Source organism: Centroberyx affinis, unplaced genomic scaffold, assembly GCF_046629955.1.
Source record: "Centroberyx affinis isolate AG114_WGS23_722 - 3 ecotype Tasmania unplaced genomic scaffold, CSIRO-AGI_Caff_v1 ptg000102l_1, whole genome shotgun sequence".
NCBI lineage: Eukaryota > Metazoa > Chordata > Actinopteri > Beryciformes > Berycidae > Centroberyx > Centroberyx affinis.
The window spans coordinates 439,315-546,080 of NW_027278804.1; the positions used below are offsets into that span (position 1 = coordinate 439,315).

The 106,766-nt window shown below is 43.1% G+C and overlaps 2 protein-coding genes across 2 annotated transcripts; both read left to right on the forward strand.

Annotated features, from left to right (window-relative positions):
• Positions 1-2,944: 2,944 nt before the first annotated feature.
• LOC139647778 (double-strand-break repair protein rad21 homolog A-like) lies at positions 2,945-14,086 on the forward strand. Its single transcript, XM_071523758.1, has 14 exons — positions 2,945-3,065; positions 5,527-5,716; positions 6,362-6,491; positions 6,691-6,790; positions 7,137-7,243; positions 7,630-7,824; positions 8,601-8,726; positions 9,050-9,175; positions 9,575-9,798; positions 10,349-10,502; positions 11,365-11,510; positions 12,138-12,320; positions 12,662-12,745; positions 13,087-14,086. The coding sequence occupies exons 2-14, from the start codon at positions 5,573-5,575 to the stop codon at positions 13,276-13,278; spliced, it is 1,911 nt and encodes a 636-aa protein (XP_071379859.1). The 5' UTR covers positions 2,945-3,065; positions 5,527-5,572; the 3' UTR covers positions 13,279-14,086.
• An 871-nt stretch (positions 14,087-14,957) lies between these two features.
• Positions 14,958-71,325, forward strand: LOC139647903 (eukaryotic translation initiation factor 3 subunit H). The gene is made up of 8 exons (XM_071523913.1): positions 14,958-15,107; positions 21,802-21,958; positions 49,412-49,579; positions 54,925-55,024; positions 58,930-59,079; positions 66,688-66,808; positions 70,275-70,407; positions 71,044-71,325. Exons 1-8 carry the CDS (start codon positions 15,006-15,008, stop codon positions 71,139-71,141), a joined length of 1,029 nt encoding a protein of 342 aa, XP_071380014.1. The 5' UTR covers positions 14,958-15,005; the 3' UTR covers positions 71,142-71,325.
• The last annotated feature ends 35,441 nt before the right edge of the window (positions 71,326-106,766 follow it).

The following is a 106,766-nucleotide window of genomic DNA, read 5'->3' on the forward strand; positions in this document are numbered from 1 at the left end:
CAACCCGCTTTCAGGCTTCTCACACTTGGCCTGTCAGGTTTGTGCACGGCGCCTGCTGCGGGGAGAGGCAAAGTAAATAATACCTTTAGCTTCCTCCTTGTGCGTGTCAAGCCTATCCTATGCCAAGTAACTGCTGTGTTTACATAAATCTGTGTCAGGGTGATCGGTTTAGACACGCTGCATAAATAACAGCATCCATCCGGGATGATCCCATGGTGGCCGAGAGCTGCCAACTCAGCTGGAGCAGTACAGCTACTGTAGAGACTGGCCCCCCCACCCCACCTCATCCCACCCCATCCCACCCCTTCCCCTCCTTCCAAACTGGGCAACATACTGGGCAACACTCAGAAACACAAGAAACAAGATGGTTTGTGGCTGGGAACTTTTCTTTCCATAACTCAAGAACTACATGGAAGAAACTTCATCCTTACATCACAGGTTCCCCCTATAGAGATATAGATCATCTGATTCGATTTTGGAGCACCTTGCTGCATAAATTAGCATGTTAATGAGGAAAAACTGATTTTCTTGAAGCTACTATAACTCCTTAATACTTTAACATGCGGTGCTCATATGAAGACAAGTATGTTGACGCAGAAATATTCGCTAATTAATGCATTAATTAGCTTTAATGAATGTTTAATATATCATGGTGATTATAGCAGTGTTGGTATAATCACCAAAAATTTCCAACTAGTCATGGATGTTCATTGAATGTGATTTAAAATGATTTGATGAATCAATTTCCAAACCATGTTGACAATTTCTATACATATATATAAAAAAATCCATCACTGAGTGGACCAGAGGAGGAAAGCGTCTCTTCATGATCCCACCTACTCAGTGAGTGTGAAGTATAAAAGTCACAGTGACTCTCATAGAGTTTGCAGACTGTGCCGTCAGTGACAGTGTTACTGAGTTTTTACACAGCAGCTCCAGGAAAGAAGCTATTTCACAGGAGAGGTGAAGAGGCTCCCCATGGCGACATAATTGAATACATTAAGATTAGATTACGGCGATATTAGCCAGACACATTTCATTTCACAGGATTAAAGGAAGCTAATTCATCTTCATTCACTATTTGCATAGATAAAAATGTATAGCTAGTATAAGTCTCACATCTCTTCTGTGTGTGTGTGTGCATATGCCTAAAGCACATTTTAGTAAACCCTAAACACTACAGATGATTTATTTCACCCATCTGTTAAACAAAAGTAAAGCTCTAATTTAACACTTAGAGAGGATCAGATGCTTTGTCTTTGTGACTCAAAATTGTACATCAACAGAACAGCCCATCTAAAGCCAAACCCATGCAGGTAAACATCGTAACATTCTGTATTCTCTGAGGCCGTCTAGTTCCATCTATCACATGATAGCAGCAGACAGTGATCAGCAATCTGGATCAAATTATCTTTTTAACAGATGGGAGTCTGAAACTGTGTCACCATCCAAACAGGGCCATGCAGCATTGTGTTAAAATGTGTCACCCAACTCCATGTGTGCTGCAGAAGGCAAAAGATATCTTTCGAAAGAGGGTTCGGTTTAATTAAACCCATAATTCATAGAGGCAACAAGTTGGAAATATTCATCTAAGGCCACATTAAAAGCCCTTTTAATTCATTATTGTCTCTCTTATGTCTGTTAGCTTTCAATAGTAGAGCCATCCCACTGTGCTCTCATTCAGTAATTTGGCCTAGATCAATAACTGACTAATCTCACAGTAAGCCTTGTGGTGTGTGACATCATCACTGAAAACAAGAAACATACTAACTTCATGTTTAGTGCCCTGCTATATTTAATGTGTGAATATTAGCTCAGTTGTCCTCCAGTCATCCCCATACAGTGAAACGGGGGCCTGCTGCTGATAAATCATAAACATGCTTGACTGGCTGCAGTTCCACTGCAACAGATGCTGCAGTCTGCGAGACAAATCCAGTTTACTGCATACCAATTTGCAATTTGATTCCAGATGATTCAATCTCTGTCCAGCATGTTTCTCCTCATCTCTGTTTCTAATTTACTGCTGGGAGGTTGGTTTTGTAGTCATGGTGCATACAAGTCCAGCTTCCTGCACATTGCCCTCCTTTTCAGAATAGTGTTGTTTATGGATCTAATTTGTTCAGTAGACTGTGGTAGTGTCAGTGTGTTTTGTTAATATGTAAATATGTTAAGTAACCTATGCAGTTTTTCCTCTTAGCTGTCTTTAAAGTTACCCTGATTGATTGATTGATTGCTTTAGGCTATTTTGTTGATGATGTCACAAAGTATAAACAGGCCTAGATTGTAACTGGTGTTATGTGGCCTCTGTTGCTTTCAAAAGATTAAGGCCCAGATGGGACAGTTTCAGCAGAGTAGGCAGACAAATTTAAATTTACACATGCACATATGCCATTTGGTGGACGTTTTTATCCACAGTGCTTTATAATACCATGAGTGCATACATTTATTTTATTTTTTTTACATGGGCAGCCCCAGTGGGAACTGAACCCTTAACCAGTGTTACCACTACTTCTACTCCTTTAGTTTTATATGGCCCAGTTGTATATTTGCTCAGTGTTTTGGAAAAATAATTATACACTAATTCTGTTTCCTCCTCCACAGGCCCTGTTTATGACTTCATTTCTCATGTATTATTATTATTATCCAATTTCCCCACGGGTATCATTCAAGTTTCATCTTATTATCATTATTTGTGTTGTAATTTAGGGCTATTATTACTATTTGTATTATTACTTTCTTCATCCAGAGGTTCCCTGAGCACGCATTCTCTCCTTCAGCAAAGCTGAAAAATCACGTCGCACAACTTACATAATGATATTTATTGATTTATTAGTCAGGAACTGGGCCACATTGCCCCCTATCGCCACTCCATACTCACAGCAGGCTTCCAGACTCCTCCTCCGCCATTTTTGACTGTAAACATCCTGCTGATTTTAAAAGGACACCACTGAGCGGGAGGAAGGCAGCTGGCGCCATCTTGGCTGTTTTAATGAGTACAACAGGGGAGAATTCGCTGGGAGAAATCACATAATCATTGATATTTCACTGTAACGGGGGTACTATCGGTAAGTTAATTTGCAGCGAAATTATTTGCTCGTTATTATGTAGTTTTTGTTAGACTAAATAAGCGTGCATGTGGGTCGTTTATTAATCGCGGCCTTCAAAGTGCTAGAAGCCGTTAGCCATTAGCTAACGATACAGTAGTGCTGGTGGGGGGAAAAAAGTATGAACAGGTTGTCACGGGCGCCTTGTTCCTGGCTGTTTTGTTGTAGTATTTTTTTGCACTGCCCGGTGGTATTTTTGCTCAGTGTTTTGGAAAAGTCACAACCTTAGTTCAAGTAATACGTTCTTCAAATTCCTCCTTCACACGCACTGTTTATTATTTCATCTCTCATTTTGTAGCTGGCAGTTGGTTCATCCCATCTGATGGCGCCGACTATTTGCTGGGTTTGACCCGCTCCGTGGCGCTTTTGAACTTACTACATTGTAATAAAAACAAATACAGCCGCGCATGTTTTTGCAGTTTTGTATACAACTTTATAATTTATACGGGGCATTAAAGAAGGGCACCGACAACGCGTGTTAGTTAGGTAGACATAGCAACATGCAGATTTCCAATGTTTTCCTTCCTGGCTGGGAAATAGGCGGAACTTGAATGAAGACTGTGCTTGTTTTGATAACATCTAATTTCACTGGCGTCGTGTCCTGCTTAATGTGCTTCAGGGAGCAATAAAAAAAGTTTATTAAACTAAGCATAATAACGGATATAAAGGAAGTGCTCAGTAGGTCAGAGTTTGGATAGTAAAGACCAAAGCCACTGAGATAACATCATGAATCCCTTCCTTTCACAGAGAACTGACCCTCAAGTCTGCCAGATTATTGGAAACCAGTAATCTAAACCAGTGATTCTCAACCCTTTTCATATCAAGGACCCCTAATTTGGTCCACATTAGAGCCACAGACCCCCATTTGATGAGATTTTGTCTCTTGCACCCAAATCTGAGAATATTTTTTATTGTTAGATATGATTTTGTCCAGAATTCCATGACTATCTGCATTGTAGGTAGAGAGATGACAGTGAAACTATGATCAAAACAGTCATTCCCCTACATTCTCTAATTGTGTTCACTTCTTGTAAATGAAGTAATGGTGAAGTTTAACAATTCATCAATTTGCTTGGGACCCCTCGGAACCCCCTCAAGGACCCCTGGTGGTCCCCGGACCCCACGTTGAGAACCACTGATCTAAACTGTCAGAAAAGCCTGAAACAAGTGAAGTTATGATCAAATATAAAGCAAAATATCAAATATGAAGCAAACCGACAAGGGATCAATAATATAGTCCATTTCTTGCTGCTGCTGTTGCTTATATAGGCCTAGATAAAACTTTGTAATCATCATCACTATTCAGTGTAGGCTATAGTCTGAAAATGTATATTAGGCTATATCATATATGTGGCTAGTGCTGTCTTACCTTTTGAGCCTGCTTTCTCAGTTAAGAATCCTCACAATTTTTGACCACTACTATAGTAGTGGTAAAAAATTGTGAGGTTTCCAGAAAGCCTGACTTAAAGGAGTGGTTCACCCAAAAATGAACATTTTGTCATTATCTACTCGCCCTCATGTCAGTTGAAACATTGGTGAAATTTGTATGTCTACATAACACACAGTGAGTTAGCCATATTAGTCTGTTCCAAAACATCTGAAGTGGCTGGGAACTGGTTCTTTACAGTTTCAAAAAGGGCAAAAGTGACCATAAAATTACTCATAACAGCTTGAGCAGCATAAGTGTCCTGAAGCCAAACAAATAAATACTAAGCCCAAAAGCCCTGTATTTAGTGCAAATTTTCAGTAAAACCGTGTTTTTCAAGTGTTTGAAAGTGTTCGTAGCAGGAGTAGGATATTCAGTAAATATTGGCAAATACTGATATAACATATAACATGTCTCAAATTTTAATTATCTAGGAACTGTAGTCTTCATATGGCCACTGAGTGTCTCAACTACATGACAAGTTGCAGCCTAATAATTCACCAAACCATTGACATTTCAATTTTACCCTCTTCTGTTGCCCAATATCTTCTACTGATAAAGTGCTCTATTCTACTGTATATCAAGTGCTCTGTTCTACTGTGTAGCCTATCTGCTGAACATTGCTGAAGTCAGCTGCGAACCTTGTTTCTCCAGAACAATGGCTTTATTTCCCTCTTTGATGACCATGCATTTATATAATTGGCTTTGAATGGCTGTTGTGAGCCCTTGGGTAGTATAAAATTTTCTGATCACATAAAGTAAAGTGCTAGGTGAAACTTGCCCAAATAAGTTATTTAAGTTACTTATGAAGTGTTCACACAATGGAAGGAATCTAACTACCCCTCAATTTAGGAAAAATCTTTCTTTTGCCATCACCAGTGTGTGCCAAGGGGATACTGCTGTGCTGCCAATGTTTATCTTGTACTTGTTTCTTATTGTCCTGACCTCACAAAGTGGATTTCCATGTGCATGGACCTAATAAATTATATCTTACAGGTAAACTTCCCCCAGTGTGAGTGTGTGAAACAGAGGAACCGGGGCAATGTTCTACGCCCACTTTGTCCTGAGCAAACGTGGGCCGCTGGCCAAGATCTGGCTGGCGGCCCACTGGGACAAGAAGCTGACCAAGGCCCATGTGTTTGAATGCAACCTCGAGAGCAGTGTGGAGAGCATCATCTCACCCAAGGTAATGACACAAAGTGCAGTGTGGTGGTCTTAGTGCAGGCTGGGGAATATGCTGTGTGTTCACAACATTGTGAGTTTGAGTCTTGCTCATAGCCTGTGTTGTTGCATGCCTCTGTCCCACCTTTATTGTAACCTCTTAATATTTTAAACTAGGAATGTGTTTTTAAAATAACTTTTATTAATGAAGAAAACTGGAATGATTAACAGAAACAAATTAGAGATGAGAGTTGATGCTTTCAGCTGTTGCTGATATATGCTGTGTTCTTTTGTACTTCCACCCAACATTTTAAAGTTGTTTGATAAACTAGTTTATTTTCTTCACCATGTCTTCGCTCTGTCCAATTTAAAATTGTGGTGCATGGTCCCCTATAGGCTGACTAGATTAGCTGTATTGCCTTCAGCAGGAAAGAGTTTGCATATCAACACGGATGAACCAGAGGAGAAAAATATAATTAAAAATACCTTTGGTCCCTAATTGCTTCCAAAATTACGTTCCCTCATTGCCATAAAATGTTAGTGTGGTCTGGCAAAGTATCATAATTTGGTCTTGTGTGTTATTATAATTAACTTGTTACCTGTAAACATGAAGTTTAGTACATGACCATAACTGTTCCGTTTTTTTTTTTTGTGCTGCCCCCTCCCTCAGGTGAAGATGGCATTGCGGACATCAGGCCACCTGCTGCTGGGAGTGGTGAGAATCTACCACAGGAAGGCCAAGTACCTGCTTGCTGACTGTAATGAGGCGTTCATCAAGATCAAAATGGCTTTCAGGCCAGGTAAAGAGAAGTTGCTTCACTAATAAACATACAGAGAATAAACATGCCGAGAGTCTGAACCACTGCAGCCAACTCTCGACAGTTTTCTGAACTCCTGAGCCTAGTTCCATGATACTACTTGGTATGGGTATCCTTAATGAGGCGTAGTATCATGGAATAAAATTGTTTTTTCATGATAGTACTACTTGTGTGTTTTCAGGTGTGGTGGATCTGCCTGAGGAGAACAGAGAGGCAGCTTACAACGCCATCACCCTACCTGAGGAGTTCCATGACTTCGACCAGCCACTCCCTGATCTGGAGTACGTTAACAAGATTTACTGTTCTCATCAGTATTTATTTATTTATGGTATTGAACATTGAACATCAGTTGTAAGATTGGTTGGTCGGTATGGTGAGACCAATGCTACAGTCATACAGAGCTGGGTGTCGGTATCTTCAGTACCAATAACAGTACATTGTGTTTGATACTGGTACCAAAATGGTACTTTTTTCTGTAATGTCATTTTTACTGTTAGTTTTCCCAACTAAAAGGGGAAAAAACATTTGAATGGTGTAGTCCTGCAAGTGCTTCATTTGGTTTGAGGTATTGCCAGTTGGTACCCAGCCCTACTGTCACACTGATTCTTATGTGTGCTCTCCCTGCAGTGACATAGACGTGGCCCAGCAGTTCACCCTGAACCAGAGCAGAGTAGAGGAGATCACAATGAGGGAAGATGTGGGCAACCTCAGCCTCATGCAGGACAACGACTTTGGTAGGACACAGTTACAATACTGATGTATACACACACCACCCACTACATCCATATGAGAGAGGACAAAGGCAACATTAACATGCAGGACAGTGACTTGAGTAGGACATAACATACACAGACACACACAAAATGAATTAGGATGAAGACAGGACAAGGATTTTTGCAACATCATTTTACTGAACAACTACACTAGGCACACACAATCACATTAAATGCTATCAAAAACTTTATTTCCCATGTGTATAGACACACACCTCTACATCAACATGAAAGAGAATGATAGCAGTGATTTGTCCCTCAAGATTATGTTTATTCAAATACCCTAAAAGCATCTATTCCCTGTAGCCTCTGCATATTTTATAATCCCAACCTGTTGTACCTTCCAGCCGACTTTGGTATGGACGACCGTGAGATGATGCGTGATGGTGAGTTTGAGGACGACATCATGCACGGCGCCACAGCCTCTAACCTTCTGCTGGAGGCCGAGCCCGGCCCAGCTCACCTCCCAGACAAGTCCAACCACATGGAGTACGACGACTTTGGGGACAACACCATGGGCAGCAGCGACGGGGGAATGCTAGGTGAGGGATTGTGGAATATGATGTGTCTGAACCTCCTACTAATTTGTATGTTGTTACTAATACTATCCTCTATGAAGTGTGGACAAGTGGCTTTGCAATCCTCATGACAAGAATGTTTTAATTATGAAAAAGTGTAAGAACCTGTGGTTTATCTAATCTGAAGCTTGATGGTAACATTTTTTGATAGGAACACACATGCTTCTAATTAAAAGATTTGACTGCCAACTCTGGCCTACGAGCCTAATTAAAAATTTCTGGAGCACAGAAAGGGCATAAAGAAATTGTTTTAATTGACCTTGCACTACTTGCAAAACATTAACTTGTTGACAAACTCTAACCAGTGGAACATCTTTTGCCACTGGGCGTTAAATTTGTACATTCTCCCACCTGTTGCAGCAGCACTAGAGTTGGCTGCAGCTAACGTTGGTTCCATTTCCTCACTGTTTTTAATTCTTTCTGTATTTGTTCAGTTGTAAAAGTGTTACCTATCTTTTCCAAAGTCTCTCACTCACTGAATTCTCCTAGGGGTTAAGGCCAATGCTCGGACAATTGAGTTCTGAACGCCCTGATAGTCCATTTTTCTTGTTTTAATTCAAGCATATTTGCATTTATTTTATAAAATCTTTGTAAAATCTGCCATAAAAACTGCTATAGATATACAAATAAAGATTATGATGTTGAACCACTATGGTAGCCATACAGTAACATTTTTCATATTTAAACTGAGCACCAAGGATAATTTTCAAATTAAACATTTCTTCCTTGTGCTTTCCCAGTGGATAAGCTACTGAGCAATGAGGATGGAGGCGGTATCTTCGATGACCCTCCGGCCATCACAGAGAGCGTCATGATGCCTCCAGACCACGGAGACGACGAGGACGACTTTGACAACCTCCAGTCACGTGAGTAGAGCACGGCTCTTGCTTGTTATTAGCGAGGATGTGATATGGGGATTTCAGGTTTTTCCATTTTTCTAATGGAGATCCTATACTCTTGCTTTCCTTGCATAATTGCCTCCTTTTTTTATTTTGACTCTCTCAGTTACATCACTGGTTATACATGGAGAATAGTCTTTGCTGCTTGTTAATATATTTGAGCACACATACCAAAGATCTGCTTAGAAATTGCCCAGTCTTTTACCATTTCAACTTAAGTGCATATCATGTCATTCCTTGCCTACAAGTCGAATCTGAATACAGTTTTTGCATTTTGCGTGTGTGTCTAGCGGGTCCAGACAGCCCAGACTCTGGCCCAGCAGAGCCCCTACCAGCTATGGCTGACCAGACAGAGCAGACCACCCTGGTACACAACGAGGAGGAGGCCTTCGCCCTGGAGCCCATTGACATCACTGGTTAGACCCTGCTTCATTTTCTAGTAGAGATGTAACGCTCCAGAAATGGTTACTTGTATATCCTTTTATTTAAATCCAGTTTTCTAGGCCGAAAACAATTAATTTCTACCGGGTGTTTCCATAACGCTGATGTTTTCCAGTCTTGTTGATTTTGGTGATGACCACATTCCTGTAGACTGTTGTCTTTGTTTGAAAACTATAAATTACAACATGCAAAAGCCAGTAACGATTCATTCCAGTCTATTGTTTTAATAATGTTTTGGCTGGCATATGCCATCAAACCTTTCCTGTGTCAACCTCAGTGGGAAAAAAAACATGCTTTTTTCCACCTGAAATTCACAATGAATAATAATGGTGACCCAAGCAATGATGATGTGTTTCTTTTTGTCTTGTCTCTAGTGAAAGAGACCAAGGCGAAGCGTAAGAGGAAGCTGATTGTGGACAGTGTGAAGGAGCTAGACAGTAAGACCATCAGGGCGCAGCTGTCTGACTACTCTGACATCGTCACCACCCTGGACTTGGCCCCTCCCACCAAGAAGCTGATGATGTGGAAGGAGACCGGAGGAGTGGAGAAGCTCTTCTCTCTGCCCGCTCAGCCCCTCTGGAACGCTAGGCTACTCAAGGTGAGAAGTGCATGCATGTGTGGGCAGACGTGTACATGCAAACACGCGCAACTGTTTTAAGAACATGCCACGGCTGTCACTTGTCTGCTAAAAATCAATTCCAAACCCCGATACCGCTGGGAGAACATTAACGAGAAAGTCGGAAATCAGATTCTCCAAGTAGGTCATAGGCTGTTTAAGGCAAGGAGAGAGAGGACTTAAAATGTATCTTTCATTGAAATTCTGTTCTTTTGGTGGGATTTTAAAATAAGTGGAACATTGGTGGAGTGGGAGGTAGGCAGTCCTGAAACATTAGTTAGGTCTGTCTCTTCTCCCCGTCCTTTAACACCCACACACGACTCTTCCAGAATACAGAATGACACCCTTATTTGATGCATAATTCAGCAGACCTATTTTCCTTTGTCTTGCATCAGTCCTCCCCAAAGGTTTTTACATTTTTATTGTATTGCTGACTTGGCAGAAATTTTGTTTGAAGGTTGTTGTTTTTTTGTTTTATCCCCGTCCCCCTCCTCCCCCTAAAGTTTTAACTCTATAATCTCTGTGCTGTCAGATGTTCACGCGCTGCCTGACGCCTCTGGTGCCAGATGAGCTGAGGAAGAGGAGGAAGGGCGGCGAAGCAGACAGTCTGGATGAGTTCCTCAAAGAGCTGGAGAACCCAGAGGTGCCTAGAGAGGAGGTCATGAGTCAGCACAGAGATGTTATTGGTAAGATATTGTGGCAGAGATGAGGCGAGGTCTTATCCCAGTGCAGAGATGTCATCAGTAGTGTGTGTGTATGAGAGAGAGGCGGGAGGGTCACAACTGAGACATCATGTGTTGGTTAGAAAGAAAAGTAGAGAAAGGCCACAGGCCATCACAGCTGTCAGTAAGATGTGTGAAGGGAATAGAGACAAAGTAAAATCCATCTGTTTGTATAGACAGAGGCCATGTCCCAAAGCGGTGCCAGAAGTGAGAGACTGCTTGTTCTAAATCAGATCAGAGATGACATTTCTTAATAACCCCTCAACAGACTAATGCATGTAATTGCACCTTAATGCGTTGATGTTGTCAGGTTGTAATATATCCCAGTGTTTCCGTATTCATTTAATAGTGGTGCACCACAGCAAGGAACTTACCACCACTGCTAAAGAAGAAAGAAAGAAAATGTGAAATTAAAATTGTAATTTAGTCGTACTATCATCTAAATCTAAAATAAATGTAGTCCAAATGTTTTAGAAGTAATGATTTTATTATGACTTTAAAAACATTTTTAACTCTAAAACTTGAAACATAACTTCAAGCAGACCCAAACGGCAACAGATATGGGACAAAAATAGTTATTCCTCCCATTACACAGGAAACACTGCATCCTCTGTATGTGCATGTGTATTTTCTTCCTACCTGTATCGACAAAACCATCATGGAGAAGTCCAGTATTTAGTCCTCAGCAACAGGATGGTGTTTTTAGTGATGCAATTGTTTCATTGCTTTCTCTTGCTTTTTTTCCTATGGGTAAAACCAAGATGCATCCTTTCTTAAGTCTACTTACGCTGTCTTTGTTTTCTCTCACCTGTCCTCCCCCTCTCAGACCAGACTATCATGGAGGAGCCCAGCATGCTGGGAGCCTCTGCCATGGAGGGCAGCAGGACGACCCTGGACGAGACGGTCATGCCCCCTCCCTCCACCCCCCGCGGCGTCAAACGCAAGACCCTCGAAAAGGAGGGCACCCTGCCCGTGAGTACAACCACTGCTCCTTGTCACGATACATTTTTTTGGAATGCGGCTTTTTAGTTCATTGCATGTGGAGATGCTAAAGTATAGGAAGCCAACCTACAGTCTATTTTGCAGTTGAAAGGCATCTAATCGTATTGTATCACCATCAAGGAAATTACTCGGGTCTGTATATTGAATTTCACTACTGTATTTAATTTCAATGCTTTGGTGGCAAGATTCTAATCCTTGGCATTATATCACCAAACCAGTATACTCCACACAAAGATGGATGTACAAAGGATGGAATTAAATTCATGTTTCAGTGCTTCACCTAGAATGTTTTGTAGCAGTGGTGCTGATGTGTGGCAGAGACAAATCCAGTGTTTACCTGATTTCCAATTCTACAGTTGCTTGCTTGCTATTCCAAATGAGTTCAGTTTGGATGGCTTTTTTATAATAAACAGACACACTTGTCTTATTTGTTTTCTAATGGAGAAATTGGACAAGATGACTTTTTTATGTTTTTCTAGTAGTGGGCTAAAAAAATAATTGATGGGAAATGCTTCTTAAACGGGGAAAATAACAATAAAATGGCCATCAATAGACTGTCTGTCCTGACTTGGGTGTGTCCTGTTGTCTCTGTTTCAGATGGCTCCCTTGGAGCCGCAGCAACAGCCGGCTGACAGCTCCCTCTTGTCTCAGAGGTTAGACATGCCCCAGGTGGATCTGCCCCCCGAGGAGGCCAGCCTCAACCTCACCCAGCTCGTCCCCGAGCTTGACCTGCTGGGCGAAAAGAGCAAGGACAAGAAGGACGATAGCGATGAAGAGGAGGTGAGGATGACATATTGCCATATTACCTACACACTGGGAAAATTATTCTCTCCACCATTTTGTTTTCCTCATTTTGTATCCAGGAGTTGACAAACATTTAACAGTAATGCTTTTTATCTATCACTGTCTGTTAAAAGCAAACCTTAAGTGCTATAAAATAAAGACTTATCAAAAGCTATAAGAAAAAACGATCAAAAGCAAATGAAATGCAACAGGAAAAAATAAAGAACTACTTAGCAATTCACAGAAAATGGCTTTCTGTAGAGAAGGTTTTCATTGACTGTGCATGTGTTGTTTTCTTCTCTATTTGTGCTGATCACTGTGTTGTCTGTTGTCCTCAGGAAGAGGACGGCCAAGGTGGAGACCAGGACCAGGAGGAGAAGAGATGGAACAAGAGAACGCAGCAGATGCTGCACGGCCTCCAGGTACGGAAACACATACACTGACACCTTGTTTACATTATTTTGAACGGATGCATTTTGAGGGATGTGAAGATTACGTCCCATCAGATTGTTACTCTCGTTCACATGACTATGTGACTGTTGTTTTTGCCTAACTGTAGTGTACAGAATGAATTTCCCAAGGTTGAAATGGTTAAAGCATTGCTTGCTTTGAGAACCCAGCTACCATTCATTCTGAATGAAGTTTCCTACCTGCCCTCTTGCCTTTAGGTCTTTTTCTTGTCTTTTCTTGTCCCCCCCCCCCCCCCCTTGATGTAGAGCACTGTCTTGACGCTGATTGTCTCCCTGTGCTCCTGTCCCCACAGCGCGTCATGGCTAAGACTGGAACAGACTCGGTCAGCCTGCTTGAACTGTGCCGGAACAACAACAGGAAGCAGGCGGCCGCCAAGTTTTACAGTTTCTTGGTCCTCAAGAAGCAGCAAGCCATCGAGGTGACCCAGACTGAGCCCTACAGCGACATCATCGCCACCGCTGGACCAAGATTCCACCTCATCTAGACATCGGAAAAACAGACAAACACTTGGCTTGCAACAGAAATACTTTTTTTTTTTAATTACTGAACTTTTTTTGTCTTTTATTTTGTGTTTTCTTGTTGGCCCGATTTTTGTTGTAGTTCGGGGCGGGGGGTGGGGAAGGGGGTCGGAAACTTTTTAAAAAGGATTTTACTGTACTACAGATGGAATCATGCAGTATTCATTTGGTTTCTTCAAACGGAGTGAGGAATGTTTATCAAGTATATTTATAAAACAACCTTTTTTTTTCAGTCACCCATTTTGTAAGCTTTGCAGCAACTCGTAGATTTTGTTTCCTCTGTTCTTTTGTAAGTTAAATTTCCACTGTCTGCTCATTCCATAAATTTGCCTAACTTTTGTACCAACCCCCCCTCTCCTGCCTAAAATATTGCAGATTTTAGATGAAGAGCCCTTTATTTTCTGAAGAAATCGCATATTCACACTGTACATGTTATGGAAAGGTACTGTTTTATCAAACACAAGTGTAACCTCTCCCTCCTCTTCCTCATTGCACTTGTCCTTAGGCTTTCATGATACTATATCATAAAGAAAAAGGTTCATCTGTTGAAAAATTGGGTAAATCTTAACTGGCATTAAATATCATTTCTCAGATGTATAATTCAGGCAGTTTATCAATCAAGTTTCATGTAATATTTTTTGTACCTCTACATTTATGCTTATTCACCTTTTTGCATTATGTAACTAGGTAATGTACTTGTTACAGTTAAGTTCAGTATCCCACATTTTTAGTCTTCGGGTAACTCCTAGTTGTTGTGATACATCTGTAAAGATTTGAAATAAAAGTGTTTTAAGTACTTGGTAACCGGCTATGATTTATTCATTAAGATGGTCTTCACTGGGCTGATTATGAAGCTAGATATGAGGATCTAATTAAGATTTAATTAAGGAAATAACCCTAGCGTTACTAATTTGTTCACTGAACTTTTAACTTGATTGCTTTGCATGGCCATTCAGTAAAAAATCACTTTTCCACAGCAGGGCAAACTATAAGAAGACCAGGGCCAGCTCAAAGTGTTCATAATACAGGCTTGGTTTGCTGGTTTGATTCCAAGGCACTGCTCAGAAGTGGTCACTGTTATCACCATGATGCCAAGAGAAAACATAGTTTGAAACATCAGGAGAATGTATTAGGGCTTAAACAAATGATTTAACCATGTGATTATAATAAAATACAAACACTTCATGGTTACCAAAGTGGGACTCGCAGTAAATATTTCACGATTATTTAACTCACTAGAAATAAGCAGTGAGACAATGGATAAAAATGATTGTTTTATCATAGATTTTAAAGTCTCCAACTACAGCATAGATAGTTATGTAATTCTGTAACTGAAGAAAATATCTTCTCAGACAGGGTTCTTTGGGACAAGGTCTTTATCTATTGGGGTTCCATGGTTTAATGAAATTTAGTTGGGTGGTCCTTGAAACACTGACAGTCTGAAACTGTATTATAATTGTACAGTAATAGGTGATTCGACATATAATTATGTGTTGAATGTTGAAATAACTGGTCTGCTGTGTTTTTAAGATGCAAAAAGGTTCCGTACGCTATCAAGTCGAGAAAGTATCCTCCAGGAAGGAACCTGTCGCTCTTAACCCTTGTTTCCACACGGACAGGAAAGCAGATGCACCGGTAACGGAAACGTCCGACACAACAGACTTTCCTCCTTTTCTCGTGTGGCGGCTCAGAAATGGCTTCACGTAAAGAGTCTACCACACCGTTGGCCCCCGTACCGTCTACTTCGGGCGGTACCTTGGACTCTCCCGTCAAGCAGATCCAGATTGAGGGACTTGTAAGTATCACTACGGTTATGTTTTTTATTTAAGTTCGGTGTTTGCGGTCAGAGTAAGCGGTCCCAACATATGACGAGGTGCCGATGCTAGCTAAAGTGTGAGCATCATCATGGCGGACACATTCAGTGCGGACTGGGTTTCCATAAAACAGCGAAACAGTTGGAGTATGTTTTAATACTGTTACCTACATGATTTACGTTATTGTAACCCGACCTGACAACAAACCTGAAGAATATTGGCTGTTTGTAGCCCCCTAACTATCTAACAGGCTAACAATGCTTTCCTCCTAGCTGGCATACAGTGAGCTACAAGGGGCGTTTAATTTTGTAACTAGGACCGCCCAGGTGGTCCGGGTTAATGGAGCAATATCCTACTCCTAGCTCTGATAATGATGCTGCTGTTTGCCAATTATATTTTCATTTGACATAAAATAGGATTGTACATGGTTGTCATCTGTAATAATGTAAATCAAATAAAATCTCAGCTCATTGTCAGCATCTTTGCGTAAGTTTCCAGTTCCAACCAGCTTGTCACCACAGTGTTATGGTTACCTGCTTATTACGACGTGCCCCCTCCTCGTGCAGGCGATATAACCAGTATTGTATTGTTTTATTTTCACACTTTGATTCGATTTGAATTAGATGTCACATATATACAACAACGTATGGGTAATACATTTAAATACAGTATCAATTGAAGGCCTGATGTGCGTGCTCCCCTCTTCATTCTGCTCCTGCAGCACAAAGTAACGCTGTGCTGCTTGATCTGTTTAATTAAACAACAGTCACCAAAAGCTGCTTTCGTTACTGGGTCATTCTTGTTATCTTTTCTTGATGAAAAGCACTTGAATGCGCGATAAGTGGTACTTAGAAGTTCAGACCATGGAAGACGCAGCTTACAAGGAGCACTTGAAGGCAGCGTACTTCTCATCGACTAGCTTAGCTGACTTGCCAAGACGTAGATGACAAAAAGCTATTAACAAAAAAAAAACACACAATAATAAATGACTGAAAATGTATAAATGAAATCAAAGCATAAGATATCTAGGCTAGATAATTATAAAGTCGCTTAGGGGAAAATATCCTTATCTGTTCCCCTTTGCCTCCAAATATAAGGTTTGTCAGTGTGGCTCCAGAGAGCTTGCAGAGCCATGCTGGGCTTCTGTTTACACTTGAAAGTTGAACCAGGTTTGGAGCATATTATACATCAAGGTAGTTTGACACTTCACTTGTCATCTTAAGTGTTATGCCACTGAAAACAAATGGTGCATTTGAAAAGGTGCCCGTCTTCTGTTTCTGGCTTTAGGCTTCTTGGACACTTAAACACACATTTAATGGATTGTTGCTTTTGTGTGGCATCACCTATGCTTGATCTCTGATCTTTAAGAAGTAATTTTTGGCGCAGTTTAATTTCACAGCACCTCAGTATTGTTGTGTTTTCCTGCTGTAGTACCTCTGTATGAACAGCAGAGGACAAACTTGCTTCACTGCCATGCGGTGACAGTCTCTCCCCCCCCCGTCCCAAACTGCACCGGACACAAAGCGGCTCATTTGCCTCGTGCGCTCCAGCACAGTAGCAGGACCTTAACTTGCCAGCTGCTGCCTTCCTTTTATCTCGCTCATTAAAGCTTCTCTGGAGTCTCAGGCCCTAATTCCTAATCTAAATATTTCACCTGAATGTGTATTATTCAGACTTGTAATGAGATTTTCTTTATTCCCTCTCTCGGCCTTATCGGCCAAACATTTTAATCGCAGTAGTTGAATAATGCGCAGCCCCGACCCGTTTTTTGCGCGTGACCTCATTTGGATTCCGACTTCGTGAAGGAAAGGTTTCTATTTCAGGTGGAGTTATAAAACGCGTCTCACCTGAATGCATCGATGTGCAGCGGTTACCGGTGTGTTGCGTCATGACCTGTCTGTCAGAGGTTTAGCTGGAGGGCTGCCCACAAATAGGCATCACCGCCACCGTGTTGTAGAATTGGTTTGTTCCCTGGCTTTTGAAGAGAGTTTAAGCGGTGCTGCTGCCACGGGAGTGGGGTGCTGCACGGGGATGGGTGGCAATAAACCCCCACTGAGATCACACAAGTGCCTTTATGGGTATACAAAAAACAGACTTTTCTCATTTATTCTGATGCCCTGATGCAGTTCAGTCACGCTTACAGGCCGCATTCAGTCGACCAAATGTAAGGGAAAGATGGAACGTATTTTGCAGGATATTTTGGCGTTGCGATTTGAAGGCCCTGGGTATAGTATAGTGTTGCATTTTAAGGCTTCTTTTTGCAGTGGTGGACATTTTCTTTGCGTTTGGGGGCCCACCATACAGGAAAAAAACGCAGTGCCGTCCACAGGGAGGGAACAGCAAGGCATCTTCCTCTGAGCCTATAAATAAATATAAATAAAACCGCCCTCCAACCCTCCACACCAGTTCCCGCAGATGAAGCGGGAATCTATGCTGCTGGCCTTGGGCTTGAATGAAGCCAACGTTCTCCAGGAACAACACACGTCCGGTTAGCCTCAGCGTTCTCTCCCCCCCCCCCCCCCGGTCCTCCTCCGTCTTCCCCCCCGTCCGACCGAGGCTCGGCCCGAGAGACGAGTTACGCCACCCCAGTGTTTTTTCTCAGTCAAGTATATTACAGCCAACGCGGAGTATAGATTTCGTCTACACATCAGCGGCGTAAAAGAAAACTCATTATGGCGTCGTCTCTCTCGCTGTACTTTCTCATAACTTGAGCCCCGTCGCGGCGGGCGTGTGAGCCCTTTTATATGTGTGTGTGTGTGTGTGTGTGAGAAGATTTATGATAAGAATTAAAGGCAGCCAACGGGGGATTTGGGCCGCAATTGATTTTGGGCAATTCAATTTTAAGCCTGTTGATTTACAATTTGCTGTCCACATATCAATCTTGGGCCTCTCCACATGAGGTGAGCTCACTGAGCTAGCTGCTGGTGAGTTAGATCAATAAAAGTGTGTGTGTGAGAGAAAGCGAGAGAGAGAGAGAGAGACAGTGTTAGAGTTGGAGAGTCTGTGCGCATGCGTTTCTGTGTGTGTGTGTGTGTGTGTGCGCGTGCGTGCTTGCACGTAGAGACCTGCAGCTTTCCAGGCTTTGCTTCCAATACCTGATGGCATTTACTCAGCACAGGGCAGCCAGCCCAACAAATCCACTGAAACCTGCTCTTTTTTTTTCTTCTCCCTCCTCCCTTCTCCCTTCCTTTGTTTTAGCGCAGGCACCCTCGTCCTCATCCTCCTCCCCCAATCCCCCTCTGTAATCCGTTTCTGTAGATTCAGGAGTTTTCGAAAAAGCTCCGTTCAAACTTAAGTTTATTTTATCTGTTTGCTTGACCTTTTTTCCGAGTTGTTTTTGGCCAGTTGTCCATCTTACTCTTTTTCTCCCCCCTTTTCAGGCGGCCGGTGTTTAGTGTGTGATGAACAGATTGCCAGGAGTTAGATTGCTGAAAGCACTGTGTACCTGGGCTATCTGACCTCGCTGATGGAGGGAGAATAGAAAAGCCATTTGCTAGCGGTGAAGGGAGCCAAAGCGCGGGGGGCTTTGAAAAGTGGCCAGAGCTGCCGGTCCTGATGACTTTCACTCTGGCCCGCCTCTTCCCTGCCTTCCCTCCTCTCTACCCCCCCCCCCTCCCCTCTCTCCCCTGTCTCGGCGCATCTGCCTCACGCTCGCTCTCGTTCACTCACCTTTCCGCCCTCGTCTGCTCCCCTTCCCGCTCTCTTTCGTCATTGTTTGCTCTTTCTTGCTCCTCCTAGTTTCTCTCAAGTTCTCACCGTTCCATTTTCTTTGCTCTCTCTCTCGCTTTGCTCCCCCACCTTCCCCTCCGAGTTCTCACTCTCCTCCTCTCTCTCTCTCTCTCTCTCCGTCAAATTCTCGCTCACTCTCACATTTTCTCACTCCTCGCTCCCCCTCTCTCCATCCATCTACCCCTCTGACCTATTGTTCAGACCTCTACTACCCTCTCAGTCAGAGGAGCCAAGGCAGGCGGGGAATGAGATTTGTTTTGCTCCACACTCCAACCCATATCATCTCTCTTCTCCCCCCCTAGCTTTTTACTTGTTGCATGACAGGTCCAGCACTCTATTGAAATAAATCATCTCCTCCCTGGACAGGTGTGTGTGCGTGTGCATGTGCGTCTCTGTCCATTGGTGTGTGCGCGGGAGAGAGAGTGTGAGTGAGACCAGTAAGGGCTCCCTGTGGCTGCTGGTGATGGGTGTTTTGTTGTTGAACATGGCTCCAGGACTGCCACCCTGCTCCCATCTGTGTGTGCGTGTGCGTTTCTGTGTGTGTGTGTGTGTGTGTGTGTGTGTGTGTGTGTGTGTTATTAATGCCTCTGGCTGTGACCTGCCCACACTGTTATCAGCATGATTTATGCTCTCTCCCTCCATACTATGCTTTCAGCTCCTTTTCCTGTTCCTGTTCATTCAGACGCTTGGCCTTATTCTTCACTCTCTGGCTTGGCGGTTTTCTGTTCTTGGTGTGCTGGTCAGCGCGTCTGTGTGTGTGCGCGCGTGCGTCCGTCAGTGTGTACATATTCCAGTTTGTGTACTGTATGTGTGTGAGTAAGGGAAAGCCATAGATAGCCCTTCTGTGCTGTCTGTCGTCTCAGTGACACACCATTAGCGCTTAAACCGGCTCCTCGATCATATGGAAGTTTGTCCTATAGGCCCATTTATATCTGGCATTAAAATCTCAGTGCAGACGAAGATGCACATAGATTCTGTCTAGATCGTAGACTGTAAAAAAAAAAAGATGGATGTAGTGAGTGTGACGTCACCCATTGGCTTCTGAAGGGCCGTTTTGAAGCCTGGAGATTGTGTTTACGGTCGCTCCCATGTTGACATTTTTTGGAGCCGGAGCAGCAAGAATGAGGCAAAGGGTGGAGGTTTGGGCAGCGGCGCCTACTATTGGCCCATAATCGGTGATAGATGGGCAACCGGTCGATCACTAGGCAAACACAACCCGAAACAACCCTGTGTTATATCTGTTATATCCTGTTAATGGCACAATTATTGTGAAAATCACCATAAGGAGACTCATAAAAAGAAGTGAAATTAGCTACTGAGGCAATTACCTCTTGTGTAAAAAGAATATTAACTTTATATTTTTAGCGAGAAGTCGGGCCGGGTTTGGAGTCTTTTTGGAGCCGGCCTCTAGTGGACGTTAGAAGAACTCGACACCTCCACATTGGCCTCAAAATTCACCCATGGTTTTTGCCGCTTGGATATCAGAATACAGAATCTGAATACACTTTTTCTGAGCTACCTCTGAAATAGTTCAGCAGATTCAGGGTTCACCCCTTGTGTGTGCCGCCCCAGCCAGCCGCGGTCACAGTCCATACTCTACAGGGTAACTCACTAAACTGTGCTGAATACTCGCTGTCCTTTTGTACACAGTGGAGGTCAGTGATGCGCGAGTGTCAGAGCCTGCAGGCGGTGCTTACCACTCAGCCACAGCCGCTCTCAGGGTTTAGCTGCTCCCAGGCATTTCTCCCATGCTCAATGTGAGACCAAACCCTTTTGATGTTTGTGATACCAAAGGCTGATGTAATTCAGTATGGATCAAAATGTCTATACTAGACAGTGGTGTGTGTTGGGAGTGAGTATATGAAAAATTATGCATCCTAATGCACAAATTTGAGCCTAAAATGACAAATCAAGCTAGTTAAACAGCTGGTAAGTGTGTCACCTCTTATATTGTACTATATTATTGATTTAATTTCGGGCTGGGAGATATGGTTGAAATCAATATCACAATAATGTTTTTTTTCCATATCGATATATATCACGATATGGCTCGCGTATGCAAAATCACATCAAATTTGATGTTCATCCCATTGACCCGAATGGTAATGTTAGGTGTGATGTCAAACAGAAGATTTCTTTAAATGTTTCATACCTCATATTTTTTTAATAATATTTGCTTGTTCATCGTAAATCATAGATTTAACAGCAGAATTGTGTGTCCCAAAATCGCCATATCATCACGATAAGATGCCACTGAAACATGATAAACAATAATATTGAATTATCACCCAGCCCTAATTTAGTTGTAACACTTTACAATGGCCTTATTCCATTGTATTAAGTTGTATAATCATAAAGGAAAAGTTTTATAAGTACACAATACTGTCAGTGTAAATACTTACATCAGTGTTTTAATTAAGTACTTCCACAATATTATTTTCTTTAATACTTTTCCATAGGTTTCTACACAGGACAATGCACTGGAAAAATAGTCTGTAAAGTTTTAGGTACACATTTTCCCAGTGGTGTTAATTAAACTGGTTAATTTATTTGTACTGTGATAAAACACACTGAAGTAAAAACAGCAAGAAGAGAAAAACCCCACAAATCTGTGCAGCAGGAGAGATTAAAAAAACCCACGGGGCTTGTAAAAAAAACCCATCTCAAACAATCAAACCCCAACACAAACAAACAAATGAATACAAATCAACATGACAAGCAAAGACACAACTGAACTGGATAACAGAAATTAAAGGATGATAAAATACAACAAAGAGCAAAACGGTATAACAACTACAAAATGCATAAACGACAAGCAAGGGAAATAAATGGGCTCCGGTGCAGGAAACGAAATCACAGTTGAGAGATTGAATACTACTGAAAGGAGGGTAAGGCCTCCTCTCCCTCCATCCTTGCTCTGACGTCACTCTCTGTCCGTTTTCCCAGGTGGTGTTGAAGATTATCAAGCACTACCAGGAGGAGGGCCAGGGCAGCGAGGTGGTCCAGGGCGTCCTGCTGGGCCTGGTGGTGGAGGACCGGCTGGAGATCACCAACTGCTTCCCCTTCCCCCAGCACACCGAGGATGACGCAGACTTCGACGAAGGTAACTTATATGCAGTCTTTGGTCTTTGTCTGTTCTCAGACCTTGGAACTACACTTCAAAATGCTCTCTTGAATTCTGCTGCACTTAATGATGAATTGCAAACTTGGTCCAGAAAGTTTTAAATTAGCACTCAGTTTGGGTAGGGTGACATATTTCTGTGAAAATGTATACAGTTTTGGCCTTTAAAAAGTGTGCTTGGCAGGTAAATTATTCTTTTTTTTAGTTTACCAGCCCTTGGCAGGTGAACTGAAAAGTTAATTTCTGATACTGCGTACCAGTTATCCATATACACTGCCAGTCAAAAGTTTGGACACATGCATTTTTCTTTATTTTTACTATTTTTCACATTTTAGAATAATAGTAAAGACATCAAAGCTATGAAATAACGCAAATGGAATAATGCAGTGACCCAAAAAGTGTTAAACAAATCAAAACTATCTTATGTTTTAGATTATTATAAGTAGCTGACCTTTGCATTGATGCAAAGGCTTTGGAAAGAAAGTCATACATAGGCATCAACTATTTATATTTGTCTAAAAAGCAAATTTCAAGCATTTAAGCAGAAGCCTTTAGATCAAAATGGCTTTAAGAGAATGAAAAACACAGAACATTCAATCAGGTGTGTCCAAACTTTTGACTGGTGGTGTATAATGATATAAATATTCACATAAGAGCCGTACTTAAATGCAACACCCGCAAGGACTAATCCAATCCAGGAGCGAGCCTGAGCCTCAGAACCAAAATTTACCCCCAGCCCTAAACGTGTGTGTGTTACTTCGCGCATTGTGTGTGTGTCTGGTGTGTTTGGCTGCTTCCCCTCCTTGCAGCACACCTGGGATGCTGCAAACTTCATAGAAACTAACAGACTAACAAGGGTTACAGCTAGGGTACAATCATTTCAACAACTCACTGTGTGTGAGTTGTTGTTGTGAGTGAAACACACACTCTTTTTGTGTTGGTGTGTGTCTTTGTGTTGGTGTGTGTGTGTGTGTGTGTGTGTGTGTGTGTGTGTGTGTGTGTGTGAGATGTCCTTGGCACACCGCGAGGACAACGCCGACTTTTAACTAAGCTAACTAGCTACCGGGTGACCTAAGCTGTCAGTGCGGGGGCTGATGTGCGAGGGCGGTGGTGCAGGGATGGAACGGCTCCAGCGCCCGTGTTACAGGTGGGCGGCGTGAACGTGCGCGGGGTTTGATTTTTTTTGTTTCATCTGCGCACGCACTCCTCCTTTCCCCTTCCCGCCTCCCCCGTCAGCCTTTCCGCATCAAAGGACACCGCGTGCCCTGACCTCAAACCCTGTTTTCGCCCGCACCTTGTTAGCGCACCAACAACTGACAAAACCGCCAGCGAGCCAGACCGAAGGATGGAAGGACGGGCAGACGCTGGGGGGGGGGAGGAAAGGGAGGAAATCCTGCTCTAACAGGTCTCCACCGCTAACAAGCAACTTTCTAAAATTCTGCTGGATACACACGCGCCAAAAGGTGGCTTAAGGTCATTAGTGTCGGGAGATGGCTCGCCGTGTGTGTGTGTGTGTGTGTGTGTGTGTGTGTGTGTGTGTGTGTGAGAGTGAGTCTTATGGTTTGTTGTATTGTTGGATTTGCCATCTGTCACGTCCTTTAAGTTAACAAGGGCTTCAACGAGGAGCCCCTTGCCTCGACCCCTTGGAAACCCTGTAGATGTACTATAGAATTATTCCCATCATGGCTTTTGATCCAGCGACAAACTCTAGTTTATCTGTCAAATTCATAATGGAAAATAAAGAGCTGGGAGTCATTCATGGTATGTGTACAGGTGGTTATCGTAATCCATTCCAAATCAAACAGAAAATGGTGCGGCAGAATGTAAAGGGCTCAGTAAACCACAGAGTGCTCTGTCTCGACTGTCATATTGCTCACTAAGTGTATTTTATGGAAACAAATTTTATATATGAAATCACAGTGCTGGAAAGGTAATCACTTGAAGAGGTAAAATGATTGTACAAACATTTCCAGAAGACAAAACTATGACGAGTCGTTTTTTAAAGAGAGATTTATGCCCGTGCCTGTGGCCACTTTGTTTGCAGGGCTTTCATACTTCTACCCACACACACAGCTGACCAATCGGATCACTTTTCTTCTCTCGCCCACCCTGTAGCAACTAATTGTGTTCGTTAGTCATTGGCAACAACCCCAGCCTCGTTTCACCTTTGTGGATGTCTAGTGTGCGTCACTGTGGCCCGCTGCAGAACAACTTAAAAGTAATGATGTCATCGGGGAGACTCACCAAAATCATGACCGTTGCCCAACCTAAGGCGTCGCCGGTGACGACCTCAGAAGTTGAGAGAGGAAAATCCAGTCTCCTCTCTGTCCGTTGGAGCCACTGTCACAGATATTGCAGTGGGCAGCTCCTGCGGACCTCGGCGCCCCCTCCTTTCAGAGGCGATGAGTGTGTATTCAGTGACAGCGCTCCCTCTGCATAATCTGCAAATTGATATTCTTCAAAAGTGCCGGAGCCGAGATGTGATATGAATGAGATGAGGCTTCAGATTCGGGTATAGGAGAAGGACCCAGTGGACCAGCACGTACTGACTTTGCAGCCAATCAGCCGCCCTGGACACGTTTGGGTTTCAAGGAGTGTGTGTGTTGGCCTGCGTGTTTGTGTGTTTGCCTGCACCTCTGTTTCTGTATGTGTGTGTGTGTGTGTATCTGAATCGTCTTACTTTTACTCCTTGCCTCCTTGAGGCCGCTCGCCTCAGGATTACTTCCCTATCTGTGGAGGAGAGATGGACAGGAGTGAGAGGTAGGGGGGGGGGTGTGCGTGTGTGGGTCTCTGTGTGTGTGTGTGTGTGTGTGTGTGTGTGCGTGCTATGCTGCCTTTCCATCAACAGGTGCCAGTGTGGAGCTGTGCTTGCAGGACAGGCCAGTCAGTGGCAGCAAATGTGACCAACGTGTGGGAGAAAAAGATAGAGAAAGAGAGCGAGCACAGCAGAAGCAGAAGCAGCCCCTGATAAACAACCTTGGCTGAACCCCAAGCCTCTCCTATCTCCCCTGTCCTTGCATACTCTGGCCTTGTATCATTGACAAAATGCATGGAGAGAGCTGTGTCGAACTGCACAACGGCTGTTAATTCTCCAAGTAGCATGTTAATAAATTGTGTTGGTCATCTCCCTCTGTTGTGATAGCAATGATAACATACATAGGAGCGGTGAAAGTGGTGAACAGACCGACAATGCCATCCATAGAGAAAACATGATACTATAATGTACTTTGTTGTGGTTAGGGGTACGGTAGTGATCCAGTGCATCACCAAAGCACCGATAATCACAGGGTATAACAGCCGAGCCAAATGTTTATGTAATATAGTGCACTTAGATAAGAGTTAAAAATAGGAGGAAGCTCAAAATATGGGTGAACTGTCCCCATGGTTACCACCAGTTAGTTTAACAGCTGATAAAGTGCGTCTCGGTGCAATCCACAGGCTCATAGAGCGAGATCTGGACGCCTGTTTGACTTGTCCCGGGCTTACATCGAACTAGCCATTGCCCAATGCCACTTCTGAGGATGCACAATTGATATTCAACCCATGTCACTAGAATTCAGGAGGAGGAGGAGGTATCCTGAAGGTAGAACAAAATTGGCTCCCTCCTTCTCTCCCTTCACCCTCCACTACCTCCCTCCATCCTCCCCTCCCACTCTCTCCTCCCCTTCTTCTCTAACTCACGGCAGGTAAGAGAATTACCTCCGCCCTTCTCCCCCCCCGATCTTCCTCATCTCCCTCTCCCTCTCTGCCAATCTCACTCTGCCTCCTTCCCTCACTACCTTCCTCCTTCCTGTCCCTTTTCAGTCTCTCTTCTCTTTTTCATTCTCTCCCACAACCCCCCTCCATACTGTCCCCCCTCTCTCCCCCGTTCTCCCTCCCTGTCTCAACCATAGGAGGATTAATTAAGCAATATACTGTTGGAGAGAAGAATGATGTAGGAGCCCAACAAACGTCCTGTTGGGATAATTATGTCCCGGATATGAACCACTAATTTTATCAAATTTATGCACTAAATCGGCCAGAAATAGTTTTCTTTTTGGGAAGGGGGCACTGCATCAACGGCATGCCAAGAGAAGAGAATATTTGGAGTAATTACTGTGTTGCTGCTTCAGGGGAATACCCCCGCTGGAGGGAAGGTAGTCACACTGACAAAAGTGATGCTGGCAAAAGAAAAATTTTCTACTTTACTCTTAAAATTGAGGCAATTAGCTTTCGAAGCGATGCATTTGTATAATGTATGCAGCATATATAATTTAGAATTAACAGCCTAAATAAATTAAAAATCATCTTTTATGCATGTATATAATAATGCACTTACTTCATACAAAATGCATGGATATTTTTTTGTATAAGAAGTAACTTTTTACTGCGTAGCCCTTCCTGCTGGCCAGCCTGGTGCCACATGCCAAGCTGTCTGCCCATGCAGGTGGTCGCTGCCGCCAGGCCCTCGTCTGGGCATGCGTCACGCCTCGAATTGGCCCCGAAGACGGCAACAGTTGTCGCATTGGTGAAACAAGCAAGTTTTCGGGGCCGTTTCTTTTGAGATGTGTCCTAATTTAGTAATTAGAGACGCATTTTTAGTGGGTAGGCCCAGTAAACACATGAAGGTCTTTTCCTAGCTAAGGAATGTGGCATTTGGACATGCAGCATGACAACATGTAACAAGAGTAAAGCTGTTCCGGTCCTAACAAGACTTTTCATTGAAGCGAGTCCTTTTTATGCCTCCGCGCCGGCGACAGCCGTGGCAGGAGGCATTCTGTTTTCCATCTTTCCGTCCGTCTGTCCGTCCGTCCCATTCTCGTTAACGCGATATCTCAGGGACGCCTTGAGGGAATCTGGCACAAACGTCCACTTGGACTCAAGGATGAACTGATTTGATTTTGGTGGTCAAAGGTCAAAGTCATTGTGACCTCACCTTCGTCCCATTCTTGTGAACGCGATATCTCAGAAATGCCTTGAGGGAATTTCTTCAAATTTGGCACAAACGTCCACTTGGACTCAAGGATGAACTGATTCAATTTTGGTGGTCAAAGGTCAAGGTCACTGTGACCTCACGTCCATCCCATTCTCATGAACACGATTAATTATATATGTTCAATAAATAAAGACTGTCCTTGCAATAATAAAACAAAGTTTGTTGGTGGAGGCATACAACCGCGAGGCGGTTATTTCTAGTTTGTTATTTTTTTGCATGGTTCTCAGCTGCTTGATTTCAACTTGTAAAAATGTCTCAGTCAGATCAGCGGCAAATTGAACACACATGTATGTCTGTTCAGGTACATGACTGTACAGTTTTCTAATTTAATTTGCAAATAAAAAAATGACAAAACTGTATTGGCTGGCCAATTAGCTTTGCCAAGATGGCAAGATCCAGGCAGACAAACAAACCATATGGCTTTAGCATACACTGATCCAGCACAATCTAGATATCAACAACTAACAGCAACTAACATGATACATCTTACATAGTCTACACGTATTAACATCGTATTTTGGGCAAACATCCGTTAAGAACAACCATTAGATCCTTAATAAAAAATATAATTTAAGGGGAAGGCGCATTAATCCTTTGCTTGGATGTCCCTAACCAAATAGACTAGAGCCTAACCTACACATAATTATTTATTTTATGGCAAGCACAGCTTGTATTGTAAGATGTTTGGACATTGTTGGGCTTTTAGAAAAATACCCTTGGTTCCGGCGCACAGCTTGACAATGCTTGACAACGGCGTTAGTCCTGCCCGTGACGCTGATTGGCTTATCGTTAGCCCCCCCCGCGCTCATTGGACCGATCACTTTTTCAACCGGGAGAAATGTCACGATGCCAGACCAGAATCAGTCAACTCGGTGGAGTGGGCGGATTCAAAGTTGTGGACCCAGGCAACTCTATCAGTCCTCTGTACTCCTCTGTAAATATAGTTTCTAAGTGAAGACAGCATGTTTCTCACTGGAAATTATTCACTGGAATCATACATGTCAATATAGTGATAACTTCCATTTCGCCAAAAAATACACCTTTTTATACCTTTTTATCCAATTCCTTCAAAGTCTTCACTACATATATTTTATGAGTCTGGACAGACATGGATATAAACTGCAACGTGACTTGTTTGATGTAGAAACAACTTGTAGTCATTAATGAGGAGGTTGATTTTGCTGATTGGCACCCTCGTTTTCACTTTATCTCTTGTTTATCTCACTCCTGCTGCCACTGAGTTACTTGGCAACCAGTTAGCTACACGATTTCACATTTGAGTGAACGTGATCGAGCTAAATGAAAGATAAAATGGCTCCTTGTAAGGGAAGACTTACTTGCTAGACTGGGACTATAGGGCAACTCCCTCTAGTATTTTCTGATCCTTAGCCACAATTACCTGGCTCACCGCTGTTGACCCTGGGAGGTTTCATCATCCCAAAGGTCCTTGAAATGCTCCCAGAGGATCTCCATCAAAATATCAAATGGTAGAGATGCTATTTATCGAAAGTATGGGAATCAATGCCAAATCCAGTTCCCATGAACCCGTACTCTGATCGGCCAATGAAGTTACCCTGTTATTTAAAGTTGCATTTACTACTGTCTATGTCTAGTTTACATTCCTCTCAATTATTTTGGTATGCATGTTGTATGTGATTAGATTTTTTTTTTTTTACCTTTTTCATCACAATTATCATCTTTTTTTTCAATACAAACTTTACTACACTACGGTGTCAAACCTAGCTTGAAATGAACTGCTGTCCCAGCTAACAAGGACGCTCTAAATAAAAAGACATTGACGTGACAATAAAGTTTGTAAGATTTGTAAAGTTTGAGGGCTTATTTCCTGGAGGAGGCTTCCATCTCTTGCTGTAGGTGTCAGGTGATTGACAGTAAGCAGAGCGTAATGTAATGCGTGCACTGATGTGAAAACACTTAACTCGGGCACAGGGAAATAACAATAAAACAAACTTTGACAAAATCAAATTACTGCCTCATTTTTACTGTGATAGATTGTCTATCTCAGGCAGTTTGTGTGTGGAAGTTGTTTTTCATACTGAATAACAATGAATGGCAGCAAATGGCTTCTTCTGAAGGTGGAAAAACGAGCCCTGATATCTCCAACAGTGCTGACTGTGCAGACACCAGCAGGAATAATGTAAAGGAGAGGGGCAAATTTTGACCGGATTATGCGTTAATGTTATTCTGGCTGGCTTGACACTGGTAGGCGAACCAACACGAACAGGCTGAAATGTCGCTGTTTGCGCTAAAGAACATTCTGCTTATTTTCTACTTTGTTAGCATTATCTTTTAATTATGTTTCTAATTATGATCTTTTATTTGATTGAGGATTGTTGCACAATTTTCAGTGCATACTTTGATCAAATGAAGCACTTGTTCCTGTAATTCCTGTTTTTTTATAATAGGCCAACATTAGGCAGCATGAATAAATGTTATCTAGTATCGGTACTCATATTGATTCTGTAAAATTGTTATCGATGTGCCTCTAGCAAATCAGTTTTGTTTCAATAGTTGTGTGATTTACCAGTTGGTACGATGAAAGTAGGCGTGCTCAAGTCACTCTTTAGTAAACACCTGTTCACTTCAGTCATTTTGCTCTCTGCTCTGCTAGACAATAATAGGCAAGATCATTCTTTGTGAAATGGCACAATAAAATCTCTTAGGGAGGAGGTCCACTTCCAAATGTCTGTTGCGACACTTGTAATATGCCAGAGGCTACATTCATTGACATAGAATTCAGTGTGAAATCAGTGGTGAAGCAAGTCCGCCCTGCGTGGCTGTTAATTTATACCTCAGGGTGACAGGTGGCACACCTGGGCCGCAGGCTCTTGAACTGCCTGAACTTCAAATTGATCTAATTACGCCGGCCCCTTTGGCACATCAGCCAAGCCGAATCAAGCGCACCTCGGCGTGAATTCTCCCCCGTCTGGCCTTCTCGGTGTTTGACCCAGGTCTTTGGCAGGTGATTTGTTTTGCTGGCGGACATATTTGAGGAGACTGTTCAATCATCGGAAGAGATGTTTCCTGAAACCTACTTTTGGAGATTGTTTGTGCGCGTGTGTGTATTGTGTGTGTTCAGCCGGGAGAGAAAGAAAGAGGTGCTGGCAGGAAAGCTGAAGCTCCAGCCACAGCCTCCTCTGGCCCTTCTCCATGGCTCACTAAAACGGCCTGATTTATTAATGGTCCTTGACACCTCCACTGAATATTCTTCTTCTCCTGAGATTTTAGTGGATTGCGGTCTCCTTGCCTTTCCTTTCTCTTCCCTTCTCTTGCCTTCCCTTCCTCACGTCCCCTTTTTTCCTCTGCAGCAGAAGGCTTCATCATTTATAAACTAGCTAGCCTGCTCATTGTGATATAAAAGAGACCAAGAAGAGAAATGGACTTAGAGCCAACCTGAACTGCGCTAGGCCAAGAGTTAACTTGTGCCCGTGCTCCTCAATAGTCAACTCTGTCTTTCTGCCAGGGTTTTTCCTGCATAGACAATTCCAAGGCGGCTGTTGGGTAATGTCCCATGCTGCCTTGATAAACATATCCCCAGTGTTGGCATAAAATATCTATAAAAAAAATCATTACAATGGCTGCATTGCACATGGTAAAACTCCTTCAGTGTTGCCTTTATTGTGATAACATGCAATGGTGATAGTAATCCAGAGGGGCGATGTAGCGTCACCTTAGTAGTTCCACAAAGAAGAACGTCGAGCCTGTGTGTATTAGCAGCTTCAATCACAGAATTTAAACTACCACTTTACATCCACATTTACATTGTTCGTGGCTTGCTCAAATATATAACCTTGCAGATTTTATTATGGCTGGCAAGACAACGGCTGTCTTTAGAAAGAGAGAACGTGAGGAGGATGAGTAAACAGAGCAGCAGGGCAGGTGGAAAAGAAATAGGAAATCATTTAACAGCTTAACAATATCACATGGTTGTTATTATTATTATTATTATTATTATTATTGTCATCACTAACAAGATGCAGTAAACTTGAGTCAGGAGCCTCAAGGTGCCTCAGCAGGAGGCTTAAATGTTCACAAATTGAATTGTAAATAAGATTTCTCTCTCTTACTCACTTTGTCAGAGTTTTTAAGTGTTCTGTTGTGTATGAAGTGTTAATTTATTGGATTAAAGATGGTTCTGAATACCATATTATTACTCATTATTTTATCAATCATGGTGTTAAAGATATCCTGACTGCTGTGAGCGTGGGCCAGAAGAGGGCACAATGCACGCTTGTAGAACTTTTGGTTTAGCGGACTTACCACATTTGCCTGATGTTGAGCCAGGAAAAACCCAGCATTCTAGCGCTCATTTGTTTTGTCCAGACTTATAAATGCAGTTTAAATACTTTAAACCATTTAAATACCTCTAAAATGGCTCCTTGAATTGAATTGAATTGATCAAAGTACGGATGCTTTACAGTCCCACGGCACTTTTGTGGCAGCGACGTACATTTCAAGGTGTGACGATTCATAGTTGGTTAAATTTTCACAAAAACAGAACTTTGAATTCCGTTTAGTAATTTGATGCTGCTCAATAAACAACAGACATGATTTGTAGAAAGTTAACATCGGCCTGCTGCAGTTCTTAAGAAATATGTCGTCAAGATCGTACTCTAGAAAAGCAATGCAGGCTGTGGCTCGTAAATCTCTCCTGTGGCTGGACTTATCTTGTACAACTTGTGTTTAGCTGAGATGTTTAGCCAGAAGCTGATCAGGCAGGTAACTGGCAGCAATGGCGGAGGAATCGTGCTAAAACATATGTCTACTGGAAGGCAGCCCTTTAAAAACAAAAAACAAAAAAAAACTTTAATCTGCGTCTTTAACCAAGGCAATGCTGTGGAAGAGAAAACACAAACAGAGCTGATTAAGGCCAATTACATCAGCGTTTTCTTCCAGTGGGGTCTGCAAGGGTTAGTCCTTGGTTTTTGGAGCTTTAATTGTCCACTGTGGCAGACATTTTCACGGTGGGTTAATTGAAGTCAAGGGGATTAAAAACGCCTCTGCCATGATCTCTCTCCTCCTCTCTGTAAATACACTATTCAGTATGCGTGTGTGTGTGTGTTGTTTTTTTTAAAAAGCCGCTTCGCTACCTTTCTGATAAGGTCTTCCCTGGGGTTAGCCCTTCAATAGATCACACTACCTGTCCCAAATGGGAAATTGATTTCCTCCCTTTTACCTTGCTCTCCCTCAGTGAGGCTAATTAGAAATCACTTGGCAGTCCACCTCAAAGGGAAATATATAAACATAAAAGAAATAATGTTTACTGTTATGTCGTGTGGATGGAAGGCGGAGGAACATCTTTGCCTTTTCAAAAGCCCCCAAAAAAACATCGCACTCTTTCTGTCTTTTGCTTCCTGTCCCCAGTCAGTCTCCCCCCCCCCCCCCCTCTCTCTCTCTCTGTCTCTCTCTCTCTCTCTCTCTCTCTCTCTCTCTCTCTCTCTCTCTCTCTCTCTCTCTCTCTCTCTCTCTCTCTCTCTCTCTCTCTCTCTCTCTCTCTCTCTCTCTCCCCCTCCCTCTCTCTCTAGTGTAGATCTGAGGCTGGCTGTTTGCAGCGAGCCGGGGCTGAGGCTGCTTTTGAACGCCCGCTCGCTGCGATAAATCAGAGTGTGGGTCCCCCGGGTGCCGTCACCACCACCATCAGTTCCACTGTTTTATTCATCCGCTCCTTTGTCTCATCACGATTCTGCCCCACGTTAAAGTGTGTGTGTGTGTGTGTGTGTTGGGTGGGTGGGGGGGGGTCAGAATGCATTACCGCAGACTGCTGCTAATCCAGGTGTGCTGAAGGGAGTTGGGGGAGGGTGAAAGGTAAGAGGGAGAGAGAGAGAGAGTTGTCGCAGGGATGAGAGAAATGGAGAGAGAGGCTCAAAATGGCAAGAGAGGGAAAGGAAAGGAGGTTTGAGGTGGAGGGCGGGGAGATGATGGAGGAGAGGGAAACGAGAGGGGAAATGAGAGGAACCGAGTAAAAGATTGAGAGTTACGGCCGAGGAGAGGTTAGGGTTAGAAACGGAGAGACGATCGAGGAAAAGGCTGTGAGAGAGACGCTGGGCCGAAGGTAGAGACGGCGAGACAGTGAGAGAGAAGGAAAAACCGAAATGAGCGGTACAGGAGAGAGCGACGGAGTGAGCGGAGAGACGGTTGGAGACCATTTCACGGCCAGTTATACAGCTAACACAGTGCGCCGCGTGCGCCGTCTTTCAAACGCCACATCTCGCACTGATTTTTAATTTGATCGTCGGGGCTCTTTTTGTGAAATTTGGAAACGTAGTCTGTCCAACACTTTCATTTAGAGAGAATATGACAGCACACGCAGCCTAATAGGACTGCAGAAATACAGTAGTCTCCATAACCTACATGCTATATACTGTATATGTAGATAGACAAGGAGATCAATCAGGCTTTGTTTTTTCTCCCTCCTCAAAAAGAGAGACAAGGACACACACACACACACAGTTTCCCCATCCACATCATCTCCCCATTCCCTCTATAAAAACAAAGCCCTGTGACAAGCAGGCCTGTCAGATGTGCATATGGTGAACTAGTCAGTGTGTCATGCACACAAAGCAGCTGCTTCACTCTGCTCTCACTCTGCTCTCACTCTCTCTCTCTCTCTCTCCCTCTCTCGTGTGCTCCTGTTTGTGTCAGGCGTGCGTGCTTGTGTGTGCACGTGCGTGTACGGCAGGCAGCTCTCCGCAGGGCTTGCTTAACTAAGATTAATTGCACCTAATCCACTGTGCCAGGTGGAACATGGACCACGGTGGGCGCGCTCACACACACACACACAATCGCGCACAAATGGACACGCACTTCCCATTATAGCCTCGCCGCTGAAAATTAGCCCCCGCGCCTCTCCCGACACCCCGGACCAGACCACAACTCGATACCGCCATTTACTCCCCGACGAAACACACATTTATCACGCGCTCGCTCGGGCCGACAGGTGAACGCGGCGGACGGACAGAACGCCGTGACAGGAGGACAAGCTCTCCGCTCTCTAGCACCGACGCCGGCTGACCTTGACAATACAGACAAAGAAAGTGCGTGTCCTCCTGTCTCTACAGAGATGGAAAGAATCTACTTGAATCCAGTGCTGCTGACACTAGTATCCAAGCTACAGTCCGCCTGCAGTCACATGTAGCTTGTGTGTGTGTTCCTGCGCATGTACACTTTGAGGCAGAGAGGAGTTGCAGCGAATTAGCGGGGAGAAGTGGGGAGTTCTGTAGTGTCCATGTAACAGGACTGGGCAATGTAACGACGTTGATGATAATCTAAATGTAGATTGCCTTGATATAAATAGAAAAACTGTTAAAAGACACAGTTTCAGCATTTGAGACGGTATCATCCTTTACAACACACACAAAGTCAACAGTTGCAGTCCCAAATGAGTGCTGGTAGTGAATCAGTGAACTGCTCTTTGCAACTAACATTACTTCTCAGCAACATAGTAGTGGTACCAGCATTTTCCAGCACTGTGCACCAGGTTAAAAAAAAACAACAGCTCCAAAGACATAACAAATATTGCCTGGTAAAGACATGAAATTGGAAACCTAGCTTTGTCATATTTTGGCAATGGGAATACTTTAAAGAACTTTAAACCTTTTGGTTTCCTCAGCTTTCACTTGAGAGTAAAAAGTAGCCATTAAACAACTGAAATAATGATTCGATGTATATGGTTATCAATCGATATGAAAAATTTGACTGATATTTTTGGCCATATTGTCTGGACGTACCATGTAGGCAAGCTTATTGCTCATCAGTTTCTCATCTCCACTCATATTCACTTGCCACATTGATATGTGCCTCAGGGATCAATATCCATATCAGAGGTCTGTCAACCCTCCCTCTGCCACCTCTCTCTCTCTCCCCCACACACACACACACACACACAGTTGCGGGCCCACCTTGCAAATCGCATTCATAGATGAAAGACAGACATATATACCTTCTTTCCCATTTTCTACCTTGCCTTCTCACTTTGCCTGCTTAGTCTCAGCCCTCTCACTTTTCTCCCACTCTCTCTTCTCCTCCTCCTCCTCCCTTCAACCTCCTCCCTTTGTCTCTCATGAATATAATAATGATGATGAGTGGCAGTGCTTGCGGCTCTAGTGGCTGTTGCTGTGTGGCCGTGCTAATATCTACACTCTAATTGACACTGCGTCTGACCGTGGGTGGCACCGTTCTCTGTTGTGTGTGTGTGTGTGTGTGTGTGTGTGTGTGTGTGTGTGTGTGGTGGGAATAAAGTCGGGGGCCTGTGGGCGGGGTTTGGAATGTGCAAGCATGTGTACATGCTTATTTTTCATCACTGGTTTTTTCCTTCTCTTTTGTGTGCGTGTATGTGAAGGGAAACACACACACACACAGATGCTCCTCTCCATTATCAACAGCAGTAAGTGGTGCCTGGAAGCCATCATCATGCTGTACTGTACCTGCCTAAGAACAGCCGCTTAGTCAGCCCTTTCCTGCAACCACTGTGTGTGCGTGCGTGTGTGCATGCAGGCTGGGAGGGAAAATATTTTTTTGAGGAGAGACAGAGAAAGGAAGATGGAGAAAAAATAAAGAATTCAATCCAGGGCTTACGTAGGTAGCATTTATGTGCTCGCTCAAGGGCAATGTCGGTTAGCTCGAGGCCTAATTGGCATATTGTATCGTGCCAGTGGGACAAAAGAAGCAAGGCTAAACGGATGCGACTGAGACAGGAACCTGGCAACTTTTTGAAGGTCTCGTCTTGACTGGCTTGCCGCTGTGTATGGAAGAAAACAGGATTTTCAGACACTTTCCATCAGTGCCTTGATTTCAAGTCAAATCCCTGCTATACTCGGGCGGGCGTGGGTGGTGTTGGGATGGATACAGACAATGTTATGCGTTTTGAGAATGTCAAATCTTGACATGGTTGCATACATTTAAAATATCTCTCCTCGAGGGTGCGGCGCGGGGTACAGACAATGCAGCGCATTTGACGGTGTCAAATCTTGACGCGATCACTTTGCTTTTGAAACAAGAATATGGCTTTTGGAAAAATTAAGTGTCCTTGAAAATAACTTTGCATCCTGGTGTTTTTCTTTTCATACCTTTAAGTAGGCACCGTCTTCACTGTGTAGCTTGTGGACACTTCATGCCACAGGGACAGAGCCGGCCCCTTGAAAATTGTAAAATGCGCACGGCATCAATGAGAAGTCCAGCCAAGAATGAGAGGTCTCAAAAAAGGCGAACATGCGCTACAGTTGTCTGGTGTGGTCCTTTTCCTGTTCAGAGGATCCAGGGAACAAGCGAGGTCAAAAGATGACGGAATAGAATAATAATACCTAAGCAAGGATTCTTTACTGTGATTATGGGTGCAACATTAGCAGCACCAAAGTACCTGTAACTGCAGTAAAGAACATCCTCAAGGGTATTACGGCTGTTATACAACAGTTACCACACGTAATAAATGAAATGTTTTCTTTATTATGCATATATAAAACTAAAAAAGAAAGAAAGATCACATCAGTACACTTAACTATCAAATGCAGCTGTCAGAAACTACCTGTTGTATGAATGATTTTGACGTACTTGACATATCAAAAGTTGGGGGGATATTGTATTTTATATTCTTATAGCCTTAGACCCACTTGTGCAAATAGGTTCTCTGGATTTTCTCTGTCCAGTACCATAGACTATAGAGGTGAGGAAAATAACTGATCCAACGTATGACCAATACAGACACAACCAATATTCCAGTATTCTATTCACAAGCTGGCAAAGCTAAAATAAATTACTTTTCTGATTCTTTCAAATTCTTCAGATTTCTTTCAGATTCTTTCATTCCTTCAAAGTAGAGACTTGTAGATGTGGTCTTCTATTTAGTTATAGTCAAGTCAGGCTTATTTATGAAGTGCTTAACTGGAATGTCACAAAGTGCTATACAGAAATGAAATGAGATGCATATAAAAACGCAGATGGTAAAAAACAGACACAGGGCCAGAGACTGTGTGTGTGTGTCAGTCAACACGTATGTGAGTGGATATACGAGTACTAGGCAATACCAGGGTAGGCAGCAGGAGAAGTAAAAGAATGACAGAGTGTAGGTGAGACTTCAGGTGGGTTGTAAGCTTTGTTGAACGGATGGGTCGAAGTTTTGAGCGAGGCTAAGCGGAAGAAAATGCAGAAGTCGTGCAGACGTCTTGGCATCCACTCTGAACATCCAGCAAAACAGTGGTAGCATAAGGTGTCTTTAAATTGGTTGTGCGCAGAAACATTGATTTTGCATTTCTCTTGGCTCGCAAGTATTTATGAGATGCCAAGATGAGCACACTTCACTGTCACCACTGAGTACCACTGGCAAAATATGGGGAATTACTCATTTAGGACAGCCAGCAAAACTAACAGTGCTGTCAGTCTTTCATAATGGCTGTATTTTGTGTTTTTCAGCAGTGACAAATCAACAAAAAACACAAACTTGAAGTTTTATTTAGATGTCCAAACAGTCTAAAATGTGATGACAGTGCTGGGTAAGTGGGGTAAGAGAGCATACCCAACTCTTGACTTTTCCCCACCGCTCTGCATAATGTTTTAAACCATAGCCCTATTTTTTGTCGTAAACGCAGCCTCTGTGCAAATTGATATGTTTTCTGTCTCAACAAAAAAAAACCCACAAGGTCCAGATATGTTCTTGAGAGGTTTTGTCTTAAGATGGCTTGGGTCAATATTTCCCTTTGAGCAGCGGTCCAATTCTCATTGTTCTACCTTTTCAGTGACTGAAAGAGGTACTGAGAGAGAGAGAGAGAGCGAGGGAGAGCTAGCGAGAGAGACATTTTTCGCCATAATGTAATCGGGTTGTTTTTGTGAGAGGACTGATTGGCCTGTCTAACCTCATTTTGAACTATTCATATTTTCTATTCACCAAACCTAGGGAATAAGGGAAGGGAAACGGGAGTGCAGAGGGAATGCAGCTCGCCAAGATTCAGACATTTGACACCATTTTATTCTATTATTCATCTACTCGACTTGACATAAGTTGCCATAAACTCAGGCGTGTGTGTGTAACCGCGGCAGACTTTCCAGGCAAGGCCTCCGCGGCACGTCAAGGTGGTGATTAGAATCCGGTCTGACACACACATACACGCGTCCTCACATTCAGAGACACGTAGCCCCGCACACACACACACACCCCGCCGACTGCGTTGAGATGTTGTGGCCTGCAGCGGCGTGCAGGCTCTGATGCAGCTCACCTCTAGTGTCATGGAGTATTAGAGTTTGGTCTGTCTGTCTGGTTCATTGCGGAGAGACGCACACACACACACACACACACACACACACACACCCACCGCTAGTGCCTTGTTCATTATTACTCTTACCATTACTGCCCAAGGTGGAGAGTTTTAGCCTCCAGCTGGTAAATGCGCACACACACACACACACACACACACACAGTCCCATACATACTTTAGATGTACAGCATGCAGAACTCGGCATCCTAGCTCTCTCATTCTTGCACTTTCTCTTTACTGTCGTTTGTTCCGTTTCACCACACACACACACCTGCTCACTTACAACAACACATTGCCGTTCTCCCATTTTGCTTTCTCTCCTTTTTACTTGGCTTCTCTCTCTGTTGCTTTCTCCCTTTTCTCTTTCCCATACAGCTCTCATAGTCTCACACATACTCTTTTAAACACACATTCATTTTGTCTCTCTCCAACACACACACACACTCCCATTTCCTTTCTCGTTGTCTCTCTCACACACACACACACACACACACACACACACACACACACACACACACACACACACACACACACACACACACACACACACACACACACACAATCAAGCGGCGCTAACAGAATGGGCAGACTCATTCCCTGTCTGGCCCCGGGGCCTAGATTGATTGATAGGAAAGGCGGCAGGGCAGCAGAAATGAGTGAGGAATAGCAAACGGTGTGCCTTGATGATATTGTTAAATTGGCTATTCTCTGGCTAATGCTGCTGTTCTGTCCACAGAATATTACTGGCTGTCTTGCTAACCCAACAATGGAGAGCAGGAGGTCCTGTTGTTTTTGAGGAAAGAACGTAGGGGGTTCGCAAACTAGCTTGTTATGCAGGCACCTGTGCTTGTGCAGAAATCCGAGTCTCACCCTCGACAGGACCTAGAATCATGGAGGCATTGTTATACTTTTGTCATGTGAGGACCCTCCAGAAACAGGCCTGTGACCCCTGGTGGGCGCTGACCCATAGTTAAAGAAGCTGCGAGAGAGAGAGAGTGAGTTATCCATAGAAAAGCACAGGTAGCTGCCTCATGCTGTTACCTCACCGCAGCTGATTTGCTCCAATATTAATATATCCATTAATACATGATAGGGATGTGGAGAGCATCACATTTTGTAATGTTGTCTTCTCCCCGCCCCCCCCCCCCCACAGGACAGTGAGTTGAGCAGTGAACTGAGCACATGAAATGACAAATAAATAGGTCACAATATTAAAAATAGACAGTGTGCTGATTGGTGAAGTCAAATTTGGCTTTGCAACAAGGTCCATGTTGCTCACTGTTACATTGCAACGATCACGTCTGACCCAGGGAAAAGAGCGTCTGTACACTTCAAAAGGGTTTTGCCCACACACACTAGAAAGGTCCGACCATTTGAAACCCCTTCACCAGTCAAGCAGAGATACCCACAGACTGCACAGCGTTACAGCTGATGTCTGCATCCACCGCAATCTAATAACCTAATGTACAAAGGATATGAAATATCATGCTGTAAAAGCTGTCGTTGGATTCAAAATAACTCAACCAAATCAGTGTCTGCGATTTTATTTGTAAAATATGACAATACATAGAGGGGAAAATGTAGGCGCAGCTATTATTGGATGATATAAAATATTACAGGCACATCGCCAAAAACGCTTGAGCAAGCAAAACACCAATAAGAACTAAGCAGTTAAATGAGCAAAACAGCAACAAAGTATAAGCTATTTAAAACAACATGACATATTTCTTCAGTCATCGTGAATATACTGCATGGAATTTTTGAAATGCACTCATCTCCCAGTGTGGCTGAGATTTGCCTAATGTCAAATATGGATATGAGCTCAATCCATTTAATCCTTCTTGGAATGTGCTTTGACACACACTTGTCTTTCTTGTCATCTCCTCTTATTCCTTTGACCACAGTCAACACACACTTGCAGGATTTCTCCTTGGCCTGGTTTGTCTGAAGAAAGCCTGTTCAGACCTTTTCTGACCGGTAGTCGATATCCATGTTTTCGCCGTATATATTTTATGGAAATACAGAAACACAGTGATTGCTTTGGGTTCATCCGCAGACATAAGCCATGTTTCATGTCCGGAAACTCTCTGCGCCTCATTACACTATTGTTCTAAAAGTATGTGAGTAATAATTTGTGTGAAATGAGTTTCCATGGAGTTCATCCAGTTACGTTAGCCCATGGCTTTTCTAGTGCTAAAACATAATCTAACCTCTCCAGACTCTCCCTGCACAGAGATGTAGGCTATTTAACAGGCAGCAGTCTGTAAGTAAAGGCAGTGGGTGACAAGATATACATTTTGACCAATTTGCAAACACATTTGCTTTTATTTGAAAGTTAATATGAAAGGGGAGAATTGGTGCTAGGTGATGTCATCAACTGGTACTGTACGCTATAGAAGATGACATCACCTGGCAGCAAAGATCAGCCAATAGCAGATGGCAGTTTCAGTAGCATGATTTTTACCATTAGATGTCAGGCTTTACACAGATTTGAATTTTAGTTTAGTTTTCTCTTTAAGATGCAATCAAGACCATGATGGTGGTCCATGCAAAATAATTGCGCTAGTACATGACATGGACTCTTTCTCACACACACATACATATGTTTTTTTAAGACCTTCATTAATCCAGGGAAGGTTTGCTGAGCACGTACATTCTTTGTCATCAGCAGACTGCTTCTCATTCATATGGTTAGACATATTCACACCTGCAATCTGTCTTCAGCTGTTGGTCAGAGCAGCTCCATAGAAGCGCGGGGTTAAGTGCCTTATTTAAGGTCAGCTCCACCTTGATGGTGGTTGATGGAAGGGGGAGAGTATTACTCACTCACTTAGCGCCACTCAGATTATCACAACCGGCTCACTGATATTAGCCGGCAATTTTCCCGTCACAAGTCCGCTTTTCTAACCACTAGGATACCACCTACACATACAGTATCTATCTACCTTCTTTCTCTCGTTCTGTCTCTCTCCCCCTCTGTCTCTATGAGTTATTGATTCTCCTATGAGTTCCTTATTATGTACTTGTTGGCTGTCATCATCTGCGTTGTTGCCAGTTGCTAAGAAGGCTTACTGCTTTATTTACGTCACACATTGAGAAAGTTTAGCACACTCCATCTCCAGGGACTGTGCTATGGCACCAATGTACACACACACACACACACACACCAGCCAAACTCTTCTAGCCACCAGCGGCCGTGTCACACAGTCACACAGCTTCTTTTGTTGTTTGTATCACAGCAGTAGTTCTTGGGTTATGAACAAACAAGGTAGTGATCCCTCTGGCATTTACAAGGCTCTGTGGTCTCTATTAGATCTGTGTTCGGCTAGCCGGCCGGCCCGCCGCTGGCCTGTTGTCTCACTCAGCCATCTGAATCTTTGTTCAGCCATCACACTGTGTGTTGGGTGGATGTGTGCCTGTCTGTCTCTGTCTTTCTCTTCCTGGCCTGGCTGCAGCTTGTCCGCTCTGTCACTTTACTCGTGTGTCTGTCTTCTCTGTTTTCGCCAGTATGTTTATAAGCCTGCCTGCCTGCTCCAGACGTAAGTGAAAGTCGAGTGACCTAGATGGGTAGGAAGCTCGTCACCCTCCTTCCTGCCTTCAGAACGTATTCAATCCCCTTGACTTTTTCTACATTTTGAAGTGTTGCAGACTGAATACAAAATAGATAAAATTGGAATGAAACATGTTTTTAAAAACTTTTGCAAATTTATTGAAAATTAAATACTGAAATACAGAAGTATTCAACCCTCTTGAGTCAATATGTTTTTGAAGCTCCTGCTTCGCACTGGTATCTGTTAAAAAACTATTAACTTAAATTGGCCTCAGTCAACCAAAACAAGTTGTAGAGACATCTCAAGGACATTCAAAAGAATCTTTTGACTTTTAACTCAATTTGTGTCACTGCAAAGGGATTGAATACTTTTTGACTCAAAACATTTCAGCTTTTCATGTTAAATTAAAAAATTGTAAAAAAAATTGTAAATAAAAAATTAACTTTGACATTATGGGTTGTGTGTAGATCCATGAGAATTTTTTTTAAATTGAATCCATTTTTAATTGAGGCTGTAATAGCACAACATGCAGAAGGTCAGGCATGTTGAATGTTTTCTGAAAGGAATATAGATAGATAGGTAGGTAGATACAGTTGAGGTCAAAAGTTTACATACATTTGTAAGGGACATGTATGTCATGGCAGTCGGGGGATTTCAATGAATTCTGCAACTGTTCTTTTTCTCTGACAGAATGATTGGGAAATGTACCTCTTCCGTCACGAAAAACAAACAAGTTTGGTTTCTTGCATAAATTTGTTGTGGGTCTTCTGAAAATATGACAAAATCTGATGAGTCAAAAATATACAGCAACCTATATTCTAAATTTGGTGGCGTAGAAAGTTCTAAAATGTCATTTTACTTCATGAGATTGCCTCTTAACTTGTTGTTAGTGATTGTGATTGACTATAGCTGTAACTTCTCTGTGCCTGTATAAATAGGGCTTGTTTTACTGCACGCATTAGATTGAGCCACAAACATCACAATGGGAAAGTCCAAAGAGTTCAATACAGATCTGAGAAAGCGCATAATAGATTTACACAATTCAGGAATGTTACAAGTCAAGAGCATCAGTGCAAACAATTGTTCGTAAGTACAAAGTACTGGGAACAGTGGTCTCTTTGCCAAGGTCTGGAAGAAAACCCAAACTGTCACCCTCTGCTAAGAGAAAATTGGTCCGGATGGTCAGATGTAATCCAAGAATCACCAAAAAACAGGTCTGCCATGATTTAGAAGCTGCTGGAACACAGGTGTCACTGTGCACAGTCAAGTGAGTTCTTGCCTCTCGCCATGGGCTGAGAGGCTACTGTGCAAGACAGAAGCCCCTGCTCCAAAATCGGCACCTTAAAGCTTGACTCAAGTTTGTTGCTGATCACATGGACAAACAAAAAACCTTCTGGAGGAGAGTTTTGTGGTCAGATGAAACAAAGATTGAGTTATTTGGCCACAATGACAAGAAGTATGTTTGGAGGAGAAAAGGTGAGGCATTTAACCCTAAGAACACTGTACCTACTGTCAAGTGTAGTGGTGGTAGTATCATGCTCTGGGGCTGTTTTGCTGCCAGTGGAACTGGTGCATTGCAGAAAATGGACGGAATAATGAAGGAGGAAGATTACCTCAGAATCTTCAGGACAAACCATCAGCTAGAAAGTTAAATCTTGGACGAAATGGGGTGTTCCAACAGGACATGACCCTAAACACACATCAAAAGTGGTTTTGGGATGGCTAAATCAAGCTAAAATTAAGGTTTTGGAATGGCCTTGCCAGAGTCCTGACCTCAACCCCATTGAAAATATGTGGAGTGTCCTGAAAAGACAAGAGAACCAAATTTGGTTGCGCTCTAGCAATTCTGCCAAGAAGAGTGGTCAAAGATATAACCAGAATTCTGCCAGAAGCTTGTTGATTGCTACCAAAAGTGGCTGATTGAGGTGAAAAGGGCTAAGGGACATGCAACCAAATACTAGCTGTGCTGTATGTATATTTCTGCCCCATTACATTTTGTTATATTTTCAGAAGACACACAATAAATTTGTTCAAGAAACCAAATTTTGTGAAAAAGGAAGTACGTTTTCCAATCATTCTGTTACAGAAAAAAACAGCTGCAGAAATAATTGAAATCCCAATACTGCCATAATATACATGTCCCTTACAAGTGTATGTAAACTTTTGACCTCAACTGTAGGTGGACAGGCGAGCAGAGCCAGTGATGGTGCATCACTGGTGCCCCACACAGACAGACTTGGGTGTAGTGGCACATTTGAGGAGAAGGAAGTTTGGTGTGTTGGCACTAGATTTAGCGCTGGTTGTCAGTTTACTTCAGTAGATGGTGGGTTAGCTGGCAGGGCATGTGTATATGAAACGCATACTGTTTATTAAAACAGCTTGACGGCCCGTCACTGCTTCAGTGGTTGTTTTAATCACACTAATAAATGTTCAGTTGTGTTTGTATATATTTAATGGGCTGCGTTTTTGTTGACATTTCATTTAGCGAGCTCACTATCTCATCTTTGCTCAGGCTCTTGCCTCAATTGAGGCTAAAGTTTCTCACTATTATGAACTAATTAGACTAGCATTAGCTAACCTACAACTGCTGCAAGTTGTTAATTAGCTGACAATTATACTCCCATCTTATCACTAGTTTTGCGACACAAATACAACCTACAGCTATTTACACATGTATTACCTCCTCAACATAATTTCTTTGACTATTCAGTACGGCACTGGCAGCATCACTCGAGAACACGACTGCTGGACCAACGCCATGTGCTGCGTCATATGTGAAATGAATTGTTGTCATTGTAGTTGACTAGCATGCTTTCAGTTCTTGACAGAATTACATCTTTGTTTTTTTATACCTGCATTGACCAGAAATGTCAGGTTTGATTGCCAGCTTAGTGCATCACAGCAGCCACAAAAAAAAAAAAAAAAGAAAAGTTTACTCTGGCAAAAGTTAATTTCCTTGGGTAGGCCACTGAATTATAATCAATGTACACTGCTGCCATATAGACAGGGTGTAAGGTGCAATGACATAAAATCAGAGAGACAAGGCATTAGGTGGATTGGCATGGTCAGAAAGATGGGGCGCATTCCATTACAAGATTTCTCCTCACCTCGCATCTCCTCGTCGATTCCTCAGTGAAAGGACATGAGGGAAACGAGGAGAAGATGCGAGGAGGAAAGGAAGCGGGTGAACAGTGTCCTGTCAATTGTACATATTGAAATGCCGTTTGAAATGTCACGCTGAGGCTCCTTCCACAGGATTCCCTTCCTCTCCAGGGGTGACGGCTGTCTAAATTATTCTAAGCCTCACGTTTTACCACATAGAAACATTTCACAAAGTTAAGATCAGTGTGTAATTCATCTAAACTATGTAAAATCCCTAATGAGCCTCGTCGACCGAAATTTCCTAATGAATTTCTTTGATGTGTCTCTGAACTTTAAACCTTTTTGCGACTTGGGTTAGGCAATCATACAGGCTGACATCTCACCAGCAATGAACCAGTTTTATTCTTTATATACCCCTAGATTTCCATAGATCTCGCTGTAAGAGCATAATGTGTAAAATGGACAATGAAAGGCTCTTAATGAGGTTTAGTAAAAATGTATTATCCCCGAAGGGAAATTCCATGGCAACCCACACAAACACAATTCAGAAGACAGATTAATATCTAATGGGAAACACATTAAGGTTTTCAAACGCAGCAAAAACAAACAGGTCACCTAGAGAAGACACAAATTGATTCCTGCAAGAGACAAATCTGCCGGCCTTGATATGAAAATATGTCTTTTCATGACGGTCATTAGGCACCCATATCATGTCCCGAATTATGAATCCAACCAGAATGACAGAGGTATGCCTAAAAGTAAAAAAAAACATGAGCAGAAATTGTGTCATCACCCAAAAATAATAAAAATAGGCAAAGTCAAAGAGATTAATCAGCAGCCACGTCTCCTCCTCTGTCTCTATAATCACATTCAGAAGCCTTAAGCCTTATGTGACAGCTGTCACTTCTACCCATAGGGCCAAAGTTTTATATCCTGAAACTCAAACTGTCAGCATATGAACATTTAACACAATGTTAGGCTGTTAAGTTTTAAAACCTATTATTCTTTGGAGAATATATGATAATAGTTTGAGCTGCTTAAAATTATGCATTTTGTCATTTTTTTTCCATTTGTGACAGTATGGAGGTGGACTTATAACAGCACGTCAATTATCTTCGCTAATTATTTCCGCATTGAGGATACACCTGTGTGTCCTGCGGCCACGCCTCATTAGTGGATAGAGGCGAGGGGATAGCAAGGCTCCGTTTTAACCATTTGGAACATCCTTAATGATGGTGGCTAATTTTTGAATGCAGAGTCAGCGAGGAGTCAAGGACGGGGGGATGAGACTCATTTTGGCCAAATGGAACGCACCGCAGGGAGCCGGGTGGCAGGCTCTCTTCCTCCTTTTTAGAAAGACCTGAGCCTCTGTCCTGTCTGTGTCCCGGAGTCTGCTCCCAGCCTGCCCCTGGGCAGAGCCACTCTCCAGTACACTCGCTGCGCGTCTGTCACTACCACTCGCTCCCTTTCTCGCACTCTCTCTTTCTCCTCCTCTCTGTCACTCATCTCACCTGCTCTCTCTGTTGTCATTCTCTCCCTTTTGTTTCTCATTCTCCGTTGTAACTCTCAGAATTAGAGAGGCTACACTTGCATGCTGTCTTCCCTGTATGCGCTCTGTCTCACTCTCTCTCAATTCAAAATTATCTTCATTGGCATGAAATACCGGAGTATTGGTGCCAAAGCAAATGTATACATGCAGAAAACAAGATACAGAATAACTGACTGTTGCATATTGTTTATGTAAATAGTAGGAGTGCAACGGTTCACCAAACTCGCGGTTTGGTCTGTACCTCGGTCCAAAAAATCCATGTTTTACTCTGTTGAACTCTGTTTAAAGGATCTGAGCTGACTGCATGTAAAACAGAAACAACACAAATTTAGATATACAAGATGCAGCACAAAAACATGTAGCTGGGTCATTTTTGTTAATTGTCATAATAATTGTTTTCTTCTGTCATGTATTTATTCAAATAGCTAAACCCATATGACTGTTTGTTAGACATGCAAGTCTAGACCATCAACTCAGCCTCCGTCCCTGTCTATCAGTTAATTTAAACAATCTGCTGATATTTGCCATGTGCTCAAAAGATTGTCTTAACTTCTATCAGTTTGAATGGAGATTAAACCACTTGATAGCATCTTTGTAAGACAGAGAGATAAGGAATTCAGAGATTTGGATTATAAATGTTTTGCAATCGGACAAATATAGGACAGCCTATAGGAGTAGGCGAGAGAATTGAAAGATGCTTTCAATTTGAAACATTCTCCATAAGCTGCTTACATGATTATTTTAGAAAAAAGAGGTGGGAACGCACACCATAAACAGCTAATGAGGTGCTGATCACGGACAATAAACTTGGGCTATAAAGAAGAGAAGTGTCGCACACTCATGTTCAAGATGCAGAAGAAACATTAATTTATTTAGCCACCAGGCTGATGATTTAGTCTGAGTTTTGGCTGTTAAATCTCCCTTAAATAATTTTTTTTTACTGTTGACGCTGTCCATATTTTGTGTAATATAAATAGCCTGCATTTTACTTAAATGTCTGACAGACGGCTGTTGGAAATGGAGGGGATGTGTAAAACCTGGCAGCTGTAGTGTTAAAGCATCCGGTGATACACAACATATATGTAGTTTGTGACAACAAAGGTGTACTGTGCCCCATGAACCGAGGCCCTGAACCGAAAGAATGCAGAACCTTTACAGTACATGGGAATAATAATAAAATGTATACACACATAAAAGAATGAACCCAACCATCATTTCTCAGCTTGTACCATGCCGAGACACTCTCTCCCGCTCCCAGAAATAGACCACACACACATTTTACTCCTTTGGGTTTGCTGCTACATTTAAGAATCAGAGCCAGCACACAGACGCACGCACACACACAAACACACACACACACAGTGACCAGACACCATCTCGTCCTGTGGTTAGTCACAGAATCGCTACACATCGCTGTCTCTTTCTTCCTCCTCCTCATCTTCCTCCGTCCCTCTTCTTCCTTCCCATCCGCCTCCTCCCTGTCCTCTGCCTGCTTTTGTCTCACTGACCGTGTCCATCACTAAATAATGGGTTAGATTAAAGGGTAGATTGGCCCATCCAGCCTTTCCCCATAAGAGGGACCGTGAATGGGGCCTTTTGGTTTGTCTTATAAACCTGTCTGCCTCCATCCGCCGCTCCAATCCAGACGTCCGTAAAATGCAACACGATTTTATTGTCAGGGGGAAGAGGCATCTCGGCGCTATCCTGCAGCAGGCGAATGTTTAATTGTGGGCGGACCGCTGCCATTTGTTTTCTGTATGGAATACAGCTAAGGCAATGGAATGTATGATAACAAGGGACAATTGTGTGTGTGTGTGTGTGTGTGGGGGGGGGGGGGTAGAAGACTGGATAAGTTAATACAAATAAGCTAGCAGGGTTTTCTGTGCACCGCTGCCAAACCACTGATCCAAAAACTGAGCTCTCTGCTAACATGGGCACGGTGTGAGGTCAGATGTCTGGCCGTGACCGACTGAAATGTGAATGTTTTCACTGAAGTCACTCCCTGCTTTACATAACATCAGCACCAGGGGTCGAGTCCAGGCCATTATAAAGAAGGCAGCAGAGAAATGTCACCCTCGTAAAAAGCCGAAATTACATTTTTCTTCACTCGTCCCCTCTTCTCTTTCCTCTCCTCTTCGTTTTTTTCCTCCACTTTCTCCCTCTCCAGTCTTTTCCTCTCCTTAACACCTTCTTTCTCTCCTTCCTATTCCCCCGTCCCGCCACCCCCACCCCACATCTTCCCCGCTCCTCCTTTTTCCGTCCGCTCTCCCGCCCCCTCCCTCTATTCCTCCTCTCCAGTTTGTTCTTGTTAACGGCCCCAGCAGGAGAAGGATGTGCTCTACAGACTGGGGTCTGGGGGGCCACAGCTGCCCAATAACACCCTGATTTATCAACCTCCTCCAGCCAGCCTGCATGGAGATGCTGTTTCGCTCGCTCGCTCTGGCTGTTACTTACAGCCAGCCAGGCAGGGTTGTTTGTATTTCTGGCTGCGCGTCCTTAGGATGTGTCTGGCGTAATGAAATGGCTCTGCTTGTAATGTATCTAGCTCTCTCCCCAATAGCTCAGGCCTGTCTATGTATCTATCCACCCTCTTTCTCTCTCGCAGGCTATATTTACTGACAGAGCGATTGAAAGGGCGATCGTGATTCCGGTTTAGGATGTTTTAGAAATCTCCCACCACCGTCCACTTGATAGCGGAAGACCGAGCCTTCGTGTTTTTCTCGGTTTCTTTGCGTTTCTCCTTCACATCCTCGTTGCTCATCTTTTCCCCACTTTTTTCACTGTGTTTCTCATGTTTCTCACATCTTCCCCTCCCTCTCCTCCTCCCTCCCTCCCTCCCTCTGTTCGTACATCATGTCCAGTTCCAGATGGAGACCAGATATTCACCGATCCAAAAAACCAAGCTGATTTCAATGAAGTTCATTCTGAATCTAATTTTTTTTCTCTCTCATCCCTTGTTTCCCTGCCTCTCTCTCTCCCTCTTTCTACCTCTAGTCCAGTACCAGATGGAGATGATGCGTTCTCTGCGTCACGTCAACATTGACCATCTGCATGTGGGCTGGTACCAGTCCACCTACTACGGCTCCTTTGTCAGCCGAGCGCTACTCGACTCCCAGTTCAGCTACCAGCACGCCATCGAAGAGTCGGTAGTACTCATCTATGGTACGTACACTCACCGAACACTTTATTAGGAACACCTTACTAATACTGGGTAGGTATCAGCTTTCAGCTCAATGTCAACCGGCTACCAAAGTGACATCCGCCTCCAGGTTGGACGTGTTGTGCATTCTGAGATGCTTTTCTGCTCACCAGTAGTAAAGAGGTTATCTGAGTTACTGAAGCCTTTCTGTCAGCTCCAACCAGTCTGGCCATTCTCCTCTGACCTCTCTCATCAACAAGGCGTTTCCGTCCGCAGAACTGCCGCTCACGGGATGTTTTTTGTTTTTCGCACCATTCTGTGTAAACTCTAGAGACTGTTTTGCGTGAAAATCCCAGGAGATCAACAGTTTCAGAAATACTCAAAGCAGCCCGTCTGGCACCAACAACCATGCCACTGTCAAAGTCACTGAGATCAAATTTTTTCCTCATTCTGATGTTTGATGTGAACATTAACTGAAGCTACTGACCTGTATCTGCGTGATCTTATGCATTGCACTCCTGCCACATGATTGGCTGAATGGATAATTGCATGAATAAGCAGGTGTACAGGTTCCTAATAAAGTGCTTGGTGAGTGTAGATCTAGACAGGAAAAGACTCAGTAATGACTGAGCAGTAGCATGTTTTGATTGGTTGCTTTCACTCATACTATTTGGCATACCCAATTGAATTAAACTGCACACTTACGAGGAGACAGAAAATGGCCATAGGCGGGACCTGTGACATCAGGTAAAGGAAAATGGTGGCCTTGTGTCCAGACATGTAGCCTCCCCCAAACGATATACAGAGTTTCTGGCACATCATGGTTAATAATGTTATATCTACTGTTAGCTAAACTTCATATATGGTAGATATAACATTATTAACCATGATGTGCCAGAAACTCTGTATATCATGGTTAATAATGTTACATCTACTGTTAGCTAAACCTCATATATGGTACACAAGTCTACTGAGAAATGCTTGGCTATGACTCATTAAAACAGAATTTGGTTTATGCTCATGATGTCACCAATGTGACAGACCTCGGTGAAGTAGTAATTGAATACATTACAAATATATGGAGTAATGCAAAAAAAAAGAATGACTAATTGTGCCTGTAAAGCTAAACCAAGTCACGATAAGCTCAGCCATGGTGGCAAAGCAGTACCATGTAAAGATCAGGGACTATATTCATAAATTATCTTAGAATAGTCGTTAAGCGGGTACAGATTTATGTCTAGGCATTCAACCTTACAAAAATTGATATCACCCTTGTGAAAAAACTCAAAAAATGTAAAATAAAATAAATCTCAGCCTTAACTATGGGTCAGTGGTTACTTAAATTTAAGCCCATGCTCATAAACTATCTTTGAATCACCGGGTCTGATCCGACCATCGGGCAGTAATGTCCAGATGGGCCGGTCTAATTCTTGGCTAATATATGGCCATCACTTGCAAGAGATCTTTTATGCATGTGATTGTAAAAGAATATGAATGCAGTAGACCACTCCACCGCAACTTTATTTTCACCTGTCAGACCAAACCATTCAGCCATTTACAGATGACCGCTAACGATACAGGTCCATGCAAGTGGAAAGCAGCTTCAGTGGCCTCTGCCATGGTGCAAATCAACACAATAGCTCCCCAGTGAGATTCTCATACTTTTATGTATTCAAAAACAACACCACAGAAATGGATTAGGAATGTTCTACTCCAAAAATACAAATGCCAAATCACAGACGGGGTATTGGGCCTGTTGAGACACAAAATACCAGGTCTGCCTTTTTTTATTTTTTTTTTTCTATCTGGCACTAAAAATACCGCTGCTACTGAAGAGTCGATCACAGTCATGTAATTGTATGCAACCATTTAAGTTTCAGCCATGATTAAGCAATCACAAGTCAAATTAAGTCTCTATAATCAAAAGGTATCTAAGAATAGGACTGGCATTGACAAGTCCTGTCATCTTCCACTGTAGTTCACAACCAGAAAGTCTCAGTGATGAGTCAGCAGTGTGACAGATCTGGGAGGATTGCTTGAGTCTATTGCAGATATTTGGAAAAACAAATGGCACCCAGTGAAATCAAGACCGTTTGATTTAGATTTATCTTTCAAGAGAAATATTGCAAGTGTCTTTTTGAGTCTCCTCAGTGGGCTGGCAAAGATACATCAAGCACATTTCAAGTGGACTGAAGATCTGGAAGACATTTTTCAAAGCGATTTATTTATTTTTTTCCTTGGTCTGCAATGTAATGCCACCTGAATGTAATGTCACCTGTGTCTCTGTAGATACATGTGAACAGCTGGAGGCATACATCTTGTGTTCAGTGCACGTTCACTGTCACAATATGCTATGAGTTTACCTCCTTCATGTCTGTCAAGCAATCTACGACTCTTAAAATGAGTATTAAGCTCAGGTGGCACAAAAGGCACACAGAAACTCACTGACCTCAAATCACAGTCCTTTATTAAAGCAGCTCAGTGTTTATCCACTTCAAGTCAAGAGAGGCAGCAACCAGAGTTGTAATTTTATAGAGTGATGGAAACGGCTTCATATTCCAGCAATGTTTCAGTCCTGGTGAGTGTAAAAGGACATCCCCCGGCCCCATTCCTGCTCTCCGAAACACACCAGGGTCGTCGTGATTATGTTCTTTGATTTTACAGTTCCATGGTAGGCCAAGAATAATTTTAACCAGCTGAGTTATGAACCCCTCTGATCTGGTCTCGCCACTCAGTCAGCCAGCCAGCCAGCCACACAGGCAGTCAGTCATTCATTCCATCAGCCGGCCTTTTTTCATTCTTAACGAGAGCTTCTGTTAATGTCAATCAATAATGCAGCGCTTAATGGATCAAAGCGCCTCAAAGGAATTGGCATTATCTCTGTTTAAAGTCAGAGTGAAAGAGAATTGATTCTTTTGTTCTCTTTGTCATTAGCTTGCTGGTAATTTTATACGTATGAATGAATCAATCAGATGGCCTACTGGCAAGTTAATAGCTTCCCCCCAATGACAGCTGGGAATTAGCCGAGTGGATTGTTAAACCAATTGCTAAGTAGGTTTGCCATGACAACAGTTTTCTTACAAGAGGTGAAAGGTTCAAGAGGTTAAACTGGATGGTTACCATGCTAACCTTTAACAGTCCTTTGCTAGGCCAGAGCCTTCAAGCCAAGGATATAGGACCGTTTCAGCATAGGATCACATTAGAAATAAGCTTTTATGTTCCATTGCAGTCGATTCACTCGGTACAACACAAATTGTATGGGACGTAACAGTGGCTCACTCTGCACTTTCTGCTGGGTCAGGGTTGCATTAGACCTCAGTGGGTCAGTTCGTACCTGCTCTGCAAGGCATGAATATATGTCCCATACCATGCATACTGTACCGAGGGAATCGTCTGAAAGGGAACGTAAGGTTATGCCTATAACCACTGTTCCCTGAGGGAGAGGAACAAGGTATAAACACTACTATGTACCGCTTCACCAGATGAGCTCAGTGAAGAACGGTGTTGTGAACTGAAGGATGATGCTGGTGATGGTACTATATAGGAGGTGGGGTATGGCCTCCATATGTTACCACGCATCATCTGCCCTACAGGTGTGAATAAAGGTCTTCAGCCAGACACAAGAGGACATTACATCACATACAATGTGTGTTGTACCTCGTACCTCTCCTTCAGGGAACAGTGGTTATATGCATAACCTTACATTTCCTTGTACTATCCCTAACTTTAATCAGGTTATCCAAGATGGACTACTATATGTAATTATCTCAGACGGTGTATGTTACGTATGTTGCAAATCAGTTCACTCGGTCAATAAAAACACTGTTCACTGTTAAAAGTGTAATCGTGAGACTGTAAATAATTGCCCTATTTGGATTTCACACCAGCCTACATTGCTCTTGCCAGCCACAAAGGCAAACTCTTGGTTGCCTGTCTCCTCTCTTTCACACTGTCCCCAGTGCACAACACAAACACATACCACCCTGCTCCCTGAATGTCAAAGAGCCTAATTATCAAAATGGAAGACATTTTGTACCGCAATTTGAGGCTAATGTTGACCAGCATAAACATTAACAAATGCCAGGGTGAGCATAGCCTTTATATGTGCCGTTCGCTCATGTGGAGAGATCTTCACACCAAATTACTTTCCTTATTGGCAAATGTACATACATGGTAGAACGTAACACAAATCATCAGAGTCTCTGGTCAATTCGGCATATAAATGATCCACATAGCAGCACTTTACTTCAATAAATCTCAACTTGTGGAATTGGTTCACACTGCTTGCTACAGCACACCAAGGTGTATTTTAGTCTAAAAAGATTGTGGGAATAATAGACAACCCAATTCTAAATGTTGAGAATTGTCAAAATAAAGTGGCACTTGTACTGGGTATAGGCTTTGTCTATAAGCATGGCAACATTAGATTGCCAATGGAGTTTGTCATGACGTGATGACGTTGATGCAGGTTGCGGACAAAGCTTGTTGGTCAGAGTGAGAGCCTAATCCTTCCCTCCAATTGTGCCATCCACTACCTACCAATATTTTTTAGCTTTGGGTAACAAATGTTCACCATTGGAACTTCAGCACCCATCGGGGCATGGTGATTTTTGGCTAGCAACAAGCAGCTGGCAGGCTGGTATCTGACAAACTATGGGGCACATCATTAACTATGCATACTGTAGACCAATTCATTCAAATCTGAGTATATGTGAAATCGGTTACACCAGGAAGTACCTGGCTAGATCATTGTTCAATCCCTGGGATATTGTAAGATATGTAATTCAAATTACCTTTGGCTATTCATAGGATCTCCTTCAGTCTGAGCAGTTTCCAGCATCTGTTTTGACATGCCCTCCTTGTTACTTGCAGGCAACAACTTTGATAACTGACAGCAAGTTCCCATATAAGAAGCACCGGATTTGAAGCACTCAGTTGGAGGCAATAGCCTAGAGCGTATAGAAGCAGGCTTGTAACCAGAGGATTGCTGGTTTAGCTTGCCGGCTGAGAAAATGTGGGTGGCAAAAGTGAATGATTAGTGCTCTCTGCTCCTTCAACCACTGCCGAGTTGCCCTAGAAGGCACTTAACCCCCAACTGCTCCAGTAGAGCTGCTCAATGGTGAGCAGTAGAAGCCTGTGGTTGTACTGGCCAGCTCCCAGGTGTGAACGTGTGGAACTGTATGAATTTTAAGCAGGGCAGCCGCCATTCACTTAAGCAAGAAATCACATTTTGAAATATGTGAACTAAGTGGCCAAATCCAAAATTGTAACAACAAAGAACGCCAAGATTTTCCTTTGTTAAATCCGGACTCAGAGTATTGATTTACTGTTATTTGTTTCAACTCTCATCTCTCTTCTGCCATCCTAGACCCAATAAAGACGGCCCAGGGCTCCCTCTCCCTCAAGGCCTACAGGCTTACCCCGAAACTCATGGAGATCTGCAAGGAGAAAGATTTCACACCTGAGGGGTGAGTCACAAAGAACACACACATGCAGAACACACACACATGCAGACACTATATGGATGAGATTCACACAGAGATGCAGATGCCCACAAACAAATCCTGATATATATGCACACACAGACAGACAGACACGCCAATGCTGGTATACATGCATAAATGTACAGGAAGATGGAATTGGCCTTTTTGCCTTTTTTGATTTTGCTTATTCAATGGATGCAAATGTAGGCTTGCGTATCCACAAGGGAGGCATTTAGTGGCTGTTGGAGATGGATGCTGATGATGATGATTTATCAGTTCGCCCTTGCCCGTCAAATAAACAAATGTACCATGTTTACGCTTTTTGTGACCCCAAGGCTTATCGTAATTGCTTTTAAATTGCAGCTAAAAATGAACGTAATGAGGGGGCATTTTCCAGGCAGTTCCGAGTAGTCCGAATGCACGCACTCGGACGTGTACAAACACGCGTCCATGAGGACACGCACAGACAAATGCAAGTGTAGCAACTAAATGAAGCGGTCCCCGTGGTATCAAATTGCTGTCCATTCAGAACATCAGATATCCAATTTTAACTGCACTAAAAGCCAGTGTATTTGCAGGGAGAAGGAACCGTTTGCCTGGATCGTTTCATTTCTTTCCCTCCCAGTCTCTTTCTCCACCTGTGTGTCTCTATGGCCATCCACTCTATTAATGACCCAGTGTGTTTGGCCCAGAGTCAGGATCCTTCTCATTTCTGCAGCTTTTCATTAGTTCCTATGATTTATTACGGCTCCAATCTGTAGCTATCAGTGTTTCCAATAAGTCTGTGATTGAAAGGGGGCTGCTCAGGGCAGGAGAGGACAATATCACCGCATTACACCAATCTTGTCTACATCCCATTATTTTCAGGATGGACTGGAAATCTGAATATCAATAATGATTTTTTTTTTCCAAAGATGCTGAACTTCAAAAGTGCTTCAAAAAAAATTTTTCCGCTACAATGTTGAGGAAAAAGCAGCCTCTTTCATGTTGGTGTATTTGATGTTACGTAAGCTTGCATATATTGTGCACCTTTTTTGAAATGAAAGGCAGGAATAGATGAGTGCTGAATAGACCCATCCCTTTGAACTACCCTCTATGTCCGCTGGGCTATGGAGGCAGCAGTCAATAGCCTCCACTTCAGTAGACAATCTGAAGCATCAAATTAGCTGGCCTGTGGAGTCAACCTTTGGCTTCGTCCAGCGGGGCCCAACTTGGAAAGAGCATGGCATTAAGTGTGCCAATGTCCAATAGGGTTGAGCGATTTGTCCTGCCTAGAATGGGCTGTCCTCATATTGCCTCATAGATCACTTTTTATATAGCTCCGCAGGCGCTTGAAAGGTCATAATATGCAGGCAACATTTTAAAGCAATGTGGATGAATAATTTTGCCAATATGTATAACAAACAGTATTTTTTCCATTATCGATTTTCCTTATATCACACTGTTATCCACACTGATTCTGTCCCATTAACTAATCCCTCACCCACACTGAAGGTAATATTGCCCATTTCCATTGCCTCAAAAAGTTGCCTCTGTTGGGGCGTCCTGGTGGCTCAGTTGGCTAAGTCGCATACCGCAACGTTCGAATCCGTCCCGGGACGTTTGTCGCTCGTCATCCCCCCCTCTTTCTCCCTCCCAGTCTTTCCTGTCTCTCTCTGCTGTGTACTGTCCAATAAAGGCAAAATGCCAAAAATAATCTTTTAAAAAGTCTCTTAAAAGTTTGCTTTAGGAGACTCTATTTGGAATACAAAACAACGTCCTTCAAAATGACCTAATAAGGAGCAAGTGATCAGTTTTACGCACCATTCTCTTATATCTTGTGGAAAAGCATAATATAAACGTCTTCCGTTCAGGCACGGTGCACTTGGTGGATTAATGCAATGAGTCTATCGATCCCATAACAAGCTCAACGCATCTAACAAGCCAACATTAGACCTATACAGACATTAGTTTGTAGCTCATGCACTGTGCACAAGTGACAGGCTGAACCAAGGCAGTCAATCAATGCTATTGGATTTATGTGAGACATTAAACAAACTTTGGAGTTCCATTTTGTGTTAACAGGCCCATGTCAGAGAGAGACAGCTTTTAGCTGTTCAGGAGCAAAGAGAGGTGGTTAAAGATAGGCTGGTGCTTTGCACACTTATTAACAGAGCTCATAAATAAATCATTTAAGCTACTAAATTTAACATTGTCAGCTAGGGGTAGGCAATATGGGTAAAATATATCACAATATTTTCAGAAATTATATCACAATATTATCATAATATTATAATATTATCACAATAAATTTTAGTTTTGTTTTTCTAAGGCCAAGTCACAATTGACTGATAACTACAACCCAAAGAGTAACAGTACAGTTCTCTATTTGCAGCCTTTAGTGTATTAAGTACACTGTAAGTATTATGTCATTTATATTATATTATGTCATTTAGCAGACAGACCGTATATCAGTCGTCATCAGCTAAGCCTTCAATAGGAATAAGTAGCATTAAGTATATGCCAACAAGACAATAAAATGTTGAAAAATGTTTAACACGTGTAAAATACTTAACAAACTTAACAAAGACTGTTTGGATTAGTCAGAGTTGACCAGCCATTAGAGGGCTGTCATTAAAAAAAAAAAAATCAACACCACGCTCTGTTGCGCGTTTTGTACACATCCTCCAGTAGCTGCTTTTGGTAGCAAAGCCACACAAGGGAGCATCAAGTTTAAAGTCATCAAGTTCAAATTCTACTGGTAGTAGCTTTAAACATTGAAAAAAAGAAATGACGAACAATACCATGAAATAATAAAATACCATCAAATGTCCCAGCTTCCAGGCTCCTTAACCTCACATCTCGGCAGCTCGGGCATCATAGAAAATTCTGACTTTTTCAGTCATATTTACCTCTTTGTTGGGTTGTTCATGTGCGCCGAACTTGTAATTATATTTCCGACAGCACTTTGAGGCATAGGTTGGTCCAGTGCTTAATTTGTAAATGATGAGGTCCTGGAACACCAAGTGGTGGGTGTTCCTGCGAGTCGGTCTGGAGGGAAAAGTTTCCGGAACATATCAAGACAACAAGCGCATTGGAGGCACGGTGGTGCTCAGTGCAGCCATATAGCTTACTGTAGACCTAACAGTCTAAACATTACGAAATGGCCAACTATATGACCTTAGAGCTCCGACTACTGGGGACCTATAACAATATTTGATTATTGCATAGGCTACATAATGCTCATTTTGTCCAAACGGATGGGTTTTTACAAACTTGCGCTTGGCCTCGCGATCCGAGAGTGATGGTCGTTTCTTTTTGGGCATTTTAGGACTTTGTTCTTTGTCCTGGCTCGCACTGACATTCATACATTTGATCTTCAGTCATGTAAACCAATAGGAGCAGAGCTCTCCTATGGGGCGGACTGTCATCGGTGCTGCTTCGGCAGCAGGTTAAACCAATAGGAGCAGAGCTCCCCTATGGGGGGGCGGACCTCCACGAAATAGAACTACGGTACAGTATAGTCGGTGCCTTGGTTAGAAATCTGCAACATTTTTTTTTTGGTGTGACCAAACTTATGCCAGACCCCTGAACAGTGTTTTGGCAAATTTTGGAGGCGATTGGAGCAATGGCGTGCCTTGCAACTCCGGACAGACACATTGCCAATTATAGTAGTAGGATAGGATGTTATATTGTGGATGTAATGCATTGTGTGTGTTTGGAATATAAACATTTTTTTCTTTAGCAACATAAGCTTTTATCTTCTAAAACATTTAATTCCACTAAACAACAATAACGAACACCAAAGACTACATTTCACTAATACTTTCATTTAACTAAACATGATACAGGAATATATCTGGGAAAACTTATCTTTTTTTCTGCCCTGTCTTTTTCTCCTTACTCTCTAGCTTGAAAAAGGCCAACATTGGCTTTGAGCATATGTTCGAGGAGGTGCCCATTGTGATCAAGAACTCCCACCTCATCAACGTACTGATGTGGGAGCTGGAGGAGAAGTCCACAGTCGCCGACAAGCACGAACTGCTCAACCTCTCCAGCAGGTCAGATGAGTTTACAAACTCAGATATAAGAATGTGAAGAGTGAATGAAGGTATAAGTCCCATCTGTACCTATGACCCACCTTTTAAAAACATTTCTCACAGTCCTAGATACAAATCCCAGTGGTTCAGTGTTTTCTTTTTTTTTTTCCAATGGTTTTCACTAGCCAGAAGCTAATTTGTTCCAATCTTAACCTGAATAAGGAAATACACGTGTAAAGGCCTGTGTAAGATCATAATGGGTGTAAGCACAACTCAGGTAAAACATCTTTCTGCTCAATGTAGCAGTGTGTTTGCTCACAAATATGCCAACATGGCAACACTCACGTCATGTGCTGCACAAGTACATTACAGTGTCTTCTGTTTGCAGATAACACTGAAAATAATACCACTAGCATCATGATGTTGTGTAAGTGCATCAATTGGATCTGACATAAAACAAGTGACACAATGTTGTCCGTTGGCAGGCTTCGTTGTGTCCCATCCATCTTTGTATAAGCTAACCCAACAATCAAATGATTGTGAACATACCCATTGAAGAATTCTATAATTTCTTATAAGCTCTTAGCAACGTTGGAAGTGTCAAGGCAGATTTTTTCCCCCCACTATGTAAAACCTACCTGGAAAAAAAGCAGCAGACTTTAAAGCTGTCATGGTATCTCTTTAAACCTACAGGCTGGTCTCACAGACATGGATTAAAGCTAGTTCTAAATTAAAATTGATTTGACATTAGGGAACTCTTAGGCATTAATCCATGTCTTCTAAACTGTTCCTAAGTGTACCACATCGGGGAATGAAAAAGTGGTCTATTGATGTATTCGGTCTTGTGTTTACACATCATACATGGTTCCAATAGTGTTAACAAATAATCCTTCAAACTTTTTAACCTGCTAGGAGCACTAGATGGATGGGGTTTACAGTAACAGGACATTTTATATTGTTTAATTTGCCAGACTTTGAAATGATTCATTCATTGTGTTGTCCTACGTGGCAAACACTACCCATCTGGCACCTTAGTAGAATAAAATGAACCCTAAAAACATTTTTGAATTGGCTCAGATCTGTTAACCACACTGAGATGGCAACCCACACAGATTCCAGTTCCTCGCCATGGTTTGGCCACTTATCTGATGACATGAGGTTATACGGTGTACCTAGATATAAACTTAGGTACAGTAAATGTCACATCTAAAGGTCAATGCATATTATGCCAGAAATGCTTCCAAAAACAGGACCTGCCACCAAACTTTGTTCCATCACGAATAATTACAGTATCAACACAAATGTCACCCCACCATATCGTCCCACAGTCTAGCTCTCTGGGTCTCGCATTCAGATCTCAGAGGCTCTCAGCATCGGTCTCGGGAGAATTTATCAGCAATCATTTATGGAGATAAACCACTGTGAGTGGAGCAACAGCTGTGAAGCTGCTAATCAAAAAGCTTCCCAGGGGCAGGTGTGAGAAATTAGTACTATACCGACTCAATGTGCTGATATACACACTGTTGGTGTGCAAAACACACTATACACACACACTATGCTCACACACTATGCACTGCTGAGGAGCACATCAGAAGCTGTTGTGATTTGTAAAACAAGCAAACCACGAACCAAATGAAGCGTCCTATGTGCAAAGCTATCTAGGATGCATGCGCCCTGCCATCCAACCTTGGCACTAGCCCAATCATTTGTTATCAATTGTCAAATTGACCCAAGGCCAATACCCCACTTGCCCTTGCTGCATTTTGTTCCATTTTCCAAATGACTACTGTGAAGTTGAAGCATAAGCATAGTTTTTGATGTGACCCAAAGTGGGGCAGAAAAAGCCTGGCCCTCCCTATAGGTTTCCCTGCATGACTGCCGATGAGATGTCTGGCAAGATGAAATTGTTTCCTGAAGTTGTCAGATTGCTGCGCAGCTCTGCCCATGTATTGGATTGTAGCGTCCGTCTCTCTACATCTCCCTGTGACAACCCCACCCTTTTCTCCTCATCTCCACTCCTCCCAAAAAAAGAAAAGATAATGGGTTTTATTTAATGTTTTTCCTTTTGTCTCATTTTCCAATCTGCAGCCACATTTGTCAATGTCATCCATGTCTAAGGCTGAGTGAATGCAGTTCCACTCCAGAAAACAGGGTTGTTCTTACCATAGATGATGATGTTGATCGTGGTGATGGATTGCATGAATGGAAATTCATTTATGTAGCTTTTCTCCCAAGAACCTTGAAGTGCCTCTTTATTTGTAATGTTACAAAATAGCCTGTATTTGTCTTACCTGCAGTGAGAGCAGTGTGTCCAGTGGAGTCCAACTGGTGATCAGGGGCAATATAAACTGCACTCATGTTAGCTTTCTATCTGAGTGTTGAGCTGTGTTATAAATCTGCAATTAAAAAGTATCAAGCTACTGTTTACAAATCCCGTTATGAACACATGCCAGTTTGGAGCAAATTGTGTTTCACTTTAGTTTTCACAACCGGAGGCTCTGTTGGAGTGGCTACAATGCTGCTGGTCTGTTCATCACCAAATGTCAAACATGGCGTGATGTGCACATCATGTGCATTAGAGATCGATTTAGATCAATTTCTATACATTGACCAACTTTTTGTTTTGTGGTAGCCGTGCCGATATTGTGGCGGTGCGCCACAGATGAGCCTATGAATGGGAAACACTGCACTGTATAGTATCCAATAAGGAAGCATGTGAGTGAGCAGTAGGGGAAAGCGAAAAGTGAGACGCTATGAGTTTTGCAAAGGAAGAAAGAGTGAGAGGCGAGAGGGAGGTTGAGAGAAAGAGAAATGGAGTAAGGGCCATAAAGGGAGGTGGTGACAGAAATGTAAAGTGAGAGCTATGACCCTTGGGGGAGAGAGACATGATCCAGTGAGATGATGGGAGCCCCGCAGTTTCTTAGAGAAAAGGTTCTTTTGCTCACCACCTTCTCATTCTGGGACCTGCTCAATTGATGGTAATGTATGGTTATTGTCACGGTCAAGGTCTGATGTAGCCTGTTATTCAGCCCTTACAGTATATCCCATTAGCAAGTGAGCTGTCCTCACTCTCAACCCCATGTGCTGTATGCCTTTTGTGGTTGATACAATGGGGTGAAAAGGCTATTATACATCTCAATTGATTTTTTTTTCTTAAAAGGAGAATTGGCAGACTACCCTCCCTGTAATAGTTTTTTTTTCTCCCAATCGAATAATGAAGGAGGGCAGGAAGAGTGGAGAGAGGAATGTGACTAAATAAATAGTATGGGCCAAGCATTCTAGCCCACACCACCCTCAGCACATCATGGCAATTGTTCTCTTATGCCCAATGGCAAGAGCGCTGCTGTTTTGACATTTGTAAATGCATGCCATATTTTTAACTTAATGAACAGGAACTACTGTTGGTAGAGATATTTAAACTAATGCACTAAATGGGGGTTGCTAAACTGATAAACAATTTTTGGGTGATATCCAAATGTGATATTGTCTTTTGTGTGTGTGTGTGTGTGTGTGTGTGTGTGTGTGTGTGTGTAGTGAGTAAGCTGTCAATCATACAGTCCAGGCAACTAAAGCTAATAGGAATGTAGGAAAAAAGCTTCATGATCGCGAATTGATCCCTTCAGTCATCTTCTTAGGCCTATGCCTTTAGCACCAAGCTCCTCCGTCATGTAGTGTTGCGATATTGTCTCTCTAGCTAATACCCTGGTTCATTAAAGTGTATCATTCCTCTGCAGAAGCAGGCCAGCAGCCTGTCCCAGGCCATCATTTAAAAAAGGCTGCATCATACTAAAACACTCAGTGTAAGCATGGAAGTCACTGTAGCGTTGCTTCCTTGGCAGCTGTATCAAACAACACTTGATCCCCTCTGAACTAATTTCACTTTACTGAATGTCAGCCCATTTCTGCCTGTAGATCAATACAATTCCAGAGTTTGTCCTCTGTTGTCCTGCGTGAATATGAACAACCAGGCCCTAGCACAGATGCATCATATAGGCTGCACTTGAACCTGGGCTTAAAACAGAATCTGTGATGATAGGAAATCCCTCGATGGACTTTGATTTCTAATTCAGGATTGATCGAGAGACTTGCTGACCTTTGTGAATAATTTAACCCTTCACTGTGGCCAGACGCTGTGTAGTGTAAAATGCATTATTCAGCACGCATTTCCTTTCCCACCATGTCAAAACGGAAACCTCTTGTTTTCATGTTTTCATGATGGAAAATAGCACTCAGTGTGTTGTTATGAGAAGTGCTGTTTACTTAAAGAATATTCAGGCCCTACTTTTCATAAAGCTGATAATTTGTTCATTTTCCTCCTCCCATCTAAATTCACCTTTGCCAGATCTGAGTCATGCACAGTGGCATGGTTCTTTTAGATCCTTCCTCACGGTCTGATATGTATTGACATTGCATTTTATGGTAGTCTTGTCGTTCACTCTCCCTTACCCGCCTAATAATGTCTGTACTCCCAGCCTCCCATTCACAGATCTGAAACCACCCGCTGCGGTGTGGTCTTCCTAGATCCTTCCTCGCTGTTAACACCCAGCCAGTGCAATCAGGGAGGTGGGTAAGGATACCTGGAAAGTGCCCACTAGTTGTTAATATTGATGCCTATTTCAAATTAGAACATTCACCGTTTTGCTGAATAATTTTAAAGCATTTAGACATGCTTTCATACTGCATAATTCATAAAAATTGCATGGAAATCACAATAAGGGCCTAGTGCAATATCTATATAGCAAGTCATAGTTTCCAAAATACCGTTGTACATGTTTACATGCTTACATGTTTTGGTGGATTGAAGATTTACCTTCAAATTCCATGGCATGTAAGCAGAACAGCTTGCAATCACACAATCATTTCCTTTTTCAATGCAAATACAATATATTGCCAATTTCACCATGTCCTTCTCTTATATTGTGAATGACATTGTAGCCACTTATTTAATGAAACGTACATGCCAGATGTTTTGAAGGATCTGCTTCTGAGTAATTTATGGATGAAATGATTTCCTGCATACATTACAAATGCTTTCCACACAAATTTGCTAGCATATTGCTTGATGAATGAGACCCAATTTTTTTTTTTAATCGGCTACCATCAGTGTGTGAGAATCAAGTGTGACACAGCTGGGGAGACACAGGAGGAAGGTGTTGTGGTGGGATTTGGTCCTAGGCCTACAGGTGTAGTTCCACAGAAGAGATGAAGGTCCTAAGTTCTGCAACATTATTGGCAGGCTTTGTGGCTTATGTGGATTTTGTTGATGGGTTTGATACCTAGTGGAAGATTGACAACTGACCACACAACAGTCCTCGCAGGTAAAAATGATGGTATTGGAAACAATCTTTAATTAATTTAATTTAAAATAGCGGAAAAGACTATTAGAACTGACTAAGAAGCCATACGCAAAGAAAACAAGTAAAATGTTTTTACATGAATCTTTCACTTTAAAATGTCCTTATGTGCTTCAGCAAAAGGTTCAGGTTAGCTACCCCACAGTTAAATATGCAGGGAAAATCGTACCTGGGCACAGATGTGATGTTGATGTAAAGGGGGCCATTAGAAGTGATGGTGACTGAGAACATAACTGCTATGTCTGTGTCCACATGCCTAGGTACCTATTCAACTGTATGCAGCTGTGTGTGTGTGTGTGTGTGTGTGTGTGTGTGTGTGTCAGGGCTGGGGACAGTACGGCTCTGCATTTAAGTGTTAGGTGGATTATTTGATCAGTTGCATTCAACGCACACCCTATGCAGGTGCCAGACAGTAATATTGATGGGGTTGTTAATCAGTGAGTGAAGCATGTGAAGATAGCGTGATACATCAGGAAGTGTTCATCAGTAGTATGTTCATACATGTATGTACATGCGTGTGGTCATATCTGCCAGCTCAGTGTGAGTGCTTGTGGGCCTTTACATAAACGTGTGTCTGCATGTAAGATGTGATGAGAATGTCAATAGTTGATGTGAGGTTGATGGTAGCTGGGAGCCCAGCTGAGATTACCATGTTCAGTGACTCCAGTGTGTGTGTGTTTGCATATGTATGTGTGCTTCTTTTTATACGCATGCTGGTAGGAATACACTTGAGTGCTGTTGTGCTCCTTGTGTTTATCCTGGTGTATGCCCATACACTTGTTTGAATATGTATGTATGTAAGCTCTATCCATTTACTTACATTTTTGCCATTTAGCTGATACTTTTAAACACAGTGACTAACAAAGGGAGTGCAACAGTGCACCGATCTTAAAGAGTCAGAATCGTTGTTTCCTGGCAGAAGGGTTAGGAATTGATCAATGTCAATTCCCTACTGATTCCATAATGATGTGATTCCTCAACCATTCCCTAATCAGTTCCTTTCTTATATACTGTATATTACCTTCATAGCACCCCATCAGTACTACATCTGTAACTGAATTGCTTGAAACAAATTTAAAAATATTTACTCTTCACATAAAAAACTTGACTCCAAAATTGTATACACATCACCTGTAAAGTGGGTAAGAGGTTCTTCTCCTCACAGCAGACAACTGAAGATTGGAGAGGGACACAATTCAATATAATAAAAAATTGGAGTGGGGGGTGGGGGTGGCAGGCAATCAGTAACAGGAATCAATAAGGCAAATGTGTTTCGATCCAATCGGCTCTGGAAAAATTGGAACCGGTTTGTCAATGGAACTGGGCCTCGGTTCCCAAACCTACCTGGCAGTAGATGTAAGAAAACTATTCCTGATTGAGAGCTGAGGAGAGTGGTAGGAAAGTTGTTTTTTTTTCTTCTTTTTTCCCCCTAAACAACAGCCTTTAAGATTGTAAAGTCGATGGATATGGAGGATGGGTGTATTTTTGACGAGATGTTTCAGCTTGCAACAGATGATGGGGTGTGACTGCTGTTCACACACACACACACACCCCTACACCCCACACTCACACACATGCACAGACAACAATAACAATATTTACAGTGCTGGCAGCCCTCACAGATATAATTGTCACTTAAATACAAACAGTCAGTCCCTCTTCTTCCACTCTACATATTGCATTGTGCAGCCTCCAGACATTCATAAATTAGATAATATAAGTCCTTAGGCCAAAATACAAGAGGGACAAGAGTTGAAGAAGAGCAGCTCAGTCTTGTCAAGGTTGAACTAAAGGTGGTGGGCGGACATCCCGTTGGAAATGGGACCCATGGGATGGGAGAGAGAAGAGAAAGACCATGAGAGCCGAGTGTTGTCAGCATGGCAATGGTGGGAAAAGATGTAGGATGTGATAACGGACCCAAGTAATGTAGTGTGGAGAGGAGAGGAGGGTCCCCGGGTCTGAGTTCTGCGGATCCCCGGGGGAGAGGTTACATGACAGTAGCTTTCCAAAGGATGACAGTTCGCTTTCCATAAGAATGATTAACCAGGTAGGACCACGAGCGTGCCGACTCAGAGATTCCCAGGGCTGCAAGTGTGGCAAGAAGCATCTTATGGGTCGGTCCCAGGATAGAGGGCTACCTTGAAGCCGGACTGGTTGCGCGAGGTGTTTAGTAGTAAGGCTTAGGGGTTAGAGAGTGAATGTATGTCAGTACTGCTCACAAGTGCTGTATAGGAGTACAAATATTTGTGAGTGACATGCTGCCATTTTTCCCCAGTAACCACCTTGAGAAGAGCCTGCAGCTGCTGATGGACAGAGTGGATGACATGAGCCAAGACATTGTCAAATATAACACCTACAGCCGCAACCTGAGCAAGCAGCAGCAGCAGAAACACCAGGTAACTTGCTTACACACACGCGCACACACACAGACACACACACTGAATCTTTCATGCACAGATGCACACACACACCACCTACAGCCAGACTCAGAGCAAGCAGCAGCAGAAAACATCAGGTTACCAGCACGCACATAGCGGAGGGAGGGAGAGAGAGGGAAGGGGGGGGGCCACACACACACACAAACACACAGAGATTCACGCACAGATGCACCTACAGCCACAATCTCAAAGAAACAGCAGGTATCTCTCTCTCAACCATGGACTACAGCTGTAACCACAGCAAGCAGCAGAAACACCAGGTAGAACACACACGTGGAAGCATGGTCATACACACATGTGCCAAGCAAGCATCAATGGTAAACAGACCATTTCACTAACATACGCACACAGTGATGCGCATGAACATAGTCACATAGATCAATACTCAGTAAATAGCAGCTGTAAAAACACAAGGTACCACCGCGGGGGCAGAAAGGGTGTGTGTCTTCGAAGCCAAGTTTCAGTGGAGTGGGAAATGTTCCAGTAGTGGCTAGACCCAACACACACTAATGAAAATCGAATGCCAATCACAGTTTATATTATTGAGTCAATCACCTTCTCATGCTATTTTTTACCTTGTTACATTATTTTTGAATGGCAGGGCTGACTATACGCTCTAGACTCAGACACCTAAAACGCCACAAATGTGTCACCTGTAGAACGCCCAAGTAGAGCTAAAAACTGCCTTTAGGCTTCACTTTAGACACAAGCTGCATTTACCTCTAATGTATACTTATGCGCCGCGGGAACACCGCCACCTACATCGGCGCCTTCAGCAACCAGGGGCAGTAACGACATCAGGACACGGGCTTTAAAATTTCTGTTGGTTTTTGAGCGGATAATGATGAGATAAAAATGACAAATGTTAACCTCTTCAAATATCCGTCACGGCGTTATCGGCCCGACTCATCCCTCAGCTCGCCGGAGCCGCTGACGTTTGCCCACCGCAGATCGCCATCGGTTCAATTTCAGACGTGCTTCTCCCTGCATCTGCTTATTTTCCCTATCAAAGAACTTGTCATTTTCTTCCCTTCGAGGGCTCGTTCTTTGATATACAGTGTTCCAAATTTAGCCTCATTTGAAGTGGGACAGGCTAGGTTAAACGCCGCGCGTTTTGTTCAGACTGTCTTCAGATACTGTCGAGGCACCCGGCGAGAGCAGAAACATAAATGATGGATGCAAGGCTCCTATCAATAAACAGTAAATTTTCATTTTAACGATTAGGCAAAACTCCCCTGATTCATTCTTTTCCAGTACCTTGAGACACACCACTTGAAGCTGAAAGTTCAGTCAATAGCAGCTGCAAAAGCACCTTGCAAAACATACACACATGCGCAGAGACTCAGGCACACACACCACCTACAAGCACAAAGTCAGCCAGAAGCACCAAAAAGACCAGAACAGAGAGACACACACACACACACACACACACACACACACACACACACACACACACACACACACACACACAGATGCACAGAGACTCAGACACACACCATCTGCAGCTGCAACCTCGGCCAGAAGCAGCACAAACATCAGGTAATGTGCAAAACACAAGCTCACACACTTGTACACACAAATTCCTCAGGAAAATGGAAGCGCAAGGTGACTCATTGGTGTGCACCGCGCGCACGCACACTTACACCCACCTGCATACGCCGACATCATTCTGTCGTTATTCTCTCTTAGTTGAAGTGAGAAAATATCTGACGAATTAATGTCGATCTGGGTTGAGTCATCATCATCTCGGCTGACAGCGGACGAAACCACGACCGCGTTCATAGACGTTAGGCAACGAACACACAGGCAAAGGTCAGGTGTGCTCCAAACACACACGCATGCACAACCGCAGACGCACACACATGTACATACACACACATCCCGAGGCCAATCACATACACTCCGACCATTATGATCCATCATACTCCACCACCGACCTTCTCATCATCACAGCCCCCAAGCAGCCCGGCCTTAACCCAGCAACACACACACAATATCTCACACAATATCACACATAGACAGCCCCCTATTATGGTGTCTACTTTGTTCATGTTCCATGCAATTCTGCACCGTTAACAAACAATATACACACACAGAGAAAGGAGAGTGAGCCTCTATTACAGCCTGCAGAAGTCTTGTGCTCCATACAATCTTCCACTATTGACCCAACTGCTTCCTGGACAAATGGAACCTTGTTAGCCATCATAGAAAGGCCCAAAAAGGCTCGGTGACCAGAGGGCTGCATTTTTCATTTATAGCTCTCTGAATTTGGTAAATAGCAGGTGCCCAGGCGCACTCCGTGGTCAAATGAGTCTTTGTACCAGGAATTGTAAATCTTATTCCCTTTGATTTAGTCGTTATTTTTTTTTATTTTGTTTGGCAGGTAAGACATGGCAGTGGATGCGTTGTTCATTCATTTAACCTGGCAGCAAGGACACCTGTGTTAGGAGATAAGTTATCGTTTTGTATATTTACAGGTGGCGCCGGCCAAGCCAATTATGGAGGGTGGAGCACAAGTGCAGAATCATGTTTTTGTTTTTTTTTTCTTTTTTGATGTTTGATTGGTTGTTTGCCTCTAACATTTGCGTACAGTTACGCATTTCCATTTTGAGTACACGCAGTCGCTCTTTTAATGCTTTGGCAGGAAAACCTCCAGAGTCGTCGGAATTCATTCAAACAAATGCCGTTTTGTGTTTTTCGTTTTTTTTTTTCTTTTTCATTACTCCTCGCACCCAGTCGCGCCCGTACAGGTGCGTTGTGGGATGTTTAGTTGAAAGCACTCAAGTTGCTCCCACACCGTTTTTCCTTGCCCGCCGCAACCTCCCCTCACACCGGTCTGTGTCAGTCTCTCCTCCATCTTGCCAAATTAACAAGGCTTTTAGGATCTCCAGAGACCCGGCACCTCACTGATTTACCGACTGTCAGCCCTCCACAAATCACTCCATCCCTGTCAGCACTTATAACTCTCCTCTCTCTCTCTCTCTCTCTCTCTCTTCCCCCCTCCCTCTCCCCTCTTCACCATGTCCCTTTACATCTCTCTCTCTCCTTCTTGTTACTGTTTCCTGCTCCTTTCCTCTTCTGCCTGTCCTCTTCCTCTTTCTTTCCCCTTCCATTGTCACTCTTTCCCCTGCTTTCTGCACTCCCCTTTCTCTCTATCCAACTATATTTCTCTCCTGGTTCTTCCTGTTCCTGTCTTTCTTTCTTCTCCCCTCATCTCCCTCACTCTTTCCTCATCCTTACCCCCCACCCCCTTATTTCGCATTCTCTCCTTTCTCGGCTCCATCTCCCACCCGTCTTCCCCTTGTTCTTTCGTCTCTCCTCTATATATCTTTTCCTCTTGCACCTTCCTCTCTCTCTGCCCCCCCCTCCTCCACCCCCACCCCTCTCTCTCTCTCTCTCTCTCTCTCTGTCTCTCCCCCTCCAGTATCTCCAGAGGCGGCAGCAGGAGAACGCCCAGCGACAGAGCAGAGGGGAGCCCCCGTTGCCCGAGGAAGACATCACCAAGATGTTCAAGCCTCCCCAGCCCCCTCCGCGCATGGACACGCTGCTTATTGCAGGTAAACACACACACACACACACACACACACACACACACACACACACACACACACACACACACACACACACACAGATCACACAAATGCATGCTTGTATGTACACCCAAGCCCCCCTACGTGCATAGTTCTGCTCAACACCGTCACGCTCCCAGCCTTCATCTACCCCCTTCCATTCATTTACACACACGCACACACACACACACACACACACACCGGACAGCACTCGTCATCCCAGGCAGACAGAACCCCCTCCCTCCAAACTCCATCAGCCGCCTCTGCTCCCCTCGCAGGAGCTCAGGTTCTGTTTTGTAATTATCTCAGCCATTATCCTGAAATTACATTAATCTAAAGTTTATTGACTCAATCTCTGAGTCGACCGCCCCCTTCCCCGCTGTTCCCCGCCGCTCGGCTCTCCCCCGCCTTTTATGAACATTCTGATCCTTCCGTTTACCCCATTCCCCACTAATTTGATGTTTTTGTTGTGCTGCCGTTTTTTTTTTTCCCCTCTCCCGCCTCCGTCTGTGTGTGCGCACGTCTGCTTACGTACGTATGAATCTGTGTGTGTGTGTGTGTGTGTGTGCGTGTGTGTGTGTGTGTGCGTGTTTGTGTGTGGGTGTCTGCGCCTACCCCCAACAGGGCAAATTAACAACTACTGCCAGAATGTGAAGGAATTTACCTCGCAGAACCTTGGGAAGCTGTTCATGGCGGAGGCTCTCCAAGGCCACAACAGCTAGAGGAGAGACGGAGTGAGAGAAAGAGGGAAAGAAAGTGCGGGAAGGATGGGAAGGTAACGGAGAGGCAAGGCCCTCGCAAAACCACCTGCAGAACGGCGCTGGATATTGTTTTTCTCCGATATAAACGAGATCTTTCAGAATCATTTGATTTGTCATTTAAATAAAAGTCTTGCATCTCCACATCTTCACCGGCTCCTTGTATGTTTTCACATAACAGCATTCAGGTTGTTGAGGGAAATAACAGCATATTGTAGACCAAGGCCTTGCACTTCTTCTTGACTGTACAAAAACTATTCGCTATGTACAGAATAATAATATGCTTAAATGGTGCTTGCACACAATCGATACAAAATAATTATACAGTACAATGGTACACATAATTAGGTTTATTGCTACATGTTTTTCTTCTTGCAGTTCAAACATCAAGCAGGTAGAACCAATTATGCTGATTCTGCTGAAGTGTTGGTTTGCATTGTGGCAACAATCATTTCCTTGTAAGCACTACTGCAATAAAGTACCTGTGAAAGTTGAGCGTTAAATGAAGTGCCAGTTACCTGACTCGGCCCCCTCAGCTTCACTGCACTAAATAGGCTTTTGGTTGTTTTCTTCTTTGCTGAAGTAAAATTACATTACACACCAGAATTCGCTTTTGTTCCACACACGTAGCAATTAGCACCTGTTTGTTTTTCAGGTGCAAAAGTAAAGCCCTGAAACTGAAAACAAAGGCTTTTTTGTTGAATTTAAAGACAACATTTGAAGGAGGAACCACAGGTGTGTCAAATGAGAGATTGAAAGTAAACACCGTATGTCCTGGTTCAACCTTCTGCTTTGAATGGCATTGCTTACCATTATACACGGGTGGAAAACAGGTGCAAAGCACATATTTAACACTAGAACTTCCCATATGTCACTAAAGTTGCCAAACACTCAACAACACAAATTTAGCAAAATTACCACCAGGGGAACTAATGGGGTATGTGTTGCATAAAAATACACTTAAAAAAGTTTAAATAAAAGCCATGGTGGTGATCATTTTCCTTTTAAAATATACCTCTCCTACCAAAATACAACTGGAACTGAAATTGAACAACAAATGTGAAAACTAAAACACCAAGGCTACACTGAAAACTAAACTGAAATTGAAATAAAAATTGAAACTATATAAAAATCAAAACTAATGAAAAATCCAAATCAACAATAACCCTGTTCACTCTTCACACTTTGTACTTTTGCTGTACATTTGTGGATCTAAGATGAACCATAGACAAATATGTCCTACAAGATACATCAGTACAGCAGAAAAGGCGCACATACGGCTTTTTTAATGAGAAAGCGTATGATGGACATATCTTAAAATAATGCTTTCCTAAATAAGGGCTTAAAAAAAGATAAATTATCCCCCACCCCCTATAACCCAAACATCACAGGTTGGATCCCTGCAGCAGCCAGAGTGTGTCCATCATTTGCCAGTGAGGTCAAAGTGTCCTTCAGCAAGTCGAACTGGATTAGAGCGTCAACTAAATGCCACAAATGTAACCGTAAGCTGTGGTGCTGTTGGTACCTATCAGCGCCTTATTTATGTTCCTAGGGCCCCCAAGTTGACCTGCAGTCTGGAAGTAGAGCTCATTAGCTGAGCGTGTCACCGGTGACCACTCTACCCAACAGCCGCAACTTGAAGGATGGCTCTTCTTACTCCATTTAATGAAGAACCTGCCAGTGTATGCCTCGTTGTATAATAATTACACTGCTGCGCTATCTGCTACACGCACCATTCTAATTCCTTGACCTGTTGTTAAGCAGCATTATCTAATTCAGTGGGTGATATTATATAACTTGTCATCATGTAGCCAAGTTGAGTAATAACTTGTAGAGCTCCTGTATTTCATCGGCACAATGTGATTAACAGTAATTACAAGTCAGCCAAAATGATGTACGGTTATTGAAATGGCACCGCTGTGCGCGGAAATTCTTCTTAAAACCATAACCTGCTTGCAGTATGGGAAATATTAATGCACCGCAAAGGCCCTGCTTGATATTCATTAATGAAGTTATTGTCTGATGCCTTGACAAGCAGACCCGTGCTGCTGACTGATGTGTCATGTGACGTGACGCATATCATCCCAGCAGATAATAGGTCGGCTTTTCACTAGAAGGCCACGGCTGAATCCTTGTTGTTTGTGATTCTAAACCCGTGCTCTCCATGTGGCGATGTTGCCCTTGAGGGCCGATCGGGGCTCGGCTTCCTTGTCCCTAATCCTAAAATGTGGGAGGAATTACAAAAACTTCAAATGCCCTCAGCAGCACCACAAGCATCGTGAGAAGCCGCTCAGCCACCGTCTGCCCCTGCAGAGTTCAAACACAGCAGTTTAGCATGTATTTAAAGTGACAGCGTTTTGATTGGGGTTTGTAACAGTTAGGACTGAATCAGGTAGTCAAGACGGGGCCCAAGGGCAATGGAGTCGGGCTGCATGGAGCTTAAACAAGTGTTTTGGTTATAATGAAGACCGACTGGAGGGGTAATTGAGTTATTTGGTTTGGTACCGGCAGCTTTTGGCTCGGCTCCCTGAGATTTGCCTCTGGGCCCCGGCCAAGTCCATTTGATGTGTTTCATTCCACATTGCTCACTGCTCAGCATTTCAAAAGATACAAATGATTACATAAAATGTTAATGGTGTTTTGTAAGGAGAGATCTAAGGATGGCTAATAACTTAAAATATCCCATCGTGAGTTTTAATATCAGGGAATCATTTTGTAAGAGAAGGTGCCAAATTATCTGCTTTTGGACTAAAACTTCATTTAAAGAGGAATTTAATATCTTGAGCTGATGTGTATGTTATAGTGAGTTGTACGTTTCATAAGTTAATAAGTGCATGAGTTCTTTTTTATGGTATGTTGATTTGTATATGGAACACATGACCTTGGCATCCTGAGTGCATGATTTATGCAACCTGTCTGAACAACACAGACATTTTTTTGCTAAATATGTTCTTAGGAAAAACACACATTTATGTCCCTCATAGGTTTAGATATTTCACATTTTGTCCCTCGTCCCCCACTCATGGCTTTGCTGTGGACTGAGCCTCAGAGAGTGTCTTTGGTTTATTGTGCCATTTGTTTTGAAATGTTAAGCCTGTTTGGAGGAGAGGGTCACACAGAGATCCACAGTAGCAGCTGCGCCGGCGATTTTCTCTACCACACTATCCTGCTCAATTGACCGTGAGACGACTGCGAGTCGGCGAAAATGAGAATGACACCCTAAAATTTGAGACAGATTTTTTTTTTCACCCCTGAATGGAGGGTAGAAGCTGAGCCTGTGGCCCGCTTATGCAATACTTACAATTAAACTTTCAACCTCTTCCCCAAAAGTGATTTCATTTGTTGTCCCAATTATCTTCTAGCACTTTCTGTGATGACACTTTCTCTTCAGCATTGCAGAGATTACCCTAAACTGCGTGTTTGCTCGGAGCATGGGAACCGAATGAGGGCTTTAGCTGTGTAAACAGCCCGGCATTTTGCACGGTGCAATAGGAGGAAATACTTAATTAGGATTATGGGATTTGTCTCTGCACCTTCAGATTCCTGAGAAAGAGGCTGGGAGATGTCAGAGGGATATAAGTTTGGTCTCATTTAATCAGCGAGCTCGGCCCGCGCGGCCCTGACCCGGCCGTAATTTATTACCGCTCAAACACAAACACGAGCTCTTTCACCGCGCCTGCCATCGCCCTGCCACCGGTGAGAGAGAGAATCAGCTGGCTGAATAAAATGAAACCAGTTATTTCCCTGTCAACTCAGGATACTTCTACCTTTTTCCTTTTTTTTTTTTTTTGCCCTCTCTTTTTTTTCTCTTTTTTTTTTTTTGCTGCCACAGATATTGCCATGGCAACTGTGGATCCTGTATGGAATAGCTATTGAGGATGTAAAGTAGCTCCCGTGGAAGAAATAATCCCCAAAACAAGAACAGAAAAGGAGGCAGACGCTGTTGTAGGAAGAGGTGTGAGCGCTAATGGGGAATATAGCTTTTATGGGGTTATGCACAAAAGTCCAAGAGCAACTAGTATGGGATTGCAGATCTGTAACGAGGACGCTCTACCTGTCGCTGCAGCACTTGAAGGCAGCCTATACTTCTCTTATCTTTTTTTTTTTACATTCCACAGTCAATAGATCTGCACTGTGATTGGCGACTGTATAGATTGAGTGCTGTGTTCTAGTTGCACTTCTTCTCTGCCTGCCAACCAATTCGACGGCTGTCACCCTGCCGCCGCGCAAATCCCACAGGCCATTATGAGGCTGGTTTAATCCCCCACAACAACAGCAGCCGAAGCCTTTCACGGAGGGTTTCAGAGCATGATACCCTTTCTGTCACATGCGTCCGCGGGCTCCGGGCCGAGGCTACGGTGCATTGTCATGATCCCACTCCATCACTAATGTCTTGTCTTATCCCCCCCGGAGCTGCGAGCCGCTAAGACAAATGTACTGGATGTCCTCTTGTTGGAGATCAATCACACCATGTCTGTAATCTTCTACTGGGCTTTGTCTCTCTAGATTTGGCCTCGGCTGTTACAAATAATAAATGATGTTTTCATTGACGTATTGATGTTGCACTTTGCCGCTGAATGCGATCAGGATGAGTTTGTGTGCGAACCCCCGACTTGTTGGTTGTTTCTGCCTTTGTTTTATTCAAGGATAGAAGGTGAGAACATGGTCGGATATTTCGCTTCTTCAAAACTTCGCCTTCCACAAATAACAGCGCAAAGATTGACCTGCTACTTGTGCAGCTTATCCCACACAATAGGAGCAGAATGAACACTGAATGAAGTCGTGCCTCAGACCCCAGCTGTGCACCACCAAGACAAATACACTAGCCCATCCTCTTGTGGAGTGCCACACTTCTCCTAAGCTGTGTTTTCCTGGTACACAAAAACACAGATGTGGCCTCCAGCGCCCCCAGTAATAGTGTTTGTGTAGACCTGCTGTTTTTTATTGGATACTGGAATTATCATTATGTATAATTTCAGCAGAAACCGTGAATTTCTTTCTATTTTTTTTTTTTTATTGACTCCTTATATTGTCTCCCCTGTGTAGAAAATGCCAAGCCAAGCTGAATAATTCATTATAATTAAATATCAATTTTTCTCAGTTCCTTAAACTGTGGAGATGCAGGGTTTTTGCAGGGTGCTGCCATGTGCCTTTGGGTGCCTCTAATCCTCCCTGCCCGCGGTACAGTGATTGACTGGATACTTGGCGACCTACAATGGAAAAAGACCCGCGATTAAAGTGCGCCTTATCACCCAGCTGTGAATCTCGGAGATGAATGCTGATAGCAGCCTCCCCTGTTGAAACTCAATCATGCGCTCCATGCCTCAGTCTCAGCTTGTGTCCTTAGGATGATGGATGTGCATTTGAATAGTTCTTTCTCGCAGGTAAATATTAACATGAATTCACTCCTTCATTTGTCTTTTTTCCACCTCCTCTCTCTAGGTGCTCCTCTGTGTCTCTTTTTCCACACGCGCATGCTCTCACACCAAATTAACATCTAATTTAAGTGCGGCTTATCCTCACGCCTCAGTAAGACAAATGTAGTGAAAGAACATCCTCATATATTTTTAGAAGCATTTGTTTCTTTTCCTTTCTCCTTTTATTCTTTTATTCATCTAATCCAGTGATTCTTAACCTTTTTCATATCAAGGACCCTTAATTTGTTACATTTTAGGGCCACGGACCCCCATTTCATGAGATTTTGTCTCTCTGACCCAAATCTGAGAATAATTTAATTGTTACATATGATATTGTCCAGAATCCCATGACTGTCTGTATTGTAGGTAGAGAGATAACAGAGAAACTATGACCAAAACAGTCATTCTTCTACATTGTCTAATTGTGTTAACTTCTTGTAAATGAAATAATGAAGTGAAGTTTAACAATTCATCAATTTGCTGGGGACCCCCTGGAACCCCCCTCAAGGACCCCTGGTGGTCCCCGGACCCCACGTTGTGAACCACTGATCTATATGCAGCCATGCGTCCAGTGTCACGTCGATTGTTTGCTGTTGCTTAGCGCATGGCGTTTTCCTGATGCCTGCTCTGTCAAAAATAGCTACACTGTTAGCTTATAACAATTCGAGAGCACTGATGTTGAAGAAATGAATTTTTTGCTTACTGAACCGTTTCAAAATCTGTCTGTTGCCAAAAGTTAATACAGGTACAAACGGTGCAATGGAGGCATTCAGGCCAGCAGACCTCACTGACCTTTTAACAGTGTGAATGATTTAAGTGGGAATCACTAACACAAACGTGCATCCATGTCATTGTATTGAATGTATTGTAGAGATGACAACAAATTTCTATATTAAAACAAAGGAAAGGTATTTATTTTTCTAGTCTTGATGCAGTTTTCACCTTCAGCTGCAATTTTTTCTTTCCATGCACATTTTGACTATAACAAATGTTGATGCCTGGGCCTTGAACCTTGTCCTTTGGCGGCCATTTATTTCCTTTGAGGGGAAGCAGCAAGCCCACTGACATTCAATCACATTATTTTGGCACAATGATTCGCTGCCTCCACCTGTGACCTGCGCGCCACACACAATATGTGACAAGTACAGTGTAAATCAAACCACCAGGACACACATACATAGATGTCTAATTGAATCTCATGGTGGCAAGAGCCTGACCAGCGACAAGGATGATCACCTCCACATCAGTAAACAAAGCAGGCGGCGGTTAGCATCCGGGGCTGCTCTTTTTTTTCCCCTTCCTACAGCATTTTAATTCAATTTCTCCCAAGCCACCTGCAGGGTGATGCCACTCCACTTGGATGCAATTGCCGACCTGTTATTGCAGGAGTGTGATAGAGAGTAAGCTTATAGCAGCCATAACAGGCTTTTGTAAGGGCATGATGGCCTGCAGGTAAGTGATTTAGAGAAAATCGGGCCCACTGCCGGAGAGGCCTAGGCGAAGGCCAGGCGGTTGTAAATTTTCCCAAACTGTCAGCATTTTCCACATCGCTTACCTTAGGCTTGCTGGAATAAATTCTCATACAATTTTCAGAGATGAAATTGGTCATTCCCTGCGCGTCTTTCACTCCAGGACCTCTGAAATTGTGTCTTAGGGTGCCGTTTGTAGGCTTGTCTCACTGTATTTGACCTGGCACCTGATCCATATATTCAGTAAAGAGAAATTTCTCAATCTTTCTCCCAATTTAGCAGGAATTGGCTATGCTGCACAGAGCTGATTTGACATGGTCTGTGCGCAAAAAGGGAGCATATCTGGTATGTTCAGGCCCGCTGCAACTGGACACCTAGCTAGGCCTATAAACAGGGTGCCACGGTGCACTTAGAGCCAGTGCTCAGGCGCCACACCGTCCACATCCTGTCAGTATCTTCAACTTTTTGGTAAATTTTCCTCATTGCACCTGCGTCACGTTCCACAGGCCATTTGCCATTGCGTGACTTCATCGTTACGATCTGGGATAATGTCCTTTTAATGACGGGCCGTGTAGAAACCCACGAGGTGCTAAATGGCTCTCAGCTCTAAAAATGAACCATGCTTTGCCTGCTGAACAGAAACTCCAGTTTCAAACTGAATAGAATCCAGTGAGCAATGAGATTTTCAGTTTAAGATCTAATGATTTACTATGTGCACTCAATGACAAGACGGTTATAGGAGATCATGAAATCAGCAAAAAATAACCCGACGCTACTATTTTACTTTCAGAACAAGAACACAAGCCCTCCTGTGTCTCCCTTTATTTCAGTTTTGGAAAGAAAAAACAGAAAAGGTTTTATGTAAAGGGACCATACTGCAGAGAGTGGAGTGTTAACTATGGGTCTCGCTTCTCATCACATCTTGATGTGTGTCATTGGACAATTAGATCTGGGGCGGCCGGCCCCGACGTGAAGGCCAGGGATTTTAACTCGAGTTTAACGCGAATCCGAGGGGAAAAGGATGACATCTCTTTCTGGGAATTGACACCGAGGAGATTGGCTCTCTGGATCGTCGGCTCCGTCATACATGGTGAAAATGACTGTTAAGATGAAGGTTTTCTAAAGCCAACGGTGGTGGTGAGCCGTATCTCATCATGTGGCGCCGACCAGATGGCGATTGGTACCCTGGCCTCTGCCGTGTCTTTAAAAAAGTAAATGCATAAAGAAAAACCTGATAGATGTCAAGTGTCTTTAGAATGATATTGGAAGAACTGTCTACACTGTGCAGAGGGCTGTGGCTGTAATGTCCACTATTTAGCAAGTTCCCACCTGGCAAACAAGTGGGTAGTAGCAAATCGATACCAAAATAGCAAATGTTTGTTGTAAATACACTCGCCAGAATTGATCGTCTGATGCGCCATAGGGTGGTTTTGATACAAATTATGAATGTTCACACCTTCAGGCTCCGTCTTGAAATATAATAGTATATGAAGGCCGTTTTGTCAGGGTTTGTAATGACTGTGATTCTATCTGTTACGCATCGATTAATGTCTCAGAAATTCGCTGCCAGGAAGTATATTTCGAAAAGGCGGTGCCAGATCAATATGAGATTCAGCTCATCACGAGATGGTTGCGATTATAATGGCTGCCATTATGTGTGGAGTAGATGTTATAGTCTTTTGGTCATTTTACCCAGTGTCTTGCAAATCTGTTTGCTCACTTGTTTGCAGATTTTTTTTTTTTGCTGCTTTGACTGTATCATGGAATCTGACACTTGGCTGAGAGATGCAACTTTTAGCCAACTGTCACCCTCCACCGTGGCACTTTATGATCTGTTTTTCCCTAGGTTAGCTGCTTGCCAACAGTTGACGAAAAACCCCATCTCAAGCCAAGCGGCTTAACGCCCCCCCCCCCTTTTTTTTTTTTTTTGTGCGGTAGAAAATTTGATGGCGTCTGTGCAGGTGAAAATCCATAGTGTCTATCGACTGATATGACTGATACTGATCTGAAGCAGTTATTTCCCCTCCAGCGGGCTGTCATTTGGCTGGCTGAGTGAATCCGGCCCAGGCTTTAGCCTATTCTTTTACTGCCAGACGGGTGGGTGATTAGTGTTGTGGCAGGCCGCGGTCGGCAGCTCAGGGCTGTTGCCTGATAAAGGGGTCAGGCTCAGCTGCAGACCCACCGCCAGCCAGCCGGCTCACCCTTCCAGTTAGTTTCGTGTTTCTTCTCCACCTTCCCACCGCTGACAGCACCGGCTCTCCCACCCCACCTTCCCGCTGCCCGCTTCTCCGTGAAGCAAATTCCTCTCACCCCCGCCGCTTGTTACAAACACATCTCTACATCAACGCAAGCAAATTCCCCCAATTCATCTTCTCCAGCCAGAGAGATGGCCGTCCAAGAAGGGAGTTAGCCGGAAGCCCGAGTCTGTTCATTCACCGCAGAGGAATGGGAGCCCAAATAGACGAGGGGGAGAGTTAGTTAATTGGATATTATATCGAACAGAAGTAGTTTAGGGCTGGAAAAGAAAATAACTTTTGTTGGCACCACTGCGATTACAGCAGCTCGGGGAGACGGAGCGGATGGGATTCTCTCACCAAAGAGCAGGGTTATTGTGTCTGGAATGGTCTTCTAAAAAGGCTAGAGATTGGAAAAAGAGATGGGTCTTTTCATCTTTCCACCAGCTACGCAGAGTTTCTAATCAGATCAGATTTCACTGGTGTTTTAGAAGCATGTTCAACATCAAATCTCCAAAATCCACCCTGGAGTAGAATTCACAGGCAGATGCTCAGAGTTCAAAGCCCCAGTTTTTGCAGGTTTCCTGCCCCGGAGCTTCACTGTTGCTTGAACCCCAGAAGATTTTTGTTCAGGAAATGCTGCAGTACAAATATAGGATAGAGGAAGATGTGGCTGGACTACAGTGTGTGGTATTTATTTGAATTTGGGAAGTTTAGTAAAGATTTTGCAAGTCAAGAAATGAGAGGGCCAAAATGCAATACTTTTAAGAAATTGAGGCTTCATTGAGGAATCTCTTGATCCCTTTTTCTTTTTGACACCTGTCACAATATTTGAATATTGTCAGCCACAACTCACTGTTGCATTAGCTTGTTAACTGAAATGGCCCTTTACAATGGACAAAGCAGTGCAGCTTTATCCGTTATTTTGGAGCTGAATAGAATGGACAAATTGAACTGTTTATACATTATAGTTTATGCAGATGAGATTCAGTGAAGCAAGTGCAGCATGGTAACATTCAGAAAATGAGCATCTGTAGAGAATATATAGAAGTCATTGCAGCTCACTTTGAAGCCCCTTAAGGATCATCAGGAGGATGCTTTTAATCTGGAAGTCTTGTCTTGTGTACATGTGACTTTTGTTGAATGCTTCTTGCCTTTGACGTGACAATGACAGCTGCCCTTCGTTCCCTCAAGAGGTTTCCATGAGGCGTCGGTCACAACTGAGGAAACCCATCAGTGTATGGGCCTATTCAGCAAAGAGAAACATTCATTCATATCTGCTATCAGAACAAAACAGTCAGAATTCAGTCAGATGTAACGGTTCTCAGAATTCATTTTTATCCTCTCGTTTTCAAGCACACACACACACACACACACACACACACACACACAAACAAACACCACAGCTCAGTTTCATTAGTTTGGTTGACTTTTAGAAATGCATTGTTAAGCATTATCTGTGACTGCCTCACGGTTGTTACTAATTGATGCTGCAGTGAGTTCATTATTTTAGTCTCCCATGGCCACTCAGATACCTGATTCACACACAAACCCTCCATTTAACCAGTCTGAGCCACAGAATGTAAAGTAAGAGGCTTTGACGAGGGACAAAAGCCAGCAAACAATGCATGTAGGCTATGCCTTTCGCACTTACGTGTATTAAAAATGAAACGTGCGCAGTTCATTCATTTTTCTCAATTAAAGCAGAATAATATTTACATATGACTTTAATACTGACGAGCTCGGCACACCTTGGCTCTGTGTGCATGGGTAGGATAATAGAAATGGCAAAGCTCCCTAGAACTGATGACAATAGAACAGTATGAGCTCCACCACAATCTACCAGTAAGCTCTGGGATTTCTGCCCTGAATACCTCCTCTGTTGGTGAGCGAGTACTCCATGCACAAGGCCTAAATTGAGGGCTTTCACTTCCATGTGGTGTTTACTGTGGTTGAATATTTTTAGATTGTTGCTATTGCAGCACTTTCAAGTAGAGCCAAGCGCAAAGTGGAGTTGACACAGGTGTCTGAAAGCTGATGGAGGCCTAGGGTCAAAACGAAAAAGAAAAAAAAGGCTGGAAACTCATGGGTGACGACTCAAATGCAAGGCGCCTTTCAAGTGTGTTGAGTGTAATGATAACGTTAAGCCCTCCCACACACACACACACACACACTCCCAATGTTGAAGCCATCTTTTGGATCTGCACTACCATTGGGTGCAAGTCCTGCTCTAGTTAAAGGTCCGTTATCCCATAAAGAACTATGCAAATTGCACTCACAGCCAATTGATTGTTAACAATTGATCCCTTTCCTCCATGGTACATTTTCACCGTAATGCCATAATGCCTCTCTTTCCTCTCGGGACAGTATCTTCTAAGATGTCAGTGCCCCTGTTTCCATGGGACAAGTGCTTTCAACTGTGTGATCGTGAAATTATACATACAGTACACATGCAGTACAGTAGCACATCCGGTTCCTCAAAAACCAGATATTATCCTATTTGAGCTTTTATTGGCCATCATAAAAATGGAGTACCCAGATGATTATTCAGAATGATTATGCTAGTGGTGATAAACATTGACCTTGCCCACTATGGGGGGGGGGGGGGCAGCAAATCCATGCCAGAAACAGCAGCCATTACACAACTATAAATGAAGGAAGTCTCTCAGCTGGCAAGAACACCAAAAAACGTTTTTTTATTTTCATGTGTTGATGATACTCTGAACATTTATCAGCTATCTAACGGACGCCTCGATTACCTTTCAAAGGCAGCCAGACTGAAATGACCTCGTTTGAACGCATTATTCTGTGCCCAACTCCGCCAAATGATGCATGAAAATGCTGTGATCAACATGTAATAGGCTTTATGCCACTGGCAAGAAAAAAAAATCCAACCCAAGCAACAGAGAGCACATGCATCAGATAAAACGCAGACCAAAAAAAGATAGACAATTAGGAAGTGGAAAAAAGAAATTACCAACCTCATTGATGGGTCTGAATGGAGTCCCCGAGGAGGAGGAGGTAAAATGTAACGCCTCAACAAAAGGACATTAGCACAGCTCCCCTCATTACTTTGAGTCCTCCCCCTCCTAAACCCACTTCCAAAAAAAAAAAGTTTACTATGGTTTGGTAGGGAATTACATCCAAATATACCACTGCTCCTTCCAGACGTTGTGGTCTGAAATGTTACATTTTGTGCATAAACCCATACACTATTGGAGCAGCTTTCAGTATGCGGACTCTACTTTTGTTCCGTCTAGATATTTTTGAAACAAATGCCACAATAATATAGTATAATAATATAGTCATAAGGCTGCAATCTGCGTCCTCCCAGAGGCAAACACAAGAACTCCCTAAAAATGACTGTCTGTGTGTGTGATATTAGGAGAAGCACTGGGATCAAAGTTCTCCTTTCCTCTATTCAGACCAAAATCAACATTAAATCATCTAACTTAGATCTTCCCCCATTAACATTAGACTTGATCAACATCACTACTAAAAAAAAAAACTACTATCCAAAATCTACAAGATAATTTCCACATACGACCTAACAATATCCATCCATTCAAAAAAATGGGAACAAGACCTACAGATCATCCCCGGTGCCGACCCTAACCTAGCCTGGTAAGACCATTGTGACCTCACATTCTGTTTTGCTCCACGGATCAGTCTGGACGTCTAGCCGCACACAGACCAAATAAATAAATACAAATAAATAAATAACATCAACGAAGCTATGTGCCCTGTGGTGAGGGGGACTCCCTCACCTGGGCCTGGGGGTCCTCTCACCGTCTGGCACTGTCCTCTCACCGTCTGGTACACACAGGCTGGGTCCTACAGTTGGCAGGCCCCCTCCCCAGGGTCTGGGGACTGCCGCAGTTGGGCCCAGCCAGAAATCTCAGACCAAGCTCCTTAGCCCCTCCCTCCTCTACTCCCTCCACTACACCTTCTCATTATCTGCAGTGGAGCTCCGGTCACAAACACCTCCTGCGGCTCCTACCACCCCCCCAATCCTACAGAATCCGGCTGATGCGGCACAGGCCCTCAATCAATATTTTGTTGAGTCAGTGGCTAAGTTTCACAGTTCAGCAAAGCAATGCATGTACTGTCAATACTCATGAGCCAGCACTAGTACTAAGACCAGTATCTGAGACAGAGGTTGCAAAGGTAGTAGCATCTCTCAAGTCTTCAAGGGCTAAGGATGTCTATGGTATGGACACACTCATGCTGAAAGAGATCAACTCCTCAATAGTTAACCCACTGACGCATATCATTAATACTTCATCCGGTCATGGGAGGTTTCCTAACCCATGGAAGCCTGCTGTTGTGGCCCCTATACTCAAAGGCGGTGACCCTCTCCTGACCTCCAACTACAGGCCCATCAGTATCATACCCATAGTATCAAAGGTATTTGAAAAACTGGTTGCCAAATAAATCATTGACCATTTCAACAATAGCTCCTTCCCACTGCACCCAATGCAATTTGGATTCAGGGCTAATCGCTCGACAGAAACAGCTACATGCTACTTCATAGAAAAAGTTAAGGCATCAATGGACGGAAAGCATTCGACACCGTTAATCATAACATCCTACTGCATAAAGTACTCAACTTCAATTTTTCCATAGAGTTCTTCAACCTTACCAAATCCTACCTCTCATTCCGCTCCCAACTTGTCAAAATCGATAATTATAAGTCTAACCCCCTATGTCTATCAACTGGTGTCCCGCAGGGCTTTATACTGGGCCCAATCCTGTTCAGCATGTACATTAATGATCTGCCTTCTGTGTGTGGACAATGTGATATCTTAATGTATGCTGATGATACAGTTATTTTTACTCACGGCAAAACTGCAGAAGAGGTTGCAATCAAGCTAACAGATGTTATGGTGAAGGTCACATCCTGGCTTAACCAATGTTGTTTACAATTGAATGTGTCGAAAACAGTTTTTTATGTTCTTCTTCAAAGGTCACAGCATAGATGTAGAGCAAGATATTCTCATCTCAGGAGAAAGACTACAAGTTGTCTCAGAATACAAATATTTAGGAGTACACATAGATTCAAACCTCTGCTTCAAAACCCACATAAAAAGAGTCTGTAATAAAGTTTGGCAAATTTCATGTTTACCAGAAACTTCCTATCAACTGAGGCAGCTAAGATATACTTCCATGCAATGGTTCTCTCCCACATCACCTATTGTCTGATAAGTTGGTCTAATACACACTCTACAGCCTTAAAACCACTGGAATCATTATACAAACAAGCACTTAAAACTTTAGACAAGAAGCCATTCAGTTTTCATCATTGCCATATTCTAAAGAAGTATATTCTGCTCAGCTGGATAAACCTCATCAAATACAAAAATGTCTGCCTAGTTTATAAGATTATGCATGGTTAGGTCCTCCTCCTTTGCCTGGCTTCATCAACTTAAAATCTACCTCAAACAGAGCTACTAGAGGTGCAGCTAGGGGGGACTGCACAATCCCACTCAGAAAAACTGCATTTAGTCCCCATCCTATTATTCATTCAAGTGTAACGTTAAGAAATGGCTTATTGAGAACCAACAATGTCAACACTGATGCTGTTTTTATCCACCTTTAAGTACTGGTACCATACTGTACATGTATCATCTACTATTGGATTTTGTCCGCTCATGTTGTTTAACTGTATTGTATATGCTTTTTATCACAATGATGCTTTTAACTATTGTATGTTATATTATTCTAGGATGCCTAACAACATCAGGCAAAGGGACTGCCAATTAAAACTAGCCTTTGGCTAACTCGGGTACTTTTACATCCTACTGTCCTACTATAAAATGAGGAAAACTCTGTCCGTCTGTCTGTCTGTCTGTTTGCATCCATTTTGCTCCTCAATGGGCTGGCCGATCAATCTCAAACTGCACATGGGCATTGAGCATTGGCAGGAACTGACGAAGCTGATTTTTCCATTTTCCCAAATTTACACTGTTTATGCACATTTTTGGCAAGTCTGCGCGGAGTTGTGGCGTGCGCATCCCCGGGTATGGACTAGTTTGTTTGAATGTCCCTTTTCAAAAAAATAAATTGAGAAATTGAGAAACCCCACCCCACCCCTCCCACCCCCATCCCCAACCTTAACCCCACCCAACTCCCTCTCGAGATCCCTTCCACACTACCACACAGACATATGCACCAACACACTCATATGCGCATATTTAGGCACATTAACCCCTCTCATTTGAACCTTCACTCCCTCAAAGACCATCTAGTTGAACTTGCCTCTTTTCTTTCTGGTTGTTTGTTTGTTGGTTTATTTTCTCTTTTTTGTTTTGTTTTGTTTTGTTTTGTTCTGTTTTGATTATGTCTGATTATTTTGTGACTCTGTTACCTCTTCTGTCCTGTCTTCCAACACCATGTTTTGTATTGTTTTACACTTGTATTGTTATCACTTTATTGCACAAATGATAATAATAAAAAAAAAGTTCTCCTTTCACAAGGCAAAGTCTCTCATTTGCGTTCGGCAGCCTTGGCCCGCCGACATCAAAACAAAACAAAGTTTAATTTTCGCAAACACGCTGAGTATCATATTGATCACCTTGAAGGCCCGTATTAGCGAGACATCGAGTGAATTTTCTCATTACAGTGCACGGTTCATTGACTGTAATTACCACAGACACTTGAAAAGTTATGCAGTAATTAAGCCAAGTAGCATAATGTGAGCTTAATTATGGCTGAACAAGGATAGGTATCTGTGTAGAAACAGAGTGAAAATGATTTCATTGCTGTGTTTGTTCTCAACACTGGTCACATGCTGAACAGCCCTTGCAAGTAATTAATGAGTGAATGAGCATAATGAGCAGAGGTAAGGACTTTGAACACGAGTCATGTCTTCACATACTAATTATGCAGGAGTTGATTTAAATAATAAAGAGAATGTATGTTATTCAGTCATGTTCCCATTACTGAGGAGGAGATTTAAACCTTTGATATAAAAGCTAAGACGGGACAATGTTCGAAGCCTTTGACCCGATCCAATATTTGCATTAGTTACATGAATATAAGATCTCAGGAATTAGTAGGGAGTGATGAGGAGGCAGAAAAGCAGGCCAGGCTTTTTCATATTTTCACCGGCTTATTGCCAAAGTCAAACATCACACATTCCTGCGACTTTGAGAAGAGGTAGGAAGTCACAGAGATCGCCAGAACAAAGATGGCATTCTTTTGAGAGAGAGTGTCACCTGTCATCGATTTCGCGATAATGCACACATTCTTATTCCATACACAGAGAAGAAAAATAAGTTCATACATTTCAGAGAAAATCCGGCCCCTTTTCAAGTTAACTATTCCGATTTATCTGGGTTTACCTGAGGATAATTTCAAAGCTGGCTCTTTTTCTTTCTGTCTTTCTTTCTTTTTTTTCTTTTTCTTTTTTGATAAGCCAGCCAACACATTGGGCTGCAGTGTGTCTGTGTCATAATCCTCTGGTACTAACCTTTTTTCTCCCTTGCAGAGTCAGCCAAAGCTCAAAATCTCCAACGATAACCTGGGATAGCCTCTACCAAAGTCCTGTGGAGCTGCATGGGCCTCTGAACTGTGTCTCGCTGATGATCGTTTGAAATTTTGGCAACATTCCACAAAAGGGAAGCTCTCTTAAAAAAAAGAAAAAATGGAATGAATTGCCATCGGGGCATTTCATTCAATTTGAACTATAGCGTTAGTTCACTCTGTACAACATCGCATCGTGTGGGCAAGATTAATGCCACGGTGCAGGAATTTGATTAAAAGATATAATCATCAGATAATAATTAATTCACCGGTGCCAGATGTGCAGAGATTCTGCGACAGATTCCGTTTTTTTTGCCTTCCTGCGCATGTCTCCTTATCTCTGCCAACTAAGTAAAGAATCTGATGGGTACAAATGCTCCCTCAAACTACTGGGGGAGCAGACGCGTCTATTTCAGGCTTGACTCTAATGATGGAGAGGGCGGGTGGTGGTGGTGGTGGTGGTGGGGGGATTGAGGATGAGGAGAGATAGAGGGATGGAGAGAGCAAGGTAAAGGGCTGGAGTGCCCTCGTGGTCCCAGGCACAGATGGACAAGATGAGAGGGGAAGACGAGCACAGCTGAGGCCTTGCAGCGCCGAGCGTGTGTAAGACCAGGAATCAGCGAGCTCCGGCTCCATGCTGATGACACTGGCTTTACCGCTCAGTCATGCAGCGCTCTCGTCGGGGGAACCCCCCGGAGACGCGGCTGGCGGGCCGCAGTTGCATTAAGATTAAAGCCACTTTTCCCCCTCCAAGATCAAAAGTTGGCGAGGCCGTGCCAAAAAAAAAAAAAAAAACGCTTCCGATGTCGTTATGACGCCGATTTGATAAGCGCTCAAACGCCCCGAGCTATTCGCAGCGGTTACATGAAAGCGAACTCGAAGCGTATCAGAAACGACGCGCGTGTTCCAATTAAACCGAGTTCATTTTACAAGTATGTCTTCCATCTGTTTGGGTAGAGATCACTTGGCTGGATTTCAGTGGCCAATACCCAAGGTTCACACCAAGGTACGTGTATGAGTATCAACTTCAAATGTAAATATGTGTTCTGTGCACAAAAAGTGAGAGAGTTGTGTGTTCGCAGTATGAAAGGGTGACATGAAGAGACACAACTAGTAGTGTCACATTGAAGTAGCACAGTGGAAAGTCAGGGTGTTATGGTCGGGTTGGTGGATGGGTGGATGAGTTTGTTTTCAATGCTGGCAACCGGAGTTCAATTCTCAGCTTACAAAGAAGATTTCTACCGTGAGTCAAAGTTTAATTTTTAGCTAAAGTTTTTCTTATTTAACCATGACCAAAGCCTTTCCCTAACCTTAACCAAGTTGTTTTAGGTGCCTAAACTTAACCATAAACTGAACCCAAACCTTAACCAAAGTTGTTTTAGATGCCTTAAAGAGAATTAGGGCCACATGTGAAAAATTTGAGTTCTGAGATTAATTTTAGTTTAAAGTCAGATTTCTGAGATTAAAGTCATAAATGTAATCTTCACATAATTTGTGTCCAGAGCACATAAATCTGTGTTTCAGACTTTGAGCTCATTTTACAAATCTTTATGAGATCACGTTGTGTTTTGGGGTAAGCTATTCCCTTTAGCATTATAAGCTTTCCATCAAAGCTTTCCACAAATAGTGTAGTTTATGACAAAGAGATTGGCTTGATTCATTATGACCCCCCCCCCCCCCCCCCCCCCATCCTCTATGGACTCCCTTAAGCCCCATGCATCAGAACCATGTTTGCCAAGCCTTAGGCCTGTACCACTGACAAAAAAAAAAAAAAAAATCCATTCATGCACCACCATGAGTGTCAAGTAGCGATAGCCTATGTGAATGTTTGTTTGTCCCGCTGCTTGCATTCTATTTACCGCATGTTGTGGGGGATGAGCGCATCAGCTAAACGCCTTGAATGAAAATGTAAAAAAAAAAAAAAAAGCCAAAAGTTATCTGCGGGGCTTCGCACTCCCCGAGAGTCGAAGCATAAAACGCACTCTACCTGAACTGGGGATATAGAAAGACTAGTAATCTTCCACCCGGGCTTCGCAGCAAGGGAAAGAAAGCACACAATAGCATCATCCACTTCTGATCCATTTTGTGTAGGGGAGAAGAATGGGAAAAGAAAATGAACACCTTGGTGCAATCTCAGCCGCAACAATTCCACGGAATGGGGAAAAAGAAGGAGAGAAATAACTCGACCACAGTTAAGTTCTTAACAAGCGCGCCGCTTTGGGTGTATGAATGTGTGTGTGCATGCCTCCAAAGATGTACTGTATATGGTAAAAAGTCGTATATATTCTGCTGCTTGTTTAGGTGTAGATGCTGAGGATTACGCAGATATGAGGACTAGTGGGTTTTATTTGAATACACAGTGCTACAGAAGACGTGTTTTATGCTAGAGCTCAATTTCACACATGCACAAGGTGGATCGACACAGATGCACGTTAACAGTGTATCAAACACAAAGAGAACAATCAACAATTGATCAAGAGAGTCGCCCGTAACCGTAATCCTTCCCACCTTCACCTCATCCGTCTTCCTCTGCTCTCCTTTCCAGCTCGGCTCAGGTTTTTTTTTTTTTTTTTTTTTGGAAAGGCGACTCTCTCAGGTAGGCAACGCGCTGAACAAAGTAACTCCGCCGACCAGAGCCGGTTTCCAAGGTAACAGAGAACGGGCCTCCTTTGGATCTAATGGTTAATTTCCACACCTGTACCCCACCGCCACGACTGCAGAGCGGTATTTCAAGATGCTTTACGAGTGCAGAAGGGTCCAGAAGCTATCAGCTGTGTGTGGCGTGGAACACCCCCGGAAACACACCAGAAAACACCACCAGCTCGCTAGTTGGCGCCTCCTCATTAGTGCTCTCACACCCAGGCACGCAGGCTTGCTCTCTTTCTTATGTCACCGCGCTCTCTCGCTCTCTTTCTTTTCCCCCTTTCTCTCGCTGTCGTTCTCAAGTTTTTCCATCTCCTCTTCTCCCTCTCTTTCTCCCCCGTCACTCTCTCTTTTTCTCTCTCTGTCTCTCACTGGTTCAAGCTATCCTCAGGCAGCGCTTTTTTTCCTCCCTGTCACTCTATCAGTCCATCAAAGTCTGAGGCCTTTGTGCGTCTTTCTGTATATGACAGTGTCCTGTGGAAAGACGGGGGGGGGTGGGGGGGGCCTCTAATTTGACTCCCAACTGTTTCTAATGGAGATCCCAGACGTTTAAAGCGGAGATGTAAAATAATTGGCCACTTGAACTGATTTGATCCGTCAGTGTTTTCACCTCCCCTCGTTTTTTTTTAGTTTGCAAAGGCTTTAATCAAGAAAAGCTCTTGCATTTCAAAGCTTTTTTCAAATGAACTTTCCAGTATGTTTTGCTCAGCTTGAGTCCCTGTCTTCCTGAGGGCAGCAGACAAACAGGCTAATGGCACCTCAGACGTTGTAATTTGTGTGCATCTTAACGAGCGTGGCCAGGAGCTGTTTGCAGAGTTTCCCCGGCAAGCTCTGTGAAGGTCAGCGAGGCACCGCAGCAGATGTTAAAAACAAACTCAATTGCTTGGAGAGTTCACACACACACACACACACACACACACACACAGGCACACACACAATCATCGTACACCAGCATGCAAACACGCAGATGCGCATGTCTCTTATCGTGATGAGATGGTGATTTTGGGATATCGTGACACACAGTTCTGCTGTCTAAACTGATGATAACAAGCACATTTTTTGAGGTATGAAACATTTTAAGGAATATTATTTGAAAATGTCTTTGACATCACACCTAACATTGCCATTCGGTTCAATGGGATCAACAGTAATTTGATTGTTTAACTTGTGATTTTGCATATGTGAGCCATATTGTGATATATATTGATAACGAAAAATATTCTTATCCATTATCGTGATATTGATTTCTACCATATTTCCCAGCCCTAAGCGCACACATACACACACACACACAGGCACAAACTATATACTGCCGTATAAAAAAATGCAAGTGTACAAGCTTAGACACAGGGGTGCTGCTAGGAATTCTGGCCCCCCTGACAAGAGTCCACACTGGGCCCCCCCACCCCCACCCCCCAACTAGCAACACCTTGTATAGACATGCACATACAAACACACTCCATACACACCCTACACTGATATACAAACACAATCACATGCAAGCGTTACATGCATATACAAGGACACACACGACTATTTGCCACAATGTGCTTATATGTATATCGCTGTTGTGGGGTAAAAACCTTGTATTTCCAAACAAATATAAACCTTGTATTCAGCTTGAGTGCCATGCAATTTTTCAGTTTATTCAATGGCTTGTGAAAGACATTCACATGCCCAAGGGTGGTAGAATTCTCTCCACTCATAGGAGACAAATATTGTATCTTAAAAAAGAAAGTATTTACAATTCATTTTCACTTTCTTTGACATCTTGAAAACAAACTTTTGACCATGTGAAGAATATTCGCGTCCTTGTGTGGCTCCAACAGTTGGCATGATTGATGAGACGCTGTAAATTGGCTTTTATCACCTTGAATGAGAGAGTGTCAGTCAAGGCGATGCAGCAGTCGCCCTCCCTTCTCAGATAAATCACTCTACCACTCCTCCATATGCTCCACCATATGCATTTGCTGTTACGTACACAGGAGGGACCCAAACGCAGGACACGGACAGTGGTGTAGGCAAGAAAAAAGGTTTTATTGTAAAGGAGGATCTGGATGAGGGGCTGATGGCAGGGAATGGGAATCCGGTGGCAGCGGGGGTGAATGATAGTGAGGAGGAGCAGGGCATGGCATGAGCGTGGGATGAGGGGCAGCGTGGCAGGCAGGGATAGCTTGGAGGCTAGGTGGTAGCTAGCAGACAGGCAGGCGGGTGATGATCCTGGGATACAAGAGAGGCTGGTAAATAACAGGAAACACGAAGAGACAAAGTCACTGGGAGTTCAAACTAAATTGGCCTGGAAGCGTAACTACCACTGAGGTTGAAACAGCAATCTGCCGAAGAATGGTTGAAGAGTCGGGGTAGATATACTGCAGGCAGATGAGCTGATGAGAGGCTGGTGAGCAGACTGGGAGGGGTGATGAGCCGATTGCAGACAGGTGTGCAGGATGAGCAGAGCCGGGAGCCAGGAGAACGAAGAAGGGAGACCACGCCCACGCCAATACACACACAAACAAAACATAGGGTGCATTCCAATACCCATACTTCCATACTATTTAGTATGCCAGAAAAAGATTTAGCATGTCCCAATTCATGCATGTCAATGCAGTATGCCAGAAAATACCCGGATGCCCTACTACATCCGGTCGAATTTTGCAGTATGCAGGCCAGCATGCTTTTTTGGCTATTCTGACCCACAATCCTCTGCGCAGCGGAAGACACGTCACTTCGACTGAGCCGCATGCTGAGCCGCCAGAGAGAGAAAAAAACAAAACAAACAAACAAAAACAAAAACTGTGGTGCATCTAATACTGCATGCTATAATGTACAATGACGTTAAAACTACATACATTACAAAGTAACAGCAGCAGAGCTCTCCGGGTTGATCTCCGACGGTATGCGCGTCTCTGACGAGCTCGGCGAATGGCGTTTTGGATCTCCATGGCAACGTTTTCAACAATCTTCAAATTTTGCGCTAGGGACTGCAACCGTATTACTGCGACGGATATATAAGCAAGAGGGTCAAAGTTCAAGACGCAATGTGATGACGAAATAGTATGTCCCAATTGTCTGCCTACTACATGCACAGTACATACTTTCTAAGGGCAGATGTAGTACGTAGTGTAGTAAAAAGAAAAAGTATGCGATTTGGAACGCAGGGATAGAGAGAGAGAAAGAGAGACAGGGGACCACTGGGAACACAGGGAAGGGGAAACACAAGGAAACGCTACGGAATCTGTAACATTTGCGGCAGTTGATAATAAAACAAAACAATGAATGTTGTCTTCAAAGCAACTCGTCTACGTACAAAACATACTTCTATAAAAATATCCTATAGCCTTATCCTCTAATTGGAGTTTGAAAGGAAATTTATTGGTAGGCGTCATTGTTTTACATTAAATGACAGACAAATACAGTTCTACAAAGAGAACTTTCCAGTTCAGAATCATGTTGAAATGATATAATGCAATTAGTATCACTGCAAACTTTGAAAACTTTTTGCTCACTTTGTATCAAAAAGTAATTTGGCAAAATATAGAAACATTATTATTCAGTCACACCAAAAATGTACCTGGTAAAGCAAACAGCGGCTGACATTTGGAGGCCGTCTCTTGCATTGTAATTCTGTATGAATCGGAGATTGTTCCACCTCTGCCTTGAATTATTTCAAAGCAAAGCGCAGTGTTATAAAGGGTGTCAAATCTGACAACACACAGGCACTCAAATCTTGACCAGGAGACCTCGCTCAAAATAGCTTGCCTCTAATGTGCTTTCTCCTTTCACTGAGAAATTCAATAACCCACGTCAGGTAACGGCCACTTTTACATTTAAAAAGCAGAGCTTGTCAGTAGTGAAACCATGTACAATGCAGCTTTTTGAAAGGTGTGTATTTGATAAAGGGTGCCGATCACAAACGGCTGTGTACCAGGTGCATTTGCTTATGCAGGGATTGGTAATTGCAAGGGGTTTTGGAGAGAGGGTAGAGAATACAGCAATCTAAGCAGGTGAATTGGCAGCTTTGCCATGGCTGTGCTGAGCAGACTGCTAAATAAGGTCTTCTGTTGTCCATAGAGAAAGCACTGGGACCATGGCGGGGGGGGGGAGAGAGGGAGAGAGAGAGAGAGAGAAACAGAAAGAGAGAGCGAGAGATCAAGGGACACAGAGGAGCAGCAAGGGCAACAGAGAGAGGGAGAGAATGAGAAACAGAGAGACAGGGGGGGAGGGAAAGACAGAGAGGGGAAGACAGACGGGCCGAGGACAATAAGAGGATGAGGGAGAGGGAGAGAGTGAGACGAGCACCTTAGAAAATCAAGCAGCCAGGCCGTTCCCCAGAGACGCAGCGAGGCTGGCTGTGGCTGGCTGATCCAGTGCTGTGCTGCACTGTGTGAAAGGGGCCAATAACAGGCTGAGTAATGGGATTGTGCCACTGCAGATTGTGTGTGAACAGGTTGGGTCCTTGGGTGTTCCCACACGTCGGGTTAGCGCTGGCCTGAATACGACCAGACTGTGCGAGAGCCAAGCCTGCCCGTTGTGCTCAACACTTTTAAGCATGCCATTTTTACATTTAAGGCACCAGTGTATGTGAATTTGAGTGCATGCATTTGATTAGAATATTTTGTCATCGGTCTGTTATTTGTGTGTGTGTGTCTGCGTGTGAGCCTGCGCCTGTCCCCAAGAATAAAATCATGTTGTAGAAGTGAGCCTATGGGCTCCATATTGATGTGTGGTTTAGTTAGTTCACACAGTGTCAGTCTCTATTAGGGACCCCAGCGCTCAGCATCCCCCCCCCCCCACCCTCCTGTTCTGAAGCCCTCCTGCTCTGTGTCCTGCCAGTGCTTTCGCTCACATTTAGCACGTCCCATCGCATTAGTCTCACTCCGTCCCTCACCTTGTGGCTCACCTCGAGCCACCGCTGCCGAACCACACGGCGATTTTTCATTTCCCTCGTTACTTCTTCGATATTGTGTCTGTCGTCGGATTGGCGGCTTGTGCGTTCCCGTTGCCGATGTGCGAAGGCGTGCGAGTGTGTACGGGTTAATTGTACCGCCGTGATTCGGCTTGTCTGATCGGTGAATTTATTTTGCGGTAAAGGTGTTGCTAATGCCGGCTCAAAGACAAGATGAATACAACAGCATGCAAATGCCCTAGCAAGATGAATGTGCTGCCAGATTCTGGGAGAATATACAGCTTCGTGCCGCTTCAACACCAACACAGAACAGATTCAAGGGTCCTGATGATGAGTCAGAGGCTCTACAAATTGTAGATTTTTTATTTTTTTGGAGAACTTCTAAGAGTATTGATTCAAAATTATTCAAATTAACTGCCCACTTACTGCACATGTTAAAAGGGGAATGTAATTCATTGGACAAGAACCAACGCCATAATTTCTGCTTTATTTTGCTTGCCTACTGGTGTAACCATCATTTTAAGAAGAAATAGTGTCTGACTCTTTCTGCTGGCAACTGCATAGTGCACTCAATAACACCTCCAAAACACCTCCATTTCCACCAAATTTCAGGCCTCTGACATCTCATTACTTTGGATTAACTAGTCATAAGTGCCACCTCTGACAGCTCTGAGGGGGCTACAGATGATGGCCTAAGGGTTTATTCGTACCCTGTGGCGCTACGCTATCTTACCCTGCCAAGGTACTGAGGGCTGGAGACGAGTGATTGAACAGGAAAGCTGGCTGGCTACAACTTCCTCCAACCTGATCTCAGCCTGACCTCATCCTGTTTTTTCCAACTTATTCGTTTTGGTTTTTGAAATGTTTTCTTCATGCCGTTTCCGTCACTCTTGACATTTGAGAATATTCTTTGAGAGTCGAAAGGTTATCTTGTCAGTGCTTAACATCTCATTTTGTCACAACGTAGACGTCGGTCCATAAAAACCTCTGTCTGGGAGTGCTGCAATCACATGAGGTACAGCTGAGATGTGCTTAATGCAGAAGAAAGTAGAGAAAAACATACAGTTAAAGGCCCCACCACACATGGAAAACACTATAATGGATGGGATCTATGTCAATATAGTTAGTTAGTTAGAAACTTTATGTGGAAACTTGTCTGGCTCATCGCAGTCAAAACATGGATTTACAACTGTAAAAAAAAAAAAAAAAACATAAGAAGACATGCAAAACACAAAAATAACTTATAATATAATTAGAAAATGCCATGCTAGTGTGCAATGTGGAAAATTCTGGGGACATTCTGGGACAAGTGCAATGTGCAAAAAGTACAGTGCTGATTAGGCCAAAAAGTATTATGTGCAAATTTAGCTTGGGGGGAGAGGTTAAGGGGGAAAAAATACAGGATATAAAGGGCCAGACTGATATTCAAATTCATCATGTTTTTCCTTAATTAAAAGCATCACTTTGCAAGTAATCAGAATCAAGGCTGGAACATGAAAAACACTGTGTTTGAGCGCAAAATTGCGTATATAGGGGCCATAAATGAGAGGTGACCTATAGTGTATCGGGCGCTCTTCAGGTGGACATGATGTGACTAGGAGGTGGGTGTAATGTAACTCCAGCATCCAATATCAGTCAATGGTAATTAAGCTTGACAGGTGGATACAGTGCATTATGCCCAGAGAAAGAGGCGGCGGCACTCTGTATTCCCCCCTGTAATCCCTCCACTGCACTGCTGCCTGTGCAGCAGCCACGACCCGCTGCACTGAGACTCATCAGTTCTCCCTACCACAGTGCCCCAGAACAGCCAGGTGCCTCGGGCTCGCTGACACCAGGCCCGTCTCTGGTGACTGAAGTCACCTCGGCACAGAGCTGAAGTTTCCTCCTCTCAGGTTGAATAGGGCTGGAGGGAGCGCCGTTTAGTTCCCCTTGTTTAAAGATAAGATAAGGCTAACGACTGTAATAGCTCCTCAGGGAAATAGATACTCAGGATAGTGGAGATCGGCTGTTCGTATCAGTCCAGTTTCTATTGGCAGTGTAGTGGACACCAGAGCAGAGGCTTTTGGCTGGGAAATAGGCTTCTTTTTGCATTAGAAGTCAGGCTGATGACTATATCAGTGTTTATCCTTCATAGCTAGGAAATAGCCCCTTTTAGGTTTTAATGGTTTTAATCATCACTCATCATTCTTGTCTATTTAGACTTTGCTTGCTGAAAGAGAAAATAAACTCTGTATGTGGTCCAGTAAATTTCTAAAACCGTTGCAGAAACTTCAGAGTGGTTTTGTATGTGTGTGTGTGTGTGTGTTTTTCTTTTTTTTTCCCAAGCCCGTAACTTCTGTGGTCTCTTTGTTCTTTCTCTTCATGAATCTTTCATGGGGAACAGGGTTCATTCAGCAAAGTCAAATTCAAGCACTTTCCAACGGTGGCTTGCAGAGCCTCTCTGGGGCAGAAGTAACAACCCGAGAAGAGGAGAGGGCATTTCCTACCAAATGCCAAAGGGCTCGAAGGGCCATCCTCTTCTCGGAGGAGATTTTTTTAACTTTTGAAAAAGTGATTTGAAATACTTATTTCAGGTGACTTTAGAGTGAAGGACACTGATTTTCTACCATCATCTTCATAACAGTTAAAGGCACCGTGAGGCTCCAGGCGTACTCAGATGAGCCTCTTGTGAGCGTGTTATTGAGTGAATGATAAAAATGAGTCTGGTGAAGAGCATCAAATAACACCATTCAGAAGTCATCGCTCACATCCCGCCTGTTACGCTATTCTAAAAGGCACCGACTCCCAAGGTAAAATACAGTCAGAATAATGTTTTCCAGACTATTACATCTGATGCGGTGAATGACACATTGGACACAATTGACAAAAATGAAGATGGAACAGTAAAACCAGCATTCAGTGAGAGTGGAAATGTAGCAGTTTGAGAAGGTTTCCCTTCAATTACAGATTGCAGAAATCACCAGCAATCTTGACTTGAATACCAATGATCTAGTATTCATTGTAATCACGTCTTCGACTGCCCTCTTACCTGTGACAGTTGTGAAAAGTTTGCTCATTTGCTTCACTTTTGCAAAGGTGAAGTCTTTTCCTAAATCAACTACTGATATCAGGCAAAACCCTGATTTTGTCACTTGCTGGCAATTTGTCACTTGTTGTCACTTGCTGGCAATTTCAAAAATACATATACAGTATATATTTATACAGTATATATTTGTATATATAGTACAATATATTATGTATATATATATATATATCTACTGCTGACTCTACAAAGAATAACACTGCTTTAGGACAACCAACAGTAGTTCTCCTTAGATGTAAACTTTAGAGGGAAATGAAAGCACAGAAGTGCCTATTTGATCATTTGATTGGTCTGTATCCCTCTGGGTTTTTGCTTCGAATGATTGGACGTCCTTTACGAAATGTTAGCTTCAGGCAGGATTTGATTGTCCCCTTTCTCTTTGCATAGTCAGAGCTTTTCCAGCACCTTGAAACTTTAGTGAGCGACCAACCAATTTAAATTTTGGCACTTAGATAATATGCTCTGGTCGTGTATCACAAAAGATCACTGCCGAACGCTGACACTGACCTTAGAAAGACTGCATTAGAAAGACAAGGAGGTATTATTTTGCATTCACTTGATGTCACAGCTGCGATCTTGCATACCATCTAAAGTAATAAGTATTTAATTGAATTAAATTGGGGATACAAAGTGGTGCAAGAGAAAGCAGTCCATAAAAAGTTAGGATAATTATTGACATTAATCATCTATAACTTAGCTTGGTCGATAGATTATATTATCAAGTAATCTATCAGAACCAGAGGGCAGTAAATTATTTCAAATCACTTTTGAGTAGACAATGTGCAAATGGAAAATAGTGCTTTTGTGAAACTACTGTTTTACAGTAGTTTCTGTACCTGGAAGGCCTGGTGCAGACTTTAGTTTACTGCTATTTGCCTCATTTCAGTGTCAAATAAAAAAGTGTGCATAACAATATAGATCCTATACTTACTCCAACAGTCTGTAAGAAAGTGGCTTGCAATGCTTGCTAGGTTTTAGATTTTCATATTGAACATACACATAAGTGCAGGAACTGTTTGTGTTATGCCAAACTCTACGTAGCATCTTATAGGCTAAGACATCAGCTTATCATGCAATGTAGTGTGTCACATTCTGTCTTACGGCATCCATGGGTCCAAACCCAGCTGATATTGTTAGACTGTAAAGTTTAGAGCCTCTCCCTCAGCTCCTTTACTCTGCTGTCTAGCTGTCTCTCCTTCGTCTCTGGAGACTTGAGGTATTCCTTGACAGCGCTCTAAAGTCTGTTTGATTTTCAGATGAAGCTCAGTTTACCTGCTGACTTTTCCATCAGCCGACTTGAGGAAGATCCAAAAGTTCCTTCCTCCATTTCTTCCTTGATGCTTCTGCTGTCTCTGTCACTGGTCCTCTCGCTTTACTTTGCCTGATGCTTGGTGGAATTTACACCAGAAGTGTATTGGAAACGAGGCACCATGGGACGCACTTTGTATGCAATATCTAATGAATCAATGAGTAAAGCCATCCATCCATCAATGAAGCCATCATTTCATCAATTAATCACATTAAGCAGTCCCTTCACACTCATGGTCTCATAGAGGACATGCTGTGCAGTCAGCGAGTGTTCTCTGCTGGTCCACCATTGCTTCTCCACTGTTTGAAAAGCCTCTCTTGACAGAAGCTTGGCCATGTGAACAGAGAAGGAGGAGTGGTGCCACTCTGCCCTGTTGGATAAACACTCACAGCAGAGCACATTAACCTTTCACTTTCCTTTTTTAAATATTTTATTCCATTTTTGCACAATACAAAGGGTGGGAAACCAGGTCTCTAACTGGTAATAACACCTAGATGAAAGTGCTGAGAGTGTGTGTGTGTGTGTGTGTGTGTGTGTTCGCTCCAAAGAACAACAAATCTGGGTTGCTGCGTACTCAGCTTCTATATTCAGGCCCCCCACCATGGAGTGAATGTCAGCACTCTGTGTCGTACTCCGGCTGGCGGTGCATGCAAGCAATTAATGCTGCTGTGTGAAATGTCCCGACGAAACATTATAAATGAAACATAAGAAAACTGGGTTGAAGTTCCTTGAATTTGACATCAAACACCACCTTAAGAAATGACTGCACCCCCCTCTCCGCTTGTATTTCATAATCACGCTCGCAGGAGAGGGCGAACCCAGGTGAAGTGGCTCTGTTTGGTTTCTCTGCTTCCCTGGCCGGGCTCCAGCGAGAACTGCGGATGGCAAATAAGAGCATGAACTAACAGGTGAAGCACAATTTCAAGATGAGTAGGCAGCCGCATAAAGGTCAGGGCATGGAAGTGTATTCCATGACTTGTAATTATGTGAAGCTTTCACTCTGCTTTCTCCCTGCAAATCAGTAATGCTGACACTTCCACTGCCTTTTTTTTATTTTAGAAGATCCTATTGCTAGCGCCCATCCACTGCCATTTTATGACAGCTACTTCCGAGTAAGCATTCAATTTAAAAGTAGGCCTAATGATGTCAGATTTATTGATTTCTGAAAATGTGACACGTAACAGCTTTAATTGATTTGGAGACACAAAAATGCATGACAGTGGATCACTGTACCTCAGTCTGCATCCAAAGCATGTAAAATACCACAGATAAATAAGGCAGATTTTACTTACCTGCATGTTTGGCATGAAGAAATGTACCCTCCTTCCCTACACTATAACTACCTGTGATGGCTCCGAGCTTGAAATAGTCATGCCCTACATACTGTATAGTTAGGAATGTGGCCAAATAGGATTTTGTCCTTCTTGCTACACCTAACCAAAAACCAGGCAAAAGTTAAATCCAGAATCAACATCCTATACCTCAATCATTCCTCTCTCTCTTCCACCGCTAAACTGACATTTACTGCAATGACCATCCTCCACATGCTGGATGATGGAGATGTCTTGTATGATTTTATATGTAACGCTGCCCTTCAACACCTATTTGTTCTGTACCACTCTGCCATCGGATTTGCCAACACTGCTGCTTAAAATAAATAATCAGTTCCAATTGTATCATTTTATCAAGTGGCCCTCTCTGCACACAAAAGCTCATTGACTCACAGTCATTTACAAAACCTTCCTTGGGCTTTCTTTTCTTGCTCAGATGCCAACCAATCTGAAAAACCTCCTACTAACTTGCCTACAAAACACCCAGGAACAAATACCACACTTTGCTCTGTGCAATGACAGGAGCGATTGAGCCTGTGCTTTCGGATATATATCGGAAAAACAAGTTTCCTACTCGGAATTTCACATGAACGCCCTCCAAAGTCGGATGATTACGTCGGAAACTCTGAGAAAACTTTCCTACTCGAGTTTCTGAGTTATGACGCAGTGGTGACCTTTAACCTTCTCAACAAGGTGAAAAAATAAAGCAAGAAAACACATACCCATGCATCTTTATTGCAAATTTGTAGTTAGCCAGACATTTGTTTGAATGACGTTTGTTAGTTTGTTAAGCTGCAGGACATGTTTGTCTTCTGGGTTCAGATTTCTGACAAAACAGCACATGAATGCAACACTGTTTAGCGGGCGTTTTTTTTTTTTAAGTCCGGGATGTCAGATTTTCTCACCGGCACATGAACATGCACCGAGTTACAAAAATTCAGTCACCTACAACTGCTTCCCATCCACGCAATAACTTTTTGTCTCATAATCTGTGGCCTTTTTTTCTAATTGTGCTCATATTCTGTTTCATATTATGATTTCACGACCCTAAGTTTGTTTCCTCTTTCATATGTTTCCCAATTTTGTTCCCTGACACCTTTTGTTGCATTTGTTTTCATATTTTTAGTCCAGACTGTCTACCACTGTTACTCTCTAGTGCTGTTCCACAGTGGTGATTTGTCGGGCTGAACTTTTTTACGCCTCTGTTAATGAGAATTTGTTCTCAAGTGACCGGCCGGCTGAAAGGTCAAATATTGTATTGGGTAACACATCAGAGCACAAATAGCCACATAATCATTCTTCAATGATTACAATCATCCCATCCCTCTGCCCTTATAATGCTTTCCTATCACAAGCTGTCATGAGCTGTCACCCTTCTGTCTTGTGGCATCCATGGGTCCAGAACATGAATCTTGTTTAAAACTCCAAACCCAGCTGATATTGTTAGACTGTAAAGTTTAGAGCCTCTCCCTCAGCTCCTTTACTCTGCCGTCTAGCTGTTTCTCCTTCGTCTCTGGAGACTTGAGGTATTCCTTGACAGCGCTCTAAAGTCTGTTTGATTTTCAGATGAAGCTCAGTTTACCTGCTGACTTTTCCATCAGCCGACTTGAGGAAGATCCAGAAGTTCCTTCCTCCATCTCTTCCTTGATGCTTCTGCTGTCTCTGTCACTGGTCCTCTCGCTTTACTTTGCCTGATGCTTGGTGGAATTTACACCAGAAGTGTATTGGAAACAAGAGGCACCATAGGACGCACTTTGTATGCAGTTTTTAATGAATCAATGTGTAAAGCCATCCATCCATCAATGAAGCCATCATTTCATCAATTAATCACATTAAGCAGTCCCTTCACACTCATGGTCTCATAGAGGACATGCTGTGCAGTCAGCGAGTGTTCTCTGCTGGTCCACCATTGCTTCTCCACTGTTTGAAAAGCCTCTCTTGACAGAAGCTTGGCCATGTGAACAGAGAAGGAGGAGTGGTGCCACTCTGCCCTGTTGGATAAACACTCACAGCAGAGCACATTAACCTTCCACTTTCCTTTTTAAAAAAAAAATATTTTATTCAATTTTTGCACAATACAAAGGGTGAGAAGCCAGGTCTGATAATAACACTTAGATTAAAGCGTTAATGAGAATTTGTTCTCAAGTGACCGGCCGGCTTAAAGGTCAAATAAATATTGTAGTGAGTAACACATCAGAGCACAAATAGCCACATAATCATTCTTCAATGATTGCAAGCCATGTAGAAATGACTCCATGTTCCTCCTATCACGCGCATTACAAAATGAAGCAAAAGAAGATCCTCTCTCAACAAATTCAAAAAAGCAGACTCCGCCAGAAGAGACAAACTTTGGATGTCTATGTGTCAGGATCAGCCTGTTTCCTGGGTGCGCACAGAGGGATGCTGATCCTGGAAAACGCTTGATAAAAGGTTTTTAAGTGGGACTGGGACGGACTGATTGCGTATGCGCCACCAGTGCTGCTGAATTTCCTCGGTCCACAGGGAAGTGACGCTCCCTCCCTGTGTAATGCTTTGATCACCACAAGACACCGGCAGCATTGGGCATGTTCCCTACCTTTACTCCCCCCGTGCCACAGGAATACATTAGCATATTTTGCTTTAAAGAGCTGTCACCTGTAATCGCATGGCTCTAGGTTAACAATGTCTGTGCAATTTCTTCTTTGCTTTTGGTTGTGTGGAAATATTGGCTGTTGGATGAGCGATTTGTCAGCTAGTGTTGTTGTTGTTCTTAATACTGTAGCGGCTTACTGCCATCAGAGCATTGTCGTGATATAACACAGCACTCTGCAGTGTAGTGAATAATGAGGACCTTGTGCCATTTGGCAGACTTTTTTTGTTATTTTCACAAAACTCCTTGCAGCTAAGTAAAACTGGGCTGTAATTTACATGTAAAAGGTTGCAGTGCACATGCCCTTAAACTCAAACTAACCAACTTGACATCCACAAGGGGGGCGCAGACATTGGCAGAGGATGTGTTCAAATATGACTATATCCATCCTAATGTTATTTTATATTCAAAAATATGTGAATTTTAAGCATAAAATCTTCCTCCAAATGTACCGCCTTGAGCAATGTCAAAGGCTTTGTTTAGGGTGTAGAGGTGTCAAGTCTGCACATGGCCAGGCTTTAGCTTTGCATTCCTTATGCTTTTTTTTTAATGTCAGGACCGGTCTGGTAATGACGCTTGAGACATCAGTAAATTCAGACAAATTCAAGGTTGTACCCAGGTCATTGCATGTGCATCCAACAGCTCTTTTCAGCAGGCCGGCGGTCCGGGCAACAGCTGAAAGCGTGGCCATTCTAGACCCGCCATGCTCATGATTCCATTTGCACGAGAAAATAGGTCCAATGTCAGTAGCCTCAGACATTAGAAATATCCCTGCACTTGAAAGGCGTGACCTGATGGCATTCTCACACATGTGCTTGAACAGGCGGGCCTGTGCCTGACAGGATTTCTCAGGATTTCATCATGTCTTCACCAGTTATGCATTTGTGCAAGAGTCAAATATTGACTATTTCAGCACGTCTCTCATCTCTACCGCTCAGCCAATGTCAATTGACACTCACAGATGCCCTGAATGTTATTTTCGAGTCAATATTCCACATGCCTAAGGTGAGAGGAGTCAATACTAAATTGGATGTTCTCTGAGTTTAATCAAACACTTTACTTCAGTGATGACACCGCCCCTGCTGTGAGACCGTCATGCCAGCGGCCGAGAGGAGCACAAAAATATTCATAGCCACAGAGCTCGCTGTGTTTGCACTTGAGGACATTGCTGAATCATGCAATTATGGTTTGGATGGGGAAAGTCGATAACGCCCGCTCCTCGTGGCCCGGCTGAGACGCAGGGAGACGGCTAAGGTCACTCCTGTAATCATGCGGGAGCAGCACAGTCCATTGACACAGTGATGAGGCTCCACAGACGGGTGGGGAGGACTGAGATAGGGGCTGATTGCTCCTTATTGGAAGATGGAGTCGGGCTGTCATGAATGGTGCTATCACACTGAGATAGAGACATGCACTGGTGGTCACATATATGACCGGGTTAGGACAGGACACACGACCAGCAGGGGGTGACGCAGTGGGTCAGATGTATAAAGCTATGATACACAGGCAGTGTTTTGAGGCAAAATACTAGATGAGCAGCATTGGCTTCAATGGGGATGGGGCTTGTTGAATCAGTCAAGATCAATGTGTATAATGTACTGCAGTTGGCTATAAGGAGCAAAAAAATACTGCAAATATGCTTCTCTTCAGTCTGATAAAATGTTGCCAATCACGCTTTAATGCAGTGGCTCTCAACCTTTTTGATGTTGGGGTACACCTACACATGAAGAATAAAATTCCACACCTGATTAATAATTGGAAATATCAGATAAATTACATAGTGATAGGATCATACAGGAACACACTGTAAATTACAGCACATGGAGTTTTTGACCAAAGGGCAAATTACATACACTCTGGTTTGCATACAAGAATGATTAGTTTTCGGGTGATATTGTCAGAGGGAAATTAAATATTTTTGTCAGAATCAGAATTACTTTATTTGCCGTTGTACAGCAAATAGAGATAAATTAATTTTGGTGGCACTGATGCAGAAACACCAATAATTGTAATGACATTAAACAACTGCAAAATGTTAGTCAGTCTCATTGCATTTATTTTTCTGTTATGAAAGAAGAAACAGAAACCTAACCTTTATAAAAGCTGTGTCTTTACATTCCAGCACCATATTGCTTCTTAACACCCTACATGTGTTTCACATGTAACGAAGCACCTTTAAACTGCTCAAACAACAGTGGGCTAATTGATAAAGCTGTTGCTGCCGCAGCCTGGAAGAACTGGTTCTCACAACATGCACAGTGTGCACATTACACGTGTAAGGAGCCATTGGAAATTCACATCAGCGATGTGTGTGTGGGCAGGCAGGTACCTGCTCGGCTGCAGCCTCTCATGTAGATGATTCATTAGTCTGCCACCAGGTTTTCACAACGCTTCTCTGTCCACTTCACTCCAATTATTCCTAACAAGTGCTAACTTGGAGGTCATCATTATGTACCCCCCCACATCTCCTCCACACGCACACAAACCCACACACACATTCCCTGTCATTTCCAGAGCCGCTGCAGAGTGGTGGCGCCTGTGTAGAGCACTGAGCACTAGTCTTCCTGCAACTTGTTTTCCGCATTTATAAAAGATGACAGTAAAAACAACACAACTCTTGTATTAATAGTCCAAGTTACATTCTTTCATAATGTTACGATGTTTCCCTCTGTGAATCTACAACTGTCACAGTGCTGTTAAGTCTTGGTCTATTATACAGCAGAGAGAGAAAGGGTGCTTAACTGCCAAAATCACCCAGCGTTTGGCTTTCTCAGTTGGGTTGCAGAGGCAGACAGTCCTGAAATTCAGAGTAATGGGCTTGCTGCAATGTAGGCCGTTATAGCAATGAAAAGACGATTGGTTGCATTAGTTTAATTGGCCTGTCAGATGAGTTCTGTAAAAAAAAAAAAAAAAATGCACATCATTTGTTTTTTGCACAAAAACAGTATCCTATATTATCAAGTAAGTGAAAACACTATTGCTCGCCTTTTCCCTTTGGGTTGCAGACAGTACAGAAATTCTTTTTTTTTTTTTTTAATTCAGCAT

What these genes read in the sequence shown, in the direction of transcription:
- LOC139647778 (XM_071523758.1), top strand. Translation starts at nt 5,573, where the DNA reads ATGTTCTACGCCCACTTTGTCCTGAGCAAACGTGGGCCGCTGGCCAAG. An exon ending in AGAGCATCATCTCACCCAAG is followed by an intron (nt 5,717 to 6,361) that starts GTAATGACACAA and finishes CCCCTCCCTCAG; the next exon opens with GTGAAGATGGCATTGCGGAC. An exon ending in CAGCGACGGGGGAATGCTAG is followed by an intron (nt 7,825 to 8,600) that starts GTGAGGGATTGT and finishes GTGCTTTCCCAG; the next exon opens with TGGATAAGCTACTGAGCAAT.
- LOC139647903 (XM_071523913.1), top strand. Translation starts at nt 15,006, where the DNA reads ATGGCTTCACGTAAAGAGTCTACCACACCGTTGGCCCCCGTACCGTCT. An exon ending in AGATCCAGATTGAGGGACTT is followed by an intron (nt 15,108 to 21,801) that starts GTAAGTATCACT and finishes CCGTTTTCCCAG; the next exon opens with GTGGTGTTGAAGATTATCAA. An exon ending in TGACGCAGACTTCGACGAAG is followed by an intron (nt 21,959 to 49,411) that starts GTAACTTATATG and finishes TTCTACCTCTAG; the next exon opens with TCCAGTACCAGATGGAGATG.